At 52.0% G+C, this 120547-nt stretch overlaps 1 protein-coding gene across 2 annotated transcripts; it reads left to right on the top strand.

Moving 5' to 3' along the window:
* Positions 1 to 2129: 2129 nt before the first annotated feature.
* NRF1 (nuclear respiratory factor 1) lies at positions 2130 to 83746 on the top strand. Of its 2 annotated transcripts, none has more exons than XM_041002531.1 (11): positions 2130 to 2199; positions 26536 to 26764; positions 38634 to 38748; positions 40181 to 40307; positions 40988 to 41128; positions 50702 to 50860; positions 51450 to 51647; positions 52622 to 52723; positions 53596 to 53753; positions 58919 to 59043; positions 82181 to 83746. In XM_041002531.1, the coding sequence occupies exons 2-11, from the start codon at positions 26542 to 26544 to the stop codon at positions 82342 to 82344; spliced, it is 1512 nt and encodes a 503-aa protein (XP_040858465.1). In that variant the 5' UTR covers positions 2130 to 2199; positions 26536 to 26541; the 3' UTR covers positions 82345 to 83746. The 2 variants fall into 2 exon arrangements, with proteins under 2 accessions (XP_040858465.1, XP_040858466.1); XM_041002532.1 differs by lacking the exon at positions 82181 to 83746 and adding an exon at positions 61316 to 62846.
* Positions 83747 to 120547: the final 36801 nt, after the last annotated feature.

Here is a 120547-nt window from a genome sequence, read left to right as displayed (position 1 = left end):
AGCTACTTCTAAGGTCTTTTCCTTGATATTTCTCTCCAAATCCCGTTTTATATTGGCATGCAAGTCACACTGGATTCGGCCCCACCCTAGCCATCTATTTTACCTTAATTACCGCTAGAAAGGATCAGAAGCAGAGGCTGCTCTGCACCAGGGTGGGTTTCCCAAGCGGCTGCTCAGCCGGCAGGCCCCTTACTGAACTCGGCGCCTTGCTCAGTTTACCTGTGGACGCCTATGGACCACTGAGTCAAGGGCGTTTCCAAGCAGGCTGATAAGACGCAGGTAGCTCTTCTGTCCTTACAAAGCCTTCAGGTTGTGGCAGACAGGGAAAAATCTATCATTCAAGGGAGGGAGCAGTTGGGCCTAAGGACAAGGGCGGGGCATCTGGGCGGAGAGGCCTAGAACGCCCTCTACTTGCCCAGCTCCGGAGCCACAAAGACCAGGTAGTGCCCAGGGAACAGAAGCTGCGGGCTAGGGTGCACATGGCCCCTGCCCGTGAAGGACCGGGCTTGCTCACTGTGGCGACAGAAGGAGCCCGTCCCAGCAGGCAGCCTCAGCTCACCCAGGAATGCTCTCTTGCCAAGGTAAGCCCAGCTGCAGCCTCGGACAGCGACCCGTTTTCTTGGGAGAGGAGGTGGAAATCCTGTCCCACACTTTGGTGTTAATACTGGTGACAGTCTGTCACTTGGACTCCTCAATGTTTGTAGGATTTGGGAAATTTATGATATCAAGGAATCTGACAAAATTTCACCATGCCTAGGTCTGATATTCTCTGATCCTTCCTTCTGTGAAATGCTGGTCGTAACCCACAGTTCCTTCTGTGCTAGCTCGGTGGGCCCTGACCTGCATGCGTGAGGTCGCTCGGGACCCTGGAGCCCCCTCAGAACATTTCAGACCGAACCCGCAGAGCATCAGAAACAAGGAAATACCAGATCTTATTTAGTTTTTTGAATGGACAGGAGTTGACAATTCTAGTGGTGGGGAGACCAGAAGAGCCTGTTTGTGGGAGGTGACAGGTGTCTGAACCAAGCTAAGCAATGACCCGGAGGGACAGCTTTCCAGGTCTAACCAGATGTGGGCTCTGCGGGAGAGCGGGAGGGTGGTTCCACTTCGGGCCGGATTCTCCTTGTGGGTGGGCCACCTACCTTCAGGGCACACTGGAAACTTCTATTTGTAGGTATTTTGACTTAGGAGACTCAGGGATTCTTCCTAAAAAGTATAGCCTGCTCATGTTTTTGTTGAGCTGTTTCTGACATGTTTTGGAATACTTTGCGGATCTCCCAGGCCTGCATGTGGGTAACTGCAGAAAGGAAGGGGGTGGGAGTGCAAGTGTTAACACAGGTTCCCAGGCTGGGGAGCTAAGATTCCAGAGTTACCATCTGAGGTCAGAATTTACAGACCACTAAACCATCCCTCCAACATCAACACTGGATGGCTTTCCCACTGCCCACCCCTCCCAACTTCGCGGGCACCTGACTAGGGGATCCCCTCGGCTTCACCCAAGCTGCAAGACAGCAAGGGCTTTGTCCTGCTAGCAGGTGCATCTTCAGCGCTCTCAGAAGCCTATCTGACAGTACAGAGCCCTCCAGAAAACGTTCGCAGGACGAAACGAAGCAACACACCAGTCCCTCGCTTTGTGCAAAAACTTTGCTTTTAAAGTGCCCGGGCAGAGGTCTGAAACAGAGAATCCAGGGATATGGCAGCCAAGGGGAAGCCACCACTAAGCCGAGCCGAGAAAGATGTGCCAGAGCCCCCGGCCCCCGGCCCGGGCACCTTCGGGAGGTCCTAACTCCCCGGGCCGGGGGGCGACAATTCTGCTCTTTCTCCACACCAGCAACCATTTTGGGCGGCCCGCGTCGCTCCTCCGGGGCATCGACGTGGCGCCGCTGCAGTCGCCTTCCCGGCTCGGACCCTCGGCCGAGGCTCTGCAAGCCCCCGCGAGCGCGGCGGGGCGGCGGCCAAGGCCGGGGTCGCCAGCCCGAGACCCTCCCGGCCCGCCGGCGCCGCCGCGGCCGCACGACCTCCCCATCATGGCGGCGGCGGGCGGGGAGGCCGGGCGTGCGTCGCGTGCGTGCTCCCCCCCCCGGCGGCGGCGGCAGAGGCGGCAGCGCTCGCCATTGCCGCTGGTGGCAGGAGGCTGCGAGGAGCCGGCGCGGTCGCAGTCTCCACGGCGCAGGCCCACGGTAGCGCAGCCGCTCTGAGGTGAGTGCCCTACCGCGCAATCTCCAGCTATTTCAGCCCCGGCGCAGCCGCAACACGCCGCCCGCCCGCCGGCCGGCCGGCCCGCCCCGCAGCCGGCACCCTGCCGCCCCCGGCTTCGGGCCCGGGCCCCCGCCGGATTCGGCCCGCGTCTGGCGAGGGGCCCCGGCCCGGCCCAGTCAAACCGCCACCCCGAGGATGCGCAGGCCGCACTAGGCCCCAGGCGTCCTGGCGGGCTCGGGAGGGAGGCGCCTGCCCTCCCGAGAGCCCCGGCCGGGGTTCCGGCCTCCCCCGCCGCCTGCAGCGCTCCGGGCCGGCCGCGGCCCTCTTCCCCGCCGTGGAACCTGGGGCCCGGCCTTTCCCCGCGGGCTCGGGAGCGGGAGGCCCGGGACGGCGCTCCGGGCTCGGGCTCGGGAGCGGGAGGTGGGCGGGCGGCGCGGGACCGGAGCGGCGGCTCTCTGCTCGCTCCCTCGGCCTTTTCCCGGGCTTCGTCCTCCGGCCGTACGGCGCGGCGCGGTCGGGGCGGGCGCGGGAGCCGCCGTCTCCGGCGGGAGAAGAGGCTGGCTCTTGGGGGCCACCTCCGGAGCTTTCCTCCCGCTGGGGTGGCGTGGGCTTGTTACCCAGGTAGACCGGGGGCGGCGAGGGGGACGCCGGAACATGGCGCGTTGCCCACCTTCTTGCAAGTTAGGAGGCGGCAGTTTGAGGAGGAGGGCGCAAAGTCCTTTTGTACGCAGAAATAAGGAGCGACATTGTGTTCCCCCACCCCCTCAGCTGTGCTGTGCCCAGTGGAGGGGGCTCGGTTCTTCTTTACCTGTGGTGGTGGTGATCGTCGCTAGGGTTTGGGGGAGAGGAGTGGCACGCCCCTCTAAGGGAACCGAACCCTTGCCCATAGGGAGCCAGGGGCTCCGGGATGGCCTTGTGCGTGTTCCCTTGGGTCCCCGTCCTGGGGAGGGGGCACCATGGGGGTTGCCCTTGCAAGCTGTGCGCCTCAGCTGTGCAGGGCTGCCCATGGCCTCGCTCACCTGTTGTGTCGTTGCTGCTGGTCCCAAAGTTTCTGCCGTGCATCTACCTGTGTCCACAAGAACTTAAAAGTTGTTTTAAAAATGTCAACATTTTCAGGGTTTCAGGCGATGTCTGCTCCAGCCAGCTGGAGGAGCTGTTTCCTGTTCGGTCTGGCTTCTTAAGGATTAGATGAGAAGATATTAACTGCTTTACCTGAGAGCTCCTGTCCTTCGGGCCTAGTTCTGTGTGTTGTCGGAGTGCAAATGTGCATTTTCTTTATTGCTTGGAGGCCGCGTGTGGAGGGCACCCATCGGAGCTAAGGTGCTGTGAGGGGACGTGGCAGCCGGTCGGGTTCCTCGGGAGGCGGGGTACAGCGTTAGTCCCGGGGTAGGGACAGCTGCACCTTTTTCCTCTCAGCGCTACCTGGCAGTTTCTTTGCCTTTGGCCTTGAGCAGTAAGTTCTTGGGTTGTTCCTCGCGTGGGGGAGAGTAGGGCGGGGAGCCTAGGGCGTGTGGCGTGTTTTTGGTGGGGTTCTGCCTCCTGGGCCTGTGTTTCACAGCTCACCCCAGGAGGATAGCTTGTGTCTGCGCACACAAGCTGGTGTGACCCCCCAGTGCAGGAAGGGTGTACGAATCTTCTCTGTTTTTCTTTGGACTTACATCCTTAGTCAGGCACAGGACTTTGTGTCTGGGGACTTTTATATTTCTGCAGGAGTTAGACCCCGTGGCTTTCAACAGGCCCGTGACCCAGTGGGTAGAACTGCCCACTAATACTTTGACTCACTCTTGGGTGAAGTTCTTTGTTTTCATCCCTGTGTATTGGGAGGAGGAGGAGCGGGGCTGTTTTTTTTTTCTGAGTAGTTGTCACGCTTTGCTTTAGCAGAAGCATTGCTTATTCTCACCTTGTTTTAAGGGAATGTAGCCCTTGAAGTTAGAGATGGAGAGTTGGAGTAGGGATTCAAGGAGGACTTCAAGTTTTCGTCCAGCAGTATGTATCCCAATGGAACCCGACATTGAAGGGTCTTTGCTTCATTAAGCCGTGATAGATTGAGATCTTGACTTTGTCAGGGCGCTGAAGCCCGTTTCCTCTAATTGCAGGACCCGGATTTTCCCTTTCTGGGCACTGTCAGTTCGTCCAGACCTGGACTGTCATCAGAAAGTGGTTAATGTGAAATAACGACAAACGAGGGACTCTGTTCAGGGCTATTTAAGATCTTTGTGGTCCGAGAATAAACTTTACATCTTTTATATGCATCTGCAGTGAGGCCTTTAGTGAATGGTGGGAGTGTGACGCTGTCTGTTGGTTCTTGATGGAAGGCATTTCATGAGTTTTGGAAGGCTTGTGTTTTGGTGTCTGGAGGGATTGCATTATCAGCCTTTGGATTCACTCTTCAGCCCTGCTTGGGGCCAACAGGAAGTTAATATATCCATTAAACTTGTCTCAGGTGGACAGGCGCAGTGGGTTGTGTTGAAGCAGGCCTATTCATTCACTCAGGGCTGCTGAGAGTTGGAGGGTGAGAGCTGGAGGCTGTTGGGCTTCACAGGAGTCTAGCCTCTAGAGCTGGGTGACCCTTGCTGGGCCTGTGAGCAGTGCGGGAAACGGGCTCAGGTTCGCGGTAGATGATGCTTGCTACTACACATTGAAATACTCTTGGGAAAATCAATCATACATATATAAATACTTTTTTTTTTAAGATTTATTTCTGTTAGAATCGCAGAGAGAAGGAGATACAGAGAAGGATCCTCCATCTGCTGGTTCACCCCCCAAGTGGGCCACAATGGCCAGAGCTGAGCTGATCCAAGCCAGGAGCCAGGAGCTGCTTCTGGGTCTCCCATGTGAGTGCAGGGCCCCAAGTCCCTGGGGGTGTCCCCTGTGGTCTTCTCAGGCCACATGCTGGGAACTGGATGGACAGTGGAGCAGCTAGGACGTGAACTGGAGCCCACATGGAATCCTGGTGCTTGTAAGGGGAGACCTTTAGCCACAAGGCTAATGTGCCTCCCCTGCCCCTTATTTTTTTGAACCTATACTTACTTTTTTTTTTCTTTTTTCTTTTTCATGTTTTACCTGAGATCTAAAGCCAATGTTTTCAGCCTAAATTTAGCCAAGTACAATTTTTCTCGAATTCTTCATAAAGCAGACACCTATTAAGATTTAAGAAACATTTTGGACTTGGCATGGTAGCCTAGTGGCTGAAGTCTTTGCCTTACACACGCCAGGATCCCATATGGGTGCTGGTTTGTGACCTGGTGTCCCTGCTTCCCATCCAGCTCCCTGCTTGTAGCCCAGGAAAGCAATTGAGGATGCCCAAAGCCTTGGGACCCTGCACCTGTGTGGGAGACCCGGAAGAAGCTCCTGGCTCCTGGCTTTGGGTTGGTGTAGCTCTAGCCATTGGGGCTGCTTGGCGGAGTGGATGGGGCTGAGCCATCACATGGAAGATCTTGCTCTCTGACTCTCCTCTCTGTATTACTGTATTTCTAATACAAAAAATTTTAACAAAATTTTTGTTTAGCCCAAGTTCAGTGTTGGGTACATGTTAATTTATGCGTGTTCTATTCCATATAGTTCCTGGTGAAGCCAGGTGTGGATTGTCCACTTGACTGGGTTTTCAGTTGGTGTTCCTATTCTAAGGTGGACAGGCTAGGAAAGAAATAGTAAAAGACGGTGAAGTAAATGACTCTGCCTCTAGAAGACTACAGCCACACTGAGCTTTATAAACTTAATCCTAGAGCAGTAAGAATTCTTTGCTTGGAGTTATTTTAATAGGGATAAAACTTGGAAAATAAGTTTTTGAAAAGTATTATATCTTGGGGAAATATGTTTTTTCCCTAAAGTACAGTTCAAAATTAGGCTAATGTGTTTTCAAGTAGTTTAGTGACTGAAATTTAGAAAAGTCTTCCTTATATGGCCTTTGTGCTTAAAATATTTTAAAATGTGAATATGTGACATCAAACTTTATGGAGAAACAGTTTAGTTGAGATGATCTCGTATGTTAAACTAGTTGCAGTGAAGGCAGGCCTCAGACATTTTTGATCCCTGGAGGCAAACTGTATTCTGTCACTAATAGAAGCTACTTGGAAGATAGTCTGAGGCTTGGCTGATCCTCCACCTACAAGTGCCGGGATCCCATAGGGGTGCCAGTTGGGTCACGGGTGCCAGTGATGTCCCAGCAGCTCCACTTCCCATCCAGCTCCCTGCCTGCGGCCTGGGAAAGCAGTGGAGGACGGCCCAAAGCCTTGGGACCTTGCACCAGCATGGGAAACCTGGAGGAAGCCCCTGACTCCTGGCTTTGGATCAGCTCAGCTCCAGCCTGTTGCAGCCACTTGGGGAGTGAACCAGCAGATGGAAGATCTTGTCTCTGTTTCTCTCCAGAAATCTTTTCAGTGAAAAAGAGACTGTGGTGGTGGTAAGGGAAGGTCTGGCTTAAGAGGGCCAGGGGAAGATGAGATTGGTACAGGAGTGCTCTGAAAGGTAGGGTTGAACACTGGAGTTTGTGGGGAGTGTGTGGAGTGGACGCTGGAGTTTGCGGGAGGAGCATGTGGCATGGACGCTGGAGTTTGGGGGCTATGCGTGGAGTGGACGCTGGAGTTTGGGGGAGGAATGCATGGTGTGGATGCTGAAATTGTGGGGGGAGTTGGGGGGAGTGCGTGGAGTGGTGTGTTTTGTTTTTTTTGGAGTGGTTTTAAGATAAGCTTATCATGTTGTGGATCATCAGATGTATGGTAGTTGTATTTTTGGTATATATAAGCATGAAATTTACATTAATTAGGGCATGCTGATTAGTGAGGTAAAAAATGTGAAGTTTGGCTGATATAGTTTAAGTGGGCATTTTCTTAAGAACGCTTTAAGTGGCACGTGTTGAGCAAACTGCCAAGCCTTTTGCAGAATCACCGTGAGGAGAGTTTTGTGCATGTAGGCTAAGGGTATTTTTTGTTTTTTTAAGATTTATTTTTTTAATTTTTATTGGAAAGGCGGATATACAGAGAGGAGAGACAGAGAGGAAGATCTTCCGTCCGATGATTCACTCCCCAAGTGAGCACAATGGCCGATGCTATGCCGATCCGAAGCCAGGAGCCTCTTCCAGGTCTCCCACGCAGGTGCAGGGTCCCAAAGCTTTTTGGGCCATCCTCGACTGCTTTCCCGGGCCACAGGCAGGGAGCTGGAAGGGAAGCGGGGCCGCCGGGATTAGAACCGGTGCTCATATGGGATCCTGGGTGTGCAAGGCGAGGACCCTAACCACTGCGCCACCGCGCCGGGCCCAGGCTAAGGGTGTTTTTACAAAAGAACTTGTGTTTTACTTTTGGTTAGGTTTTTTTGCTTTTAAGAAGTTTGTGAGTCTGTTTTACTATTGCTCCTGAATGCTAACGTGGTTACGCTGGCAGCTAAGCCTGCAGAGAACAAGAGGAAGTGAGGAAATGTTTTCATGAAGCTACTGAAACTAAACAGTAGGCCGGAAGTGAGGAGCTCGGCTCGGGGGACCTGATGCTCGTCTGAGTTCAGATTGTAAAGAAGCTGAAGAAACTGAGGAAAAGATCAGAAATTCTTTTATTTACTTTTTAAATGCTCAGTAATTATATTTTACAGAACATAGGCATCAGTGATTGCATTTGTTTATTGGAAAGTCAGATAAAGAGAGAGTTGACAGAGAGGAAGATCTTCCATATGTTGGTCACTCCCCAAGTGACTGCAGCGGCTGGAGCTAGCCAATCCAAAGCCAGGAGCTTCTTACCGGTTTCCCACATGACTGCAGAGTCCCAAGGCTTTGGGCCATCCTCCTCTGCTTTCTCAGGCCACAAGCAGGAAGCTGGATGGGAAGTGGAGCAGCAGGGACATTAACCAGCACCTGTGTGGGATGCTGGTGCATGCAAGACAAGGACATTAGCCACTAGGCTACCATGCCGGGCCTAGTCAGAGAAATTATTATTATTATTATTTTAAGATTTATTTACTTTTATTGAAAGGCGGGATATACAGAGAGGAGGAGAGACAGAGAGGAAGATCTTCCGTTCGATAGTTCACTACCCAAGTGACCGCAACAACTGGAGCTGAGCCAGTCTGAAGCCAGGAGCCAGGAGCTTTTCCAGGTCTCTCACACGGGTGCAGGGTCCCAAGGCTTTGGGTCATCCTTGACTGCTTTCCTAGGGCACAAGCAGGGAGCTGGATAGGAAATGGAACATCCCACTGGGATGCCAGTGTTTGGAGGAGGAGGGGTAGCCAGTTGAGCTAGCCCAGTAGGCCCAGCATGTGGGCATCTTAATCCATATCTTTAATCTCCAAGCTGGTTGCCTACGCCTTCTAATATTAAAAGCTGTCTTAGAAGTCTTACTGAATTCCATGATTTAGGCAATTAATTGAATCAACAGTCTCTTAAAATGCAGATTCCTCTGGAAGAACATTGAAGTTTAAGATGCACTCAGGTGTGCTTTGAATGGACACCCCGAGTCTCTGGAGAACGGGTGAGACGTGTGAGTGCTCTGTGGTTTACCTGGGAGAGCATTGCTTCCTTCTGTGACACAGCAGTCAGGGGCCTCTCCAGTGATGCCATGATTGCATCCGTTGGTGATCTGTTGGTTGCCTGAAATCCATTGTCTTGACAACTGGAGTAGAGAAGGAAGAGCAAGTGGAGTGGGTGTCTTAGGTGAGTAACCTTGGGAAGTGGGTAGGACACAGAGCAGCCCCAAAGCCCAGCTTCAGGATTGTGCCACCTGCTTTGGATTCCTGATTTTTTAATACACCAGAATTCAGACTGGCCTAACTGTGCACACCGGGTAATACACTTTGTGGGAGAGGTCAAATTGCTGTTTTAAAGAGAAAGTGCATTTTGAAGGGATACAAACTGACTCATAGATTGAGCTCGTGGAAAACATTTTATTTGTCTTAGAAAGCAAACAGGTTAAAAATTGCTTATACTTTGGAAAATTTTTAAAGTGACAAATGTGTTAGTCTCGCATAGTCTTTGGATCATTAAGATTAAATAGGAGACAGTGTCTATCAGATTTTAGTTTCTGGAGCAATATTCTCCAGATATTTGATTGCTCCCCTCACAGTTAAACAATTAATGCCAGCTGCATTGTTCTATAGGATACTCTGCAAAAATATTGGAAGCTACGATATGAATAAATATATTGAGTATTCTTAAACATAAAAAAATTGTGTTACTTACAATTCACTTGTGGTGCTGGATTCTTTTTTCTGATTGACACAGTAATAATTGTATCTATTCATTGTAGAGTAGTATTTTTGGCATATACATGTCTGGTGTTCAGTTCAGAGCAGTTAACATATTTTGCACCTCAAACATTTTCTTTGTGACAGAAACGTTCAAAATCTTTTAACTGTTTTGTAATAGCAACCGTTTGGAACTGGCACTGTGGTGTAGCAAGTTAAAGGCCTGTGACTTTAGCACTGGTTTGAGAGATGTCAGCTCCACTTGGCATCCAGCCGCCTGCTGATACACCTGGGAAAGCTTTGGAAGATAACCCAAGTCCTTGGGCCCCACACCCGGTGCGGGAGCTGGAAGAAGCTCCTGCCGTTGGGCTGCCGGACTCCTGTCCTGTTGTGAACCGGTCGATGGAAGATACTGTCTCTCTCCCTCCATCTCTGTTCTTACCCCACTCCAGCCCCTCTCTTAACTCTGCCTTTCAAATAAGTAAAAAAATACATTCTTGTGGAAAGTTCCCCATTTTAGTTTCCATGTAGGAGTCATAGGAATTAGTGTGATTCGGAGCGTTTGCTGTTATGTATCTGGCTTACTTTATGTAGTGTTATGTTCTCTAAGTGTGTTTGTTGTGTCACAAAGTGAATTACACTCATTAATCTACAAGAGATTCCATATAGAATTTTAATGTTTTGTTTTTTCCTTTGGTTTGGGCCCATACGTGTTTTTTGGCTTGTTTTTCTTTCTTTTTAAAAAGATTTATTTGTTTTTAATTTTTAAAAATTTTTAAGCAGGATTTATTTATTTTTATTGGAAAGAGATATACAGAGGGGTGAGACAGAGAGGAAGATCTTCTGTCCAATGGTTCACTCCCCAAGTGAGCGCAATGGCCAGTGCTGCGCCAGGAACTTCCTCCAGGTCTCCCACGCGGGTGCAGGGTCCCAAGACTTTGGGCTGTCCTTGACTGCTTTCCCAGGCCACAGGCAGGGAGCTGGGTTTTTGAACTTTGAATGTTGTTTACATAGTTGACAAGAATGCATACCCCTGAGGATCACTGATTCGGGTGGGGAGGGAGGATCCAGGTATGAGGGAAGGGGGTGGAACAAAAGATTACACTGTTGGGGGTGGGGCTGTGTGGGTGTGTGGGCCCAGCAGTCTGGCTTCTTCCTGGCCCAGTCCTGGCTTTCACAGCCGTTTTGGGAGAAAACCCAGCAGAAGGATGATTTCTTGTCTGCCTTTCAAATAAATAAAAATAAAATGCATTGCTTTTCTGTTTATTTGGAAGCCAGATTAACAAGGACTCTCCAGTCAACTCCAGATGCCTTCACCAGTGAGAGAAATGCCGGGTGGGAGGCAGGAGGCAGAGCTCAGTCAGGGCTCCCTGTGGGTGGGAACCTGCTGCCTGCCACAGTGCGTGAGCTTGTCCGATGTGGGCGTCCCAGGCAGGACCCCAAGAGCTTGCCCCACCGCAACCCTGCAGCAGCTTGGGTACCCAGAAGCACCTGCTCCTGGGCCACGATAAGGATCATACAGTGTTCACATCAGACTCGGGATAGGCAAGTTATGTTCACTGGGCCTTTTTTTACCTGTTTGAAAAGTGAGAATGGAAATGACAAAGTTTATTCTAACAATGTGTTTTAATTAATTCTAAGTTTGTTATGGTAAACAATAAATGTAACTTCTTTATTAAGATATATGCTTATTGTGAAAAGTGAGATAACTACCGTATATCAAGATGAATGTATTATGTCGTTTGGTATGACTTCCCAAGCACGCGTGTCCAACCACAGTATGTTTCTGAGTACATGTTGCTTGTGTGCACTAGTCAGACTCATGGTGTAAATATATAATCTTGAACCTGTAATGCTTATGAACATCTGGTATTGTCACTTTATTTTTGTTATGAAATATACCTAATGCTTCAGCGGCAGTTACGAGTGCATTTGTTCTAATAAAAGAATACACTCTTGTCCAGGAAATGTTTGCTGTCTGTCTGTGGGTCTGTATTTTGCTGAGATCAGGGTAGCATGGAGTCGGGCGTGCTGCCCTCCTGGAGTGCTCACTCACTGAAGAGCGAATGCTGGAAGGGAAGCAAGGCTGCCAGAATTAGAAATGGTGACCATGTGGGATCCTGGCAGGTTCAAGGCAAGGACTTTAGCCGCTGAGCTACCGTTCTGGGCCCATCCATAAGCTTTTTTAAAATTAAAATTTTAAAGCTAGTTGTTTGCTTTTTAAACGTCGTTACTGAGAAGGACTTAAACACACAACTTGGGCTTTGCCAGGGTCCAGGGATGAGCATCCTGACGGTGCACCTCTGCATCTGGGAAGGCCTTGGGGACCAGCCTGCCACCAGTGCCTTCTCCACATAGCTCCTGAAGCACCTGCTGGAGGGAGGCAGGCATCCTGCAGGAGCAAGTCAAACTCTTCTATTTCCTGTCTGTATCTGAAAGGTGGGGGGCTTGGTTAGTTCTCAGTGGTCTTCATTTAGATCAAATCCATTTTGTAACCAAATGAATGGTTTATATTCAATGCCCTTTAAAGACGTTTTTATTTGCTTAGGATTCGTTTCAGACTTTTGGTGTAGTAGTGATGTTTATTTCTTGGCCAGTGCTGGTTCATGGTTTCCTTTAAGAATGAGGATTGTTTTGTCACAGCTCTTCCCGAGGAGGGTCGAAGGCTGTGCAGCTGGTCATTGAATGTGCGTGCTCTGATTTAGCTTCCAGCTTCATGACTTGACACAGCTGCGCAGTTGCTGGATGCCGTGCTCATCTCCCGTGAGCGTCCCTGCCCGGACTCGCTGTCCCACTCCTGTCAGTAATTCGATTTCAGCCAGTTTCTCACGCCAGAGACCAGTCTTTCTGTCTCATCAAATCCTTATTAAACCTTTTAAATAAACTCAACTTGTCTCTTCATTTTCCCTTCTACCGTGTTGTCTGCGTTTCCTGAAGTGTCCTGGTGACCTGACTGGGTGCACCTCCTGCCTTAGTTAGTTCAGTCACAGTGAATTGGCTTAAAACTCATAGGTCTGAGCTTGTCCCCTGCTGAACTTAATGTGAAGATAAAACTCCTTCTTGTGAACAGAACCACCTTTTGGACAGTCTGTCTCTTTTTAGAACATAAACATTTATTTATTTGAAAGGCAGAGTTGCAGGGAGAGAGGGAAAGATGGGGAGGGGAGGGGATCTTCCGTCCACTAAGTAGCTGCTGGCACGGGAGCTGGGTCTCGCTGTGGGCAGCAGGGCCGTGGGCACTCGGGCCATCTGCTTTCCCAGACACACGAGCAGAGTTCATTACAAGCAGCTGGGACACAAACAGGTTCATGGAATGCTGGAGTCGCAGGTTTGCCGTAACACCAGCCCTTCAACTTGGTATGAACCATGTGTTCCTCTGCTTGGAGACTGCAGGTGTCTGTCCACGCATCATTTTGTCAGGGAAGTTTAACTGATCTTCTGCATGTACTTTTCTGTCATTGAGAATGTCCATGTATACAATTTTGGATTTGTTTGCAAATTGCTGATCTCTATTTTCAGCTGATTTGTACATCGCAAAGTCACAAGAGTAGATGTTGTATTTGGGTTTGTCACCAGATGTGCTTGACACGTGACAGGCAGTGTCTTCTTAAGTAATTGTAGAGACCTTGCAAAAACTGGTAATATTTTATCTAAATAAACTTTCGTGGTAACATTGGACATCTTATAATTTTCAGAACTCCAGCTGGGAGGCTAAAGCAGACAGTTCTTTTTTGGAGCCCAAGAAGTCAGTAGGGAAATTTTAAGTTGAAATTAAATTTTCAGACTAAGTAAGTGGTCTTTAACCAAACTTTAACACTAAGCAAACTTTCAGGAAGTAGTTAAGTTTCCTATCACTGGATACGTTGCAGAAGACTCACGGCGTTAACTTTGGGGAGAAGAACTGGCTTAAAAGACTTGGAATTCCTTCGCATCGCATTGCCTGTACAGCTCTGCTCCCCGCGCTCACTGCTCCCTGTTCACACTCCCTCCAGGACGGTGCACTCCTGGCCAGACTTCTGCCCTCCTGTGATGTCTCAGCTGTTTTTCTTATGGGGCTAAGTGCCCTCTAATACAGTGAGAGACCCCGTTCTAAAGTTCATTCCTCATTAGATTGAAACGTCTCTGTTTTTGAAACTGCTCTTTTTTTGCTTTTTTTTTCTCCCTCTCTCCCTTTCACGTAACTAAAGGAAATCTTTTTTTTTTTTTTTTCCCATATTGTTTCCTTCATGGTTAAAGGGGGATATTAAGGGAGAAGGTCCACCCAGTTTCCCAAATACCCCAGGTCCCGGATGTAGGGCATGCTCCGAGGTGTTTGCTCAAGTGGTTTTGATGGTTCACCAGTTATGAATCGCTGCCAATCTTGCCACTCCAAGCACGATGAGGTCTTTGAAGAATCTACTAGTTGACATAGTCCATCATAGAGTCTCCATTTGCCCCGTACTTCACTGCCAACATATAGCTGAGGTGGTTGATTGACCTGTTTTGTCTTTTCTTGGTTAGGGTTCTGAGTCCTGCATTTTGATTGAGGAGATCCCCAAAGAAACTTTGTCTGAGGTATTCTCAGATCAGATTCTTATATGTACTAGCAAGTACAGGGCCCGGCACAGTCCATTGCCCGAATCAGCTGGTGGTTGCAATCGCTGGGTTGATTCTGTTTTCAACCCCGACTTCCACTGGAACCAGTGGGTGTTGCAGTCCAGCCTGGTTCTGCCCAGCGCATACTCGGCCCTCACATAAACCAGTGGGAGCTGCAGCCTAGTTGGAGCGACCCACAATAACCCCCACCAGACCCGCCCCCCTACCCTGGTTTGCCAGTATGTATAGCGGACTAGTCCAGTCTGTCCCACATCCCATTCGGCTCTCGTACATGTCAATGGGTATTAAAGCTTAGTTCCATCTAACCAGCTCCACTATGCAGCCCACACAGGTGCTGTTGGGTGTCTATCCACCCCAGCCCCTGTCCTGGTTTTGGTGCCCTCCGGTGGGAGTGGTAACCCAAGAGGGAGGTGCCCACTATTTCCCTCCCAGGCCTCCCACTCCCGGATTATGCACTCTCCAGGTGATTCTGTGGTTTGACTTGACAGAATTAGCCCCCAGTGCCAGCTTCTGCCAGGTGATGCTGTGGTTAAGCCCAAACAACCCTCACCCACTCTAATTTGCCCAGCCAGGCCTTTCTCTGATCTAGTCCACATGAGGCGCACAGGTGTTGTAGCCCTGCTTAGTCTGGTCTGCCCCATCCCAGCTCACGCTCTCCAGTGGGAGTAGCTGTCCAGCAAGGGACCCCCCTTATTCCCCCTGCCGGCTCCGCCCCTTCCCTTCCTGGTTCTCACGCGTGCTGGTTGGGTGCCTCGGGCTTTCCAACTGCTCTTACTGCTATTGGGTCTTTTCATAGTCCCCGTGGAACCTAATAGGGGTATCTCTACCTGATGTAGTCTAGTGGCTAAATCCTCACCTTGCATCCGCTGGGATCCCATATTGGCATTGATTCATATCCCAGGTGCTCCAGTTCCCATCCAGCTCCCTACTTGTATTTTGGGAAAGCAGTGGAGAATAGCCCAAAGTCTTGGGACCCTGCACCGGCGTTGGGGGATCCAGAAGAAGCTCCTGGCTTCTGGCTTCGGGTTGACTCAGCTATGGTTGCAGCCACTTGAGAGTGAACAGTGGACAGAAGATCTTTCTCTCCTTTCTGTAATCTGCAATCTTCTGTAATCTCCTTTCCAACAAAAATAAATATTTTAAAGAGAGAAATTTCTAGAACAGAAAGTCTTCATAATCTATAATTCCCTTCTGCACAGACAAAAAAGCATTGTTAGCAGTTCCAGTATAACTTTCTAGATTATCTTCTTTGCCCGTAGCCATATTCATAGCTCTAAGTCCATACTCATTTTAGCTGACTGAGTAACCTGTTTTCCAACTCCCAGAGCATGTTGTGGGATTCTGTCAGTATCCTGATTCCAGCCCATCTTTAAGGCTGCTATCCTGCTCTCTGCAGTAGCAGTTTTTAAATTTACTTCCAATTAGTATTTCCTGTGGCACAGTAGATGGGCTGTGCTCTAAAATATAGCCCCATTTCATTAATATTTTGCCCTTGATTCCCTGTCTTCCTCTTTTGTGATGGTTCACCCGTAGGGGCCGTGATGTGTGTTGAGTTTCTTCCCTCCTTCCCGGCTTGTCTATAGGTCAGGACTTCAGCCAGTGCTGACGCTCTCAAGCTGCACATGCTGACATACTGTTCTTTCAGGCAACAGCTCTAATTTAATGTCCCTTTCATAGTTTTTGAGAACAAGGTCTTGGCAGCCAGAATTATACTTGACACGTTTATTCCAGTGTATTGCTGCTGGTGAAAAAGGCGGTTGACTTGTTTTGACCCAAGTGAGCCTAATTCTCAGAGACTAAGCAGGTGGGTGACTGGCAGCCTGAGGGGCTTGGCAGGCAGCTGCGGGACGGCCATTGTGGCCAGGACCGAGTGCTGCTGCGAAGCGTGGATGGGGATTGTGTCTGATCGCCTCTTTGAGAACTTTATCGAAGATCACACTGAGAAGGTAGTTGTGACAAAGAATATTCTCATGTTTTTTTTTTTTTTAAGAAAGAATACTTTTACTTAATTCTCCCTTGTCCAGTACTTACAGTTTTAAGCATATTTATTCTAAGTGGATATGACATTTTTTCGTAGTGATGGAAACATTTTGATGATTAAAAAAATAGTAAATAAGAAATAGTGTAATTATTACTTGGGTAATTCTGAGTTCTTTAGAAAGGTGGAGTTGTAGTAGGCAGTGAGTTCCCCTTCTGTTTTGGGAATGTCTTTTAGCTATTGAACACGTTCTAAAACTGAGACATCACTTAGTTTCACATTAAACTGTTTTCTAAATTTTATTTATATTTAGTCTTGAAATGTGCTTTTTTTTTTTTTACTTCTGATTTCCTTTTCTTACATTGGATTCCATTTTTAATGTTTTGTTTGTTTCTCTTGATTTATTTGAAAGGCAGTGTTACATCAAGAGAGAGGGGGTAACAGGTTCCACCCACTGGTTCATTCTCCAAATCTGGGCCCATCTGAAGCCGGGTCAGATGCTTCCTCCATGCCTCCGTGTGGCAGGAGGGCCATCCTCAGCTGCTCTCCCAGGCTTACCAGCTGGGAGCTGGGTCAGAAGGGTAGCCGCCAGGCCTCTAACTGGCACCCACATGGAATACGCTCTCAACCTCTGTCCAAATGCCTGCCTCCTCTCTTTTCTTTTCCTTTCTTTTCTTTTCTTTTCTTTTCTTTTTAATAAAGAATTATTTGTTTTCATTTGAAAGTCAGATTCATAGAGAGAAGGAGAAACAGAGAAAGAAAGATGTTCCATCTGCTGGTTCACTCCATAAGTGGCTGCAACAGCGAGAGCTGAGCCGATCAGGAGCCAAGAGCTTCTTCAGGTCTCCCACACAGGTGCAGGGTCCCAAGGCTTTGGGCCGTCCTCCACTGCCCTCCCAGGCCACAGGCAGGGAGCTGGATAGGTAGTGGAACAGCTGGGACGCAAACCAGTGCCCGTATGGGATCCTGGCGCATGCAAAGTGAGGATTTTAGCCACTGAGCCATCGCTCCTGCTCCTCCCTTAGCGCAGCAACCTTCTGTCTGCTGTCTCTTCTTCTGAACCCCTCCCCAGTCTTCCCCTACGTAGCAGCCTACTGATCCTTCAAAAATGGAAATAACAGAAACAGATCACATTTCCCCCCTGTTCAGAACTTTTCCACGATTTCCCACTTTATTTAAAGTAAAACAAGGTTATTAACGTGACCTCAAGGCACCTGAGCGATGACTCAATTGGCAGATCCTCGGCACTGGTATCCTATATGGGTGCAGATCTGTGTCTTGGCTGCTTCACTTCTGATCCAGCTTTCTGCTTGTGGCCTGGGAAATCAGTGGAGGACGGCCCAAAGCCTTGGGATCCAGCACCTATGTGGGAGACCCAGAAGAAGTGCCTGCCTCCGGGCTTCAGAGTGGCTTATATCTGGCCAGTGTGGCCATTTGAGGGGTGAAACAGGGGATGTTAGATCTCTCTGTCCCTCCTCTCTGGAAATCCGCCTTCCCAATAAAATAAATATTTACAGAAAATCGAAGGAGATGACCTTGAGGCTTTGCAGACCTCAGTGGCCACTGCTGGTTCAGTGGCTGCAGACACAAGGGCCTTGACCATGGCACACACTCCTTTGTTAGCAGCTTGGCTTTGGCTGCTTGACCAGCCTGAGGTACTCCTTGCCTAAACAGTTTATCTCCCACATTGCTAGAGACCTGAGTTCAGATAGCTTGTCAGGAAGGCATCTTCTGGCCCACACCCATTTCATAGAATGTGTTTCCCTTAGACCCTGGGTTGATGTTGGGTGGCCCTTCCTCATCCCCAGGTATTTGGGCAGTTGGGGGGCCTGGGTATGGCTTCTCCCCTTATTTCCTTCCCTCCCTCATATACAGGAAGAAGAAATCAAAAATTTGGAAACAGTGATCACACCCACTTTCCCCTAACGCTCAATTCTGTCCACCCTGATCAACTGTGTAAACATCAAAAATAAAAAAACTGAAAAAGTTTAAAAAAAATGTTTCCCTGTAGAAATACCAGGTTAGACTGCTGCTTTGTGCCACCGGCATCCCATACGGAGCACTGGTCCCAGCCCTGGCTGCTGTGCCTCCAGTCCAGCTCCTGCTAGCATGCCTAGGAAAGCACTGGAAGTAGTTGGGCCCTGCTACAGGATAACGTTCCGGGCTCTTGGCTTCTACTTTGTCCTGCCAGGCTACTGAGAGCACTGGAGGAGTGAGCCAGAGGGTGAGATCTTCCGTGTCACCCTCTCTGTAGCTCTTTCGGATAATCCACGCTCGTCCCAGGCTCTTCCCTGGCTGCCTTATCATTGAGATTGCAAACCAAATGTGCCTCATCAGAAACCACATTTCCCTTCTCAGCCATTTTTAAAAATCATATTGCCTTCTTTTATCTTCTGCATAGCATGCAATGCTTCCAGAAATTCTTTCCTTTTTTTTCTAAGATTTATTTTACTTGGGCCCGGCGGCGTGGCCTAGCGGCTGGGGTCCTTGCCTTGGACGCGCTGGGATCCCCTATGGGCGCCAGTTCTAATCCCAGCAGCTCCACTTCCCTTCCAGCTCCCTGCCTGTGGTCTGGGAAAGCAGTCGAGGACGGCCCAAAGCTTTGGGACCCTGCACCCGTGTGGGATACCCGGAAGAGGTTCCTGGCTCCTGGCTTCAGATCGGCATAGCATCGGCAGTTGCGCTCACTTGGGGAGTGAATCATCAGACAGAGGATCTTCCTCTCTGTCTCTCCTCCTCTCTGTATATCTGACTTTCCAATAGATGGATAAATCTTTAAAAAAAAAAAAGATTTATTTTACTTCAGACAGACACAGAGAGATATACATAGAAAGATGTCTTCCATCTATTAATTCACGCCTAAATGGCTGCATCTGCTGGACTAGGGCCAGTCTGCAGCTGAGAGCCAGCAGCTTCTTCAGGGTGGCCCATGCAGGTGCAGGGACTCCAGGACTCAGGCCATCTTCCACTGCATTCCCAGGCTATTCATGGAGCTGGATGGGAAGCGGAGCAGCCCGGACCAGACGTGGCATCCAGATGGGATACCAGCACCACAGATGGAAGCTTAGACTTGGACCCCTTTCTGATTCTTTGCCTTCATCAGAGTTAAGCTCCCTGAAGTCAGGGAGGGACTCTGCCTATTTACTCCTGGCTCCCTTCCTTGAAACTGGTCTTCAGTAAATAGTTCTTTTTTTTGTTTCTTTTTTTTTTTTTTATTGGAAAATCAGATATACAGAGAGAAGGAGAGGCAGAGAGGAAGATCTTCCATCTGTTGCACTTCCCAAGAGGCCTCAGTGGCTGGAGCTGTGCTGATCCGAAGCCAGGAGCCAGGAACCTCTTGCAGGTCTCGCACACAGGTGCAGGGTCCCAAGACTTTGGGCCGTTCTCTACTGCTTTCCCAGGCAGAGAGTAGCCGGAACGTGAGCTGGTGTCTTTATGGAATGTTGGTGCCTGCATATGAAGGATTAGTCTGTTGAACTGTTGCATCAGGCCTGGAAATATCTTCTTTACCTGACTTGACCAAGAATGTTCTATGGCCTGGTCTTGAGCCTTGGTACTTGATGTTAGATGGAAGATTGTATAAATGTACACTCTGCTTGCCTTGCCCTACATTAGGCTAAATAATGATGGAGCTGGCGCAGTTACTTTAGAGTGGCAAGCATTTTGTGTATTCTTAAAAGGAACGTCCTCTTTTGTCATTCCGACAGGAACCTGACCTAATTGCTGACTAGCCTCTAACTGGCCACATTCCCCCTCCCGAAGAATGGCCCCTAGACGCTGTGGGGATGTGGGGACGACCGCCCTGGCTGCCTCCTGCTCAAAGAGGCCGTCCTTGACGAATGGCAGAACATTCCTCTGAGGGTCATTGCTCCTTCAGCTTTTCGTAGTTCAAATCTGTATTTCCAGAAAATGAGTTACAAGTCCCTACACCCCCTTCCAACAGCTTTACTCACATTCCTGTTACCGAGGAGCAGGTGAGTGTGGGTCGTGCGCTCACCTGGCCAGGCGCTGGGCTTTCCTCCCACCCTGACTGCCCCTGCACCCTCTGCCGCTCCCAGGTCAAGGGTCGGGACTAGAGGATCGCCCAAATTTATGTCCTTTAACAAAGAAATAAGAGGACATCTGCTATGAAAGTTAGCTTACTAAACATTTGCTTATTTTATTTTTAAATATTTATTTATTGTTATTGGAAGGGCAGATTCAGAGTGAAGGAGAGACAGGGCAAGTCCACTGGTTCACTCTCCAAGCTGAGCCGGTCTGACAGCAGGAGCTTCTGGGTCTCCCATGTGGGTGCAGGGTCCCAAGGCTAGAGCTGTTCTCAGCTGTTTTCCTAGACCACAAGCAGAGAACTGGATGGGAGTGGAGCAGCAGGGACACAGACTGACTCCCTATGGGATCCTGGCTTGTGCAAGGCAGGGATTTACCACTGAGCCATTGTACTGGGCCCCATTTATTTTATTCAGTAGTTGTTTATGGAATACTATAATTATCATATTAGTGCTATCTGTAATAGTGAATAATTAGAAACAACCTAAATGACTGAGTTTTAGGAAATAGTAAAGTAAGTACTATATGCTTTTACAGAGACTACTATAAAAGTTTCTTTAAAAAAATAATAGCGAGGGCCTGGTGCGATAGCGTAGTGGTTAAAGCCCTCGCCTTGGACGCGCCAGGATCCCATATGGGTTCTAATCCCGGCAGCCCTGCTTCCCATCCAGCTCCCTACCTGTGGCCTGGGACAGCAGTCGAGGACGGCCCAAAGCCTTGGGACTCTGCACCCACGCGGGAGACCTGGAAGAGCTGGCTCCTGGCTCCTGGCTTCGGATTGGCGCAGCATTGGCCGTTGCAATCTGGGAGTGAAACATCGGCTGGAAGATCTTCCTCTCTGCCTCTCCTCTACTCTGTATATCTGCCTTTCTAATAAAAAATTTAAAAATTAAAAAAAAAAAAGCTAGTAGCATGGTAAATACAAAGCCAGACACGTTTGAAAAGGGAGAGGGACTGGAAGCATGTCTACCAAACAACTCAGTCACGTGACTGCAGGGAGTTGCTGCTTCCCTCCCTTTTGCACCTGTGTTTTGTTACTGGAAAAGGACATGTGTCATTTCTATAAGAACACACACATTTTTAAAACTAAAGATAGAAAATGAGAATTTCCAGTCATCGTTTTTCAAATACTGCTCTGAGGCAATGTGGAAGTGCCTGAGGAGAGTTCAAAATGCACTCATTCAGTGACCTGGGGTGACGCAGGCGTGGCGTTGCGCGGTTCTCGGTCACCTCCAAGGGGAGCCCTGCGTGGCAGGTCCTGCGCTAGCAAACAGCTGTGAGTGAGTGTGGGCTGTGTGATGACAGCGCCCGCAGGACTGAGGCCCTCGCACTGGCAGCCCCGCACAATGCTGGGCTTCACCGGGAGCAGCTCTGAATCAAAGTGGCCTTTGTGCTGTCTCAGACTGAGGGGCGGGACTTGGGGCGATTTATGTTATTTCTCCTTAATGGAAATTGAGGCAGTCTGTAATCCTGCTATCACATGACAGCTACTTATTTGATTTTTGGCAATTTGGGAGCAGCTGTGGACAAACGATTATTCTGCAGAAAGCCTTGCCAGCTGCATGCTGATCTGCTCGCAAAGGCTTGGCCGTGCTGACCTTCCTGTCTACCACGCTTCTAACCCAGGGATAGTTCAGCAACTCACCTGCTTTATATTCACTTAAAATTAAAATAGGTATCTGTACATATTTGAGGCTGCCAGTAAGCATGTAAAGGTTGCCTGTTTTAATTATTGTCACCGACATAGACAAGGTGTCTGGTCCACTCACACCACTGTGCTACCTTTAACTGCTTGTACACCACAAGTTGTTGTGAACGGGGATGGGGTGTGTGCGCCCTGGAAGGCGGGCCAGCAGTAGCTTCGTATTTGGCAGACTGAGTTACTGTAAAGTGTCTGGTGGAGGTTGATGTTGTAGCTCAACAGGCTAATCCTCCAGCTTCAAGCGAACACATCCTATGTGGCCACCAGTTTATGCCCCGGCTGCTCCACTTCCCGTCCAGCAGTGGAGGATGGCCCAAAGCCTTGGGACCCTGCACCCACATGGGAGACCCAGAAGAGGCTCCTGGCTCCTGGCTCCTGGCTCCAGACCAGCTCTGCTCCAGCCTGTTACGGCTGCTTGGACAATGAACCAGTGGATGGAAGATCTTTCTGTCTGTCTCTCCTCTCTGTTAGTCTGCGTTTTCTAATAAAAATAAATAAATGTCCCACTCCCTTTAAAATAAAGATCAAAACATAACCACATCTCAGTGCGATCAGGTGTTATGTGTGCCTAGTGACTGTAGTTTAGGGCCTTATGTCAGCTGGCACCGACCTGGAGCCCGTAAGAGGTGACTGACTTTAAAGTGTTTGCTGAAATAGATTCTGTTGACTCTTCTTTGGACGGATGCTTGGGTGCAGAATGTTATGCCACCTGTGGGCTTCGCAGTTTTTATGTTTTTGGTATTGGCACCCTCTACTGTTTCAGCCTTGTTATAACACTAACCTCATGAAGTAATCTTGTTGCTTGAATTCAAGGTCATTGAAATTTCAGAAAAAGCTGCACATATATGTACATAGACATAGCCTTTTTCTAAAAGGAGAATGTGGTTCTGACCATCTTCAGGGGAAAAAAACCAGGGTCTTTGGTGTGACTAAAACCCGTTGTGCTGCATTTAACCTTCCATACTTGAAAGTCTAAAGTTACAGAGAGAAAGCAGAAGAGTGCATGCGCTTTTCCGTCCACTGGTTTACTCCCCAAATGGCTGCAATGGCTGGAGCTTAGCTAATCTGAAGCCAGGAGGCTGGAGCCTCTTCCAGGTCCCCCACAGGGATGCAGGGTCCCAAAGCCTTGGGCCATCCTCTGCTGCTTTCCCAGGCCACAGGCAGGGAGCTGGATGGGAAGTGGAGCAGCCGGGATGTGCGATGCACCCACACGAGAGCCCCTCACTGCTGTATGATCCTGTGCACTTAGGAGTGAAACAAGGTCACAAATCCTCGTCACACCCCCTGGCCTGTTACAGAAACCTAACCGGAAGCTGCCAGGCAAGTCCGGTTGCTGCAGCCCGGGAGTACTCTGCGTTCATGGAGTCAAGCAACGGTGGGTTGACAACATTCAGGGAAGAAGATTGCATCGGCACTGCAGAGACTTTCCTTGTCGTTGTCCCCCGAGTACTGCAGTATCATGATTCCCGGCGTCGGGTGAGGCTGGTTGCCTTCAAGCTTTTTGGGGGTGCAGTTGTGCAGCTTCCGCTCAGGATACTGGGAGGCGGTCTGGGCCTGAGACGCCAGCTCCAGCTGAGATGTCCTTAGGCCTTTCTGAGGGTTTTCTTTGATGTGCTAATGTTATTGATTAGGCTAATGCTTTCTTTTACATCTACTCATACTTTGATTAGATTCCCTGATCCCTCCCGCCTGTGACCTGTATGGTAGTTTCTGCTTCATCTCATCCCTTGTGTCCGTGACTTCTCATTGCCCTCTAGGTATTTCCCCAGGTAGTGGGCTGCTCTGGGGGCCACGAAGCCTCTCCCTGGCCACCAGTCCCACTCTTACCAGCCTGGAATGGATGTGTTCCTATCCTATGCTCATTTTCTGTTTGTGGAGAAAACATGTAATGCACCCAAGGTGGTAGCCAGGCTACCAAGAGATCGTACTGCGATGCTGGCGTGGCACCGCGTGGGAATGGTCTGTGTGTGCTGCCGCCGTGGGGCTGCTGAGAGGCACGGGGTGGTTCTGTCAGTGCTTCCCTCCGAGTTTGTCCTGCCAGCTCGGGGTGTGTTCTGCCTGAGGATAATGTGGAAGCATCCACTGCCTGTAGCTTCCTTGCTGTGTTCAGGAGAGCCGTCTTTCAGTTGCTGTAATTTAGGGATTTTTAATACACATCTCTTGCACACAATTCAGACAACTCTGTCCTCAGAGTGTCTTATTTGTGGATTAAGAATTTGAAGCTCAGGGCTGTGGGGCTAGCCAGGCAGTGAGTCAGGAGAGCCTAAAGCCTGCGCCGGCCGCGGCCCCTCCCGCTATGCTCACACACAGGCGTGTGGCTCAGGGTTAAGTCACTTGCTCAGGGGTCTGCCTCTGTGGGTAATAACCTGTGCAGTTATTTAAAGTACAGTTTATCTGTTTTCACTTCTTAGCAGCTCCTGTCTGGCTGCCCAGCGCATCCATGGGTGGGAGCCGAGTTGTTGCACTGACACTGACAGGGGTGTGATGTGCTCTGGCAGCAGGTGGGTGTCAGCACACCTGACTTCCTCTGCAGTTTGTGGAAGAAAACTTCACGGTTCAAAGGAGGAGGAAATGCCTTCAGCTTTCTTTTCCTTCCTTCCTTCGTTCCTTTTTTCTTTGTTCACAGTGCTGCCTGGGCACGGTTAGAGGCTGCAGGGGAGCGGAGGAGGAGGGAAGAGACAGGACTAGGCTGAAGTCCCAGGCCTGTGAGGCGACAGCCCTGTTGACTGACGCTGTAAACTCTGTTCTGGAGGGAAGAGTTGGAATCCATTATGCCAAATGCACAGCGTACAAATCCCCGTGAAAAGCATTAGATGCCATGTAATCCCAAGTCATTTAGAAACAGTTTTGAACAGAATTCTAAATTATCCTAAAGCATTTTGTGTTTGAGGTTTGAAAAAGAGTGAAATGGATGGCAATGTAGCACTTTAATGATGTCTTCCTCTCATGTATTTAGTTTAGTGGCTTAGTGTATTAAATTGAGTTTGGGATACAAATCTGGAGGCTAGGATATGTTCCCCAACTACTCTGAAGCTCACACCAAACATGGGATATGGAAGAAGCGCTAGGGTGGCTCATCTGGCATTTATCTTGAAAAGGTTTTTAAATCTGTTGCCATAATTTCAGACTTTCAAAAAAGCCATAAATATAGTACAAAGAGTTCACACATGCTTTTTCCCAGATTTTCCAAATGCTAACATTTTCCTTTATATTCTTTATGCTTTTCTCAGTTGAATGTGTATTATTTTGCCAGTTGCTTCTTGCAAAGGTCCGTGCAGAGAAAGGTAAGTATGGGTTTGCAAGAGTATCTGTCACATGGGGTCAAGGGCTGGGAATGGCCCCTGGCATAAATGATGGCTTGGTGATTCCTGGTCCTTTTGAATCCTACACTGTTTCATAAGTATAATTAAAAGCAATTTTATTTTGAAATAGACTATTCTTTGAGCTAATAGATTGATCCCAACGTGAAGACTCACTGGGTTGAAAGGGTGTGTTGATATGTGTGATGGGTGTGAGCGTGAAGATAGGTGGTTGGGTGTTAGAATCAAGCTCAGGGACAGCAGGGACATATCAGACAGGGTCAGGGGCCTGTGAAAAATAAGAATTTTGTCACTTTCAGTTGAGCTGATGCAAAAAAGGATGCACAGGAAGTCCATCTAATCCACCTGCCTCTGCCTTGTGGGCGGCAGGTCCTACAGCTGAGCACCGCGCCTCCCAGGTGTGAGGGAGCTGCCGCTGGCCCCACGCCGGAGCCTGTGCGACAGCTGCCATTGTCTGCTTGCCAGGCCCGTTAGCAGGAAGCTCTGCTGGAAGCAGAGGGAAGATTTGAGCCCTGGCAAACCGCTGCTGGGTGGATGCAGACATCACACACAGGGCTTAACCTGGTGCAGCACTGTGTCTGCCCCTGTTAGGTATTTTTCGTTTTGTTTTTTAAGATTTATCTATTTATTTGAAAGGCAGAGCTTAGAGAGAGACAGAGAGTTCTTCCATCCGCTGGTTCACTCCCCACATGACCACAAAGGCCAGCCAGGCTGAAGCCAGGAACCAGGAACTTGATCTGGGTCTTCCAAGCGAATGTGGGTGCAGGGACCCCAGTGCTTGGACCGTCCTCAGCTGCTTTCCTAGGCCACAAGCAGGGAGCTGAGGCAGTGGAGGAGCCGGGACTCAAACTAGCACTCACAGGGTGCTGCCACTGCACGGATCCACTGTCCCCATTAAGTGCTTTATGTCTGCACACAATCAAGTATTCATTACAAAATAGTTTAAGAATTTTTAAGGGCCTGGGTCGGTAGCCAGGTGGCTAAAGTCCTCACCTTGCACGCAACAGGATCCCATATAGGTGCCAGTTCTAATCCTGGCTCCTCCATTTCCCATCCTGCTTTCCGCTTGTGGCCTGGGAAAGCAGTTGAGGACGGCCCAAAGCCTTGGGACCCTGCACCCACGCGGGAGACCTGGAAGAGCTCCTGGCTTGAGGCGTGAATCAGCGGATGGAAAATATTTCTCTCTGTCTCTCCTTTGTTCTATAGATCTGACTTTTCAATGAAAAATATAAATAAATCTTAAAAGACTTTTTTCATTATAGTTGAACATTTTTATTGTTATTAGGAGTATTTGTTTTGTATCCTGGAGCATAAAATTTAGTTCAGTGAATTTCCATCAAAGTGGCTTCACATGAGGAAATTATTCCATCGTTTCTGTTTCATATTTAATTGATATTTTTTCTGTTTGCCATGCCTTAGTGGTGAGGTGAGTAGTGGCGTTAGAGGCTTGCTGAAGGTTGTCTTCCCAGCGGATGCACGCTGTTCCGTGTGCACCAACTCCTGATCCTCTCATGCTTTTCTGTTGGTAGATCTTCATGGAGGAGCACGGAGTGACCCAGACTGAACACATGGCGACTATAGAAGCGCACGCAGTGGCTCAGCAAGTTCAGCAGGTGCACGTGGCCACTTACACTGAGCACAGCATGCTGAGTGCTGACGAGGACTCGCCTTCTTCCCCCGAGGACACCTCTTACGATGACTCAGACATACTCAACTCCACAGCTGCTGATGAGGTCACGGCCCACCTGGCTGCGGCAGGTAGGGTTGTGTTAGCAGCCCTTCTTGTTTTCTGACTGTGGTGCCGTGCATGTCGGCTGGAGTCCAGGCCTCAGGTGCTCTCACGTCTCCTCTTCACGTTTTGTTTGTTCGAAGTCTTGCTGAGCTTTACGTTCTGGAATCATTTCCTATTAACATTACGACCTTGATATTTTTTTATACAGCCTTTCTGTCTTAACTTTTAAATGTGGTATTTGTTCTATTTACATTAACAGCTGATAACATTTGAATTTGCTAACCTCACTATGTGCTTTCCTTCATGCTATTCAGTCTGCATTTCCTTTGTATATTCTTTTGGAATAATTGAAGACCTTTAATAGTTTCATATTTTTCTCATTATTTTGGGTGCTAACAACACTTACTGTTTAGAACTGCCAGAAATTATAAAAGACATTAATCAAAGTCTTATGTTTGGCAAATTTCTGAAAACACTTGAATTTCGTTCTCCTGTTCCTGACCTGTGTATTCATTCTCTACCTGTATTAACCCTTATGAGACATTATGTTTCCTTTATATTTAATTAGCCTCCCATCTAGTTACGTTCTGACCCAGTTTTTCCTTTGGGGTAGGCCTTGTGATGCAGTGACTAAGCTGCCACATCCTTGGTTGGGATGTCTGCATCCCATATTGAGTGCTGGTTCAAGTCCTGACTGCTCTGCTTGGGCCCTAGCTTCTTCCCAACACACCTGGGAGCCGCAAGTCATGACTCAAGTGCTTGGGTCTTTCCAGCCACAGGGAAGACCCAGGTGGAGCTCCTGGCTCCTGGCTTTGGCCTCCCCAGCCCAAGCTGTTGCAGGAATTTGGGGAGTGAACCATCTCTCTCCCATCCTCTCCCCTTTCATATAAATATTTTTTTTTTTAAAGATTCCATTTAGTGTGAATCTGTTAGGAGCAAATTCTGGTTTAGCTCTTCTGGGAATGTTTGTTTAGCTTCAGCCTTGAAGGATGTTCTCACTGGCTGTGGAATTCCAGATTGGTGGTGGTTTCTTTTTTTTTTGCTAAAGGCATGGGAACACGGTCTCAGGGTTCCTTTGTTGCTGTCGTACATTCGGTGGGTCGGCTCTGCCTGCTGATCCTACGGCGTCGGTCTGCCACACAGGGCACTCCCCGCAGCTGCTGGGCTCCTGTCTTAGCATTAGTATTTGTGAAACATGTGGCTCTGATTTCTTGTTTGTTCTGTTTAGGATTCTCTGGATATCTTGAATCTTGGATTGATGTCTTTGATTAATTCTGGGAAATCTGTCATTAGGTTTTGATTCAGCCTTTGCTACTGCTCTATTCTTTTTTCTTCAGCGACTCCAGCTGAATGTGTATGCGCCACCCTCTTGTCCTTTTTTTGAAAATATTTATTTATTTATTTATTTATTTATTTATTTATTTATTTGAAAGGCAGAGTGACAGAGAGAGAGGGAGAGACCCACAAAGAGACCTTCCATCCGTTGGTTCACTCCCCAAAAGACCGCAACAGCTGGGGATGGTCCAGGCTGAAGCACGGAGCCACGAACTCCATCCAGCTGTCCTACGCAGGTGGTAGGAACTCAAGTTCTTGGGCCAGTACGGACTACCTCCCAGGCTCATTAGCAGGAAGCTGGACCAGAATTGGAGGTGGGACTTGCTCATGGGCACTCTGCTATTGGATGAGGTTGTGCAGGTGGCAGGCTCACGTGCCACGCCACATCTGTCCGCTCTGTCCCCTCTGTTCCATGCAGTGTCTTTGGACCGTTTTCCAGCTCAGTCATTCTCTGCAGCTTTGAAATCTATCCATTGACTTACTGACTTGGATCGTTGTTGATTGTCTCACTTCCCTCCCCAATTTTGAAATTATACTGTAATTTCCCCCAAATTTACACTGTTAGCAACTTCTTGTTGAGTTGCTAAGAAAAGTTTAATCACCATAGGTGAAGCAACCATGATTGCTCTTGCCAGAATTGCCACGTGGTCATTCCTTGAAGTGCCAGTAGCAGTAACATGGTGCCCGCTCTTGTTTATGTTGGCTGTTCTGTTCATGTGCTGATTACATTTGAATGAATACTGCAGAGTGTATTTGAAAAATTATTTGTAGAAATAATTTTGGGTCTAGGATAATGTTGTGTGTCTCGAGAGGGTTTTTGCTTGCGTTTGGCAAATGTCTGAGGCTACCGGCAGTCCTGGGTCGGCTTAATCCAGTTTAAGGTTTTATATTCTGATCTACTAAATGACTTAAAGCTGAGCTGTATTTTATGTCATTCTCTTTTATTCACATTTGTTTTAGCATCATGATGAGAAGACTGCCTGTAAAGCATTCCTGAATGAGTCTTGTGTTACATAAGGAATATTCTTGAATTAGAAAAGATTTAGGAAAAGCTGGACATGAAATCAAGTCAGAGTCCTAGGTTTTTAAAATGGTCGGTGCAGTCAGGAGTGAGCAGACAGCTACAACGCAGAGTATACTATTATCAATGTCAGTTATTATCCACTGTGTGCTTCTCGGGTGGTGGATTTTAAAATGAGAACCTGTGGCAAACAATGAGATGTTTGTACGGTGTATTTTGTGAAATTCTTATGCTTCCCAGAAGAGGGCAGCCTAACACAGTGAATCCAGGTCGGCCTCTTCCCTGTGAGGGAAGGGGTGCCTTGGGACAAGGCTTTGCCGACCCCTGGACTGTCCTAGGGCAGAGGGCACCATCCTAGGGCGGAGGTCAGCACAACAGGTGGCCTGTGTGGAAGTGGAGGTCCAGCGAGGCTGTGCTCTCTGCATAGTGTAGTTACTGTGAGCAAGGCAAGAAAGCATTTGCTCCTGAAGACACTGCCAGCCCACTTTGGAGGGAGGGGTACAGATGGTCAAGTAAGATCATTTTAGAAGGAGCTGAAGGCTCTGAAGGAAATGCTGCAGTGAGCTCATGGGAAGGTGCAGTTTCTGCTTTGGACTGAGCGGTCTGTGGGCTTCTGGGCAGGGGGTGAGAGCCCACCGAGCAGGGGCTGTGCAGGGCTGTGCGGGAGGCAGCAGGGAGCTGTGGCTAGCCGCCCTAGCTTTGTGCTCTCCTTCAGCCCGCATTCGGGACTAGGTAGAGGGGGTGTGCACCATGCTAACCATTGACACAGCATGCTGCCCTTCAGAAATGCGACTTCCTCTGTGGCCCAGGAAGCACCTAGACTGTGCTTCCTAGGGGCACGTGCAGGAGTGACAGAATGAAGTCAGTAGGTTTAGAACCAAGGTAACTGCTGTGACTGCTGCTTTTGAAGATGTATTTATTTTTCATTGAAAGGCAGATCTGTGCAGAGATGCTGGTTCACTTCCCAAGTGGCGGCACTTGCCAGAACTGGGCTGATCCAAAGCCAGGAGTCTGGAGCTTCTTCCAGGTCTCCCATGTCGGTACAAAGGCCCCAAGACTTGAGCCAGCTTTTGCTGCTTTGCCAGGCACATTAACAGGGAGTTGAATTAGAAGTGGAACAGCAACTGGAACACAAACCAGAGCCAATGTGGGCTGCTGCCACTGCATGCAGAGGCTGACTTACCAGGCCATAGCACTGGCCTCAAGATAGCCTCTTTACATTTGGTCGCCAATATTAACTTTAGAAGGTTTAAATATATATATATATATATATATATATACTTATTATTATTGGAAAGGCAGATCAGATTTATTGATAGAAGGAGAGGTAGAGATCTTCCATCCACTGGTTCACTCCCCAAACGGCTGCAACAGCTGGAGCTGCACCGATCCGAAGCCAGGAGCCAGGAGCTTCTCTTGGGTCTCCGACGCGGGTGCAGGGTCCCAAGGCCTTGAGCCGTCCTCCACTGCTTTCCCAGGCCACAGGCAGGGAGCTGGATGGGAAGTGGAGGAGCTGGGACACAAGCCAGTGCCTATATGGGATCCTAATGCTTGATTTAGCCGTTTAGCCTTTGTGCCAGGCCCTAGAAGATTTTTTTTTTTTTGACGAAATCAAAATTATTCTTTCATTTTCTCTGAAGTACAGAGCGGTAGGGTAAGACCTGAGCAGCAGGGAAAGGTTGCCATGGTCTGTAGGTACAGTTAGTGCAATGTGTTGTTAAGCTGTGCAGCAAGACCACTGACTGTGGCAGCTGTCAGTCCCAGCTCGGTGTGTCTGCTTCGGTGTCTTCTTTTTCTTTTCTTTCTTTCTTTCCTTTTCTTTTCTTTTTCTTTCTTTTTCTTTTTTTGAATATTCACTCAATTTTATTGGAAAGTCAGATCTTACAGAAAGGATAGACAGAAAAATCTTACATCTGCTGGTTCATTCCCTAAATGGCTGCAACAGCCAAAGCTAAGCTGATCCGAAGCCAGGAGCCAGGAGCTTCCTCCAGATCTCACAGTTGGGTGCAGGAGCCCAAGGCTTTGGGCTGTCCTGCACTGGTTTCCCAGGCCACAAGCAGGGAGCTGGATGGGAAATGGAGCAACGGGGACACTAATTGCCGAAAGAGGATCTTGGCTCTTGGAGGAGGATTAGTCAATTTGAGCCATTGTAATTGGCCTGCTTCAGATATTTTTAAGGAGCAAAAAATTACAAATGGCATTGTCACTTCCAGCATACGTCTTTCTAATCCACCGTCCTGGTGCTACACGCTGTCTATTCCCCCTTCAAAACTGAGTTAGCTGTGAATCTGGATTTGGTCTTTAAATCATTCTCTTGCAATTCTGTTTTTTGTTTGTTTTGTTTTTAAAGAGAGGCAAACACAGGAGTCTTCCATTCCCTGGCACATTTGCAAAAAATACCTAACACCTAGGGCCTTGGCTAGGCTGAAGCCAGGAGTTGGAAGATTCATCTCCACACAGATGGCAGGGATTCAGGCCCCTAAGCCGCCATCTCCCGCCTCCCTGGTGTATACTGAAGGAAGCTGAATCCAAAGCGCAGTAGGTGGGACTTGAACCAGGCAAATTCTGGTATGGAATATAGATGACCTAACTGCTGCACCAAGCACTCACTGGTCCTTCTCTGGTAGTTCTTTGTGCAAATTTTGGCTGTATGTGTATATGCAATGAAATGATACATAGTGCATACCTTAAATTTTATATCAGTGGTGTTACTGGTTCTGTATTTCCATTATATAGTGATTATTTTGCTTAGTTCTGTTTTTCTGAGATTTATCCATGTTGATAGTGTGGCAACATGCTTTGTTTCAGCTCCTGTTTGATATTGCACTGGTGTCCTGAGAACCTCATTTGTTGATAGATTGCATAGGTTGTTCTTAATCTTTGACTCTTACACTTGCTGCAAACGAGAACGATTCTCCCTGTTTCCTTGTCTGGGTTTCTCTGGGATGCTGTCCTTCAGCCTCATCTTTACTTTGTGATCCAGCTTAACTCAGTGCAGTTCCTTACAGAGTGATGAGACAAATGCTGTATACTTTGTGCTAAGTTCTAGTCCACCCTGCTTTAGTACATTGGGAAACACTGCTGGAGGTAAGCCAGGAGGACTGGAGAAGCCACCTGTCCAGATGTGGCCGAGTGCCTTCCAGGTTGCTGTGTGGTTTGCTCAAGCAGTGTCCTGCAGTGCCTGCTGCGTCTCATGCTCTCATGCTGGGTACAAGATAGCATCTTGGTATTAGCTTAATTTGCATTTCTCCAGGCTAGGGTTCTAGCTGTGCATCAGGTGGAATAACATAGCATTTCAGATGTTTTCTTTCTTTTCTTTTTTTTTAAAGATTTATTTTATTATTTTGGCGGAAAGTCAGATGTAGAAAGAGGAGAAACAGAGAGGAAGCTCTTCCGTCTGATGGTTCACTCCCCAAGTGGCCGCAGCAGTCAGAGCTGAGCTGATCTGAAGCCAGGAGCCCAGAGCCTCTTCCAGGTCTCCCACATGGGTGCAGGGTCCCAAGACTTTGGTCCATCCTCAACCGCTTTCCCAGGTCACAAGCAGGGAGCTGGAAGGAAGTGGGGCTGCTGGGACATGAACTGGCATCCAGATCTGTTTCCTTTTGATTTCTTTGCTTATTTCGTGTTTGTGTCTGTGTGCTAAATGAGTTGTTTGTGCTTTTGTATTGACTTTTTATATATTCCCTTCCTCACTAATAAGCATAATAGCTAATAAGCACTAATAACTTCTCCTGTTTTTTGCCCACTGTACATTTGTTTTTCTGTTTTTGTGCATAAAGGCCTTTATTTACATTATCCTAAAAATTTTCTGTTTTTCTTTAGAGTATATCCTTTTGGGATCTGGTATAAAGAATTCTTTTTCATTTTGAGTTTTTAAATTATAGTTTCCTATAGAAGTTGTAAATTGAAAGAAAATTTGATCATGTTTTACATTTTGATCTAACCCACCTGGAGTTTATTTTTGTGTGAGGTGTGAGATTTGGAGTAGGTTTCATTGTCATTACCTGTTGGCCATGAGCACCGTGTTTTTGAAAGGCATTGCTTTGCTGTCTGTCTTCTGACTCGGGCAAATGCCCATGCCCTGTGCGGCTCAGTTGGATTGGGCGCCGAGTCCGTCCCGGAGCCAGTTCCATGGTGCTTTTTTTTATGTTTGCATAGTTGGTCAGGGTGGGAAGGATCCAGGGTCAGGGGAAAGTGAGTGAGAACAGTGTTTGCAAATTTCCTTTTTCTTCCTTATCTGGGGAAAGGGAGGAGATAAGGGAGAAGCCACACCCAGCCTCTCGAGCACCCCAGTACCCATGGTTTGGGAACTGCCACCCAGTATCAACCTAGGGTCCCTGATTGGAGCATGTTCCGAGGGTTCTGCTTCAGAGGTCAATCTGTCGATCTCACCGATCAAAGGATAAGAAAATCCTTCCAGTGTTCATTGGCTGACGCAGTCGAGTTTCCATTTGCTTAGATATTTGCTGTCATCGTTTGGCAGGGGTAATTGTTCCATTTGTTCTGCCCTCCTTCCTCTGCTGTGATACCATATGTCCTCCACAGGCCCCACTGGGCTACTATATCCTCCATGTGCAGCAGGGCCTCCCATCCATTGCCCCGTCTTTTCCACTGAGGTGGACCCAAGGACCTAGCCGGATGACTCAAGGACCTGCCAGACCTCCTATTCTTGGGACTCATGGATCTAGCACTCACTGTGTGGGCAGGCCTAAGGACCCAGGCCAGGCGACCTGGGCCCCTTGGGCCCTGGTCTTCAGAGCTCATGGAGTTGGCCTTCTACATATATCCAAAAAAGCAAAAATAGTATAATAGACTAGGTGACTATGCTAGCACACTGATGTGGTTAACACAGATTTGGCATCAACCAGGCCCAGGATGCTATTAGCTGCTCCCGCAGTGTAACACTGCCTACGTGCAGTCCAACCTAGGCTCTTTTTCTTTTTATTATTTTTAAAGATTTATTTATTTTTATTGGAAAGTCAGATATACAGAGAGGAAGATCTTCCGTCTGATGACTCACTCCGCAAGCACCTGCAATGGCCAGTGCTGTGCCGATCTGAAGCCAGGAGCCAGGAACCTCCTCAGGGTTCCACTCGGATGCAGGGGCCTAAAGCCTTGGGCCATCCTTGACTGCCCTCCCAGGCCACAAGCAGGGAGCTGGAAGGGAAGTGGAGCTGCCGGGATTAGAACCGGCGTCCATATGGGATCCCGGTGCGTTCAAGGTGAGGACTTTAGCCACTAGGCCACCACGCCAGGCCCCCAACCTAGGCTCTTGCCCATAGCAGGGCCATGGAGGCTTAATGACTATAGCTTTATCGTGATTATTAATATAATCACGTGGTAGGAGAAGTGCCTCCGATTCATCCGATCTAATTAATTGTTCTTCCTGTTCCTGGCCATTTGCACTTGAAATAATTTAGGTTAGCTTTTCAAGTTCTATTAAAATTCATGTTGGGGGTTTTATTCGAATTGCACTGAGTTCATCAATCAAATTGAGTGGCATTATTTGTAATAGCTAAATAGCACAAGTGTCAGCAGGATAATGGAAAAACAAGCTAGTTTATTCTTACAGCGGAAAATTACTCAGTAATAGAAAAAAGAACAAACTATTAATGCATTTGGAAAGCCAAATCTGTAAACGTTATTCTATGTGAAAGGAGTCTTACACACAGTGTGAGCTGTGCAGGGCAGCGACGCTTTGCAGTCACAGGAGTGCCCGGAAGTGTGTGCGAGAGAACTGCTTGTGTCTTGATAAAGGTCTGGCTTCAGAATCGCCAACTGTGCTCTTAGCTTTATAGATCGTATTATACCCACATTTTACTTCCAAAGGAAAAATTAGGAGTACTAAACAATCTAATGATATGCTTGCTGAAGTATTTCGATATTTTTGAAATACAATTTCTCCCCTGCCTCAAGAAAATCCAACATGGACTGGTGAGTGGATAGAAAGATGGATAGGCAAGTGGTTAAGGTCCTCGCCTTGCACGCCCAGGATCCCATATGGGCGCCGGTTCTAATCCTGGCGGCCCCGCTTCCCTTCCAGCTCCCTGCCTGTGGCCCGGGAAAGCAGTCAAGGACGGCCCAAAGCTTTGGGAACCTGCACCCGCGTGGGAGACCCAGAAGAGGCTCCTGGCTTCGGTTCGGCATAGCATCGACCGTTGCGCTCACTTGGGGAGTGAATCATCGGACGGAAGATCTTCCTCTCTGTCTCTCGTCTCTGTATATCTGCCTTTCCAATAAAAAAATAATAAAAATAAATCTTTAAAAAAAAAAAGAAAGATGGATAGATAAGTCTAGCAAAATGTAAAAATTAGTTCAGTATTGTTTATATGTATGACTGTTTTCATTCCTATGACTCAATAGCAAAAAAAAATAATCTGCTTAAAAGGGCTAGAATAGACATCCCTCAAAGTAGTTATACAAATAGGCAGCAAGAGAAGCTCAGGCACAGAGGGAGCACCGTCAGGGCACTGCGTGTCACGGCCACGCGATCCCCCGCACTAGCAGGTTACAGAGCATTTGCGACCCTTGTGTGCTGCTAGTGATGCTGTAAAATGGAGCCACCACCACGGGAAATAGTCCATGTGAGCACCACATTTCCCATCAGCTTCCCTCTGTTGTGCCTGGGAAAGCAGGAAGGTGCCCAAAAGCCTTGGTGTCTGTCACCGTCAGGGAGACCTGGAGTCCTGCATCCATTTCAGGAGGATACCTACAAATGCATTTCTTGCAACTTCAAAGTATAGTGGAGAGTCTCCAAAATAGAATGACGGAAGCAGAAGAAAGAATCTCAAAATTAGAAGGTACTTCCTGTCACCAGGGGGAAACAAACAGAAAGCTGGAAACAGAGCTGGGTCAAGCTCAGAAAAGTATTCAAGAATTAAAAGACACTATTAAAAGGCCAAATATAAGAGTTATGGGAGTCCCAGAGGGTACAAATAGAGAAGCTGGGATTAAAGGTGCATTCAATGAAATAATAAGGGAAAATTTCCCTAATCTAGAGAAAGACTTGGGAAACAATATCCAGGAGGGGCACAGAACTCCCAACAGGGTTGACCAAAAGCAGTCTTCACCACGACACATGATCATCAAGCTCTCTTCAATTGAACATAAGGAAAAGATCCTTAAATGTGCATGTGGAAAAAATCAACTGACATATAAAGGAATGCGAATTAAACTCACAGGAGACCTCTCACAGGAAACTGTTGCCAATTATCTGATTAGGACACGCAAGGTGTGTATCGAAGCACCTTGTTTGAATTCCCACTTTTTTTTTTTTTAAGATTTTTATTTTTGTTTTGAAAAATTCCATGGAGAGAAGATGAGACAGAGTCTTCCATCCGCTGGTTCACTCTCCAAATAGCTGAGTCTGAAGCCCGGAGTCTGGAATTTGTTCCCAGCCTCCCGTGTGGGCACGGGAGCCCAAGACTTTGGGCCATTTTCCCCTGCTTTCCTGGGCCATAAGCAGGAGCTGGATGGGAAGTGGAGCATCCAGGACATGAACCTGCATCCCAATGAGATTGCAGCATTTGCAGGGGAGGATTAGCCTGTTGAGCTGCTATAGTGCTACCTTTCTGGTCTCTTTTTAAAGTCAAAGTCAGAGAGGGAAAGACAGAGACAGTTCTTCCATCTGCTGGTTCCTCTCCAGGCAGCCACGACAACCAGAGCTGACCGTGTGAAGCTGGGAACAAGGAGCTTCTTGCTGGTCTCCGTGTAGGTGCAGGGCTTTGAACCACCCACTGCTTTCCCAGGCCATTAGCAGGGAGCTGGTTAGGAAGTGGGTTAGCTGGGAGATGAATTGGTGCACATATGGGATGCTGGAACTGCAAGCAGAGGACTCGCTTGCTCTGCCACCATGCTGGTCCTGGCACCCCACTCCTAACTGTTGATTCCACCTCCCTGTTAGTGCAGATCCTGAGAGGCAGCGGTGCTGGCCCCGTCCCGTCGTCCCCCTGTGAGAGACTGATTCACGTTCTGGACCCCCAGCTGCGCCCCTCCCGGCCCCACTTCCCCAGCCATTGCAGGCATTTAGGACAGACTCTTTCTCTGATTGTCAAATACATTTTAGTGACAAAATAATTTAAATTATTGTGTGATGCAGCAGTTTTACTTCTGGGTTAATACTTTTGAATGTTTATCCAGAAGAATTAGAGGCAAGATCACAAAGGTATTTTCACCTTTGCGTTCATGGCTGCACAGTAACCAAGACGCACGCACGTCCAGAGTGGGTTGTTCCGGGAGGCTCACTGCCATGGATGACAGCGCGGGTGAACTCGGGGTACGCATCCTTGCTGATTGACTTACATCAGAGATGTAAAGTAGGGTAGACCGGCCTTCAACAGTGACTGGCAGGGACAGTGGAGAGGTGCCGCTCAAGGCGCATTGGGCAATAGGAAGAGTAAGTTCTAGAATTGTACAGCATCCTGCCTGTAATTTATGATGCTTAGAAGTTTATAAAGAAGGGAGATTTCACATTAAGCTTCCTTACCACAATTTAAAACAGTAAAATGTTAGAGAAGAGAACCCACTTTTTTTCTCTACCAGTGATTTATGCTGGAAAGTAAAGTGAAAAAAAAAAAAAAAAGCCTTTTTTATGGACTGGGGGCGGGGCGTTGAGAGGTTTCTTTCAACCAGAATAAGGGTGCTGCTAGGCACAGAGAGGCATTTCAGGAGAGTTTGTGTTAATCCCACCAGTGGAATATATATATGTCAGTATACATATGAGAAATTAAACTTAATTTATTAAGCATTTTACCGGGTTCACAAGTGGTGATAAAGGGAGGATGCCTTTAAATATTCTCAACTCACAGGTCTCAAACTGGAAAGATTCCATAGGGTCTGTTCTTCAAAGAGGATGATTGTGTATTAGCTTCGTAGTGAGCCAGGCCAACTTTCATCAATGTTTTCCTCTTAGAGTAGGGAAGTAGTCGTTTCTGTTCTGCCGGGAGGCTTTCATCAACTTGACCTGGTGGTCATCATCTCCGCTTTTGGCACAGTTCCCAGATATGTAAGGAAAGGTTTCCAGTTAAGGTGGAGTTGTTCCGGCTGCTCCTTGTGTCGGTGCGGCTTGTGTTGCTCCAAGTGTGCGTGACCGTCTCCAGGTCCCTCAGCTGGACAGTGAGCTCGAGAGTGGACGGAGGAGCAGACACACTAGTGAAGTTTGGAGTCTGTGATTCTTTTCCCTCCCAATTTGGCAGGCTTTTCTTCTCGATGCTGCCGTTTTTCTAGCACTTCTGAGAGTATTGCCATAACAGTATGGGCATGCTGGCAAAACAAAACAAAACAAAACCAACATTATACAGAATTCAAGCTGGCATGTGCTAGGGAGGTGTAAGTCATTTGCTTATTTTAAAAGATTCATTGTAAATTTTATGGGTATTTCACAGCATCATGTGTGTCAAACAGTAATGATGCTGGCTGATAATCAGAAACTGTGTGTGTGGACATCGTGTTAGGGACAAATGCTGCCTTTTCTGTAGCTTTCATTCCTGTTTGCCTTGGACAGGCGTCTGCCCAACCTCAGGTTACACTCCTTATTTCAGGGCCCGTGGGGATGGCTGCGGCTGCTGCCGTGGCAACTGGAAAGAAGCGGAAACGACCTCACGTGTTCGAGTCCAACCCTTCCATCCGGAAGAGACAGCAGACACGCTTGCTTCGGTGAGGCCCCTGACGCTGTCCTCATAGCCTCTCCACTGGTTTATTGCTGACAGAGTTAGGGCCTGCAGGATTAGATGTATAGTGATACCAGGCTGGAGTCCCCAGGACACCTCTCATCTTAACAGTACTCTTACAGAATTCATTGAAAGCAGACGTACACTGTCACATTAATAATTTTTAAAATATTTGGTTTTGGGCCTGGTGACTAAAGTCCTCACCTTGCACACATCGGAATTCCATTATGAGTGCTGGTTCTAATCCCGGCGGCTCCACTTCCCATCCAGCTCCCTGCTTGTGGCCTGGGAAAGCAGTGGAGGACAGCTCAAAGCCTTGGGACCCTGCACCCATGTGGGGGACCTGGAGGAAGTTTCTGGGACCTGGCCTTGGATTGGCGAAGCACTGGCTGTTGCGGTCACTTAGGGAGTGAGTATTGGACGGAAGATCTTTGTCTTTGTCTCTCCTCCTCTCTGTATCTCTGACTTTCCAATAAAAATTAAAAACAAAAAATGTATTTGTTTTTATTGGAAATGCAAATTTACAGAGAGGAAGAGAGACAGAAAGATCTTCCATCCATTGGTTCAACGGCCAGAGCTGAACTGATCCGAAGCCAGGAGCCTCGAACCTCATCCAGGTCTCCCACATGGGTGCAGTCCCAAGGCTTTGGGCCATCCTCTACTACTGCCCCAGGCCACAAGCAGGGAGCTGGATGGGAAGTGCTTCTATGGGGTGACAAAGTCTGTAGGGGTAGGATTAGCCAGTTGAGCTATTGTGCTGGTCCCTTACATATTTCTGATAGGATGTCAGGCCTCATATTTACCTATCCACATTAGACAAGCAAGATTGTCTGACAGAGCTATTTATCTCAATTTAAATAGAAATTTATGTCTATATTGCTTTTCATCTTTTTAAAATTGTCGTATATTTGAAAGGCAGAGCAGTAGTATGGTTTTGGGGGAGAAGTGTTTCATCTGCTGATTGGCTCTGGGCAAGGCTTGAAGCCATGAGTCCAGAATTCTATCTGGGTCTCCCACATGGTGACAGGCACCAAGTACTTGACAGTTGCCTGGATGCACGTTAGCAGGGGACCAGTAGAAATGGCTGCAGGATTCACACCCTGTGTGCCAATGTGGGATGCAGCTTTCCAAGCAACAGTTTAACTGGTGCACCATGGCTTCTGGCCCTTGAGCCAATCCTAAACCAGGAGCTAAGGTTTCTTTCAGGGCCTCCCATGTGGATGCTGGGGCCCAAGGATTTGGGGTGTCCTCTGCTGCTTTCCTAAGCTGGAAGGAGAGAGCTGGATGGGAAGTAGAGCAGCTGGGACACAAAAAGGTCCTCATATGGGATGCCAGTGGGTTAGCCCTCCTGCCACTGTACTGACTCCCTGCCCCTCTATCTTCTTTAATTTGTTTGTAATCTTTTCATTCTGATTCAGGAAACTTCGAGCCACATTAGATGAATATACCACCCGAGTGGGCCAGCAAGCCATCGTGCTGTGTATCTCACCCTCCAAGCCCAACCCCGTTTTTAAAGTGTTCGGCGCAGCACCTTTGGAGAATGTGGTAAGTGCTTGTGGCTCGCTGTCTGGGCTCATGCTCCAGTGTTTTGCAGGTGGCATTTCAGCCCCTCCTTCGGGGGAGTAAGGACTGGTTTTTCAAACCACTGCATGCAAATCAAGATACTTTTCCTTACCACGTGCAATGAGAAAAACTATTTTTTGGTAACAAAGCAATTTAAGTTTAAGTTTCAAGATGTCAAAGGTTAGCCTAAAATGCCAATTACGAGATGTTTTTGAAAAGTTCAGGGAAAGGCATTCTATGAAAACACTATCCTGGGAAGGTGTAGTGTTTGGAAATTGCCCTGACAGTCACCTGCCACAGCTGGGCGTTTATCTGATGGCGTGGGAAGTGTAGAATGTCATTCCTGTTAGATCTGGAACAAATGATGGGGACTACACTGCATGGACAGAGAAAACAGGAGTTGAACTGAGAAACTTTTTTCATTAAGTTTTCTCTACATGCTTCTTCCTAGTGCTGCTGCCTATAATTTCACCATCTTTTCACTTTGTTCAATGGGATGTCTTAGGGGCCAGCGTGTGTCTTCACCTGCTGGTTGTACAGGTGTTGTTCCTGGGCCTCTGCAGTGGCTTGGTGAGGTTAGTCCCACCCACCTTGTTGCCTGGCTGCTCCAATCCTCTCTGGTTGTGGGCACCTTGTTTACTGCTGCCCTTAATTCCCTGCAGGTGCGTAAGTACAAGAGCATGATCCTGGAAGACCTGGAGTCGGCTCTGGCAGAACACGCCCCTGCGCCACAGGAAGTTAATTCAGAACTGCCGCCTCTCACCATCGACGGAATTCCAGTCTCTGTGGACAAAATGACCCAGGTGAGGGGCGGGTGGGAGGAGGAGATCCGAAGGCTAGAGGCTCCAGTGTGGGCGGGCTCATCCCTCACCCATGTTAGCCCTGAGTGATACTAGCAGAGAGCAAGATGCAGGCGGCGTCTGATAGCGAAACAGGAGGACTTGGGAATCACCTCTGTGCTGAGGGAGACCTGGGGACACCTGCTGCTGGCAGCATTTCTCTTCCTTGTGGGCCTGTGCATTACGTGAAGAAATGGAGAACGTTGGGAACGTCAGTCATAATCACGTAAACATTTCCGATGTTCTTGGCTGAGCTGTGCCTCTCTGTGGATTCTGAGTGCTGCCACTCGGCTGAGCTTCCCAGGATCGGCACCATGGCAGGTTAGGTTAAGCCTCCGTCTGGGTGCTGCTTCAAATCCTTGCTGTCCCACTTCCAGTCTAGTTCCCTGGTAACATGCTAAGGAGAGCAGCAGGGCATGGCTCAAGTCCTTGGATTCCTGCACCCATAGGGGAGACCCAGAGGAAGCCCCAGGCTCCCAGCCTTGAATATGTGCTGCCAAAGCGAGCACGAGACTCCCAGCTGTGGACAGGCCCAGCTGCTGCCATTGCCACTGAGGCGTGAATCAGCAGAAGGAAGGTCTCTTTTTGTCTCTACTTGTCTCTGTAAATTTGCCTTTCAAATAAAAATAAATAAATCATTAAAAATTAAATAAAAGTAAGGCTTTCCTTTCTATGGAAATAAAAAGCTGAAGCTCGGAGAGCCACCCTTGTAGTCGTTGGTCGGCTTGCTCCCTTTGAGAAGGGAACTCAGTTACTCAGCCGTGTAAATAACAGCCCTCCGTGTTTGCTGAGATCGTCTCTTTGACGTTTTTTAAGCTTTGAAAATGATAGTGTGGTGGCAGTGGCTCTGGCAGCCCGGGTTAAACCACACCTGTAGCATAGGCATGCCATGTTAGGGTGCCAGCGAAGTCTCCTGCTGGAATGCCTGGGAGGGCAACAGACAGCATTGCACATCAGAACGGAGGGCGCTGCTCCTGTGGGAGACCCGGTGGAGCCTCCCACCATCTCCTGGCTCTGCCGCAGCTGTTACGGCCACGCAGGGAGTATACCAAAAGGTGGAAGACCTCTTTGTTTCTCCCTCTCTGTAACTACCTTTCAAGGACAACAAAAGAGCTTAATCAAGAGTTGAGTGAAATCAAATATGCTTTAAAATATATTGTATCACACATTTTCTGTGATGGGCACTTTTCCCTTTTTTGTTGTTGTTAAAGATATATATATATATATTTTAAAGATTTATTTAATTTTTATTGCAAAGTCAGGCATACATAAAGGAAGAGAGACAGAGAGGAAGATCTTCCGTCCGCTGATTCATTCCCCAAGTGACTGCAACAGCCAGTGCTGCGCTGATCTGAAACCAAGATCCAGGAGCTCTTCTGGGTCTCTCACACGGGTGCAGGGTCCCAAGGCTTTGGGCTGTCCACTGCTTTCCCAGGCCACAAGCAGGGAGCTGGATAGGAAGTGGAGCTGCTGGGATTAGAGCCAGCACCCATATGCAATCCTGGTGCATTCAAGGTGAGGACTTTAGCCGCTAGGCCATCACGCTGGGTCCAAAGATATTTATTTTTATTGGAGAGACAGAGAGGAAAATCTTCCATCTGTTGATTCACTCCCCAAGTGACCACAATGGCCAGAGCTGAGCTTATCCAAAGCCAGGAACCTCTTTGGGGTTTCCCATGCAGGTGCGGAGTCCCAAGGCTTGGGGCTGTCTTCCACTGCTTTCCCAGGCCACAAGCAGGAAGCTGAATGGGAAGTGGAACAGCCAGGACACAAACTGGTGCCCATGTGGATCCCCACGCGTGCAAGGCACGTACTTTAGCCACTAGGCTACCACACCAGGCCTGGCCCTTTTCCTTTTTGTCACAGTTAGTGGATTGTGTTGAAATATCCTGGATTTTTGGTAATATAAGATCATTATAGATGTTGGGTTTTTAATGTTAAGTGACTGAAAACCACAGAAGTCAGAGCAAATGCTGTGGTTACCATTTTGGAGGTGAAATATTTGAAACTTTTTTATTCTGTGACTTGTAGCTGCTGGTGCACCCCCCCATGGGCTGGGCCTAGCTAAAATGGGGAGCCAGGAATCCATCCAAGTCTCCCACGTAGGTGGCAGGGACTCACCCTCTTGGGTCATCTTCCACTGCCTGCACAGGCCTGTTGGGAGGGGGCTGGCCCCGAGGCAGAGCCAGCCAGCCCTCCAGTATGGGATGCTGGCGTGGCAAGTGGCAGCAGCTTTACTCACTGTGCCTCAGCTCCTGCCCCTAGGCTTGAATTTGTAAAAAAAAATATACAGTTGATAACATTTCTGCTTTATTTTGTGCAAATATTGCTTTTCTTTGTTATAGTGAAGATATCAGTAACTCTTCTTAAATCTCCATTTTTCCTCATGTGCCTGCCGTGTGTGGGAAGGCACACCAGAATGCTTTAGAGGAAGAACTCATCTCATACAGCTCCCAGAAAGAACTTTTCTGTTTCATATTCAAGGAAGCAATGCATAGCCATTATTTATAATCATAAGGAAAGTTGAGTGACACACACAGTGTGGTTGTCTCAGCTGCACTCAGCGTGGAGGTGATGGCGTGCCCCGCCCTGCCCTGCTGGCAACCTGCGGAGAGAGCAAGTTGTGTTCAGTATTGCTCCCATGTTTTGCACCTTATTCACTCTTTGCTGTTAGAAAGTTACCATGGCTTAGTGGACAGAGTACTGAGACACAAGACTGGGCTACTAGTCCAAATTCTGCGACTATTACTCCACTACTCACCTTCAGCTTCGCAAGTGAAAATAAACAGACCCTCCTACTTTCTAGAGTAAGAGGAAGAAAAAACGAGATACTATGAAGTGCTTTGCTAATACATCACACAAAACTTATTACTAATTATTAACACTAATTATACATGTTGCTTGTACTGACTTAAAAAAAAAAAAGATGTGTTTATTTTCATTGGAAAAGCAGAATTACATAGAGAAGGTGGGCAAAGAGGGAGAGACAAAGAGATCTTCCATCTCCTGGTTTACTCTGCAAATAGTGGCAGTGACCAGAACTGGGCCAGTCTGAAGTCAGGATTGGAGCCTCTTCCAGGTCTCCCACATGGATGCTGGGGTGCAAGGATCTGGGCCACCCTCCATTGCTTTCTCAGGTCAGTAGGAGGGAGCTGGATTGGAAGCGGGGCAGCTCAAACTCAAGCCAGCACCCAGGTGGGCTGCCAGCACCACAGGCAGAGGATGAAGCTGTGATGCCGCAGCGCCAGCCCCTGTTAACGTTCAGATGATCAGTATACGATCTCTCACCCGTGCTTTGTGGAAAGTTAATGAACTTGAACTTCTATTCTTCTCAGCAAATGGGACAATACAAATGACTGTGTTATTTTACCAGATGAAAATTGAGGCATGGATAGAAAAGCAATTTATGAAGACACCGAGTGATTAGTAGAAGCACAGCTTGCTTAGGTCCGAGTCCCTACTCCTGGGCTCTCACTCCCTTTCCTGTAGAACTGCCATCAGCTCCCAGAGTGAGCCTTCCATTTAATCACAATAAACATTTAACGTTTTAAAAGCATTTCTTGGCTTACAGACTCTCAAAATCTCCTTCATCCTTAGGAGTCACGGAGTATCTGGGTTTCTGTGGGAATGAAAGGCGCGCTGTGCCGCCTGACGCTGCTCTGGGAGGAAGGGGGTGTGTATGGGTCGTGTTTAGATAAAAGTAAATTGTTTGTAAATGCGATATTTTACCTAACATGATTTTTTTCTCTACTGTTCAAAGTGTAGCTTGACACCAATAGCCTATTTTTGTGTGTGATTATGAAACAGAAGCCGCACAACCCTGCGGTGTGAACGCTCGCCTGTGTGCCCACTTTTGGCAGTGGAGGAGACCGAGATGCAGCAGAGTGGCTGCAGTACGTGCCGCAACGCCAGAGTGCAGTTACAGTGACAGTGAAGTTGTGTTTTTCAGAGATGTTGATGTTAGGGTAACCCTTTTCTCTAGGATGCTAAAATCCAGAGCCTGGGCATCTTTGAGAGTCGCGTTCTGCCCACGGGTAACTTGTGGGTCTCGAGTGAGGTCTCCGCCTGGCTGGCCAGCTCCCGGCTGATGCCAGTGCCGCTGACTCAGCTGACGCAGGAAGTTAGGGAAATGCAATGTTTCAGCCAGAATTAAGATTTTGCTAGTGGAAGATCTGTTTGGTTCCTCACCACCCTGGAGTCCTTTAGGACCCTGCTGCTCTTGTAAGGTTGTGAGCTTTTTTTGGAATCTGTATTAGAAATGGTCCAGGCAAAGACTAATAGAGTAAACATCTCTGAACAAACTTAGTGTTACTGGTCAGCACCTTCTCTTTCCCCTTTCCTGCCCCTCTCTTGCTGCCCCTTTGACCTTGGTGCCCTCCTCTCATTCTCACTGGGGTTTCTCTGTTGCCTTGGAAGTCCCTGGGAGTAATGATGCAACGGAGTGGCAATCATTCACCACTTGGAGGGAAGCCCTCAGAAACGTCCAGCCCAGCGAGCACTTCCTTAGAAGAATCGAGTCACGAGACCTGACCTGGTTTACTTGGGAATCATTCTGTTGTGTTATAATTGAGGTCTTTAAAAATATATACATATATATATTAATGTAAAAGGTGGCGTGATAGGGGTCTCACCTCTCTCCTTTCAAAAGGTCCCCTGTCTCTTGGATCCCTCCCAGGGGGTGCTTTCCTTTCCTATTCTCCTGGTCACTTCACAAATAAAACTTCTCTGTAACCAGAAAACAGACAGACAAAAAACCAGAAAGCAAGAGTGATAGCGGGCTTCCTCAGCTGACAGCAGCTGCTGCATCAGGCCAGGCCGGGGACCAGGAACTCCATCCCAGACTCCTGTGTGGATGACGGAGACCCAAGTCCTTGGCCCGTTTGCTGCTGCTCAGGCACCTCCCCGGGGAGCGGGCATTCTGAGCCCTGGAGAAGGGATGGTGGTGTCGGGAGTGTTGGCTTGGCCTGAAGAGTGTAGATCTAGTCTATTCTACTTCAAAGAATAGGAAACATGGAGCTAAAGTGAGATCACCTGCAGTGTCAGCATCCCGTAAGGGTCCTGGAATTCCAACTGTTTCACTTTTGATCCAGCTTTCTACAAATATGCTTGGGAAGGCATTCGAGGATGGCCCCAAGTCTTTGGATCCTGCACCTACATGGAAGACCTGGAAGAAGCTCCTGTGTCCTGGGTTCAGCCCAGCCCCTGGTGTTGCAGCCATTTGAGAGAGTAAACCAGCAGGTGGATATTTCTCTCCCCACTTACCTACTGCCTGTCTACCTCTCTCTTTCAAATTAATGAATAGATCTCTTTAAATAGATGAAATCAACTATGATTTCTACGTCTTCTTTACCTTTGGCTGCCACTGGTATGGATTGGATTGTTTTTAGGATTTGATGACTGTGCTGTGGAAGGAGCTGCATTTTCTCCTTTTTGTGGGTTGTGGTGGAGTCCTAAATCAGGATGAGAGAGGCCAGGAAAGCTTGTCGCAGCCCAATTAAGGGACAGTGCGAGAGCCTTGTGGTGGCTGAGCCTGTTGATTGTCTCCCTGTGGATTCAAGACAAGCCTCCCTTAACAAGCACTGAGAAGCTTTCCCTTCCCAGACTCCCCAGGACCAGCAATTAATCCAACTGGTAATGAGAGCACAGCTCTGAATTCTGGAAATGAATCCTTTAACTCTTTCTACACTGGACAGCTGGTTTTCCCTTAATTATAGTCTCTTTAGTCTCAACACTATTTGGGACAGAATGAAAACACTCTGGCATAATGTTGCCTTTTCCAATGAAATCAGCTCATCTTTGTGAATTTAAAAATTAAAGAAATCCTTCATCACTCAAATGTGTAGACTTGAAAACTAAACTTTTCTGAAAGATACTTTTTCTTCTGGTGAAGAGGCAAACTGTACTTGATAAGGAATGCTCTGAAATGCCAAGATCTGCCGCTGAGCTAGAACGCTTGCATCTCGGCTAGTTTTCAACTTTTGACCTGATGGATTCTGCCTGTGGAGTTACTATCCTTTGTGTGGCTTCCGTCTCCCTGGGGTCTTCTGTTGGCCTCTCCTAAGAGTCTGGGCTGCCGTGTGCGGCAGCAGATTAAGCTGTCATCAACAGTGTTGTCATCCTGCATGAGCACTGGTTTAAGTTCCACCATTCCACTTGTGACCCAGCTCCCTGCTGATGTGCTGAGAAAGCAACAGAAGGCTGGAGGCCAGAGGCCTCTGCACTATGTGGGAGACCAGGATGGGACTTGCTCTCTGTTTCTCTGTGTGTTTCTTACTCTCTGTTGATCTAACCAGTATTTATTCAATGCAACTTTGCACATTTACGTGCTATCTCTAACTCTCAGTTACCCTGTACATTTTCCATGATTTTAAGTTTTCTTAAAAAATATATATGTTATTTTTTTTAAAGATTTATTTATTTATTTATCGGAAAGGCAGATATACAGAGAGGAGAGACAGAGAGGAAGATCTTCCATCCGATGATTCACTCCTCAAGTGAGCACAACGGCCAATGCTATGCCGATTTGAAGCCAGGAGCCTCTTCCAGGTCTCCTGCGTGGGTGCAGGGTCCCAAGGCTTTGGGCCGTCCTCGACTGCTTTCCCGGGCCACAGGCAGGGAGCTGGATGGGAAGTGGGGCCGCCAGGATTAGAACCGGGTGTGCAAGGCAAGGACCTTAACCACTGCACCATTGCGCCAGGCCATATCTATTATTAAGCCATAAAAACTTGTCATAATCGAGAGCAAAAAAAATATTACAGGGCAAGAGTACTAGGAGCACCAAAAAAAGTAAAAATCGGACTAGAACCTGCATGGGTATCACAGGTAAATTTCCACCTGTGGCACTGGCCTCCCACTGGGGCACTGTGAGCCCCAAATGGTCCACTGGTGATCCAGTTCCCTGCTGATGATCCTGGGAAAGCAGTGGAGGAGGGCCCACGTGTTTGGGCCCCTGCACCCACATGGGAGACCTGGAGGATCATCCTGGCTCTCCTGACTTCAGCCAGGCCCGTCTGCCACTCTTGTGGCCCTTTGAGGAACGAGCCAGCAAATCAAAGACTTTTCTCTGTAACTCTGCCATTCAGATTAAAATATATATATATATATGTATGTATATATATACAACCATTTCAAGACTTAAAATTTTTATTTATTTGAAAAGCAGAGTACTATAGAGAGGAAGAGACAGAAACAAATATCTTCCATCCAGGGCCGCCCTGCTGAAGAAGAGCCTTCTTGGGTCTCCCCTGTGGGTGCAGAGGCCCAAACACTTGGGCCATCTTCCACTGCTTTCCCAGGTGCTTTAGCAGGGAAATAAACAAGAAATGAGGAAGGCAAGGACTTGAACCTGCAGCCATATGAGATGCTGACGTTGCAGGCAGCAGTCTTACAAGCTATGCTGCGGTGCTGGCCCCTGGACGTAGGTTTTCGTTGGCAAAAACAAGTAAGCTAAGAGGGTGAGAAGTTGGAGGAGTGTTAATTACGGGAGCTGATGATGTACCACCCACGTCTCAAGTTACCAGTAAGTTACTGAAACTGGAAAGCCCAATGAAACCCAGTCAGAACCAGATGGAATGGAAGGGTTCCATAGCCAGGGACCAGCATAACCCAAAACTGAGGAGCATGGGAAGAGTTGGTGTGATTGTGCTGAGGGGCACACGTGTTAGCTGTCCACACAGCGTGTTTCACATCAGGTGTGCCTGAATTCCACATCCAGCTCCTGCTGACCCCTGCTTCCTGTCAGTGCGTGTTCAGGGGGAAGTTGTGGCAACTTGGTGATTAGGTGTCTACTGTCCATATGGGAGACTGATGTCCCAGCTCTGCTTTCAGCCTGGCCAGCCTCAGCTCTTACTGACACATGGGGCGTAAAGTGGAATAGGAGAGCTCACTCATTCTCTCCCTTCCTCCCCTCCGTCTCTCTTCCCCTGTGTCCCTCCCCTCCCACCCGCACCCAGCCCTGACTCCCTCAGAAATAAAGAACAAATTATAATTAATTTTAAAATGATCAGGGTCTTATATCATGATCAAATAAGTAATAAAAAGTCATCATAGTTGGACAGTCCTCGGAATGAGACAGGTGGGGCTGCGGAACGGTTTGAGCTGTCGGTGTGGTGTCTGCGGAGCCCTTTCCCAGCACTTCCACTCTGTTAACTGGGAGATCCTCGGCCACCTCGTCTCATTTTCTCCACTCTTCGCATCTGTCAGTGAAGAGTTCCACTTTTTTGGATGTGTGGATTAGATAGAATAAAGGGATGTTATTAAGTTTCTGGTATCTCTACTCATCTGCACATCTGAGAAACCCATTTTAAATATGAATAGATGAAGAATTATATGTACGAGAATTGCGGGCTTTTCTGCTGTGTATCTGAGGCTAGAAAAAGGCATACTCTCAAGAAATCAAGATAAAGGGGGAAATGACTTTCAGATGCACTTTCTTAAAATAACTGAAGGCATGACTTCATGAGCCAGCTGACAGGCTAGGTTTGCAAGTGGGCGTGTTCTCTGAGCCTGCCGCTGGACGCTGCAGGGCCAGGTTGACGAGGGTGTCGTGGGGCGTGTCCTGAAGACTGGAAGGAGCATGAGCAGTGTGGCTGCTGTCAGCCATGTCAGGTAAACAGTTCTGGCTTGGGTTCATGGTTCCCTGTTCAGCAGTTTGCATTGTCTTGTAAAATAATATTTTGTATTTGTCATAATAAAAATAAGAATATTTGATAAACGGCTGTCAGTGCTTAAGTATAGCAATAATTCATTCTCTCGTTAGTCCCTAAGTGTTCTCATTCTTGCTTTTGTTGCTTTCTGACCACAGCTATAAGCCAATTGCTAGAAAGTGTCTTGCTCAGAGGCAGCATGGAGGTGTCCTGGGCCTACGTGCCTCTGTGACTCCAGTCTGTCGGGCAGAAAGCAAGACAGGAGGCCCACGGAGGAGCTGCTGGTGGCACTGCAGCTCGGTTAGCGCCAAGCAGTGCTGGGTCACGAGCACACCACCTGGGCCAGGACAGGCGCTTCCCCAGGTCCACACAGCCAACTCAGGCATGGTGGACCCCAAACCCTCCCCTAGAGTACTAGGGTTGTTTCCCCTTTATATTTGGGTCAAAGCCTGTAAATTGTATCATGTGTTGTAACCCAGCACCTCACTGCTGCAGTACTTTTTGTGTGACTCTCCAGAATTTTCCAAAGACAGCGATGTTCGCTGCAGGGAGTGATGATTTGGCTTTCGCCTGTTCCTGTCCTCTAATTCTCATGATTCCAGTGACCAAAACCTGTAGGAATACTGCTGGAAATTATACAAGAAAACCAGTGTGTGCAACTAGTGTTGTCTTCAGGGACAGAAACCAGACTTGAGGGCAGGTGCTCTTGCTGTTACAGGAGCAAGCCTGCGAAATACAGCTGCGCGCTCTCTCTGTTGGCATCCACAGGCTTTGCAGCAGCCGCGGACCTGCCGCATTTACAGGCAGCAGTCACGCTGCAGTGGCTTCTGTATTCTCAGAATCCAACAGGGACGTAAACAGCCCTGCACTGATGTCGCCTCTCCTCTTCTAGGCACAGCTGCGGGCATTTATTCCAGAGATGCTCAAGTACTCTACGGGTCGGGGGAAACCAGGCTGGGGAAAAGAGAGCTGCAAGCCCATCTGGTGGCCTGAAGATATCCCCTGGGCAAATGTCCGCAGTGACGTCCGCACCGAAGAGCAGAAGCAACGGGTAAGGATGGGCTGGGCTGCCGCTGGCCTGGGCTGCTGCTGGCCTGGGCTGAAGCTCTGTACCATGTGAGCTGCCTCAATTGTCATTTCTACCTCTTATGCTGACCCTTCCCCCCAAAGATGCTTGCTGTCCTCTGGTTACAGTCAGTTCCGGCCATCACTCCATCACTAGGAAAACCAAGAAACCTGAAGAAATGATGTTAGTCACTTTGGAAACTTAGCAGTGGCCTTCTGATTAGCTATAGCCACTGCTGAAAGACATGAATGTGGAAATATAGAACTGTCTTCTGCATGTTTGTTTTTCGTTTTGGAGGTTTTCAGATAACCTTTGTTGTATACTTGTTGGCCAGAGTAATCTTTTGACCCCAAGCTGGAATAAATTCCAAAATCTAAAACACACTTTGGTCTGCAAGAAAACCTTCTTTGCTGCCAGGGGCTCCATTTCTTTGTGCCACAATCAGTGTGTAAGAGATAATCCCAAGAGTTTATCTACACAGGTTGGGTTGACAGATCAGCAGCTGCTTGGTCCACTGTGGACTGAGGGATCCAGGAGCTCTGCTTACCTCGCTGCTTCTGCTCTCTGGGAACAGGTTTCCTGGACCCAGGCTCTGCGGACCATCGTTAAGAACTGCTACAAGCAGCACGGGCGGGAGGACCTTCTGTATGCTTTTGAAGATCAGCAGACACAGACCCAGGCCACGACTACCCACAGCATAGCCCATCTCGTGCCATCGCAGACTGTCGTGCAGACCTTCAGTAATCCTGACGGGACAGTCTCCCTCATTCAGGTGAGTGGCAGACTGCGGCTTCCCCCACTTCACTCAAGGAAGTTCTCTTTGTTCAAACTCTTTATTTAAAAAAAATGATATTATTTTATTTAAGATAGAGTTATACAGAGTCTTACATCTGCTTGTCACTCTCCAAGTGGCTATGACAAAAACCCAGAATCAGGAACTTTGTTCTGGTCCCCTGCATGCTTGGAGCTGTCCAGGTACTCGATGTAGTAACTGCTGCTTTCCCAGGGGCATCAACAGGAGAAGGATTGGAAGTGGAGCAGCTGGGATTTAAACTAGTATATGTGTCTAGAATGCCAGCATCCTGGGCAGCAGTTTAACCCACTGTGCTGCGATGAAGTCTCTTTGTGCATGTTCTTGTGTGAATTTCCTGTAGCTCCCGCAGAACTTCCTGTTGAAAACAATTTCTGAAGAGTACTTTAAGTTGTTTTTATTTTGTTTAATTCAGAACTGTACATAGATTTCTTAGACATTAAAAAAAAATTTTATGGCCAGGCACAGTAGCCTAGCAGCTGAAATTCTCGCCTTGAATGCACTGGGATCCCACATGGGCACCTGCTTCCCATCCAGCTCCCTGCTTGTGGCCTGGGAAAACAGTCAAGGACGGCCCACAGCCTTGGGACCCGGCACCTGCCTGGGAGACCCAAAAGAAGTTCCTGGCTTTGGTTTTACTCAACTCCAGCTGTTATGGCCACTTGGGGAGTGAACCATCAGACAGAAGATCTTCCTCTCTGTCTCTCCTCTCTGTATACCCGCCTTTCCAATAAAAATAAATAAATCTTTAAAAAAAACTTCTGAACTTCATGCTCATCTCTGAGATGTGATTTGACCAGCTCCTTTCCCATTACCCAGCATGTGTATCACTTGTTATTTGTGCCTCATTTGGGATTGTGTGAGAGAAAATTAGCTTCTGAGGAAAGGATGGGCCTGGGAACCAGCCACTGATTCCCTCTGCCATTTTTGTCTAGGTTGGTACAGGAGCAACGGTAGCCACGTTGGCTGATGCTTCAGAACTGCCAACCACAGTTACTGTGGCTCAGGTCAATTACTCCGCTGTGGCCGACGGAGAGGTAAGAGGGAGGATTCTGTCCATGTCATCCGCATGATGAGGTGGGGGCAGGGGGTGGATGGGAACATGCTCCCATGTGCTGGCTCACTCCCCAAGGAGCTAACACCGGAGCTGGCCCAGGAGGTAGGAGCTCCAGTGCTCCCGTGGGCATGCATGGACCCTGCCACTTGAGCCATCACCAGTGCCTCCCAGGGTCTGCATTAGCAAGAAGCTGCAGTCAGGATCGGAGCCGGGTACTGACCCCGATATGCTGATGTGGGACACGGCCTGTTACCCACTGGGCCATATACCAGCCACTGTGCACCTGCAGCAACCTTTGTGTTTTGTTTGTTTTGGTTTTAAGATTTATTTTTATTTGAAAGGCAGAGTTACAGAGAGAGAAAGACAGACTGTCTGTCTGCTGGTTCACTCCCCAAATGGCAGCAATGGCTGGAGCTGAGCCTGTCAAGGCAGAAACCTCTGCCGGGTCTCCCACGCAGGTGCAGCGTCCCAAGGGCTTGGACCGTCCTCGATTGCTCTCCCAGGCCACAAGCAGAGAGCTAGATGGAAAGTGGTGCAGTTGACATGCAAGTAGGCACACATACCGGATTCCTGGCATCCCAGTTGGCAGCTTAACCTGTGGCACCACAACTGCCCCTGGAGACAAACTGATTGTCCCAACCAGAGAGAATACTATTAGTCTCAAGGTGGGAGACACCAGAAACCCCAGGCTCCCGCTGTTCACAAAAACTGTCTGGCCTAAAAAGTTAATAATGTCAAGTTGGAGTAACTCTGGGCTTGACGTAGCAGAGTTGGATTCTCATCCATTCTCTCACTGGTTTGTGCATTCCTTTGTATGTGTGTGTTTTTACTAGCCTGTCCTTTCTGCCTCAGGTGGAACAGAACTGGGCCGCGTTACAGGGCGGTGAGATGACCATCCAGACGACACAAGCGTCAGAAGCTACCCAGGCGGTGGCGTCACTGGCGGAGGCAGCAGTAGCAGCGTCGCAGGAGATGCAGCAGGGAGCCACGGTCACCATGGCACTCAACAGGTGGAGGCAGGGATGGGGTATAAATGAGGATGGCGGACCCATCCTCAAGGAGAAGTGTCGTGCCTCAGTTTGTTACCATTGGCACTTCACGCTCTCAGCCCCTTGGTTACTGTCGGTTGGATTTGAACCAGGAAACCAAGTCCTTTGTGGGCATTCAGGAAGGGTGCTGCAGCGATAGTAAGAGCCAATTTCTGAAATGAAGTGTGGTTCCCGGCTTACATCCCGGCTGTGGACGGGAAAGTCGTCCTCGCGCCATTCTCCTTCCTTTCTGACAGTTTTGTCGTCACTGGTTAGGAGTGGCCATGGAGCCGCATGGCCTGGGTTTGAAGCTCTGTCATCACTTACTCGCTATTTGTCATTGGACAGCTTTTTTTTTTTTTAAAGCTCTGCCTCCCTTATGTAAAATGAGATAACAGTGCCCACCTTGTAACGGTATTGTTGAGAACTGGAAGAACAACTGGGTGTTGTGCCTCTGGGAGCCTTGGGTCCAGGCCTGGAATACAGTAAGGGCTGCTGTTGCCTTCCTGCGCAGCAGGTCATCTTGGAGAAGTTGTTCAACTCCTGGGGTGTGTCAGATCTCTTTAGGTAAGGTAGAAAGCACCCTCTCATGGGCGAGGTTCGTTGAAGTAAAGCAGTGAACACACATCCTTGCAGAGCACTCTGCTGGATTGTATCCTAGAAATTCAGAGCAAGGGAGGTTGCCTTCCCCAACACTCGAACTGGCTGCAGTATCCTCTGGGTGTGCTCGATGCTGGAGAGCGTGGCAGAGTCTGACCATTTGCTGTCCCAGGCTCGGTGCTGTGGCTGAGGTCCAACCACTTGGCAGCCGTTGGAGCTTAAGAAACATGGCCCTGACCTTGGTCCCCCCGTGTTTGTAATGAGCATAACTCTCATTGCGCATACTCGACAAAACCCATGTGACGATAGGTGTGGCTCTCACCAGGCAGTTCAACCTTTAGCACTTCGGGAATTGGGCTGATCATTTAAGCTGTATTTTCAGATTGATTCTAGTGAAAAGAAATGAAAAGACCAGTCCTAACTGCCCAGGCATGACTTGTTCAAGTCTTAGGAACCAAAATAGTGAAAATGGAAGCAAAGTGACTACATTCTTTCTGAAGATTTATTTTACATGAAAGACAGAGTTGCACAGGCAGAAAAAGACATCCACTGATTCACTCCCCAGATGCCGCATCCCTCAGCTCTGGGCCAGGCCACGCCGGGAGCTTGGAACTTCTGAATCTCTCATAGGTGGCAAGGGCCCGAACACTTGGTCCTTCTTCCATTGCTTTCCCAGGCACATTGGCAGGGAGTTCACTCAGATGTGGAGCAGCCAGGACAGGAACCAGTGCTCAGGTGGAGACATACGGCAAGTGGGGGTGGCTTAACCTATGGCATCGCAGCAGTAGCTCGAACTGACTGCTTGAAATGAGTGTGGCAGGACCTGGTGGTTGATGAGGGTCTTTTCCAAATTACCCGAACTAACATGGAGTCAAAGCTGTGTCTCAGCCCATGGAACATGGCGCTTTGCAGTAACGTGGAAGTCATTTGGTTCTTCCATGCCAGCTCTGCCCAAGAATTCCTTGGAGAGTGGACACCCAGGTAAATGTGAGACAGCTTCCTCAGTGTAGCCAGGCAGCCAGTGGCTTCAAGCCTCCTAGGCCATCACACAGAAGAGCCAAACTTGATTTCCTAGTGCCTTCCAGGCGTGAGTGACCTGGGCCCTGCACCTTGTGGAAAATGTGAGGCATCTCCCAGCTCCCTTTGCAGTGAGGCGCAGAGCCTGTTTCCAAGGGCAGAGAGGGGAGTGCTGTCCCCTGGGAGCTTATTAACAATCTTAGATGCAGCTGAGGTGGGGACAGTGTTTACTCCAAAGGAAAGAGCATGTGGTTCACTGTGGCATGCAGGAGTAAAGAGATGTTGAAATCGTTTGCAATCAGATAGTTCAATGCCCGGGTGAGTCGAGGAAGGGGTGGGAAGGCTGCCTCATCTGTCGAGGGTGAAGAAACCAGGCTTGGCAGCACACCCTTCAGGGGCACAGCAGGGCTGTCTGTGACCAGGTGACCGTCTGAATAGCTTAGGAGGGTTGGACCAAGATGCAGCAGAACCTTCACTTGCACAGGATTTGTTATTGTTGGGGGTCATCTTAGTGAACCGCCCACAGAGAAGGCTGGTCTGTTCCTGTGGTAACCAGGGGATGTCGTCACTGCCCCCTGCAGTCTCTCTGTCTCAGGTGCAGATGGAGCAAGCATGGTCTGTGATAACCACCTGCCCCTCTGCAGCCCTGTAAACAGCAGCTGTGGGTACAGAGAGCGGGGCGAGAGCAGCTGTGTGTGACGGCAGGTGGGGGAATGAGAGGACCTAGGCCTCCCCCTCCGAGGGGACGGGCATCCGGACAGGTGCAGGACAGGCCTGTTTCTCAGCCATACTGTTACCAGGGTTTTTGTAGAGCAAGTCCGAGCAAGGGCCAAGCCCTCAGTCTAGCTTGGCTTCCTAACAGTCCAAAGCAGGCATAGAGGAATTGTTATTCAAAACTATGCTAATATTAATATTCAGAGTAATGAATAAAATGTTTATCTCATCGAAAGATAGAGACAGATTTGTTGGTTTTTTTTTTTTTAAAGATTTATTTATTTTTATTGCAAAGAAATAAAGATCTCAGGTACTGGATGGTTGGTACCCAGTGTGGTAAGCTGCCGTGCAACATGGGCATCCCATGTGAGCACTGGTTCAACTCCCGTCTCTTCCTGTTTCAATCAGCTCTCTGCTTATGCACGAGGAAAGACAGAAACAATGCCAGAACACTTAGAACTCTTAAACTTCGACAGCAAAAATACGGGTTAACTCAGAAATGGGCAAAATGCATCACTATGCATTTTTCTGGAGAAAAATATGCAAATGACCAATAAACACATGGAAAGTTGCTCCACATTGCTAATAAATACTGTGAAATGCCATTTCACATCCATTAGGATGATCACGGGCCGAAAACGGGAAGAACAAGTGTCAGCAAGGATGATCGGTTGGAATCCTTGTTCAGTCAGGAAGTTGGCAGGACTGCGGCTCAGCACTGCTGTGGGAAACTGTGTGGTGATTTTTTGATGTAATTAAAATCAGAGTGACTATGGTGCTGATAACTAGTATACAGTTGAATGTGTACTATATAACTCTAGTAACTATGTGGTGTATCCAAAAGAATTGAAAGCAGTGTCAAAAAAGACTGTTTATTAAAAGCCTAAATGCAGAAACAGCACAAGTGATGATTGACAAATATGTGGCCATGGAAAATGTGGTGCATCCATACAGTGAAATGTTCGGCCTTAAAAGGGAAGGGAGCGCTGGCGTGTGTGGCAGCATGACTACACGTGAAGATGATAAACCGGTGACAGATGGACAGTGGGGTGGCAGCCGCCCAGAGGCTGAGGAGAAGAGCCATGGAGTTGTTGAGTGCAGTGCGTCCATTTTCTGAGCTCAAGTGTGTGACGGAGGTGGCGATGGCTGCACACAGCGTGCCAGCCTTGCTGCTGCTGAGCCGCAGTACCGTCCTTGTGATGGTCACTTCTCTGTATGTTCGACTGCAAGAACAAGATCAAGGAGTCCTACATACAGAATGGTCCTGTTTACCAGTGTATCTGCTGAAAAGTGGTATTTAAAATTAGGAGAAAATAATTATGAGATTTAAAATATTATCTTATTCCTAAAATTTTTTCCCTGTTTTCTACATTATGTTTCTATTATTATCAAAAGAGTAATTTTAAACACAAAAGCATAAAAATGTAAAAGCTAAGGGAGGTTAGTAAGAAGGGAAAGTTTTAGACTTAGTGGAGTGTCTGTTCAGTGGATTCTCTGCGCGCTGGAAGCCTGCTAGTGACCGAGGCGCCTGCCGGGGGGCCGTGACGCCTGTGGGTTCTTGCCTGCCCACCTCTCAGGTGACAGACATCCCTGAGTGGGTGCCCTTTCCCTGCCACAGTCGGGGACACTCGGTGCACTAGCTCCTTCATGCCCACTTTTGTCTTCCTCAGAGGGATATGGAATTTAGCTGCCTTTCCCATGACTCATCTTTGAAATTTGGAAGACAATTTTTAGATTTTCGGGATTTTTCCCCTCTTCCCACTAGCACACAAAATGATCAGGTGTCCCATAGTTTGTACTGTTGTAGAATCAGGCCAGGGGGATTTACACACGCAGTGAAAGGGAAGAGAAAGAAGAGGGACATGAACGGTCAGCAGGGCCTGACTGAGCAGATGCACAGTGACGTTCCAGTCCACAGATACTTGTGGGGAAAGAGAATTTATTATTTTGTTGTAAAAGCCAGCATTGTGGCCCGGCGCAATGACTCAATGACTAAATGCTGACCTTACAAGCACTGGGATCCCATGTGGGCGTCAGTTCGTGTCCTGATTGCTCCACTTCCCATCCAGCTCCCTGCCTGTGGCCTGGGAAAGCAGTGGAGGACGGCCCAAAGCCTTGGGACCCTGCACCCGAGTGGGAGACCTGGAGGAAGTTCTGGCTCCTGGCTTCGGATCGGCATAGTTTCGGCCGTTGCGCTCACTTGGGGAGTGAATCATCGGACGGAAGATCTTCCTCTCTGTCTCTCCTCCTCTCTGTATATCTGACTTTGTAACAATAAATAAATAAATATAAATCTTTAAGAAAAAAAAATTAAGAAAAAAGAGCCAGAAGTATGAGGTGCATCATGGGAGCATGCTCAGTTTTAGTCTTCATTTGAGCCCTGTCTTCATGTAGAGTGAGACGAAGGGAAGAGTTGTACTTTTTAGGATGTTAGTCCACCAATACTTTGTTTTTGAAAAGCATAAATATAACCGAGTTGTTACTCTCTAGCATTAATTGAATAGCAAATTCATGTCGCTGACACTGTCATTCACCCTTGGCTTAAAGGGCTGGTCTCAGATGCGTAGGTGAAAGCTTCACTGTGCCCTCAGAACACTCTGGTGACGTTGGCAGTGAGCATCTAGTCCAGAGTCCTTGCCAGGGTTGAGCACGTCTCACATCAGCGTTGCAACTGTAGAACTTCAGTTTGCACTCGTTACATCTTACACTTGTCCCTTGCTTCCCTTTAGCACAGTTGTCCCAGGGCTGCTTGTCTTGTCACCGTGCCGTGTACCTTTGTTCTCTCTGACATCTCCCTCCTGCTCCTGTGTCCACAGCGAGGCTGCCGCCCATGCTGTCGCCACCCTGGCTGAAGCCACCTTACAAGGCGGGGGACAGATCGTCCTGTCCGGGGAGACCGCCGCAGCTGTTGGAGCACTTACTGGAGTCCAAGATGCTAATGGTAAGACGGCATAAATATTTTATTGAAGTTCTTCCTTGTTTCTACTTAAACCTTCCTGTGACACGGCCAACAGCAAGCCCTTCAGGAAGAGCCTGAGCTTTGCTTTGGATTTTGCCTCGCTTGCGAGGCATTTGATGACTAGGAAAATTCTCGTGGCTCCAGTCCTGTTCGCGGTGAGGTAGCTTGTGATTTCGCGAGGAAAAAGCCAGGGGTGTGGCTGCTAATGGGACCCTTTGTTTTGCCAGAGGAATGTTGTATCCTTTCCCACCCTGAGGGTAGGACATGTCAGCATCCTTCCCCACCTGTCCTGAACACCTCAAGGGAGAGGGCTGTGTGCTGGTCAGGCCAGGGTCAGGCCGAGGAGCCACTGCTCCAGCCAGCCCTTGGGATTCACTTCCTGTTTTGTAGCCTGCCACCACCCTGCCCTTCTTTCCCAGGTATTTTTCAATTTTGTGACTATTATAAATGCCTCTAATAAGCAAAAGGGATACAGTTCATAAAAATGTGACAAATCATTTATACCAGCAGCCCAGCTTTCTGGACCCACCTCAGCAGGCTGTGGAAGCGAGCGGTCAAGTTGGCTGCAAGGAGCATGCTTCCGAAGTCTGGGCAAAGGAGGAGAGTCCGCTCCTCCTGCGAGACTCTGACTTGCTTCGTAAAACTACGTGAAAATCTATAATTCAGCAGGGCAAATTAAGTACTGTATGATTTGGGGGCAAGGGATTGTTGCATTGAAGTCTGGGTTTTATTTAAACAGAAATTTCTTTGGTGGCATTAATGACTAAGAGATAAGTTCTTGGCACTTTTTCATTGTGGTTCCTAAGGACCAAATCCATGGAGAGTTGAAAAAGTCTTAAAGACACAATGCTACAGCATCTTGGAAATAGGAAGAGAGAAAGTAATTCCTTCTCTTCCCCACCGACCCCTCAGAGAAGAATTACATGAAAAATGCGGAGCACCACTGTGGCTTCAGAGAGTTTTGTTTAGCCAAAAAAAGAAATCCAATACTAAAACTACAGCCTACTTTTTCTGTAGGGCTAGGAGCGTTCATGTACCTGAATAGAGATAGAGTTGATCTTAGCCACAGTACTGTGATTAAAGGGCGTCTCACAGCCACGTATGTTCAGAATGGAGTGGGTCATAGCTGGAAGTAAGGGAAGTCTCGGTCTAGTAGAATCCTCCCTGTTTCTTTGCCATTTTCTGTTCTTTTGCGAGTCCTGATCTGCCCTCAGTGGGATGTAGGGTTCCTGATCTGCCCTCAGAGGGATGTAGGGTTCCTGATCTGCCCTCAGTGGGATGTAGGGTTCCTGATCTGCCCTCAGTGGGGTGTAGGGTTCCTGATCTGCCCTCAGTGGGATGTAGGGTTCCTGATCTGCCCTCAGTGGGATGTAGGGTTCCTGATCTGCCCTCAGTGGGATGTAGGGTTCCTGATCTGCCCTCAGGGGGGTGTAGGGTTGTAGGGTTCCTGATCTGCCCTCAGGGGGGTGTAGGGTTGTAGGGTTCCTGATCTGCCCTCAGGGGGATGTAGGGTTCCTGATCTGCCCTCAGGGGGATGTAGGGTATCTGGCTGTGTGGCCTTCATGAAGTCTGATTGCTCCTACTCACTGTGCATCAGGTACCGAGACTCCCCTGTGTAGGTTTGGTAGGAGACTATTATCCACTTGACTTGATTTTATTTGTGAGAAAACAGGTGGTTTTATAGGCCTGGCCCCTCTCTGACTTGGTTGTTTCAGTGGATGAATTTGTAGGAAAGTCTAAAGGCCTTGTGGGTCTCTGGCCAAGTGGACTGACCATTCAGCCACACACTCAGGCTGAAGCACACACCCGCTGCCGACTACTGAAGGCTGGCTCTTGTAAGATGGCCTTTGGCTTGTGTGAACCACATGCTGCTGGCTGCGTGTGTGGAAAGAGAAGGTGCTGGTCGGCGTCCTCAGAACCACAGCGGGCCGTCCAGTCTGGGCCCACTGAACCTTGCTGACCGCAGACGTGAGGCTGGACATGGCCTTCCTCAGCACAGCTTTTCCGTATGAAGCCAGGCTGGTGAGTTGTGCCGCATCAGCAAATTTAGACGAGAGCCAATCATTTACCTGCTTTTGAGAATGAGTTTACTATTGATCTGGTCCAAGCATTCTGGTATTCTTTCTGTTTGAACCTACTGAGCTGGAATACTGCAGCATTTATTCCAGTACTGGAACCAGATTTTTCCCACTTAACCAACTGATTTTTATATCTGGCTAGACTTTTTAGGGTTCTCTTTTCATCGTTTTTTCAGATTGTGTCCTGTTGCCAGTGTTTGTCACTTCTGTAATGCCAAGCTTATGATATCTGCCAGTAGACCAAGTGTAATTTATCAGGAAGAACCAGACAATAGCAGAACAAGGTACTATTTGTGGGCATAGCAATAACTTGGAAACGGACATTGTTGGGGGAAGTCTACATCCCAGATTCCAAACTGTGGTTTAAATACAAATCTGACCAGCAGATGACTCTTCTTCTAAGGGCACTCTGGGTGTTGGTTAGACCTGAAACAGGGAGTGCGACAGAGAACAGCAGCCTGTGGGAGGTGGCTGGGGTGGACAAGAACAGGGTACTTCACAGCGGTACCCTATAGCATGGCATGTTCCAAGTTAAGGACCTTGGCAGAGATTTTAAATTCCAGGCCACCAAGGCAGACATGACAAAGGCATTGGACATTGGACATTTCTAACACTGTAGGAACTATTCAAGCCAGTGCTGATTTTATTGCATTATACAGAGAAGTAAGTGAGCCTTGGTTTCTTAGGTTAGAGTTTTATGATTGAATTCAATGTAAAATTTTTCACAAGTGTCTTTTCACTGAGTTGTAACTAGAATTTCTTAAGCTGGGTGAAGCCGTTGTTCCCTCTGCCCTTCCCCTCAAGCACACCTTAATGTCCGCCCCGCCTGTCCATTTCCCATCACTCCGCGTGCGGCAGATAGAGGCCCTGGCTGGGCATTGAGTGTGTTTCACCTCTCATCCAGACTGTGCCGCTTGCTGCTAACCAGCCTTGGGGAGCCACGTCCACACGCCTTTCTTCTGCCTCCTTACCACAGCAAAGACAGGGAGGGGTGGGACTGGCCACTCAGAATGCCCTTAGAGCTGAGATGCCCTTATACTTGTGTTCCTGAAAGATACATGCTGTTTCTAAAATTGAGATGGGACAGACAAGTGAAGTGCGTGAGTAAATCTAGGTCTTTTGAGAAAATAGCAACATTTTCTGAAATAGCTGCCACTTTTTCTGATGGCACTGAGAGAAAGGGCACATACAGCATGCTGGGGGTTTTACTTGGCAACGTTGTTATTATAAATCATATGTACTTCTACCTGCTAGAATGTTAATGTTTTGGTTTTTATAGAATCTGCCCTGTGTCCTCTATTAATTAAAATGTCACCAGTATTTTGTGCCATGCATTGAAGCATCTTGACCACTGTTGTCACTAAGTATTCTTCCGTGAAGATCATGTCAGCACTTGGAATGCTTCTGTCACCTTGCCCTAACCAGCCTGCGTTGGTTCGGGTTGTCGGGGCCTTTCTGCAGCAGCATGCGCCGTGCGTCCGGCCTGCACCTTTGCCTCTTGCCCTGGGCCTCACTCGCACTGTGAACCAGCCTCGCTGCCTCTCACCAGCGCTGCGTGGTGGGTGATAGAGACTGTTTGCCTGTTTGGTAGGCAATTTGTAAACATTAATGCTGAATATTCCCCTTTTCCACATTTTTACCTATACTTTTAGTTTTAGTGTTTGTCTACTCATTCTCTGCATATTTTTCATTCAGATTAAAAAAAAATTTTTTTTATTAGAAAGGCAGATTTACAGAGAGCAGAAATAGAGACATCTTTCAACCACTGGTTCACTCCCCAAGTGGCCACAGCAGCCAGAGCTGAACTGATCCAAAGCTGGGAGCCAGGAGTTCTTGCCAGTTTTCCCATGGGTACAGAGTCCCAGAGACTTGGGCCATCCTCAGCTGCTTTTGCAGGCTGTAAGCAGGGAGCTGGATCAGAAATGCAACAGCTGGACACAAACTAGCACCCGTGTGAGGCTGCTGGTGCTTGCAGGCAGAGGGTTAGGCAGCTGTGCCACCACAGTGGTCCCTCCTTTTGGGTTTTAAATATCGGTCCTCCTGATCTGCAGAAGGTCTTCGCTGTCAGGGAGTAGCCTGTTGCTTTGTGTGCATGTTGCAGAGTTTTTCCCTGGTTCATTTTTATTTCACTTTCATTACTTTTCATTTTCCTGATTTTTTGTTTTTATTCTATTTGTACCTTCAAAATTAGATAAACATATAAAATAGTTTTAAATATCTGGAATTTATTGTGGTATAAAGCATTAGGTAAGAATCTAAATGATTTTCAACTCCACAATATTCTGTCTTAGTCCAATCATTTTGGCACTATTTTTATTTCATTATAAAGATTGAGATCCATGCTTTGTATACTGATTGGAAGTGTACCAATTGTACAATCTTTTTTTAATATCATTTTTTATTGGAAAGGCGGATATACAGAGAGGAGAGACAGAGAGGAAGATCTTCCATCCGATGATTCACTCCCCAAGTGAGCGCAACGGCTGATGCTATGCCGATCCGAAGCCAGGAGCCTCTTCCGGGTCTCCCACGCGGGTGCAGGTTCCCAAAGCTTTGGGCTGTCCTCGACTGCTTTCCCGGGCCACAAGCAGGGAGCTGGAAGGGAAGTGGGGCTTCCAGGACACAAACCTGCGCCCATATGGGATCCCGGGCGTGCAAGGCGAGGACCTTAAACACTGCGCCACTGCGCCGGGCCCCAATTGTACAATTTTTAACAAGATTTTTATTTATTATATTTATTGGAAAGTCAGATTTGCAGAAAGAAGTAAAGACAGAAAAATCTTCTATCTGCTGATTCACTCCCCAAGTGACAGCTGGAGTTAAGCCAGTCTGAATCCAGGAGCCAGGAACTTCCTCCAGGTCTCCCACACAGGTGCAGGGTCCCAAGGTTTGGGCCATCCTGGACTGCTTTCCCAGGCCACAAGCAGGGAGCTGGATGGGAAGTGGGGCAGCTGGGGGTACATGAACCAACACTCAAATGGGATCCTGGTACATTCAAGGCGAGGACTTAGCCACTAGGCTACTGCACTAGTCCCTGTAAAATTCTTTCTTAAAAGCATTTTACCTCATTTTTTTTTAAAGATTTATTCATTTTTATTACAAAGTCAGATATACAGAGAGGAGGAGAGACAGAGAGGAAGATCTTCCGTCCAATGATTCACTCCCCAAGTGAGCCGCAATGGCCAGTGCTACGCCGATCCGAAGCCAGGATCCAGGAATCTCTTCCAGGTCTCCCACAGGGGTGCAGGGTCCCAAAGCTTTGGGCCGTTCTCGACTGCTTTCCCAGGCCACAAGCAGGGAGCTGGATGGGAAGTAGAGCTGCCGGGATTAGAACCGGCACCCATATGGGATCCCAGGCGTTCAAGGCGAGGACTTTAGCCGCTAGGCTACGTCGCCGGGCCCATTTTACTTCATTTAAAAAATAATTTTTTTTTTATTTACTTGTGTATTTATTATTCAGAGATAGTGACCTTCCATCTTCTGGTTCCCTAAATGGCTGCAGTGGCCCCAAGACGGCTGGGCTGAAGGTGGGAGTCTGGAGCTTCTCCCCAGTCTCCCACATGGGCTCAGGGACCTGAGGTCCTGGGCCGGTCTCCACTGCTTTCTCAGGCCATTAGCAGATGGCTGGATGGGAATTGGAGCAGCCAGGGCTCAAACTACTTCCAGCCGGTCTTTAAAATCCTGACCAAGCTCTTTAGCAGAACTGCTGACAAGTGGTAAGACTGACTCCTAGGAGTTCTCCCTCTGCTCCTTCCACAGCGTTCCCGGGGGCTGGTTGTCTGCAGGGGTGCTCAGCGTTAGAGGGGTGAGCCGGGATGGGCAGGAAGTGCTCTGAGTCCTGGGACAGTGAACTGAGACATGGAAAGGACATTGACTTTGGACTCACATATTATATATCAAAAAGCTGTGGTTCTGTGTTGTTTCGGCAGTTTTGTGAAGTCTTGGTTTTTTGGTTTTTTTTTTTTAAAGATTTATTTATTTTTATTTAAAAGGCAAATTTACAGAGAGAAGGAGAGATAGAGAAAGAAGGTCTTCCATCTGCTGGTTCACTCCCCACATTTCCTCAACGGCCAGAACTGAGCTGATCCGAAGCTGGGAGCCAGGAGCCTCTTCTGGGTCTCCCAAGCGAGTGCAAGGTCCCAAGGACTTGGGCCATCTTCCGGTGTTTTCCCAAGCCACAAGCAGAAAGCTGAATCGGAAGTGAAACAGCTGGGACGTGAACCGGCACCCATATGGGATGCTGGCGCCACAGGGTGGAGGATTAGCCTGTTGAGTATGGCTCCAACCCTGGAGTCTTGGTTCTTGTACTTTAAAAGTTTTAGTTTTTCTTTTTGACTTCTTCACCACACTTAGGGAGCTGTTTAAGATAAATGATCAACATTTTTGCTTAGTTGTCGAATGTCTGTTTCTCTCTTCCATTAGTTTCCTTTAACACTTACAAAATGCGTGGCTGTGTGAACATTCTGCTCCATAGTCTTGCGGCAGAGTGGCAGCCATGGAGTCAGCAGTGAAGTGCTCTGTCTGGGAGCACTCCGCTCCGCAGGCTTCCTTGCTGTGAGCTCCAGGCTCCTATCTGGGCTCCTCCAGCGTATAACCCCTTGCACAGACAGTGAGTGTCCGCAGACTGCATACCAGAGGCCGCGTCAGAGTGCCCACGTGCCCAGATGCTGGGGTGAGACTGGGGCTCCCTGCTAAGTGCTCTGCCCTCTGCACCCAGGGTTTGCTGGCCTCCAGGCACCCTGAGGTCTGTGTGAGCGAGTGAGCATGCTGTAGGTGCAGGTGCTGTGTGGAAGCAGAGGGAACTGCTCGGCTGAACTAAGAAGCACCCCGTCTGCGGTGTGCGTCTGCCCAGTGCAGCAGCACAGATCCCAGGGCTGCAGTGCCTGGAGGTGGTCCAGCCTAATCAGGACAGGAACAGAGTAACAGGAATGTTTATACATCAAGAAAAATAACTTACAGAAGCACCACAGACTTGACCAGAAAGGATACCAAAACCACATGTGGTGTTTCAGAGAGCAGGAGTAAAGTCAGCAGTGGAACTGCTTCTGTAGGAACACGGGGGGCGTCACACGGTCGGTGCCGTGCGCCTGGCAGCGTCCTGGGGATGTTAGACTGCAGGCCTGCTCACGCCCCTCTGCCGTGCCAGGCTGCTCACTTATAACACAAGTTTACCACGAGATCATCCAAGGTGCACGTGAACTAAAGAAAAGTGTTCTAGAATGGGAAGAGGGATTTTGTGCTTATTTATTTATTTAGTTTACTTTATTTCATGTTTGTCCATTTTATTATGTTGAAAATCTGTCATTCCAGCTTGAAATGTTTGAGGGAGGGGGCATTTTGTCCTCATCCTTTTGATAATTCATAGGAATTAAACCAGTTTTATTTGAACTGTCATAAGGTAGTAGTTTTCATTGTCTGAAAACTATTGCCTGTGCTAGCCTTATTACTGGATTTGACTTGTAATTGCTACAATTACATTTTTATAGAATGTAAAAATTATTAAACAGCTGTTTGGAAAGTGTCTGCTAGAGATTGAATTTTTTTTTAATGAACAAACAATTTTTAAAGTGTGAGCTTTAGTGTAAGTGAAAAACAGTGTGAATTCTGAAGGAGACTAAAAAAATGAGTGTTGGCTCACTTGGAATGCTATGGTTGCCCCCCTGGTGCCTCCAAGACCTCAGCTTCGCGCCGGGCTTGGGGCTTCCTCCATCCCTTGACTGGGATCCAGCTGGTTTGAGAATGCCTACCCGCCTGGGGTCTCAGCCTTTCTTCTGCAGGCCCTGGAGGAGGGGAAATGGACAGGAGAGTTTGCAAATTAAAGCTGGTTACCAGGCCTTACAGGCTGCTCAGCCTGGCCCGGAAAAGCCTTCTCATTTCTCTCTGAGAGGTAGGTTCTTGGGCTCAGGAGAGGCCTGGCAACAGTCTTCTGGGGTTTTCCCTTAAGACTCTTCTGTGCAACACAAAGTTTTCCTAAGAATCAGAGATCCCACTTAGTCTTACTAAACTTTAAAATAAATGCACATTTTAGTACCCGTCCCAGATGCAAAGTGAAACTGATTTGAAAATCCCTTTAGGAAAAAGAAATTCTGTTCTCTTAATAAACATATCTTCCCCTTTTCCCATCTCTGTGCTCCTTTGCCTTTAGTAACAACTTCTATTGTTTGTTTCTCCAGTTTAATTTCAACTATGTTGATTAAAATACTTCCTTTAAAAAAAAAGATTTATTTATTTGAAAGGCAGAGCTATATATATAGAGAAAAGCAGAGACGGGAGAAAGATCTTTCATCTGCTGGTTTACTCCCCAAATGGCTGCAGTGGCTGGAGCTGAGCCATGCTGAAGCCAGAAGCCCAGTGCTTCTTCAGGTGGCCTGCATGAGTACAGAGGTTCAAGTGCTTGGGCAATCTTCTGGTACTCTCCTAGGTACCTTCACAGGGAGCTGGGTCAGCAGTGGGATTTGAACCAGCGCCCATATGGATTGCTGGCATTGCAGACAGCGTCTCAGCCACAATACCACAGTGTCAGCAGCACCCACAGGGCAGAGTTAGAGTAGTGGAGGGGAGACAGAGAGATCTTCCATCTACTGGTTTGCTTTCAGATGACTAACAGCTGGACCTGGTCCAAAGCCAGGAGCCAGGGGCTTCTTCCATGTCTCCCAATTTGAGTGGAGGGGCCCAAACACCTGGATCATCCTCCTACATACAGCTGTTCCCCTGCTGGCGGGTCATCTGATTTTGTAGGTATCTGGTCTATGCCCAGAGCAGGAGGAGGAAGAGGTGCTCGTGAAGCTGTTATCTTGGGCAAGCCCGTCTGTGAGCCTTAACTGCAAAGTCAGGATGATGAGGGCTCTACCCTTGGAAAGTAGCTGTGAGCACTGGGCAAGGTGGTTCCTGTCCAGGGTTAGCGTGGTGCCTGGCGCATAGACACACCTGGTGGCCAGGAAGCTCTCATTAGCTGGCAGTGTCCCTGTTTCCCTGCCGTCATTCCTCACCACTACACAGTCCAGAGCCACGGCCACATGCCCTCCCTGTGGCCTTGACTGATGGAGATAGAAGGGGCCGTTGTTGACAGGTCCCCGCCGTTGGCTGTCCCTGGGTCGCGGTGCTGTCCTTGGCCAACACATGGCCTGCAGCAGTAAGCCTGACCTTTCTCACTCTGGATGGCCCAGGCTCAAACACTGTATGGACTTCAGCTTCCATCGCAAAGGGGCATTTCTTTCTTTCTTTCTTTCTTTCTTTTTTTTTTTTTTTTTTTTTTCTTACCACCTCCGTCTGCTATCACTTGCCACGTGTCCGTCTGCTACAGCTTTTCTTTAAAAAGGAAAGGTGAGATGCTGGTCCTGTGCTTGATGCACTGTAAAAGCATCCTCATTTCCACCTTCGTCCGTGTTCATCCACAGGCTCGCAGAGGCGTGTCAGTCAGATTGGAAATACTAACGTAGGAACACCATTGATATTGTTCATCCAAAAGGTTGCTGTTGTTGGGTGCACTACTTCAGCATGCATGAGCTCTCTGCCTCCGTGGGTTTTTTGCTGTTAAACTTTTCAAAAAGTTTTGGTGTAAGTGCGCATCTCAGCACCCTACAGCGTGGTAGCGTTCAAAGTGCCAGGGTGCTCTGTGATGCAGTGGTGCTAATCGTGCCTTGAATCCAAAGTGCCTGGTGGAGCAGACGCCCCTAAACACCTTGTTCAGTGTGAGCTCGGAGACCCAGGATACGAATCCTTGGAGGAGCGGTGTAGATGGTCGCTGTGGACTGCGGGACGTTATCCTGTCAGGTACCCAGGCCTGTTTTCAATTGATAGGGGCTCTCTGCCAGACCAAACTGGGCATCACACAGGTCTTTTTTATGTGAAGGGGAGGGGCATTTTCTATCACCTGGAAAGCTTCCTTTTTTAAGGAATAAAATGGGAAGGGCCTACCTTTTGGCACAGCAAGCAAAGTCTCTGCCTGTAATGTCCGCATCCCGTATGGGTGACGGTTCAAGATACAGCCACTGCACGTCTGGTCCAGCTCCCTGCTTGGAGCCTGGGAAAGCTGCGGGAGATGGCCCAAGTGCTTGGGCCCCTGCACCCACATGGGAGACCCAAAGAATATCCAGACACCTCGCCTAGCCCTGACCATGGTGACCATCTGGGGAGTGAACCAGCAGATAAAAGACATCTCTCTCTTCACCCCCCCATTCCAAGTCTGCCTTTCAAATAAATAAATGAATCCTTTAGAAAAAAAAAATGCCTAAAATTTAAGGCTGTACCAAAAATTGTGTGATCTGATGAGCGTGGTTCCCCAGTGACCTCAGCTCAGAGAGACAGAGTGGCTTTGCTTGTGGATGAAAAACAAGGAGAAAGAAAAAGCTACCCATGTGACTGTACTAATCCACAAGAGTAAGCAGCAGGGCAGGAGGCTTGCAGGCAAACGCCTGTTTTCACGCCCTGCAGAGTCCCTGCTGGACAGTCTGACACACAGGTGGCCACCTAGGTCCACTCTCGGACCTCTTCAGGACCCAGGTCACAAGTGCAAGTGTCTCTTCATGTCTACAGGTATCTGCAAGCAGGTGCTCAAAGTGAAGTTATAGTGGCACCACGAAAGATCAGATGTCCAAAGCCTGGTGACACTCAGGCTGAGAAGTGGAAGGTGAATTCAGTGAATTCCAGATTTCTCCATGAACATGGCTGCTCAAGGAAATGGAAGCACAGAAACCTACCATGAGGCTCTCAGTTCTAGGACAGCCAGAGAAGTACATGCTTTCCTACCCACGTGCATTATGTCACAAAGTCCTTCCCCTGATGAGGTGCAAGGGAGAGTGGTGCTTTTGTACTCTTAAGCTGGTCCTCCTCCTCCCTGCCTTCAGGCTGACATCCTGATATGTACATTGCTTTTCAGAATAGCTGCTGGTAGGAGGTGACCATCCCTGGAAAGGTGCTGAGGCTCTCGCGGGACAGTTGCAAATAGGATTTAGGCTTAGTTTGCGAGCCCGCAGCACCTGTTGGCTGCTACCGCTGTCAGCATCCTAATTGGACCAGGCTCCTGGGGAGAGTTCATCTCCAGGGAGTCCTTCCTCGGGACCTGGGCCGGTAAGGCCTCCACTTGGAGGCAGTAGTGGATCTCCCACTTGAGAATTCATTTGTTAGGGAACACAGTGCAGGGTCACCATTCTGGAACTGCGAGGCCTTGTCATTCGTTAGGTGCAGCCCCCAGTCTCACCCCCAGAAGGGTTTGCAGTGGACAAGTTTCTTTGCCTCCTTCAAGAGCTGAGCTGTGGACGCTTCAGGAGGGGTGCCTGCCTGTAAGAGTGTCTCCTGTGCCCAGTGCAGCTCAGCGCACCTCTCCCTGCACAGTCGCCACCACCCACTGGCCGTTGACATGGCCTCGTGCACACATCGTTTGTATATCAGAAACTGCTAGTTCAGGCTTTACTGCTCCAGTGACATGGGAAACCGTTGATGCTGATCTGTCTCCGTTTTCTTTTAAGAATTATTTATTTATTTGAAAAGCAGAGTTTCAGAGAAAGGGAGAACAAGCTCAATCAACTGATGATTCTTTTATGTACTAGTTCACTCCACAAATGGTTGGAATGGTCAGGGCTGGGCCAGACTGAAGCCAGGGGCCTGGAGCTCCACCTGGGTCTGTCATGGAGGTGCCAGGGGCCCAAGCACTTGGGCCATCTTCCACTGCTTTCCCAGGTACATTAACAGGGGGCTGGACCAGAAGTGGAGCAGCTGAGGCTGAAACCCACATTCAAGGGATCCACCAGCATTGTAGACAGGCAGGCAGGCTTCACCAACTCTGCCCTGACATGGCTTGGTCTTGATTCTCACATGGGACTTAGAGGGTCTCCTGAGGAGTTCGCCTGAGCTGTGAAGACGGGCTGGCCAGGCTGCAAGTGCTTGCTCTCAGACGGGCTACCCCAAGAGGCAGGCAGCCTGTGCAGCCCAGCCTGCTCTCACTGCTCACTGCGCTGTGATATGTCCCTGCACTGAACTGTTCCCACGGGGCCCACTGCGGCTGCAAGGTGTTAAAGTAAGTGAGTATAGTGAGCAGGGAGGGAAAGAATCTGTGTGCGAATTGAGGGGAATGACAGGAAAATACATTTTAGGTGAATACAGTGCATCCAGTTCCAGACTGGAGTTTCCCTCTGAACCAAGGCAGTGCTGTTAGTGCTGTATGCTGCCTGTGGTGTGCAGGGATGATGGGAGATCAGTGCTGTGAGAACGGCACACTGGAAGTTCTGGGAAGGACGCAGAGGCACGTTCTATCTCAAACTAAAAGTGAATTAAAATTTTTTTTTACTTAGTTCTGGGGCAATCCCTGTATTTGGTGGGTCAAGCTGCCACCTACCAACATCCTATAATAGGGCAGCAATTTGTGTCCTGGCTGCTCCACTTGCCATCCAGCTCCCTGCTGATGGCCTGGGGAAGCAACCAAAGCCAAGCCAAGTGTTCAGGACCCTGTGCCCACATGGGAGATTCAGGTGGCACCCCTGACTTCGGCATGCCCCAGTGCAGTGCCTGCAGCCAACAGGGACTAAACTGACAGGAGGGAATCTCACCGCGTTTCTCCCCCACCCCCCATCTAATGTCCTTTCCTTTCCCTTTCTCATCAAAAAATTACTAAATTGGAGCCAATAGGCGGTTCTCTCCCAGCCTGCCTCCCACTTCCCAGCTCTGCTGCTGGATTGAGAGTTCGGTTACAACATGTCTGGCTAGCAAGAGGACCTATGAGCACTCGGGGCCAGGAGTGCTGGGGGTGGACCCCTGACGTGCTGCTAGCACCTGTCCAGGACAGTGAATAAGCCTGCTTCCTCCACCTGCCTGCCTCCAGGAGGTGTCGAGCACGGGGAGGATGTCCCTTCCTCCAGAGCGTCCCTCCTGCGGACACCCCTACCAACCTCAGGGCAGCCCTGAACGGCGTCGCACGCAGATTGTCTGTCACGCAGATTACTTGTGACACATTTTAAATCCAGGGTCAGTTTCTCTAAGCAAGCTGGAGCAGCCTCCTGTCCAGCTGCTGCCTACTTAGGGAATAGCAATTAGTTTCCATATTAGCTTAAGAAGACATTCATTAGGAAGGTAAGGCTACAGCAAGCTACACTGTATCCACTGTGGGGAGGAAGGCTTGTTGGAAATGACCTGGACCCCCTGTCGTTCAGCTATGGTTTTTTTTTTTTCTAAAGCATTTTTTTTTATTGAAAAGTTAGATATACAGTGAGAAGAGACCAAGAGGAAGATCTTCCATCTGCTGATTCACTTCCCAAGTGGCTGCAACAGCTGAACTGAGCCAATCTGAAGCCAGGAGTCAGGAGCTTCCTCCCGGGTCTCCCAGGTGCAGGGTCCCAAGGTTTTGGGCCGTCCTCGACTGCTTTCCCAGGCAACAAGCAGGGAGCTGGATGGCAAGTGGAGCAGCGGGAACACCAACTGGCATCTGTGTGGGATGTTGAGGTTTAGCTAGTTGAGCCATTGCTCTGGCCCACTGGATGAAGTTTTTGTTTTTGTTTTTAAGATTTATTTATTTTTATTGGAAAGGCAGATATATAAACAGAGAAGGAGAGAGAGAGAGAAATATCTTCCATCTGCTGGTTCACTCCCCAAGTGGCCGCAACGGCCTGAGCTGAGCCAATCTGAATCCAGGAGCCTGGAACTACTTCTGGGTCTCCCAGGCGGGTGCAGGGTCCCATGGCTTTGGGCCGTCCTCGACTGCTTTCCCAGGCCACAAACAGGGAGCTGGATGGGAAGCAGGGCCCCTGGGACACAAACCGGTGCTCATGTGGTATCCCAGCGCATGCAAAATGAGGACTCTAGCTGCTAGGCTACCCTGCCAGACCCTGGATGGAGTTTTTTTTTTTTTTTTTCACTTATCTACATTTTACTTTTTTTTTTTTTTTACTTTTTTTTTTTTTTTATTACATTGCATCATGAGACACAGTTTTACAGGCACTTGGATTCTCCCCTCCCCTCCCCAAAACCCGCTCCCCCCCCCCCATGGTGGATTCTCTGGATGGAGTTTTTAAGTCCCTGCTTTGGCCTGCCCCAGCCCTGGTCATCACTACTTTTTTTAATAGACCCACGGATGGAAAATCCATTTCTGTCTCTTCCTTTCTTACTCTCTCTCTGAAGCCCTGCCTTTCAAATAAATAAAATAAATCTTTAAATTAATGATAATGACAACAGAAAAATTGAATACATCTCCACTCCTACCTTAGCTGCTCCTGTCTGCCCTTGGCCGCCGTGGACTCTCACAGCCAGCCCCTTGTCTCCTGAGGTTTCTGTGATCTGCATTCCCCTTTGCTTAAAAACAACTGGCCTTCCGAGTTGCCCATATGCTAGCCGCTCTCTGGAACATTACTGCTGCACAGTTTCTCTAAGTCTAGAGAAGGTCTAGAAGGGAGGAAAAGCCCTGGGTGCTGAGAACTGCGCCCGCGGGGCTGCTATCAGCCTCACGAAAACGTGCAGCACTTGCCAGATGTAAGCAGATTTTAATCCATAAATCCCCGAGATGCGCTCAAAAGCCTTGGATTTGGGAAACACTGAAGAGGAAGGTGAATGTTCCGGAAGTGAGCTACTATGGAAGAAATGAGCTTTCTCTCCTTGTTTCACTGTCAGAGGGCTACCTGCATCTCTTTCGGTCAGCTGTGGCGTGCTGTGTGTGTGTTCACCACCTTCCGGTTTGTCCTCTGCCCATCCTCCCGTCTGCCCCTGGCTGGCTGTGCCCGGCTGCTGTAACTATTTCCCTCTCTCTGTCTCCTGTGCCACTACGTGCCGTGCCGTTCTTCCTCACGGGATAGTGTGTTGCTCAGACGGCAGCCACTGATGGAAAGGAGAGATGTTCAAACAATTTCCCTTTTTTTGGTGTCTCTCTCCTTCCCGGCTTTCTCTCCAGAGAGGCTTTCCCCTCCCTGCCCCCTTCCCTGCTCACCTGGTCCCTTCACAAATAAACTTTGTCTGCAACAGAAAAAAAAAAAAGAAGAATTTCCCTTTTGCCTGGAAACAGCTGTAGATACCCTTAGTGAGTCTGCAAATTCAGGAATGACTGCAGAGATGCAGTGTGGCGTCATTTCCTGTTCCCAAGCGGTCTTCTGGCTCCCTGCTTCAGGCAGTGTGCTCTGGCGTCGGCTCTCATGTCCGCAGACCTTGGAAGGCCAGGCGTCACACAGTGAGTGTCCTTTGGGTTTCAAGAATTATTTCTCTTCCACCACCCGTTGTGATGGCTGTTTGTTTAGCTCCCTGGTGTTCTTGCATCCATGTTTTTCTTGCAAGTAGAGATATTTCCATGACCAACTTGGAAGGCATTTAGGCTGAGATTGAGTTACAGCAAACAGCAATTCCCAAAGCTTGCTGGCTTGTGAGGCCCATGAAAGGCCCATTCTTTGCAGGTGACTGCTCTGCTCTGTCTTGTCACAGGCTGAGGGAGGCAGGCTACAGGACCCACAGCCCGTGCCATCTGGTTGGCCCATGCCTGTTCTGTTAGCTTCTGAAGCTTAGAGACGTATCAGATAAAGACGTCAGGCCGTCCCGTCCTGCCCGTTTCTCTAGCACTGTCACTGCTGTCTGCCAGTTAAGCCTGGGATGTTTCTTCACTGATGCCAGGGTTAGCAACCATTTTGTCTTAGCTGGGCCGCACGAGAGGGCTGCCTGCCCTGCCTGCTCGTCCATCTGCCCTGATTTCACGGCTTTTATCTCTAATCTGGACATCTTGGGAGGCCTGCGGCGACCGGTGTGCTCCCTGGCAGGAGCAAAGCACTGCTGAGGGTCTGTGCCGCCTCTGCTCTGCTTGCTGGTTTCTGAAAGCGTCAGTTTGACATCTGTGCTCCCCACAAGGCTGCACCAGACCAGTCATCCTTCAGAAGCAGCCAGTGTCTGCCGTGGACCTACTGTGTGCTGTGCCAGACTGAACCTGTGACAGCACGCCTTGTCATTAGTGCACAGTTAGTAATCCCATTTTACACAGGGTCCCAAGCTGTTACGCGGCAGAACCAGCACTCATGTGTAGGTCTTCCCAAGCGAGAAGCCTTAAACAGCGGAAACTGCCCTTTCCGTCCTCAAAGCAAATGCACCCAAGCTACTGTGCAGCCTTTAGCCAGAACATTGTAAGATAGTTGGGAAAGAACGTGTCTGACTTCAGTCTGGAGGTGAGGAAGTCAAGTTTGAGCATCACCCGGAGCACGATCCCATGATCACCGTAAACTCGGCAGACCTGACTCCTGAGCACCTGCTGTGTCCGCGCGCACGGTCCTCCTTCAGGGTGGAGAGGAGCCCGGGGCCAGTCCGTCTGACAGACCTCTCCCTTCTCAGGAGAAGATATGGGAATTATTAGAAAGGCAGGACATGATGAAATTAGGGTCTGATTCGAAGTGGAAGCTTCTGCTGGAGCAGGTGTATATGGTGTGGTGTGCAGGGCATCCCAAGGGGACGGGGTGACTAAAGGGGCGAACAGGCTGTGGGTAGGAACGTTTGTGTAAGCCAGCTCAGTTGTTACTGCTAACTTTATTTTTCTGACTGCGGAAAGCCACCAAAAGTAGATCTGTTAGTATGACATGATTTTGCCAAGTAGCATTTCGAGATTAACTAAATATACTATCCAGACATACTCATCGTATCTTAGGGTACTTAAGGAAGTTACTTGAGGGAAAGACTAATTCCCCCAAGTAAATAAGCAAATGCTACACACACACACACACGCACGCACACACACACGCACGCACACACACGCGCACGCACACACACACACGCACACACACACACGCACACCAGCAGACAAGCAGTGAGGCTCACTACCCCAGGAGAGGTAAGTGATGGAGCTTAGCTCACCAACAATAAATCCACAGCATGCAAGGCTGTGACCCTGACCTTGAACGTTGCTCTCATTGGCGCCCATGGTCTACCACAGCGCTCCCTGGAGCCACCATCAGACAGAGCACCGTCCAGCCTCGTGGCCTTGTTTATGGCTCGTGAGCAGATGGCAGAATCTAGCACCCAGGCCACAGGATTGAGAGGCTCAGAGGGCGCTCCCTTGCTGCTTCCAGTGCTTTCACTAGGACACCCCAGTCCTAGAGGTGGATTATTTTGAGTCCTGAATTGGGGTGTGGGGAGTACTTAAGAGTCCCCCATTATAGTGCCTATGACATTTTAAAATTTTAAAAATCTTCTGACCAGGAAACCATGCACTTATGTCTATATGTTGCATATGTAAGAAATTACATCTACATTTAACATAATAATAAAACATGAAACTGAGGCATAGGCCACAGGCGTACTGCTTCATCAAATGCAGACACCTCCATACGAGACAACAGCAAAAGAGAAGAAATGCAGCAAGCCAGCTCTCGGAATGGCACTGCTCGCGGGAAATACCCAGAGAAGCACAGACTGGCATAGACCCTTCTGGGCGCCCCGACCCTGGACCCCTGCCGCTCATTACCTGGGAAGGAACTGTACCTTTTCCCATGCTGCACCTCCCATAGCTTTTAAGTGTTACTGTTTTACAAGAGTTAGGTACCTGCTAAATTCCTAGGAGGGGCTGAGTGCTAAAGACAGCTCTAATGAAGGCAGGCGGGGAAGCAGAGGCCTTGCTGTCTGTCCTAGTCTCCCAGGGGTTCTCTCCCAGCCCAGCATGGGACGGAAAGGCAGGAACATTTGTGTCCCTAATCTGAACACGTCCCTTTGCTGCTGTTTGTTTTGTTTGAAGTGTAGATCTGCATCTCTACAATGGACCTACTTCCCAAGGGCCTCAGTTGCTGGGGCAGGGCAGAACCAGACCCCTGAATCCTCTCCAGGTCTGCTCTGTGGCTCCAGCTTCCGCTGCTTTCCCAGGTGCATTAGCAGGGAACTGCATCGGAAGTGGAGCAGCCAGGCCTTGAGCAGTGTTCAGACACACTGCTGCCGTTGCAGGCCGCAGTTTAAGCCCTGTGGCACTTTTTTTTTCCCAGATAAGTGTTTCTGCTTGCTTCTCAGTTTAAAGCAAAGGGAATGGGTGTTTGGCCTAGTGTTTAGATCACATATCGGAGTTCCTGGATTGGGATCCCAGCTCTGTGGGAGGCATGGTTTTAAGTTTCTGGCTCCAGCTTCCCAACTTTTTGGGGATTTGGGGAACAAACCAGCAGACGGAAGATGCTGCTCCTCTTTCATTGTTTCTCCTCTGTTCTCTCCCTTTTTCAAATTTAAAAAAAAAAAAACAAGAAATGATCGCTATAGAGACAAACAGGATTGGATTTGCAAAATTGCAAAGATTCAGTTTCTCATAGCTTTGAAATATTGCAATCTGTAGGCCTGCCCTGCTGCTTCCCAGGCCTTGGAAAGCCAGCAGCAGGCAGTAAGCTGAGAGCGCTTGAAAAGAGCTGTGCAGCTGCTAGCACTGCTATGGGGGCTCTCTAAAAACCAATAAGGCGAACCCCACGCCCTTCACAGAGAAGGTGGGGGGCTCTGTTGCTTAGCCAGTGACCCAGAACACAGGCTTGGATTACCGGGCGCCTCTAGATTAGGGCTAATCAGAGGCAGGCTGAGCAGATGCAGACAATCCCAGCCTGATTACTGTGCCTCGCGTTTAATCACCTCTCCTCCAAGGGCAGCCAGCCCGACTTCGTGCAGCCTGGGTTTCCACGCCTCCGGACCCTCCCCCACTCTCGCCAAGAATATAAAGGCTGCTAGGTCAGAGCCTCTGGGGTGATTCAATCTAATCCATTTCAGAATGCATGCCCCGGAAATGAAATGGCAATACACTCATTTAAGGTAGAGAAAGACAAACTATGTAGTTAAGAATGGAATTGGGACTCGGCATGTTTGAGGTCATCAAGTGACTTCAGCATATAGAGCGATGTCTCCTGTCGGCTGGCTCGCTCCCGCAGATGCCTGCGGAGCCTAGGGCAAGGCCAGAGCTGGGAACTCATTCCAGTCTCCCACGGTGGAGGCTTGGGCCCAACTCCCATGGCTTACAAAAGTAAGAAGCTGAAGTGTGAGCTAGGTGCCCAAGCCAGGCACTCCAATGCAGGCTGCAGGCATCCTAACAGGGAAGCCAAGAAAACACTCCCTGGCAGGCTGGGCACCACTCACTCATCCCATGGAACTTTGAGAATTTACTGAGTACTTCCTAACTTGTTGGGGACTCAAAGGTGGAGACTAAGTCTCTTCCTTAAGAATTGTCTCCTTGGGGGGCGAGATATGTAACAGTGGTCATGGAAGGACCCAGTCTCTATGGGGGCGGGGAGGGGCTTTCCAAACTGCTATTGGATGTGGAAAGAGAGTTCCTAAGAGAGGGCAAGGGAGAGACCAGAACTGCCTGTGGGAGGAGTAAGAGAAAGCTGTTCAAGGCAGAAGCAGCAGTGGACGCAAACGTGAAAGTGTGTGCTTGGAGAAGCCCAGGCCACCGGTCAGCTGCCTGCAGCGCGGTGGAGTGAGTGGGGACAGTGGGCTGGCAGGCTCAGCTAAGCAACAGGAGCCAACGGGGAGCATGCAAGACCGGCGAAGGAGTTACACTCCATGAACCTTTGGGAACCACTGAAGCATTGTATAAATCAGTTTGCTTGGAGATCACCTGGTCAGCCAATGTGTATTTTGACATCTGAAGCCTTCTTCATTCTCTTCAGAGGCACATCCTCCATGGCACAGTGCTGGGCATGGACCCATAGTCCAGGAAACCCAGACATGCCATGAGCCAGAGTGGAAGAGGTTTAGTTTGGTTCTGTGTACCCCAGCCTTGATCCAGGCGGCTGCGCTCCAAAGGGCTCCCTCTGCTCTCCGCCGTCGCTGTGGATGTCACAGGTGTGGCTTGGGACTCGCGTTTGGAGGTTTGCAAACTGCATCAAGCCCAGAGGGAGGAGCAGTGAATGAGACGGCTTGTTGCTTCTGGCTTTGCCACAATTTGTTCATTAGTTTTGCCTGATTTTTTTCTTTATCTTTTGTTTGTTTTCATTCTTTTCATTTGTTTGTTTAGTTAGTTAGTTTTACCTGTTTTTCATCAGAGAAAAATATCAACGTAATGCTGGTGGGGACAGACTGGCCTGAGACCGTATCTCTTCATACTAGCTGGGCCCATGCCTAGTGCCTAGCCCGCTGGGACGTGCTGATGGCAGCCCATGGCACCTTCAGCTTCATCCTATTGGGAACTGAGACAAACCCAGGTCAGGCATGGCCTCGAAGAAGACTTCAGTCAAGTGGGAAGGCCTGTATCTATGCCTTAGGTGGTTCCCAGCACTGCTGACCCGGTCCTACTGAGAGTACAGAGGCCTTGGACGGGAGCTGGGGTGGTTCAGCCTGCCCAGTCAGCTCTGAAGATGAATGGAGTGGTGGAGGGCACTGCAATAGCCTAGTGGCTAAAATCCTCACCTTGAATGTGCTGGGGTCCCATATATGTGCCAGTTCATATCCTGGCTACTCCACTTCCCATCCAGCTTCCTGCTTGTGGCCTGGGAAAGCAGCAGAAGAGGATGGTCCAAAGCCTTGGGACCCTGCACCCGCCTGGGAGACCCAGAAGCTCCTGGCTTCAGCTGTGGCCATTGGGGCCACTTGGAGAGTAAACCAGTGGATGGAAGATCTTTCTGTCTCTCCTTCTCTCTGTAGGTCTGACCTTCCAATAAAAATAATTTTAAAAAGCTTTTTTTTTTTTTTTTAATGCCATGTAATGAAAACTTGAGCAAAGGTGAGACAAGGAATAGGACCAGTCTTCTGGGGAACTGAGAATAGTCTGGGGTGCCAAGAGCACAGGGAGTCACGAGTGAGACTAGAAAAATGGGCCAGGGCAGACTTGGGGATGCCCTGAGTACCAGGCCAAGGTACTTCCCTTAGTCACGGGCTTTGGGAACATTTTCAACATCTTGAAACTTTACAGGTGGAGCTTAGGGGAGTAACATGTTATGAAAAAATTAACTTCAGGGCACAGGAAGGTGTCAACTGAAATACTGATTGCAAACATTTAAGAATTGTTTCAAAGATTTAGACAGATCTAGAGAATCTTTTTTTTTTTTGGCCAAGAGCCACTTGGACATTTATAACATTTATCATCAAATGCTTATCCATAAACTGGCTAAATTTATTCTATAAAACTTGATACACTGTAATATAAAACAACCTTTTTTTTTTTTTAAGAGTTACACAGGGAGAGGAAGAGATATTTTTTTTTACTGATTTACTCCCCAAACAGCTGTGACAGCCAGGGCTGAGTCCGGCCAAGTCTCCGATGGGGGCAGGGCTCCAAGCACTCAGGCCACCTCAGGTGCCTCAGCTGGGAGCTGGATCAGATGTGGGGCAGCCCGGTCTCCAACTGGCACTCCACAACACCAGGCCCTACCATGTACCTTTTTTTTTTTTTTAAGATTTGTTTTAAAGGTCAATTTACAGAAAGTGAGAAGAGACATGAGAGATAAATGTTCCATCCGGTGATTCACTTCCTGGTTGGCTGAAGTGGCCAGTGCCAGGCCAGAGGCAGGACCAAGAGCTTCGTCTGCGTCCCCACATGGGTTAAGGAGCTAAGCATGGGACCAGCCTCTTCTGCTTCCTAAGCACATTAGCAGGGAGCTGGATCCAAAGTAGAGCAGCCACAACATAAGCCAGAAGCCCTAAGGAGTGCCTGGGCGTGCAGGCGTGCTGTGAGGGTGTGCTCAGGCGAGGTGACAGCAGGCCACTTCTGTCATCCCTGCCCCTCCCGCCCAGCCAGTATCACTCCTGGTCTTGGCACCCTTACAGATCAGCACGTCAGTCCGAGGCATGAGCGCCTGTGCCCCGGGGCTTGCAGCCTCCAGCGCCCCCTAAGGGTGGACCACTCCGTCCGCTGTCACCATCTCCCATCTAGCCTTTCCTCGCTGTTCTGCTTTCTGTTTTCCCCAAGAGGTTTCTGCTTCAGTTTCTGATACATTCAATATAGTTCATACATAATTCTGTTTTCTTTTTAAAGATGCATTTATTGTCATTGGAAAGGAAAATTTACAGAGAGAAGGAAAGAAAGAAAGATCTTCCATCTGCTGGTTCACTCCCCAAGTGGCCGCAACAGCTGGGACTGAGCCGATCTGAAGCCAGGAAACAGTAAACCTCTCCCAGATCTCCCAGGCAGGTGCAGGTCCCAAGGCTTTAGGCCGTCCTCGACTGCTTTCTGGGGCCACAGGCAGGGAGCTGGAAGGGAAGTGGAGCAACTGGAACACAGACTGGTGCCCACATGGGATCCTGGAACTGACAAAGGGAAGATTAGATGGTTGAGCCTGTAAATAGAATTCTAAGAATAGGATGATATTCTTTCCCTCCCTTATTTTTTCCTTCCACCTTCTGTCCATTTTCCTTTCTTTTTAAATTTTTTTAACAGTGCAATAAAAAAAAGGTGGTACTTCAACCAGTAAGATATTTAATAAATTTTTAAGAAGTGGGAATATTGACAATAGCTATAACAATAATTGAATGGAAAAATGACCATTTCACTCATGTGGTAATTTTAAAGTCATATTGGATCATTAAATCTATACTACCATTGGTTTGACAAACCATAAAATGAAGTTTACAACTGTCTTTTCTATGTCTTTGTAAGTTTCGGCTCCCGCACGTAAGGGAGAACGCACAGTATTTGTCTTTCTGTGTCCAGTTTATTTCATTCAGGATCTGTTTTGCTGCAAATGATAGAGCAAAACTTTCTGTAGCTGAATACTGTTCCATCATGTGCGTATAGTACAGACCACTTGGTTATTATGAACGGACCTAGCTGCTGGCGTAAGCTGGACTCTGTAGACGGGATGTGGCTAGGGGAAGCTGTGAGAACTGGAGCCCAGGCTGCAGAGGACGCAGGGGCAGCACCTGGCTGAGCCACACAGATGAGCCCTGTGGCATGAGGCCAGCGCACCTGCCGGGCCTGTCCTTCTGAACGGTGTCGGCAAGCACAGAGGCACAGCATGGTGCGGTGGCCTGCCTTGAGCCCGGTTTCCACAATTTCTCTAAACCTCTCCTTCCTGATAGCCTTTTTGAAACATTGTACGTGGGGTGTGGAAAGAGGTTGCTGTGTGCCCAGCCAGCAGCGAGACGCTGGGCCAGTCCCAGGAGTCTGCACCCCGTCGCGCTGATGCTCTGCTTTGTCTCCGCAGGCCTGGTCCAGATCCCAGTGAGCATGTACCAGACTGTGGTGACCAGCCTCGCCCAGGGCAACGGACCCGTGCAGGTGGCCATGGCCCCTGTGACCACCAGGATATCGGACAGCGCAGTCACCATGGATGGCCAGGCTGTGGAAGTAGTGACATTGGAACAGTGACACGCAGCCATATCATGGCGTTGTTTTCTAGTCTACTTCAAAAAAATTTTTACATGTTTGCAGCAGTGCAATCAAATGGAATTAAGTCTCTCGACTTTGGAAGAAGAGTTTTGTTAACCTTTTTTTTAAAAAGGAAGAAGGCAGCGGATTTTGGAATTGCGTTTTTTTAAAGTACCACTCTTGATTTTCTGGGATCAGTGGAGTAAGAAACTGCATTGTCAATTTCACTGTTCCCCCAAAAAGCCAAATTGTGGCAGGACTTCTTTCTGCAGAAATGTGTGTATACTTACGTGTGTGTATGTATGAGTGAATATATGTATATGTGTACATATGGACATACACATTTACATATATGTATAGAGTATATATGTACATACGTGTATATGTATATGTATGAGCCCGCATGGAGTGCCCTGTATGAAATAAGGTGAGCTGTGGAAATGATCACTCGCCCAGTTTAGTGGGTGATAGGGTACGCGGCCAGCACAGTCACCTGGTTTCTGTTCATGCCGGGATCGAACACTGAGCTACTGAGAAACTCAGGTGGAGTGACCATGCCCTTCACCAAAGCTGCCTCCCAGTGGCGCCAGAACCCTCCCTGGGGCATTCACCTGCGGAGGGGATTCCAGAAAGGAGTAGGGTCCAGAAAATGCACTCAAACAGGCCCGAGGCCCCCACGGGCTGCGGGCTAGATGCTGGTTGGGCTGGCCCAGGTGCTGACCTGGCCACGAGCAGGTGAGTGTCCGGGGTTTCCCAGGCGGGCCAAGAGGATCCTCCTCGCTCTCCCGTCTCCTCCCCTTGCTGGGAGTCCTCCTCGACCTCCTGACCATTACGGAGTTGCTTTGGTTGTCGGGTCAGTCCTGAGCTGGTCATGTGTGGGAACTGAAGGTGACAGAAGTATTAAGGATTTGAGGAGTGTGTGTGCATTAGGTATGCCTGCAGGCGTGTGGCGTGTGGCGTGTGTGTGTGTGTGTGTGTGTGTGTGTGTGTGTGTGTGTGTGTGTGTGGTGGGGAGAGAAGGAAGGGCTGGAGGCAAGTTTGTGGCTGGCCTCACCCACAGGAACAGTTCTGCGACCCTGGAGCTAGGCGCGGAGAAGCCTCTGGAACTGAAAGGGATGCCGGCTCCTGGGCGTTCAGCCCTCGTGGTGGGGCGTGGGCCCAAGGGCGCCGCAGCAGTGTCTTGCCTTCCTGGATCAAACCCGGTTGCTGGGGGACCTCGGGAGGCTGCCAGCCTGGGGTTCCCCCCCGAAGACCACCGTGTGTCCGTGCCCCAGCTGGCTGTCTGCCCCTAGAGCAGGCACGGCCTTTCCCCTCTTCCTGGGTCCCCACGCGTGTGTGACAGTGTATTTAATGTGTTGGGTTTTTTTTAATGCGACATTAAAAGATCTTCATGTCTTGCTCAGCCTTTGAGAAGAGTTTCAGATTCTTGTATTTGCTTGTTTTATATAAAACTATCCAATGTTCTTTGTATGTTCTTTTCTGTACGTAACAGGGTGGGGGAGGGGGGCAGTTTCCATATAAACAGTTCTAGTTCTCCAGTTGGTTATTTTTTTAAATTCTTTTTATCATCATTGTGAAGCTGTCCTGGGGCGGTCAAGTCCTTTGTGGTAAAGTAACCTCCAGTAGTCTGAGAATTTGCCGAGAAGAAAACGGGGAAAAACCTAGTAGAGCATGGATTCTGTGTCGTCTTCCATTCTGTCTCTACTGCCTCATTCAATAAATAGTTGAAAATGTGGCAACGGCAAGTGGGACTGTTGATCTCTGTGAGAGTACCAGCCTCCCGGCCAGGAGCCGCCTTTGGGCGTGGCTTCCTCTGCTTGTTCGAAGGTGTTTGCCCCAAAGGAGTGAGTTTTGACCTTGTGCCCTTGGCACGGTGAAGCCCCAGAAAAGGAGGCCGAGGACTCAGCGCATCAGCTCCATCCCGTTGTCAGCGATGGGATGTTCTCTGCAAAATCAACCCCAACTATGGCTGGAAAGCCTCTGATCCAGAATTCTTGTTTCAAGGCTTCATGCCAGTCACCTTGAAATGTCAGGTGCAGGGCTGGCACGGTGGCTTCACGGGCTTCTCCTCCTTATCACAGTGCCAGCATCCCAGCTCTGGCTATGGTTAGACTCAGGGGAGTGAATAGCAGATGGAAAATTTTGTCTTTGAAATTGAAATAGAGGGAGAGAGTTCAAGTTAAATAGTTTGGGTAGGACCCAGTGCAGTAGGCTAGTGCCTAAATCCTCGCCTTGAGTGTGCTGGGATTCCATATGGGCATGCTGGTTCATGTCCCGGCTGCTCCACTTCCCATCCAGCTCCCTGCCTGCGGCCTGAGAAAGCAGTCAAGGACCGCCCAAAGCCTTGGGCCCCTGCACTCACATGAGAGACCCAGAAGCTCCTGGCTCCTGGCTTCAGATCGGCTCAGCTCTGGCATTGCAGCCACTCAGGGTGAACAAGTGGATGCAAGATCTTTCTGACAACGGGATGCTGGGCTGTCTGACGTTGTCTGTACCAGCAGTGTCAGAGCACACTTAAGTAGCATACAGATGGAATTATAACTCCTTATGAAGGAATGTACTGCTGTGACAGTATGGGAAAAATCAGTTGGGCTGGGAACTGGGGCAAAAGGGAATCCCATATTACAGAATTGCCTAATAAAATTCAAAATTGAAAATAAAAAAATTTTAATTATGTAAAAAAAAATGACCTTTCTGTATATCTGCCTTCCAGTAAAAATAAATTTTGTAAAAATAATTATTATTTGGGAAAATTTCCACTACTACTAAGAGGCAAAGCCAAGACACAGATTTGGGCAAGCTGGCCCAGTACTTACCAGCTTGGGGCCTGAAATGTGTGGGAGTAAACAAGATGACAGGTTCCAGCTTTAGTGGTTTTTTTTTTTTTTTAATAAGATTTATAGATTTATTTATCTTTACTGGAAAGTCCAATACATAGAGAAGAGAAACAGAGGAAGATCTTCCACCCACTGATTCACTCCCCAAATGACCACAATGGCCAGAACTGAGCTGATCTGATGCCAGGAGTCTCTTCTGGGTCTCCCATGCACGAGCAGGGTCCCAAGGCTTTGGGCAGTCCTCGACTGCTTTCCCAGGCCACAAGCAGGGAGCTGGATGGGAAGTGGAGCAGCCGGGACATGAACCAGCACACCTATGGGGTCCTGGCACTTGAAGGGAGAGGATGAGCCCACAGAACCATTGAATCAGGCCCTGGACTGTGGTTCTGAAAAGCAACCCCCAAGACATCTTGAGTTCAAGACCAGATGGGGCATCCAGACGTGTTCATGAGTCACACACGCGAACACAGGCTCAGGCCTAAAGCAGAGCAGGGCTTAGCATGGCTGCCTGCCTGAGGGACCCTCGAGAGCCAGCGGCTGCTTGCTCAACCTGAAAACTCAGGGGTCCTCAAACTGTTCCTGCCAGCTGCAGGAATCAGACGGCCAGTGTTAACATTAATTTGCTGCCCCCCACAAAAAAAAACAAGTCATTTTAATTTTTAAGCTTCATTTATTGTTATTTTTATTCATTTGAAAGATGGAGTTCCAGTGAAGGAGGGGCAGAGGGGGAGAGAGCGAAGTCTTCCATCCACTGCTTTATCCGGAAACAGCCCCAACAGGCTGGGTGAGTCCAGGCTGCAGCCAGGAGCTTGGAACCTCTTCTGGATCTCCCCCATAAGTGGGTACAGGTACTGTGATTTGGGCTACCCTCTAGCTACCTCCCCAGACCCATTTTCAGGAAGTAGGATGGGAGGCGCAGCAGCTGAGCTCCCTAAGGGATGCTGCCAGTGCGGCTATGGCTTTGCTTGCCAAGGCACAGCATCGGCCCCATGGTTTTATTTTAAGATGTATTTATTTGTATTGGAGAGCAGATTAACACAGAGAAGGAGATAGACAAAGATCTTCCATCTGCTGGTTCACTCCCCAAGTGGCTGCAACAGTTAGAGCTGAGCCAATCTGAAGCCAGGAGTCAGGAGCTTCCTCCGGGTCTCCCATGCGGGTGCAGAGTCCCAAGGCTTTGGGCCATCTTCGACTGCTTTCCCAGGCCACAGGCAGGGAGCTGGATGGAAAACAGGGCTGCCAGGATACGAACCGGGACCCATATGGGATCCCAGCATGTGCAAGGCTAGGACTTTAGCCACCAGGCTGCCACTACAGAAGCAGGGCCTCCTGCTGGTTCTAATCCCAGCAGCTCCACTTCCCATCCAGCTCCCTGCTTGTGGCCTGGGAAAGCAGTGGAGGACGGCCCAAAGCCTTGGGACCCTGCACCCACATTGGAGACCCAGAAAGAAGTTCCTGGCTCTTGGCTTTGGATCGGCGCAGCACTGGCTATTGTGGCCGCTTGGGGAGTGAAGCATCGGACAGAAGATCCTGTCTCTCCTTCTCTCTGTACATCTGCCTTTCCAATAAAATAAATCTTAAACAAAACATATGAATCGTTATTCACTAAAAAAAAGAAGAAGAAGAAGAAGCAGGGCCTCCAGGATTAGAACTGGCACCCACATGGGATCCCAGCTCGTTCAAGGCAAGGACTTTAACCACTACGCTATTGTGTGGGGCCCAAATTTATCCATTTAAAGCATACCACTCGAGGGTCTCCAGCATACAAAATGGCACATTATGACAAGTTGAGTTTAGAACATTCTCCTGTCCGCTAAATAAGCAGACGTCTGTCATTTTCCCCCCAAATGAAACAGGTTATATAAAAGCTGTATATAGGCATGGACGTTGTGCAGCGTGTTAAGCCGTCATCTGGAACACCTGCAACCCTCCATCCCGGCTCCTCTGCCTCTGCTCCAGCTCCCTGCTGATACCCGCACTGGTGGGACTGGTGGCACAGCAAGGCATGTGAGCACCGATTTGTGGCCAGAGCACCTGGGGCCTCTCTTGCACATTGCTGGCTGCAAGGGAGCTCGCTCCCAGTCACAGTGAACAGAGTGACAGGCCTCAGACACTCCAAGCAGCCTTGCTGCTGCCACCACTGAACCTCCAGTTGTTTTCTGGACACTGGCAAGCTGGCAAGGGTTTTTTGTTTGCTTGTCTGGAGCTTTTTTATATATCCATTTCTATTGGAAAGGCAGATGTACAGAGAGAAAGAAAGAGATCTTCTATCTGCTGGTCCACTACCCGATGGCAACAATACCAGAGCTAAGCTGATCTGATCCAAAGCCAGGAGCTTCTTTCAGGTCTCTCTCCCATGTGGCTGCAGAGTCCCAGGCCACAAGCAGGGAGCTGGATGGGATGTGGAGCAGCTGGGACACGAACTAGCACGCATATGGGATCCTGGTGTTTTGAGGTAGAGGATTAGTCAGTTGAGCTATTGTACTCGGCCCCCTCCCTGGCAAATTGTTTCTAAAAACAGAGTGGACTCAATTTCCCAAACAATCCTCTCAAAAGGAAACTTAAAAAGCCATCTCCACGTAGGCACCTTCCTAAGCTACTGACAGGTGTACCCCTAGCTATCTGGAATGGCTCTAGACAGCTACAACTGAGAGCTGGCTCCCCAGATGCAGTGCCAGAGCCTAATCAAGGCACATGGATGGTCTGCTCACCCCCAGTGAGCTGCAGGTGCCCCCCCCACCCCCCGGTCTTCATCCTTGCCCTCTAACCGAAGCAAGGAAGTGAGCACCTGTTACTCCCGAATCATCCTGCCAGGGCTCTGCACTGCTGGCTGCTGCAGAATCCACTGTGCCCAAGGACCCTCACCATGCTCCCCTGTCCACGGACGCCAGCTTCACCCCTCCACCTGTGACAGCACTGCCAGCCCCTCACAGGAAGCTGCTGTTCTGTCCTGACCTGTGTCCAGGCAGCAAATGATGGCTGCAGGAGCAGGACCACACCACAGCAACGCACTTAGGGCCTCGCACCTGCCAGCACCTCCAGCCCTCAGCACCTTCTCCCTGCTGCTCTCCCGAGGCTCCCTTGAGGAGCTAGCTGCCTACAGGAAGAGCTGCCCACACCTCTGGGCCACACTGCCTGCCTTCCACCCTCACTGCCCAGGATAAGCCAGGACAAAAGTTACCATCAACCCTTGTGGCTGACCACTGCGCTTCTGGGAGCCTCTGGCAGATGGCTCTGGTGGCTGCTAGCCTGGGGACAGTTACTGGATGCTCCCAAAGTGTGTGCAGGCCCTACTCCCCTCCAGCCCTGGCCAAACGCAGCTCTGCCAGCCCATATATGTACCTTGGGAGGGTGTGTTCGGCTGGCCAAAGTTCAGTCTCCATCATCTTTAAGATCAGTCCTACTGACGTTCTGAAATACTGCCTGCAGCACCGCTAGTGCTATCTGAATATGGACTAGTATGCCTGAACTGTCATTACATTTGGGAGACAAAGCCAAGATCACTAAGCTCTTAAGAATTTAAAAAATGAACGAAGCATCTTTTCTTTTTTTTAAACGAGGCATCTTTTGATGAGATAGGAAGAAACTGCTTGCTGATGTTTCCCTGGGCAATGAGGGCCCTGCACGATAGCCTAGCGGCTAAAGTCCTCGCCTTGAATACACTGGGATCCCATATGGGTGTCAGTTCTAATCCTAGAATTTCCACTTCTCATCCAGCTCCCTGCTTGTGACCTGAGAAAGCAGTCAAGGACGGCCCAAAGCCTTGGGACCCTGTACCTCAGTGGGAGATCTGAAGAGGTTCCAGGCTCCTGGCTCCAGCTGCGGCCACTGCAGCAGCTTGGGCAGTGAACCATTGGATGGAAGTCCTTCTCTCTGTAAATCTGCCTTTGAGTCAGGGGTGGCCAGCACATCCCCTTGCCTGCCAGGTTGGCTGATGGGTAGAGGAGTGTCAGGAAGGGCAGGCCTGGGCAGCGGTGAGGGAGCAGGTCGGCAGGTCATCCCAGGCCTCTTAAACCCAGGTAAGGCGCTTGGGCTTATCCTGGCTGGGGAGCTGCGGAGAGCAGGGGCACGGTCAGATTAAGCCTGGAGAACAGGCTGCGGAGCGGGCACCAGCAAACAGCCAAGGCTTCCAGGACAGGCGCCCTTGCAGGTGGGCCCGGGTAGCAGTCCGGCTCCTTCTGGGACTGCACAGGGCAGGGGCAGCCAGCTCAGTGAGGGCACGTGGTCCTGGTCCCATGTACTCACAGGCTGTGGGCAGGAGGGTCACTTCCCTCAGTGCCCCGGGCTGCGTCCCCCTCCAGCCAACATAGTCAGTTGGGGACATCAGCAGTTGTGGCCCCAGGTGCTGCTGGCTGGAAGAGCAGCGCCCCAAGCCCTGCCCTAACAGGTGCACTGGCAGGCCATACTCACCCTCCTGGGTGCCTGTCCAGACTCCTCCTGGCCCTCCTAACATTTCCCTCCCACCATCTCAAAGATACCTCAAATCACAAACCTGGTCATGCCATGCCAGATGTGGGGTGGGGCGGGTGGGAACTGGCCATGCCAGATGTGGGGCGGGGTGAGTGTCAGCACAGGAAGATGGCCAGGCCTGGATTTGGCTCCGGAATGGGCCTGCCTGCCTTACAGAGCTTCTGGCCTGTCTCTGGGGAGGTGGCGAGGCTTCAGCAGCAGACCCTGGACCTCAGCAGTTCAGCTAGGGTGCCGCTCCTTTCTTCAGGTCCCTCCAACACTTCCGGCCCCCAGCACACTGCTGGCCACCAATTCCCCCCTCCACAGGGTGCCCTCTCTGCCACATCCTCCCAGCCAGAAGCCCAAGAGACCCACATTCTGTCCTTGGGGTCCCCACCCCCCTGGATTCGGGACCCCTGGGGCAGGGAACCGGAAGGTGAACTGTGCAGAACACAGCCAGGTGAGGGGCCTGGACACCACTCCTCCCCTCCCCGACCCAGCGCAGGTGGGAGTGGCTTCCCCCAGGGCTGGCTCTGAGACCTGTGACCTCAGGGAGATGCAGGGAAACTGGGACTGTCACTTCCAGCTGCACCTGCCCTCTGCCACTGTCTGGCGGCCCAGGGCCGTGGTCGGCTGTCTGCTCTTCACCGGAGGAGCCAGGGCGCCGAGCAGCTGCCTGCAGAGTTGCCTGCTGAAGCCACACACCATAGTTGGCAAGTCTAGAACCACCGGATCCCATACCTCACCAGTGTGAGTTCTACCATTGCCAAAAAGGGTGGGAGGCAGCAGTGCGGGCCTGGGGGCCCAGGAGGTGCAGTCCGTGCTGGGGAAGAGAACAGAGACGGTTATGATGGCCAACTGGGGAGGGCTGGCCCAGGCTGCTCCCAGCTCCCTATGGCAGGTGCACTCCCACTGGGCAGCGCCCACCCAGTCCCCCTTAGGACTTCCCAGAGGCCAGGGATCCCTCCCAAGTCAAGGACAGGGAACAAGGAGGGAGGTCAAGTCCTTGGGCTGCCCACCCCCACAGGAGAAAGGCTGTAGCCCCACAGAGGCCAGCTCTGCACTGGCTTTAACCCAGCCGGGAGTATGACAAGCCCAGACAAGGCTACAGCCTGGGAGGGGTGGGGGTGCGGGTGGGGAGGGTTGGCTGGTCTGGCCCTCCAGAGGTCCAGGAAACTCACCAAGGACAGCTGGCTTTCTGCTTCCTTCCCAAAACTGACTAGGTTGGGGGAGCAGTTGGCCCCAGTGTCCTGGAGGCGCCACTTCCTCTCCTCTGCCAGGGGCAATTCTTCAAGGTGCAGGGCTGGGGCCAACAGCAGTACCCAGGGGGGGAAGCAGCCGCTGGGTAAGAAGTAAGGGTAGGGACAGCACAGCCTCTACATCAGGTGGGTGGGGACCCTACCCTAGCTTCATTGCCATCTTGGGCCGCCCCGCCCCACTAGCAATCAATGGAGCGGATCTTATTTCCATCAGCCTGAGGCCGCAGAGCCCCCAGGGCAGAGACCAGGATAATGGCTGCGATTGAAAAAGCAAATGGAGTGGTGGGGGAAGGGCCTCAGCCTAGAGAATCGGAGGCTGCCTCTGGGGAACTTCACCCTGCACGGCCCTTAAGACAGGAGAAAACTTGGCCTGTGTCCCAAAGGAGATGAGCCAGGGAAGGGGAGCCAAGGGGGTCCTCTCCCAGCCCAGGGGTGGCCAGTTACAGGGGGAGGTCTCTTCCACGCCTGGTCTGCAATTAGCTGAAGGACGTAGAACCAGAAATTAGCTCAGGAAGCCAGCTCCCTGGCCGCTGGCAGTTGCCCACCTGGGCAGGTGTGAGGAACAAGGAGGCAGAACCCCCACCCCACCCCCAGGGCAGCTGCCGGTCCAGGAAGTCCTAGCTCTCCGCCAGGCAGGAAGGAGTGGAAACGTGACCAGGGGTTCACAAGTTCCAGAGCCATGTGCCCCAGGGCCCTCTATTCCCCTCTCCTCCTTACTGGGTCTGCATCACGTGACTCCAGGACGTGGTGGTCATTCAGGTGGGGGAGCCCTGGAGAAGCACCCACACAGACCCTCCATTAGCCTGTAGTTCCCTCCTGCACAGGGAGGGGTACCAGAATGACAGCCAGCAGTGAACCTGGGGTAATGGGCTGGGCAGGGCAGAAGGACCGGGTCCAGCAGCCCCTAGGGCACCGGGGCAGGTGGCCTGGGCACCCCAGCCCAGTAGCTGGAAGCTGAAACATCTCCAAAAAGCCTCAAGTGACTTTCCTGATCGACCCAGTAACTGCTCCTGCCCGGGGCTCCCCAGGGAGAAGCAACCAGCTCTGTCAAGGTCTGGCAGCTCCCAGTTGGCCAGCATCCCAGGTCAGCTGGCTGGCCTCTTGCTGACCGCTGGACATCAGGGGTTCACACAGGAGCTGGCTGGCTCACTGGGCGTTTGGCCCCAGTGTCTGCCATCTGTGCCCATACCGTAAAACCTGGGCCTAGTACTAGAGGCTTCGGGACTACGACACCTGCAGGCCCCAAGGATGTGAAAGAGACCCAAATTACAACCCCCGCCCAGAGGAGGCTCTGCGGCTAACCTCTCTGGCGATAAGTGGGTTCCTGGAGCCTCAGCTTGCCCTTCTGCGGGATGGGTAGTTGTAACCATACACCGACCCCACCTAGGCTGTGGCGAGGAGCAGGAGATGCACCATGGGAAAGACATTAGCACTGCACTGGAGCCCCCCGGGTGCAGCGGCTGTACTGGCACCCTCCATCCCTTTCCCCTCAGCCCACTAGCCCAGGTCCCACCCCAACAGGGGGAAGCTGGGAGCTGAGCTGCGCCCCTCCAAGCCCTGGCATCGCTTAGGTCAGCCCTACAGATGGTGACCTCCCATCCCCCCTCCCTGTCCTGGGCAGCCCCATCTGCTGGCCCAGCTCGGATTGCCCAGGCTCCGGGGCTCTGCAATGGCCCCAGGCAGTGTAAGGTGATCTCATTGCCCACCGCGCCTGGGCTGGCCCTCACTCACTCGCCCACCCGTGCACCCAGCAGCAGCTGGGCCAGGTGGGCGGGGCCGACGGCAGCTGCAGCGTTCTGCTTGTCCCATATTGGCACTGCACATGATTGCTCAGAGCGGAGAGACACAAGCAAAAATGTGCTAGTGCCAAAGTCGGCCAGGCAGACGAGATGGCGCGCGCCCTCCGGTCTCCACCTGCGCCCGCCCCGGAGGTGAGGGGGCCACGCGGGTCTCCGCCGTCCAGTCCCACTCGCGGATCTGTCTCTGCTCTGTTTATGGCCCTTCGGTAATTCACTGACCGAGACTGTTCACAGTGAATTCTACCAGTGCCATACACAGAACAGGAGTCAGGCTCTCGGGCCGGCATGCCCAGCACTGCAGCCCGCCCCGCTCCCACAGCCATCACCCACTCGGCGTCCTGCGCTCCGTCAGCAGTTCTAGATGATCTTCAAGGAGACAGGTGCAGTGTGGAAGAAGGGCTGGCCCCTCAGCTGGGCAGACGCAAGGGCAAGGCCGTCAGGTGGGAAGTCCTGTTTCCGTTCATGGTCAAACATGAACAGCAAGCAGCTGGCCTGTCATGCCAGGTCCCCCTTGGCCTCCTGAGGGCAGTGACCAGTGGGGACATCCAGGACCTTTGCTCGACCTCAGCCTGGCCCCAGCTCCGCGCCCACTGCCGTCCATCCTCTGGCCCACCCAGTGGCAGTAAGAGCCCCACGTGGGCTGCTTCCCCCACTTGAATTTCTAGCTAGGCTGGAACATGACCTGCCACAGCAGCCCAGGCCAGGACACCTTTGCTTCGGAGCCACAGGCACGGCTGCCCTCCAGCACGGAGAGGAGACTGCAGACGGAGGCCCAGGAGCCAAGGGCGGGGCTGGGCAGGTTGCATCAGTGGTTGCCAGAGAGGCTGCCCGGAGCCCTGGGGTAGCTGAGAGGAGGCAGGGAAGGTCTCCTGAGAGCTAGCGCTCAGGGTATGAGGGCTGGGAGCTCCTTGGAGCAGAATCCACAGGCTGCTGCAGCCGGCTCGAGACCAAAATCGCTAGAAAAACACCCCAGGAGGTCAAGAGGACAAATTCTCCCCACCACCCCTTCCCAAAAGCTGTGGCCTCTTGAGGATGCAGAGCCCTGCCCGGGAGCTCAGGAGCTTGGCTGCCTTCACCCACTCCGCTCCACACCCTGGATTGTCCCACCTGCGTAGCCACCCGGGGGGCCAATCTCTTCCAAATCTGAAGACAGTGGAGGTCTGGTCTGCAGACCGCCTAGCCTGGGGGCCAGGAGTGCAGTGGGAAGTAGGTAGCCAGCAAGCCGGGGAATCCAGCAGTGGCCCATTAACATGTAGATCTGTTGACCCACCCAGAAATCAGCAAGTTAACGATACCCAGTCTCTTCTTCCCCCAGGAGGGGAAGATCCACTTTAAAAACCTTCTGGGGTGTGGTGGTGGTGGAGATGCAGCTGGAGGCAGGCCAGTGGCTTAGCAAAGCGACTCTGGTTGTACCAGAGTACTCCGTGGGAGGACTCAGTCTACCTCTCCAATTTAAACCAATGAAACTAAAATTTAAAAATTAAAGTGGGGCCAGAGCATTGGCCCAACGGGCTAATACTCTGCCTGCAAGTGCCTGTGTTCATATGGGTTGCCTGTTCCTATACCAGCTGCTCCACTTCCATAGAGCTCCCTGCTCACGGCCCTAGGCCAGCAGAGGATGACGCAAGCCCTCGGACCCTGCATGCATGCGAGACCTAGAAGCTCCTGGCTCCAGACTGGCTCAGCTCCAAGTGTTGCAGCCATTTGGGAAGTGGGCCAGTACATGGAAAATCATTCTCTCACTCTCTGCCTTTCTCTAAATCCGCCTATCCAAGAAGAATAAATCTTAAAAAAACAATTAGAGAAATATCTGGACAATCACACCCTGGGTACTTAAGGAAATCCTGGATCCCTTGTGTTCTGAGAGGGAGCCAGGAATGGGTGTTGAGGTTAGAGGGAGGGGCTAGGTTCCTACCCATCAGAAGGCAAAGGAGGCACCACGGGCGGAGAGCAGCTGCTGCAAAGTGGTCCTGGGTTGGACACTTTGCTTCAGATCAATCACGAACCTCTGGGGACCCGATCTGTTCTCCCCCCTCCCCTCAGAAGCCCACCAGGAACTGCCAGGCAAGCTCGCTGCCCTGCCCTCTCCTCTCCCTCCCTACAGGCACAGACCGTGGCTCCTCCCCCACACCTCGCCCCTCCCAAGCCCAATGCAGCAGGAGCCCAGTTGCCGCAGTGCCCGGTGTGCCACACCCGGAGGAACCCAGGAGCCCTTGAGTGCTCCCCACTCCCAGCCCCAGGGCCCTGGCACCTGGTACCCGGTGGCCCCCAGGGAGGCAGGCTCTCCCAGCACCAGGGGGAGCTCAGGGGAACTGAGGAAGCTTTCAAACGGCCACTCAGAATCCCAGAAGGAAAAACAGCTTGGGGGGTGGGGAGAGCAGTCCTCACCAACTCCTTCCATCCTCCCTGAAGGCCAAGGCTGTTGGCCATGACCAGTTCTGACCTTGAGCTCAAAGGCACCACAGCTGAGGGAGCAATCTGGACTCGCCCACCCAGACTGTGTGCAAGCTCTGGGGAGCTGGGGGTACGCAGGCTTAGGAGCCTGAGGGGCTAAGGGGCTGACCAAAAGGTCTGTGTCCTGCCTTCCCGCACAGGTGCAGGCTGGAAGCTCCACACCAATGCTCCTTGCTCCCCAGAAACAAATGGCCTGGGGATTTGGAGTGGGGGACCAGGTGTTCGTTGCCACCTTATAGCCCTTGGTGCACAACAGACCTCAAGTCCCAGTCCGAAGCCTCATCACCCCAAACCGGCCCAAGTCCTTCCCCTCCCTCTAGTCTCCAGCATACGTACCCCCGCCCCAAGGACACCAGTCTTGCCCCGTGTGCACCAATCTGTGGCCCCTGGAGGTGCAAAGGGAGGGCTCCCATCCGTCGCTCCCAGGCACCCCCTCAGGGATCCCTGCAGGATACAATGAACCCCGTTAATTCGCCTCAGAGAAGGAGCCAGATAAAGGAAGTCGGAACTCCAGAGGCTTCTCCCGGCGCCAGAGGGGCACGAAGGGGAGCCCATGAACGACAGATGGAAACATTGGAGGCTCTGCCACCGACGTTCGAACAAACGGGCTCTGAGGGAACGCGCCCTGCCCGTCGGCGCTGAGAACTGGGCGCCGGCCACGCTCCTTTGGGGACGCCATCGACGGACTCGCTGCTTGGAGTGCGGGGAGCTATTAGAGACCACCTCGAGGCCCAGGGCTGCACAGACATCTGCCCCACACCCACGCCTAGGCGAAGTCGGGCTAATAGTCCTCCCGAAGCTTTGCGAAGCCGGGAGGAGGGTTCTAGGGGCCCTTGACCAAGGGTGCGGACAACGGAGACGAGGAGGGTACGCCTGGTCCGGCTCCTATCAGCTGATCGCGCCCACGCACCCCAAGCCTTCCCCCTCCCTCCCCGCTGGTACTGAGTACCCGGTGCAGGGCGCCTGGGTGGGAGAGAGGGCAAGCGAAGGGCTCAGCCCAGAGGGCTCGAGGGACGCGCCACCCTCACTGCCCACATCCCTGGGATGCGCTAACCAAGGCGCAGTGACCCCCGTGCAGAGCTCAGGGGTGCCAGTGATTGCCTGCGGACCCTGAGAACCGGGACCGACACAGGAGGTGCTGTATAGGGGGAGCGGGCTCGGTCCTGCGCTCCGGGGCCACCGCGCCCTGAGAGGGGGGAGTGAGCCGAGTTCCCTAGAGACCGGGCGGGGCCCATCAGGGGCCCTGAGAAAGGAGCGCTCTCAGGGCCAAGTCCCCGGCGGCCCGCAGCCCGTTTCCCCCCTCCCTTAGTCCTCCGCTTCCACCTGGGACCCCCGGGCGGCGAAACGCCCGGCCACACCTCGGGGGATTCCTTGGGAAGGAGACCCTGAGGTTCGGGCGCACCCAACTACGCGGCCGCCCCTCCACCCCCGCTCCGGGCGGACGCCGGCCCCGGGACGTTTAGTGTGTGGGTGTGAGGGGCTCAGGACCCCGGCGACCCCTGGATGCCCCTGGCGGAAAGCTCGAGGGCCAGGATGCGCTCTGCCGCGTCATTCCCGAAGGCCGGCCGAGCCGATCCGCCTCAGCCTCGCAAGCCAGGTTCCAAGCGCTGCTGGCCTCGGGGTGCCCGCCTGCAGTCTTCTCTACCTGGCTCAGCACTGGCTCCGCCCGGCCCCGCCCCGGACACTCACCTGCGCCGGCTCCGGGATGCGGGGCGCACCGCGCCGAGTCCACCGGCAGGAACCGGGAGGGGGGCGGGGAAAGACCTTTGTTGGCAGCGAGCTGGATGGACGGAACTCGAGGTGCACCGGGGCCAGGGCCGACGACCCAATCTCCACTGCCCCGCGCAGGAGCAGGCGGCGCCGGGGCGCAGCAGAGCACAGCGGGGAAACAAAGGGGAGCCGGGATGGGGCGGCGCGCTTCCTGGGTGTCGGGTGACAGGTCTGCTGGGGAAGGCCCCGGGCCCGAGCCGCCCGAGCAGGATCCGCCTCCGTGCGCGCCGCCGGGGAAGCTCGGCGCCGAGAAGCCCACAGAGCAGGGTAGACCGGCGGCCCTGGACGGCGCGGCCAGACGGACGCCCGGAGGCTGCGGCGCAGAGGCGCACGAGCTCGGGCGAGTGCGGGGATAACGACCCGGGGAGGGTTTTACCGCCCCCCTCCCGCCCCGGCCTCGCCCGCCTCCCGGGCCGCGCCATTGGCTCAGGTGCAGTGAGGCGGGGGAGGAGCGGGAGGCGGGACGGGATGATTCACCTTGGATGTGGCCACGCCCGACGGGACTGCAGAGACGCCGGGAGGAGCGCCGCCCGCTTGCCCAACCCGGCTGGGTCTGGCCTCCAGGGGGGTGGGGGGTCCTGCAGCTCGCCTCCGAGCCCCGTCCTCTGCCCTCGGGCCGGGGTGCGGCCGGCCGGGCGGGACCCTCCGACGCCCCGACAACGCCACCACCCTCCGGGCCCGCGGTAGCCGAGGTGTGTGTTGTAGCCCCGCATGCTTGGAAATCCGACCCCTGGCTGGGGGAGGGGAGATGCATTTGGAGCTGGGGCGCACTGTGGGGGCCCCTCGATGTGATCTACGCAGTCTTCCCCGGGCGAGGGGCGCCAACTTGAGCCAGTTTATGGGCGCACTCGGATTCGGGGGCACAGGATGAAAGCGGAGACCAGAGGGGTCCTCACCCACTCATCCTTGCCCAGCACTGAGGCCACACAGGTGTCTGGCCGCCGCCGCCGCCGGGAACAAAGGCTGCCTGTCCCGGAAGAGGGAGGGGGACGGGAGCCGCCCCCCGACTCGTTCCCGTCTGCCTTCCTTACCCCCACCACACCGCACCCCACCCCCACTGCGGCTCTCCCGGGGAGGGCGGGGCAGGCGCGGCTGGGGCGCGGACCCGGATTACAGCCCGCCCTCCCCGTCCTCCGCCTGGACAGCCCCGCGCTGGGGCGGGGAGAGGCGAGGGTCCTGCCAAGCTGTCAGCGTCGGGTGGCCTCTGCCTTCCGGCCTGCATCCTGAGCCCCCAGCGCCCCCTCCCTCCCTGCTGCTTCGGGCTTCCGCCCCAGCGCTGACTGACCGCCCCAGACGGCCACCACAGTTCAAAACCAGATTAAAATAAAACGGTAATCCGCCCTCCTCCCTCGTAGCTTCTAGCTCTGCCCCCCTCTGCGGGCCTAGAGACCCGAAGCCACCATCGGTGTGGAGGGGGGACAGTGCTTGGTAGATACCCCAAACCTAACGGCCCCTGGCCCTGGGGTCGAAGACCGTTACACCTGTCGAGGACTCCAACGACGAAGCGGGTAAGACTGCCGAAGGGTATGGTGTGCCCCACCCCGGCCGAGCCGGGAGCAGCTGAGTGATGGTGCGGATGCGAACCCTTCAGGATGCCCGACTCCCGGGCAGTGCCAGCTCCGGCCGCGGGTGAGCAGCAGGCCAGCGTCCCCACCCCACCCCCCGCTCAGGCAAATGGAAGGAAGAATCTCTGCGCCTGAAAGGGCCCTCTCCCTCTCCCAGCCAGGGATGACGGGGCGCGACGCGCCGGAACCTGGACGAGCTAGGCCAGCCGAGGAGGCTGGGGGGGGCTCCAGACCCACCCCTCCCCGCCCCGTCTGGGTCGTCGCCCCGAGCCTCCTCGGACGCGTCCCTACCCGCGCCCTACCTGGTGGCCAGGCCCGTGGGATGCCGGGCGTCATGTGCCGGGACCGCCACCCGGCGAAGAGCGCAGACCGCGCGGGCTGCGAGTGGCCCCGCGCCCAGCGGCGCCCCTTTATAGGGCGCGCCCCGCCCCCGCGCCCCTCCCCGGCGCATTCACCTGCTGTCGAGAACCGGACACCGCGCGGCAGAAAGCTAGCCGCGGGGCCGGCGGGCGGGGGCTGGCGGGGCGGGGGCGCGGGGGACCCGGATCCGATTCCCACCTTTTCTTAAACTCGCTGCTGAAAGGCGAGACGGGCCTGGGAGCCAGTGCGCCGCTTCCTCCCCACTACCCCCCACCTCAACCCCGCAGCTGCCCGAGCACCCCGAGTCTCCCAGCACCACGTCCGGGAGGGGCCGCGAAACTACACCCGCAAAGGCCTCATACATATTTTAGGGAGCAAGATCGGCTGGTAATCCGAGCTGGGCCGGGACGGTGAAGGGGCGGCCCCCGGAGACCCGATACTCCGGATCCCTTGCGGCCCAGAGCCCACGTGGCAGAGGTGGCTCGGGCCGCCCCAGGTCCTCCCTTGGCCGGCGTCCCCCGCCCCCACCCCGCATCCCAACGTGGCCCCCGCACGCGCGACGTCTGTTTGCCAACTGTGCATCCTGGCCTCCTAAAGGAATCCGTTGCCCCGGGCTGCTAGCCGCCCTCCCCGTCCCCAGGGTCGCTTCCACCCTTTCGGCAGGTTGACTGAGCACCTGCCACGGACCTAGGGGGACTCTCCACCTACAAGTCCCTGCACCGCCCCCTCACTCACACCTCAGACGTGGCCCCCTGTTGTCAACACTTGTCCTGGGGTTTGTTCTTTCCCGGCTCTTACAGCAGTGTGTAGCTTCGAACTAGGCGCCTCTCCGCGACGGTCCCCTAGGTGCTTGCTGAAGCTTTGGGGCGACAAACGAAGCCCCGGTCTATCCGCTCCCTTCTCGCAGGGCTCGAGTAGAGGATGCGGAGGGCGTGGGCGACTCGAGCCTCCCTCAACCGGTCTGTTCTTGGTCTGTCTCGGCACTTTAAGTCTTTCTGGCAGCCTAGGATCTCGGCCCCCAGGGCACTGTAGCACCTCCAGGGAGGGGAGCCCGAGGCGGGCTCCTCCCTACTGCTTACCTCTCTGGGTCTCCGAGTTCCCATCTGCAAGGTGGGTAGACCGACTCCCCCCGGGGTCAAGAGAACGCGTGTGTGACGCGAGCATGTGCCTACTTGGTGATCCTAGGGGTCCCTGCACTAGCAGGCCCGTCCATGATCGTGCCCAGGGCCTGCTCCCCGCGCGCTCCGCGACCGCTCTGCGCCCGACTTGCAGCAGGCCGGGGCCCCATGGGTGGAAGCCGAAAGGCCAGACTTTGCGGTCTCCAGGACCCAGCCCGAGTCCTTCATATTCCTGTCCTGGCACTTAGACGTGCGGAGGGCGGGGGGAGAGGTGTTCGGCACCCAAGCAACCCGTGACGGTTTTGAGGAGGAAACGTGTTTTTGCGCGTCGTGAGGTTTCCTCCCAGGCCAGCACGGCGGCTCCGGAGGCTGGGCTCCGGCTGCGCAGAGGACGCGGTACCCGACGCGGACAGGGCGAGCGGCACAAAGGGCGGCAGCCGAAAGGCGATCTTGCCTGGCCGATCGACCCGGCTCTAAAAGGGAACGAGGGAAGCGCACGCGACACGTCCTGGAATACATCCTGGGCGCGCGCGGAAAAATTGCCAGACAACCGGGCTCCAGGCTTGTGTCAAAATATCAAACAGAGCTGAGGCAGAGGCTTAGGGATTTTTTTTTTTTTTTTAAAGGAGGCTCAGCTGGGGGAGAGGCCTGCTGCGCAGTGCAGGAGTGGCTGGGGCTCAGGGCTCCGGGCAGACGCGCTTCCCCAGTTCCCGCGGGCGCACTGGGAGCGTGGGCCGGACAAGCAAGCGATGGGCGCAGCCCTGGTCATGACGCTGGCGCGGCCTCGGGACTCGCATCCGCCGCGTGGGATGCTGCTCACGCAGCCGAGGCTGGGCACCCGCTCGAGCTGAGCGAGGGGAACCAAGTGGCTGGCTCAGCTGGAAGGCCGTCCTGGTCGGCCCGGCTTCCTCACAATCAGCCGCCGCGCATCTTTCCGGAGAAGGTGCGGAAGAGGAAAAGGTCTCGTGGCCGTCCCCTGTGGACACTCAGCTCGGGCGGAGAAGGTCCCTTCAGGACTGGGGGCTTCTATCGAGCAGGAACCCGTGCGGGGCTCACCCCCAGTGGCCCTCATTCACCGCACCCAGCCCTGGGAGCCCGCGGCGGCGGGCTACGTGCGTGGAGGGCCGGATCCTATCCCTGGCACCTGAGCTCAGCCGGGGTTCAGCTGCGTGCGGGAGCCGGGGGGAAGGCCCCACAGCGCTCAGCCCATTCTCCGAAGGTCAGTGACCGAGGTGCAGTTTTGGCACGCGGGGGAGGGGCCCAAAGCAGAATTTTGCAGCAGAAGTGAACCCCCAATCCAGACAGAGGCTCGTTTCCTTTTTGAAAGGCTTCCAAGGATGAGGAATACTAAACGGTCTCCAGTCTCAATCATTCGCACAGGGAATCACTGCACAGGTGAGGGCGCACACGCAAGTGTGCTCAGCGTCTTCCGGAACATTCTCAGCCTCACTTTATCCAAGGGTCAATTGGGAGTGTGCACAGGTCAGAGGGCTGCTGAGTGCGGGGTGGGGGGATCGTGGGGGGAAAGGCTTCTGCTCAACGGCCGCGCTTCTGCGAGGAACCGCACCAACTGGAGGGGCTCGATTTGGTTGGCTTTTTTGGCTGAGAAGCGCCGACATAAGGCGTCTTTTCCCGTCCGGAGGGGCTGGTGAGGGATGGTGAGGCTGCGCCCCCAGTTCCGCACCCCCCTGGGTGAGACCAGCGCCCTCGGCGCGCACCTGCTCTGGAGGCCTCTGCCCTCCCAGCACGGGCCTTGGGCCACCTCCGCGAGACTGGGCTCCCGCCTGTCGTCGGTCTTGGGGCCACTCCCGGTTGTCCCCCACCACCGCCAAAAAAGCACTCCGTCTTAGACGCAGGGCACTTCATTGTTTAGGGTCTGGCGGCCCCAACACCGCATTTTTCTAGACTCGGGAGCCTGCCAGCCTGAATTCTGGTCGCCTTTGCTGGAGAGAACTCTCGGAGGTGGATGATTAAAAGTCGCCCCGGGGACACCCCTCCCTCCGTCAAGGCCGGACTCGACCTCAAGTGGAGAGGTGGGAGGTGCGTGAGAACCTGCAGGAATTTTCCTGGGGTCTCACCCGAGGGGTGGGTCAAGGTCCGCTGGGGATGCTTCGCAAAGGGAGGGGTGCCGGAGCGGGCACGGGCTGAGGAGCGGAGGGGGCACCCAGGGAACTCAGGAGTTTCAGAAGCCCTTGGCCAGGGGTATCCACCGCTGCCGCCCAGGGCAACCAGAGCCAGCTGCGGCCCATCCAAAGAAGGAAACCGGTGTCGCAGGGTGCCTGCCAGCGGGAGCCCTGTCCTGGGAGAGCCACCACTGGGCCTGGGTCAAGGACAGGAGCTGCTGTGGGCTTTGGCCAGAGCCCACCTCCGATGCACCCATGAGGCCCAGAAGTTAGGGCCAGATTTAAGCAACAGGGTTAGGGCTGCGGGTGCTTTTTCCAGCTTTGGCAGGAAGGCAGCTCAGCGAACCTGCAAGGGGGTAAGGCCAGGAGCCTGCAGACTCTCTCCTCCCTCCGGGTCCTCCCTGCAGTCAGCTTGCACAGGTGCGCTGGCCGCAGCTGGGAGGCTGGCGACACACCCACAGACCCCACCCATGTGGTTGGAGTTGGCTTCAGCCTCCTGCTGTGAGCAGGCTCTACCTTGTAAGGGAGATCAGAGTTCCTCAGGCCTGCTTCCCGGGGCCCTAGCCCCTTCCTACTTGGCTGACCCCCCAGACCTGCACAGTCCCGCTGTAGCTTCAGGTTCCAAGGAGATGGCGAAGGAAGCCTGAGAACCGTGGCTGCTGTGCCAATGCTGGTCTGAATTCACCTTCCTGGTCCTCTTCCCTCCCGCCAGCCTCCTTTCCCAAGACCACCCCCTGACCCCTTCCAGGAAGTGTGCTGCGGCCTTGGAAATGGAACTCCAGAGCCGGGCTGCACCGGACATAGAGCTGTCCCTGAGTACTGTCCCAGAATCTGGAACCGTGAGACAGAGGCCAGGGGGCTCATCTTCTGCTTGAAGACGAGACAATACCTATTGGGCTGGACCACGCTCCAACTGTACTTCTCAGAGAGCACAACTGCTCTGCCCAGACTGAGCCAGCTGAGCCTGCCTCCGGCCTCCTCCGTGTGCAGGAGAGCTGCCCTCCCTCCCTGTCACCTGCAGAGGTCCCAAGGGTGAAAGGCCGCTGGAAGCCCTGTGCCTCCCCCTCCTGGGGAGTAGGGGCTCGGGCCTCTCCTACAGGTGGGTGCTGGGCCTGAGATCCCTGTCCTCTGCTGTGGGGCTGGGGATTTGCCTCAGCAGCCTCCTACTTCATCCCCAGGGCCACCTGTGAGCCAGCAGAGGGTGGGGTCTCCTGGAGGAGCTGATTGTCACAGTCCCTAAATGTTTCCACAGCAGGAGGCTTCTGCCCCACTCTCCAACCCTTTGCACCTGCCAGGGGCTGGGACCTGCTCTCTGTGCCCTCAGCGGCCCTCCTGGTCATGGATGGTTCTGCCATCCTAAGGGGGAGGGGGGAGAGTGCGCAGTAGGGGCTGCTGCTCCCCACACTCTGGTTTGGAGGTCTTATGGATGTACCGTGGAGTGCCTTGGTCTCAGAGATACTTAGAGAAAAGGTCCCCCACCCATCTCTGTGCCCTCAGCCAAGAGTGACCCAGACTCCTTTCAGAGGGGGCATAGTCCCACCGACACCTAACATGCCCCAAAGAAAGGTCTTCCTTCGCAGGCCTTGTGCCTGGGCACACACAGCCTGCTTTCCAATAGTTTGTTCAGGAAGTCCAGCATGATATCCCACCTCTATCCTTCCTGCTCCCCATGAAACCCACCCCCCATCCATCTGGAACCGACAGACTCCAGCTGGTCATTATCAGCCATCTGCCAAACCCTCCATGAGGCACAACAGTGGCAAGGCCACCATCGCTTCCCGCCCCCAGGCCCCAGGGCTGCCACTTCTCTCAGTTTCACCAGCCATCTGGGAAATGACAAGGGCCCACCCGTTAGTGTCCACAAGTCACTGCCTTCTTGGGGCAGGAGATGCAGGCATGGGTAGAAGGCAGAGGGGATGACCCCTTAATGGGGAGGGGGTGCCTCGCCATCCCAGACTCCAGTGAGTCCAGGCCTCCCCTGGGGGATGTGTAATTGGGAGGAGGCGGAGAAGCAGCTGCTTTCAGGTGGCTTTCCCATCAGCCTCTGGTCAGGTGCAGCGCCGCGTGGGAAGGATTCTCAGACTGTACTCATGGGGACTGTACTCACGGGCTTCCAGCAGGATGCCACAGGAGAGCAGAAGGAGGGCCCAGAGTGGCTGAGGTTCTGTTTTCTTTCCTCTGAACGGCTTTGTTGGAATGTAATTCATGCACAATAAAATCAGCCACTTTAAGCATGCACTTGGATGAGCTGTGACTGCACGGTCTCGGGACCACCACCAGCAGCGTTATCCTGGACATTCCCATCCAGTCGCCTTGCTCTTCCACCCAGCCTTCGCCCACCCCAGCCACTGGCTATTGCTGGTCTGCGTCTCCTCCCATTGCCTTCCTGGCATTTCTAGAAGGTAGCCTACACATCATGCATCTACCACTGCTGTTTGGGCTTCCACCCCAGGCCATTTGGCCTTAGCCCTCTCACAATGTCCACTGTTCTTTTTTAGATTTATTTATTTTTATTGGACAGTCAGATATACAAAACGGAGGAGAGGCAGAGAGAAAGATCTTCCGTCCGATGACACTCCCCAAGTGACCGCAACGGCCAGAACTGAGCCGATCCGAAGTCAGGTGCCAGGAGCTTCCTTTGGGTCTCCCACGCAGCTGCAGGGTCCCAAGGCTTTGGGCTGTCCTCCACTGCTTTCCCAGGCCACAAGCAGGGAGCTGGATGGGAAGTGGAGCTGCCGGGATTAGAGCTGGCGCCCATATGGGATCCTGGCGCTTGTAGGCAGGGGATCAGCCAGTTGAACCATTGTGCCAGCCCCTAGGCCGGTAAATGTTAACAGCTGACCCTGCGTGCCAAGGGAATGCCCCGGGACACCCTGGTGTGCAGTCTCTGGGATTGGCACTTCCCCCACGACCCCTAGTGGCTCTCAGGGCGACAAGTGGCTTTCATTTCCCATAGTTCATGAGAGCACCCGTCTCTGTCCAGCTGTGCTTTACTCCGCTGCCTCCCCCACCCCCGGTCTTAGTGTCCCAGTGTTTGTATGTGGGCACTTGGTGCCCGGGGCAGGGAGGGCTTGTTCTGATGCTCATTTGCATCTTCTCGATGACCAGCGATGCTGAACTGCCTCTGTGCTGCTGTGCCTGGATGGGTGAGTTTGAGGGGTGGAAAGAAGGGCCAGCATGGAGCATGGCAGGGAAAGGTCAAGTCCTGAGGGCTCCGGGACCTCAGTGCCAACATGCCCAGTCGGGTAGCCCTGGCCGAGGCTCTGGAAGATGGCAGGGCATACAATTCACCCTTGAACTCTGTGTGAGTCAGCTTTGGGACCCTTAGGTAAGATTCCTGAAGGGGGGCTCCTTGGGCAGCTGTAGCTTGATTTTTGGTTTACCCACGCAGGTCAGGCAGCCCTGGCACGGGGTGGAGGCTGGCATGGCACTGCCGCTCCCACGGACAGGAAGCAGAGGGGGAAACTGGGCTGAACGTAGCTTCAGTAACCATCCTCAGGGCAACTGCTATGGCATAGCAGATGAAGTCACTGCTTGGGGCACCTGCATCCCACGTCAGAGCTGGTTCAAGTCCCACCTCCATGTCCCAGTCAGCGCCCTGCTCACCTGCCTGGGAAGGCAGCAGATGGTGGCTCCTATGTGAGCCTTCAGCCCACAGGGCTCGAGCCCCTGGCTTCAGTCTGCCCAGGCAGGGCTGTCATGGCCATTTCTCACTGCCTCTCTTCTGTAACTCTGCCTCACACACACACACACACACACACACACACACACACACACACCACACACCACACACACACACACACACACACCTTTACCGAAGGCATCCCATCAGGGATCCCAGTATAACTGAAGCCACATCAAATGAGTTGCTGAAGTCACAGTTCCTGATGGTAGAGGGGAGAATTGAAGCCAAATTTTCTTTTCTTTTCTTTTCTTTCTTTCTTTCTTTCTTTCTTTCTTTCTTTCTTTCTTTCTTTCTTTTATTTGCATTTATTTGAAGGGGAGAGTGACATAGCTGGAGTCACACGCGTGCGCACACACACAGATCTTCCACTTGCTGTTTACTCTCCCTGGCCACAGTGGCTGCAGCTGGGCCGATCCAGGAGCTCTTCCTGTGTCTCCTGTGTGGGTGGTGGGAGCCCAAGCACTTGGCACAGTAGGCAGTGCCATCCTAGGCAAGTTAGCAGGGAGCTGTGCTGGGCCTGGCCAGGCCTCCAGCCGCTCCGGCACCGGCGGAATGAGCCAGTAGACAGAAGGTCCAGGGTTGGTAGGAAGTGCAACATCCAGGACCTGAACCTGAGCTGCTGATGCCACGGGCAGGGGCTTAACCTACTGTGCCATGATGCCAGTCCCTGCACTTTAAAAAATTGATAGAAAATAGAAAATCCAGACGTAAAAGCCTGCCGCCTCCCTGAAGGGCTGTGAACTCAGCCCCCATCTGTCTGCAAACTCCTCCCACGTTTGCGAATGAATGAATGATGGCGTTTTGTGATGAAGTTTTTTATTTGCTTGTTTGTTTTTATAGCTCTATTTGTTTATTTGACAAGCAGAGTGACAGAGAGGAGGAGAAAGAGAGAGATCTTCTGTCTGCTGGTTCATTCCCCAAATGGCTGCAACAGCTGGAGCTGGGCCAGGCCAAAGGCAGCAGCCAGGAGCTCCATCTAGGTCTCCCAAACACTCGAGCCATCCTCTGCTTCTTTCCCAAGCACATCAGTGGGAGGCTGGCGCAGAAGCTGGGCAGCTCCTAAGCAGCGCTGCTGTCCTGTATCAGATGCTGGTGGCCCGAGGGATGGCACCTCACTGTGCCACAACCCAGGCGCGTGAAGATGATCGCTTCTGGGCTGAATGATGTAGAAACTTGTGGGGTGGGATTACATTTATGGGGGGATGCCTTACCCGTCTCACCACACCTGGGTGATGTTAGTGTCACTGTGCCCACTCTATGGATGACTGTTGAGGCTCAAGGAGTTCCCTAATTTGCTCACTTAGCTAGGATAGGCTGGAGCCAGCACTGAATCCCAGTCTTTCCTCCTAACAGGCTTACTCCCCGCACCCGATACATGACCAAAATGAGAAACACCATCATCACGCCGGCGTGGGCCCCACCCGTGGCTTCACGGGGCGGGTGGGGAGGGGCCTGGAGATCCCGAGCTCTGGACAGGCTGTGGCCCCAGCCAGGCTGCTGTCACAGCCAGCCTCGGCTCCACCAAGCATGAAGTCAGGAGACCACCCACCCCTCCTGCCCAAAACCAAGCGGTGCAGCCCGTGGGGACACTCCGGCTTTCCTCGGCAGCCGCCGGCAGCCTCTGGCTGGCCTCTAGCCAGGGCCGACGGGGGCTTGCGTGTCTGCATCTGGGCTCCCTGCTCCCCTCCACTCCCCCCACCCTGCGCCAGGGAGGTGGTAGCCAGTGGGCGTGGTCATGCCCCTCCATCAGTGTAACTGCCGGGAGCCTCTGGGACCCATCTCGCTCACTTGTATGCCATGTTGTTTATCTGGGGCCTGCTTCCAGAAGGCTCGTGGGAGCACCTGCAAAGGAGCTGCCTGCAGAAAGGGGTCAGGCCCTTCCCCCCCCACCCTCAGGAGGAAAGCAAACCCACCGGCAGCTAGCAGCCCACGCAGTGCAGGGAGCATGGAGGCTAGAGACCTCCTCAAGCATGCCTGGTCGGAAGCAGGCATCCCATGGTGGTCTCGGTGGCCTCTCCCTCCTTCTGAGCTCCCCGAGGCCAGACTTGGACCCCTGTCCCATGGGACACTCTCACCCGAAGACCCAGGCTCCACAGGAAAGCGTGTTGGTGTGGATGCAGTTGGAGGGGCTTTTCACCCTGGCAGGTGGTTTGGCATGTAGGGCTCTGCGTGTGTGCCACAGGGATCCTGCTCACACAGGGAGGATGCTCCCTGTTGTCTGGGCCATTGTGGTCCTTTGAGCAGAGACCTGGTGCCCGCGGGTGGAGAAGACCAAGTCACAAGCAGGCCCAGCCCTGGGCTGTTCCTCATGTGGTGGTGGGGGCACCAGAAGGAACCCATGACCGTGACCTGGCTGTCTTTCCTTCCCCCTCTGTGGGGGCTGCATGGGCAGAGCAGAGAGCCCAGTGAGAGGCCACCCGAGGCTGCTTTTCAACACAGCTATCTGGGTGTCGGATAGAGTTACGCAGATCAAATGCACCGAGGCTTCTGATCCACTTTGGAATCAGGCAGGGCATCTCTCTCCGGGCCCGGCAAGCTGGAGATGTCAGCTGGTTCACCCACTTCCCCAGGTGGGGAAACTGAGGCGAGGGGAGGAACGGAGGGAATGGCAGGGAACGGAGGGAGCCAGGCAGGCAGTGGGGAGGTTGGGGCGTCTGGCTCCAGGGCCTGCTCACCCTCTTCCTGCCCTTCCACTGCAGGGGCGGGCAGGGCCCCCAGCCTGCCTGGGGCAGGGGTTACAGCAGGTGCCTTTGCTCTCCTGCAGGATTCTTTTCACTAGATCGTGCTTTGCATGCAAATACACAAACCCCAATCTGCTCTCCTGAGCTTCCCCAGGGCCTCCAACTTCTGCCAAGGCAGAGGAGTCTTCCCTGCGTCCCCAGGCTGTACCTCAACGTCCACCTCTGTAGACCCAGATAAGGCTGCTGGCGCCTCTGCTGTCCAGGCTGGCTGCGCCCCCAAAAATGGGACTAAGGGGGCGAAGTGAGAACTTGCCTGGCCTGAGGGGTAGGAAGCTGCCTGCCACAGCCAGAAATCAGCAGGTGGGAGCCCCCCTCACCCACGCCACAGCCCTGCACTCATGGGCTGACCCGGGCTCCAGGGACGGAGGGCAGATACCTCCAGCCACCCCTGGAGCCCCAAGCATGGGATTTCATGAAAAGCCTCACCCGTTCCCCCTCCAGGAAGCTGGAAGAGCAGTGGGGACCCAGGACTCAAACTGGCAATATGGGGTGTGGGAGTGCCACCCCAACACCGCTCTGTTCCTGCTCTTGCTGTTTCTCTCTCACTTCCATCTCTCCACCTGTGACCTCTTGCTCTCCTGCCCTCTGCTGTCTGCCTGGGCCAGTCCCAACCAGCCTCCCTCCCCACCCAGTCCCACCCAGCCTTCCTCCCACCCAGCCTCCCTCCCACCCAGTCCCACCCAGCCTCCCTCCCACCCAGTCCCACCCAGCTTCCCTCCCACCCCAGCCTCCTTCCCACCCAGTCCCACCCAGTCCCACCCAGCCTCCCTCCCACCCAGTCCCACCCCAGCCTCCCTCCCACGGCCCTTGCTGCTGGAATAGGTGTTGCCCTTCAGCACCATCAAGGTCACAGACCCTCCAAGCAAGGTTCCCTCTAGAGCTCCAAGCCCCTCTGGAGGCTGGCATCCACCCACAGGGCAGCCAGGGGAGTGCCCCAAGGGCGTAAACGCTGTCCCTGGGGTCCCAGAAGGGGAAGGCAGAGGGACAGCCTGTCTGTCCACAGCTGAGCTGTCCAGGGATGGGAGGAGGACATTCCAGCGAGCTGGGCCTGGCCCACCAAGAGCCCCTGCAGAGGGACCTCCAGGTTCCCAGGAAAGGGGGACAGGCCTGGGAGACTGCAGCTTTCTGGCACCCTGGACACGGTTGCCTTAAACAAAGGTCCTAACCCTTTAAGCCCGAGTTTCCATGTCTAAGAATGTGCTCTACATACTGGGAGCACTGGGTTGGAGTCCAGTCACCTGCTTTAGACTTGGTCCGCAGACCTGGGAAGCCCTTGACATGTCTTTTTTTTTTTTTTTTAAGATTTATTGATTTTTGTTGGTAAGGCAGATATACGAGAGAGAAAGAAGGAGATACAGAGAGATCTTCCATCTGTTGGTTCATCCCCACAAAAGCCTCAGTGGCCAGAGCTGAGCTGATCTGAAGCCAGGAGCCAGGAACCTCCTCCAGGTCTCCCACATGGGTGCAGGGTCCCAAGGCTTTGGGCCGTCCTCAACTGCTTTCTCAGGCCACAGGCAGGGAGCTGGATGGGAAGTGGAGCTGCCGGGACATGAACCGGCACCCATATAGGCTGCTGACGCTTGCAGCTAGAAGCCAATGAAGTCATCATCTCAGCCCCTGGACAGGCCTTTCTCCTCCTGTGTCTCCTCGCAGTGACCCTGGGCTTGGAAGCTCCTGCTGGAGAGGACCACCCACCCGATCTCAGAGGCGCCTACAGACACATGCCGGCCTTGGGAAGCGCTGTGTGTGTGTGTGTGTGTGTGTGGCCTGCATCCTCTCTCTTCTGGGCCTGAACCCAGGGGAATACTGCTCGCCTGGAGAAGAGATGGACGCATGAGCTTCTCCCTGGAGGATCACATTGCCTGAATGACACTGGAGCCCTGGAGGAGAAGGGAAGGGTGGGCAGGGGCCAGGTCACTCACCCTGGTGCGCTGGCAGAATTGCTGGGGTGCCTTGGGTTTTGATTTTTCCTTTTTCTCTAATTGCCATTGCAAAGTCATGTTTGGCCCCACAGCAGAATGCATGTCCTTGGCCAGTGCTGATGGCGTTGCTACCCTTCCAAGTCTGAGATATTTCATTGAAAGGCAAAGTAACAGAGAAAGAGAAAGGACAGTTTATCAACAGGCTCACTCCCCACATGCCTGTAACAGCCAGAGCTGGAGCCAGCCAGAAGCCAGGAGCCAGGAGCTCCTTCCAGAGATCTCAGACATGTCTCCCTTTCTTTCATCTGCTAGTTCCTTCCTCCCACGGCCACAATGACCAGAGCTGAGCTGTCCAAAGCCAGGAGCCAAGAGCTTCTTTCAGGTCTCCCACATGGGTGCAGGAACCCAAGCACATGACCATCTTCTGTTGCTTTCCTGAGTAAGTTAGCAGGGTGCTGATCTGAAGTGGAGCAGCCACTGGGATTCAGTCCAGGCTCTTGGGATGCAGGCGGCTAGCTCGCGTTCTCATGAGCCTGCCCCTTGAGGCTTTGTGTACCTGTTGCTTACAGTTTTAACCCAAACCAAGAGGATCCACCCAGGCTGCTGTTCCCCATGGCCCCTTCCCGTTGGAACACGGTATTCCACTGGATTTCTCCCTGTGGCTGTCCCTTCACTTCCCAATACTCTTTGGAGGACAGGTGGGCGGTTTCCGCTTTCCCACTGTTACAGAATGCAAATTTCTGTGGGATGCATTGCCCTGAGCGGCCTCACAATGTGCACATCAGACATGCGATTGACCCACAGCTCGCCAGCTGCACACTCGCTGGCTGCGGCAGCCCCCACGCCCTGGCGCTTCACACGCCTGGGCGGAGCTTCAGGCCAAGGGAGCGCAGACACCTGCGCTGAAGCTGCTGGGAAGCTCTGTGGGAGCCTGAAGGGCTTGGCGCGAGATGGAAGTAGGGGTTCGTGCGCTGGCCCACAGGTTCCTGCTCATCACAAGAGCCCAGGGACCACAAATGTGTGGACACTACCATGCTGCCTCCCCAGACCCTAGGGGCCTGCTGCCGCAGAGCTCCGGCAGGGTCACGTGGGGCCATGATGACATCACTGAAAATAGAGCTCTTGCTTACATTTTTTTCTCATTTCTTTTTTAAAGATTTATTTATTTTTAGTTGAAAGGCAGAGTTATAATCAGGAGAGACAGAAAGGGAAAGATCTTCCACCCTCTGGTTCATTCTCCAAATGGCCCTAATGGCTAGAGCTGGGTTGATCTGAAGCCAGGAGCCAGGAGCCTCCTCCAGGTCTCCCATGAAGCTGCAGGTCCCAAGGCTCTGGGCCGTCCTCCACTGCTCTCCCAGGCCACAGGCAGGGAGCTGGATCTGAAGTGGAGCACTTGGGACATGAACCAGGGACCAAAAGGGAAGCTGGCATTTACAGGTGGGGCATTAAAATGTTGAGCCATGACTCCAGCCCAAATCCCTTGTTTTTCAATTCTGCTTCATTAAATAGGCATGAAAGCAGGGATGGGGGCCGATCTCCCCGTCAGTGTCCCCCCTCCACTGTCAATTCATGTGGCTCCACTTCTATCTATTTCTTCAAAGTCTTCCAAGAAAGATCTCTTTTTAAGAAAAACTTGCTGGGGCCAGTGCTGTGGCCTGGTGGGTTAAGCTGCCGCTGATATACTGACATCCATGTGAATCCCGGATCCAGTCCCAGCTTCTTAGTTTTGATCTAGCTCTCTGCTAATCTGCAGAGAAAGCCGAGGAGGATGGCCCAAGGGCTTTGGGCCTCCGCACCTGTGTGGGAGATCCAGAAGAAGCTCCTGCCTCCTGGCTTTGGACCGGTCCAACTGCAGTCATTGCAGCCAATTGGGACGAGAGTCAACAGGCTGTCTCTCCGTCTTTCTCTGTCTATCTTCTCTGCAACTCTGCCTTTCAATAGAATAAAGCTGAAAAGGTAAAAGGTGCCAATTCAGGTGTTATTATATACATATATTTTAAAGTGACTGTTGGTTCCTCTGCTCCCACCTCCCCATTTTATTTCTCGCCTGCTTACCCCACCCTCCTGACCCCCTCCCAGCACACCCGTCCTTTAAGGACCTGCCTTAGAAGTTGCTTCCTACAGGAAGTCCTCTGGAAGCGCAGTCCACAGCCTCCTTTTGTGCCTGCCTAGGGTGAGAAGAGGACAGGCACCAGTGAGTCCCCAGCATGCTGACTGCGAACCTGGAGGAGTGTGTGTGGCAGAAAGCTTTTAGAAGCTGTGCCACTGGCAGGTCAGGCCTGAGAGAGGAGTTGCAACTCCCGCAAGGCCAGACCCCTCGGGTCCACAGCTGGCTCCTGCAGTGACAGCTGGGAGTCCTCAGCCTGGGCTGCCTCACCCAGGGGACCGCACTGCCTGAGCTTGGCCTCGGGGACTGTTGGGACGCTGGGTGAGGCAGCAGGGCTGCCACCATCTGTCTGCCTGGAGGTGAGCAGAGATAAGGATGCAGCCTTCGGCAGCTGTCACGGGGCGTAACACGAGCGCGTGAGGTCTTTCAGCTCTTCAGGGGCCACAGCAGTTAAGGGACCTAGGCCTGGCGCTGGGGGCTCCTCTGATGGCCACCCTGGCACCCAGGACAGGGCCTACTGGTTGTGATGGCAGCAGAGGGGGCTGGGAGAGGGCTAGGCACTCCCTCCTGCCCAGCAGCCCCCCAGGAGCCCACATGCTGGCCCAGAAGGAGCGAGGGGGGCAATGCCCCCAGTTGCCAGCCCCGGGCAATCCAGGAAGCCGGGCAGCCATTCCCCCAGGAGACATGGGCGAGCAGGCGGCAGGGTTATCTACTGCCAATGCCCTCCCTGTGCAAGCCAGGCCTGGCGGGGTCTACAGTGGCACACAGCTTCCTGAGAGCCCCGTTGGGGTTGCTGAGGAGGTGCAGTGGCTTGCTGAGAGCCTGGGCTTTGACGCTGAGCCCCACACCCAAGGGGGGCTTCTCTTTCTCTTTGTTGATGGTCCAGGGGGCACGGAGCCTTAACCAGGCCCACCTGCTCCCGACAGGAATCCGCTTTTATCAGCCAGCGGTACGCAGTGAAGGAAATGGCTTTGGAAGGTGATGCTGGGCCCTCCTGCCACTTCTTGAGCTGCAGCCCTTGTCCTTCATGCCACCTGTCTGCCTGTCCCCCACCCCTAGAGCACCTGGCGTGCAGTGGTCACCAGGGGGCTGGCCTGGGGGTTCCAGTCCCAATATGTGTGTGCATGTGTGTATATGTGTGCATGTGTATGCTTGTGTATGTGCATATATGTGTGTCTCTCTGTGTGTGACTGCTTTTCTTTCTTTTAAGATCTGTTTTCATTGGAAAGGCAGATTTACGGAGAAAGAGCTTCTGTCCGCTGGTTTACTCCCCAAATGAGGGCAACAGCCAAGGGCCAGGAGCCTCCTCTGGGTCTCCCACAATGAGTACAGGCTCAAGGCTGTCTTCCACTACTTTCCCAGGCCACAAGCAGGGAGCTGGATGGGAAGTGGGGCTGCCGGGACACGAACCGGAGCCTGTATGGAGTGCAGACACTTGGAGGTGGAGGACTGGCCAGTATAGCCTTTGAGCTGTATAGCCTTTCTCCCCTTGAGAAAGACAGCTCTACCTGTGTCTACCAGCCCAACCCTAAAGGGCTTCTGGCAAGATGCTGGGCAGGGCAAGGCTCCTGGGCACCAGCAGGGGCCGAAGTCACCTGCTAGAAGGCTTTGGGAAAGTTCCGAAGGGGCGGGACTGTGGGCATGACTTGGTGTGAGCAGCAATGGGCACCAGCAGTGCCCGCAGCCTCCTGTTCCCTCCACTCCAGGTAGGGGGCAGTGTGGCCTCCACACCCTGGCTTCTATCACCTTCGAGGAAGTCCGGCTCTCCCTCCGTGCCACAGCAGCTCACTCTGGTGTGGCCCCTGCTAGATGCTCAGCTGTACCTGTCCCCCTGCAGGCCGCCATCTTGCAGAAGGAGCTGAGATGGGATGCTGAGGCGCCTTCTGGTAAGGCCTTGGAGTGCTGGCCTCGCTGCCACAGCACCCCAGGCCCTACACTCAGCTCCATGAGGGATGACCTTGACCCGTGCTGTCCCTGGGCCCCATTCCTCTCTTGCTCTCCTTCCCCACCAGCTTGTCCATGGCCCAGCACTCGCTGGCCTCCACCCTGTGTGGGCGAGCACCTCAGGGTGGCACAGGGGTTGGCAGGTTCATCTCAGAAGGCTTTACTCTGGGCAAGGGGACCTGCCCCTACAGCCCCCTGGGACAGCCCATGTCGCCGCCTCTGCCTGCCTCGGCTGCCGGAGGCTTCCCGGGCCGGAGGGCAGCACCTGCCGCCTCTGGTCGGGGCCCACCGAGGCTCTGTCCACCGACGCCCTGTGCTGGTGCCTGTCTCTCTTGTCCACACTTAGGGGCCAGATAACCCAGGCGCTAACCAGCCCCTGCCAAGACTGGCCAGGATTTTCTTTCTTTTCTTCTCTCTCGTGTCTTTTTTTATTGTAAAGACAGATTGACAGAGAGGAGAGACAGGAATATCTTGTATTAGCTGTTTCGTTCCCTAGATGGTCCCAATAGCCAGGTCCGGGAGAGGCCTGCGCCCGGAGCTCGGAGCTTCTTCCAGGTCCCCCACATGGGAGCAGGGGCCCAAGGGCTTGAGCCGTCTTCTGCCTTCCCAGGTACATTACCAGGGAACTGGGTCAGAAGTGAGATAGCCAGGGCTGGAACTGGCACCCAAAAGGGATGCTAACATTGCAGGCAGGGACTTAACACACTAAGCCACAGGCTCACCTCTTTTGCCCAGGCATTCCCTTGCAGTCCTGTGCATGTGACATTCCCAGGGTCCTTAGTGGGTTTCTGCTCTTTGTAGCCAAAATAGTGGGCTGAACGGCGGCTGCCAAAAAAGGCCTGGCCTAGTCCGCAGAGGCTGTGACCGTGACCTTGTCTGTGAGAAGGGTCTTTGCAGATGTAATCAAGTTCAGGATTGTGAGAGCTCATCCTGGATTACTGGGGTGATGTCCAACACCAATGACAAGCGCCTGTGTCAGCGAGAGTCAGAAGACAGGCAGAGCCGGAGGCAGAGGCCTTGGGAGCCGAGTGTTATGGGACCAGGTGTCTTCATCTTTTTTTTTTTTTCTCTCTCTCTAATTTATTTATTTGAGGCAGCTGAAGTGGTGGTATAGTAGGCTAATCCTTTGTCTGCTGTGCTGGCATCCCTTATGGGCACTGATTCATGTCCCAGCTGCTGTGCTTCCCATCAAGGTTCCTGCTTATGGCCTGGGAAAACACTGGAGGGCAGCTCAAGTCCTCACATCCTGCACTCACGTGGGAGACCCAAAAGAAGCTCCTGGCTTCTAATCGGCTCAGCTGCAGCATCGGGGGCATGTTGTGGGCATCGGGGCAGCGAACCCGTGGTTGGGAGATTTCCTCTGACTCTCCTCTCTGTAACTCCGTCAGAGTAACAGAGGCTCTTTCGTCTGCTGCATCATTGCCGTGCTGCCCTCCCGGGGGCATCAGAAGGAACTGGTTTCAAAGTGGAGCAGCTGGGACTCGCAATGGTCCACATAGGGCATGCTGATCCTATAGCAACGTTGTTACCTTCGTCTTTATTCTGGGTTCCTCCCTTCCTGCACCCTGAGATAAGAATTCAAAGCCAAGAAAGAACTACAATGCCTGAGTGCAAGATGCACTCCTGTGCGTGCGGGCACCTCATGCCGAGAGGGCGTCACCCGAGTGGGCACCTCATGCCGAGAGGGCGTCACCCGAGCGGGCACTCATGCCGAGAGGGTGGTAACCTGAGTGAGAGTTCTCAGAGGTTGGCCTCGTTGCTCCAGGGTTGAGAAAATCTTTCAAAACTCTGTTGGTTGGCAGTGTCCACCTTACTGTGCTGGCACACCCAGAACTTGCTGCGAAGCTTGGCCAGGAGAGCTGTCTGTCCTGCTCCACTTTGCATCTTCTGGTGAGGCACTCAGTGCCCCCTGCTGCCTGGGCGAGCTGCCTGCCGCGGCCTTGGCATGCAGCTGTGTGTTTCCCTGCATGGGAATCAGGAACCGAGCAGTGCACTCCACGGTCAGACCTCACATCTTCTGATTTCCCCTGTGGTGATCAGGGTTGACACCAGCATTCCAGCTGAGTTCCCCAAGAAACCTCATCTGGGGTGACCTCAGACTTGACTCTTGTGTGCGCCAGCCAGTGCAGGGTCTGGTTTGGGTCACCACCTCTACCAGCTAACGTGCATCGATGGTAGATGCAGCTGCCTAGTCCGGCCTGCCCGCAGCCCCATAGCTATAGGGTCTGATGGGCGCTAGCCCAGCCCACCGTGGCCCCGGTGCCCAAGCACACTGGCGAGTACTGCAGCCTCGCGGGGCACCCTCCAGGAATGCCCACCAGGCTGCCCCAGCCCTGGTTTTTGCATGTGCTGTCCCCTGTCCCATCTGGCTCTTGTACCTACCCCCGGGCATTGTGGCTTAGCTCAGTCCGGCCTGCCCCCTACTCGGTCCGCACGTACGCTGACGGGTGCTGCTAAGCCCCTGGGAAGGCCTGGGTCGCTCCCACACAGCTGAGGGAACACTGGCTTGGCTAGATCTGGCTACTGAGGTCTCTCTCTCTGCCTTTCAAATAAACTTGAAACACTTCTGTTACAAGTTTGATTGTTGGTGCCCTTGGGATGTGCATGTGGGGGGTGTGTCTTGTATTTGCATTGCACCTGACATGGATGAGTGAGCTAAAAACAAGATGATAGCAGGCATCTTGAGGGCTGAGTGCCCACCCGAGAAGGCCAAGGGCACGTGGTCGGCAGCCTTCCCTTCAGGGGAAGCAGGGGCTGGCGCGTGGTCCTCCGGCTTCTCATAGAAGTGGGTGGTGGCAGGGCAGCCAGGGAAGGGACGCGGAGGGGAGAGCAGAGAGCTCGGTGTTGACGTCCGAGAAGAGGGATGTGGCCGGCCCTGCCAGGCTAGGCAGGTGCAAATTATTCATAGGGAAGTATACTCGCCCTGTGGAAAGAAGTCCCGGCTGGCGATGAGGAGATAGGCAAGTGGCCTGGGCAGTTCTGCCGCTCCTCGACCCATGCCACCTCGAGTCTGCAGGTGGGCACGTCTGACTGCCAGAAGAGCGAACAGGGTTGTCCTTCCCACCGGCCGGTGCAGAGCAGGGACCGTGCTCAAGCGGGCTGTGACCTGAAGGCCTAGGAACGAGGTCCAGCCAGCCCCGGCGAGCCCCAGCCTGGAGCCCTGACCCTGCTCTTGTCACCCCTGGCCCGGGGTGGCTGGGCCCCCCAGGATGAGCAGGCCTGTGGCTGGCAGTGCAGGCCATTTCCCTTGCAAAAACCAAATTCAAATGCAAGGCAGTGGCCTCCTTGAGCCCAGGAGGGCACGGGCCGCAGGTGTTCCTGGGGGGGCCCCCCCGGGGCCTGTCCATGGGAGCTGCCCAGCACTGGCCATGGCGCTTCCCCTGTCTCCCGCTTCCACTACCATCAGGGTTGGTCTTGACCATTCCCAGAGCCCCCTGCTGGGGCTGGAGCAGGTCCTGAGGCCTCCATACCCCTGGGGGCCCAGCTGGGGAGACTGAGCTGGTCACCAGGCCGCAGCCAGCGCATGCATTAGTAATGACCACTGATCCTGCTGGCCCCGTGCCCTCTTTCCAGAGTGGGTCAGTAACCTGAGCCCCAGCACCCAGCCTGACTCCCTGCACGCTGTGGCCATTGGACACCTCCCCACTCAGCCTCAGTTGTTGCTCCAAGGCCTGCGACGTGAGGGGCTCCTCGGCCACCTCCCAAGGGGCGACAAGGACCTGCACCTGCCTCCCTCGCCCTGGGGACTCCCAGCTGTCATCAACAGGGACAGACTGGCAGGCTAGACCTGGTGGGGTGCGAGAAGGACGCCTGGCAGCAGGCGGGGAGCCCCAGCTCCCTGTGGGTAGGGGAGGTCAGGCCTCATTAAGTCCGGGATGACTGGAAATGTCTCTCTTCCCTTCCCAGGCAGGGGTCTGGGTGCAGCATCTCCCCAGGGCCCGCCTGGCAGACCCTCCCCTCCCCCAGCAGGCCGGGGCAGGTACCTTGAGGGACCCAGGCTCTGTCCCCACCTGGCCCTGGCCCGTCTCAGCCACTGCCTCTCGGGGGAGGTTCTCAGCTGCTCTTCCATAGAGCCCTAGAAAATCTCCCCGGGCTGAGGTCCTTACAGGAACATGCAGCAGCCCGAGGGGACGTCAACAAACAGGGCAAGGACAGCTTTGGGGTGCCCAGGGGCACTGAGGGCCAAAGGGGGGCAGGAGCAGCCTGGGCTCTGGGTGCCCACCATGACTCTTGGGCAGCTCAGCCTCCTCCCTGCTTTTCCCAGCTGGCCCGTGGCACCTGAGTGTCCACTAGGCCACCTCCACTACTTTCCCAGTCCATACGCAGGTGGGGGTGGCCCAGAAGTGACTCAGCTGGGACAAAACCAACACCCACACATGCTGCTGGTGCTGTGGGTAGAGGCTTAGCCTACTAGGCCACTGTACTTGGCCCCAAGTTCTTTACTTTCAACAAGTTAGACAAGAAATGAGCAGATCTGTCAGCAGAAAGGTCATTAAGAATCATTTGTGATGCTGGGTCACTGTGACAGAATTCAAGGACTGGCCGACGGCTGCAGGGCGCAGACACACCCCCTCGCCCGCTCCTCTGTGAGCAGGTTTCCCGGAGCTCACAGCGATATTGTGGGTAAGTCTGTCGTCTGTGAAGTTGACATCTTACATGTGCAGCGGCTCGTGTCCCAGCGGCTCTGCTTCCCTTCCAGCTTCCTGCCTGTGGCCCCAGAAAGCAGTCGAGGACGGCCCAAAGCCGTGGGACCCTGCACCCGCGTGGGAGACTCGGAAAAAGCGCCTGGCTTCGGATCAGCTCAGCTCCAGTAATTGAGGCCACTTGAGGAGTGAATCAGCAAATGGAAGATCTTCCTCTCTGCCTCTCCTCCTCTCTGTATCTCGAACTTTGCAATTAAAATAAATAAATCTTTAAAAAATAGCAAAGTCTGTTTTGTCTGGTATTGGTATAGTCAGTTACTTTTCTTCAGGGTTATTGTATTAGAAAGGCAGTGTTACAGAGAGGAGACACAGGAATCTTCCACCTGTTGACTCATTCCCCAAATTGTTTGAACAGCTGGGGCTGGGCCAATTGGAAGCCAGGAGCTTCTTCAGGTCTCCTACACGGGTGCAGGGTCCAAGGCCTTGAGCCATCCTCTGCTGCTTTCCTAGGCCACAGGCAGGGAGCTGCATGGGAAGTGGAGCAGCTGGGACACAAATGGGTTCCCATATAGGATGTCGGTGCCACTGGTGGGGGCTCTACCCATTGTACCACAGGACCAGCCCCTGGTCATGATTCATGATGACAATGTGTGACAAAGATGGTGTAACCCAGCCTTTGAATTCTCTGGCTAAAGCAAAGCCTGGTTTATGCTTCAGGAAGTGCCCCTGGCCCAGCCCCAGGCTCTTCTCCCCTTAGCCTCGAACCCCAAGAAGGAAAGGCTCACCTGTGCCCCCCCCCCACCAGCCCCAGAGGGAAGCATGGAGGGTGCCAGTTGTCAGGAGCCCCAGGGTAAGGAGCAGAGGGCTTGTGGTACCGATCCCAGCAGAGGGAACAGACGCGGGGCAGGCGGCCGTGACAGGTGTCTGTGTGGGCCATGCTGGCCTCCCCGCCCGAGGTAAGGTCCTTAGCCCGAGCTAGGCACAGCAAGCATGGGCATCGCTGCTGTACTGTCCAGGAGCTGCAGCTTCTCTCAGCCCTGAGCCCTGTGGGGACAGCCCTGGGTGCCCCCCAAGGCCAGGCCAGGCCCGGCCCAGCCTCAGGCAGCAGCTGTAGAGTACCTGGCCCCTACTTCGCCCTGTGGCTTGCAGCGATTGCCCGGCGTCTGCCTGTTGTGGGGACCAGGGCTGGGCTCTCAGCTGTTCTCTTTCTCCTTCCCAGGCTCAGAAAGCAAACCTGGGCGTCCACAGGCGATCGAGGTAGATGGCAGGCAGCGCGGCCTGGGGGGCGGCACCCAGGCTGACGGGGGGCACACACACTCAGCTGGGACCACTCAGCTGGGCTCCCGCAGCTGAGAACGGCTTTGTCCTCCACACCCTCTGTTCCCTAGTCAGGGAATACAATAGGGCTCCATGTTTTCAAATAGAGA

Source organism: Ochotona curzoniae, unplaced genomic scaffold, assembly GCF_017591425.1.
Source record: "Ochotona curzoniae isolate NIBS_2020 unplaced genomic scaffold, NIBS_Ocur_1.0 scaffold_2476, whole genome shotgun sequence".
NCBI classification, from domain to species: domain Eukaryota; kingdom Metazoa; phylum Chordata; class Mammalia; order Lagomorpha; family Ochotonidae; genus Ochotona; species Ochotona curzoniae.
The sequence above is the reverse complement of the archived record's forward strand: the minus strand, read 5'-3'. Positions and strand labels throughout refer to the sequence as shown.

Bases quoted from the DNA above. Each gene is read 5' to 3' on its own strand.
- NRF1 (XM_041002531.1), top strand. From the start codon at position 26,542: ATGGAGGAGCACGGAGTGACCCAGACTGAACACATGGCGACTATAGAA. The intron at 51,648-52,621 runs GTGAGTGGCAGA...ATTTTTGTCTAG, and splicing joins GGACAGTCTCCCTCATTCAG to GTTGGTACAGGAGCAACGGT. The intron at 52,724-53,595 runs GTAAGAGGGAGG...TTTCTGCCTCAG, and splicing joins CCGCTGTGGCCGACGGAGAG to GTGGAACAGAACTGGGCCGC.